This window comes from Nyctereutes procyonoides, unplaced genomic scaffold, assembly GCF_905146905.1.
Source record: "Nyctereutes procyonoides isolate TBG_1078 unplaced genomic scaffold, NYPRO_anot_genome, whole genome shotgun sequence".
Taxonomy (NCBI): Eukaryota; Metazoa; Chordata; class Mammalia; order Carnivora; family Canidae; genus Nyctereutes; species Nyctereutes procyonoides.
In genome coordinates, this window is record NW_026575041.1 from 3,662,896 (window position 1) to 3,807,074 (window position 144,179).

A 144,179-nucleotide genomic window follows, 5' to 3' on the forward strand; every position below is an offset into this window, starting at 1 on the left:
ATTGGTTAAATTGAAGAAAAAGTGCCAAGACTGAGTGTGCACATTGTTCTATGTATTATCAGTATTTTTATTCTTCCTAAGAAAAATATTTACATACTTTGCTTTGTGAGTAAATGCTTCCTTAATGTCTTAATATGTGTGGCAGGCTCCCTGTCTACCTGTACCTGGTGTCTACATCAGCTAGTTGGACAAAGCCACGCTGAGGCTGGGCTTACTCATCTTCTGTCCCTCTCATTTGCAGTGAAACAGGCAGTGCACTCCTCAGAGGTCAGGCTGGTAACTTTTGGGTCCTGGGTCTGGAGGGTAGAGTCAGAGTCTCCCTGGTAGACCTGCCCACCCTCCAGCTATGCCTCCAGTGGGAGCAGGGGCCCTCCGTCAGTGGGTCCAGCCCTTGGCCTGCAGCAGAACACAATTCCGAAGGACACAATGGAGAACTAGACCAGGGAAAAAATTCTCTTAAATGCCACCTAATGATATGATTTTTGTTGTTTCCCCTGATATGCTGTTTACTCTCAATGTGTACAAACACAGTTGTCCTTAAGGCCTTTGCTCTTCCCACCTAGAAACAGAAAATGGGGTGTATATTGGTTTTCAGCCTGCTGTCCACATTAGAATGGAGAAGGGGCCTGGCCCTGGTGGACTGCCACTGCTGGCTGCCGCCTCCAGCTCATCAGAAAGAGCATCTTGACAAAGACAGACTCAGAACAGGGCATGCCCTCTTCTGTCAACAGAGAAATGGCACACAATCAAATGGGATGATGTGTTGTTTATTTAAACCGTACCAAAGTACATTCTTCGGTGTCTGTTTGCCTGCCTGAGGAGAGGCCCAAGTTGAGAATACAGTAAGGGAGACTCATGAAAGTGAGTATTGTTTCTAGTCAAAATCTTAACTTCTAGAGCACAATCACAGGTAAATTGGGGCTAAGCTTAGATTAGGTGTGTCTGATTTTTGGTGCTGTCTTTGCTCTGGGAGTTGCGCCACATTGAAATGTCTTGCTTTTACATTCAAAATGGTGGGAGAAATTAAGAGACAAAATGGGATTCCATGGTGTGTTGTGTCTGGGGTCTGCTATTCCCAATTTATAATCCAATTCTTCTATTCAACCGTTCTTACTCCTAATGAAGGCACGAGAGAGAGAGTAAAGAACAAACGTACAGGATGACATTGAGTGAGGCCACACTCAGAACATCTGATTTTAAAAGTACTGGCTTTGAAAGCACCGCTCAGGAATTCATCAAAATCCCCTTGGTGTCATCCATTTCTCATCACAGAACAAATGTTTCCCAATTTGAAGGACTGATGTAAGACATGCCATACGTGCTAAACCACTACTTACGGGGCCTTGAAATCTGGCTCAAGACTTTTCCAATAGAGGGTCTTTAAAATGACTCGCCAGAAATAAGGCAGCTGCTTGGAGGTCTAAGAACAGAATGTGATGGTCCCTTGGCCCCTAAAGTATTGGACTCACGGATTCCTTGATAGCCCAGTGTGGTGAAGGGGGAGCCATCCTTTATAGACGGGAAACTCTGGCCCGAACACAGCCTGGAAGTTGGGTCCTCTAACTCCAAAGCCACTGATTGCTTGCTTTTCCTGTTGCCCTGGCTCAGTCACCTCAAGATGGTGCCATCCTCCCACTCTGGGCTTGGCGAACTCTGAGATTCCAGTTGCTTTTTGGGTTGGATCTTCTGGACTGAGCCTGCCAGGGAGAGAGAGACCAGAATCTTCCCGTCTACACCCACCGTCAGCGGTGGCGGCAGTGGGGGGGCGGGGGGGGAGTATTCTACAGCAGCCAGGATTGTGAGACACAGTTTGTATCTAGATCAGTTCTCCGTGCCCTCTCCTTGGCCATATCCAGCTCCCAGGCAGTTACTGGCATCTTGGAGAAGTGCCTAGGAAGGCAGGATGGCCCTACCTGGTTCTGAGCATTAATGGAGAAAATACTTATGGTCTGCTCTTGTTAGAAGGTTGGAGAAGGCTCAGAAGAGTGTGGCAGCCAGCTTCCCATCTACTTACTGAGAAGGAGGGGGGCACTGGGTGAAAGCAGCCCAGGGGGTCAGAGCATCTAGTGGCAGATGTGCTGGGGAGAGTAACTGTGCTGGCAGCAGGGAAGGTAGATGCCACCCAAAAGGTTTCCCTGATTCGTTATGAATTCCTGTTCATTTGACAATTCTAGTCAGAGGTTTTACTCCTTGAGATGAGGACCAGTTAGTATTTCTTCAAAAAAGGATAAAACTCAGGAAACCAAGTGACTGAAATTTGCTCGCTCAAGAGCCCTCAAAGTATGTTTTTAACACCAGAAGGAGCCACAGAGATTGAAAACCCCATTGGTGCTGTGGGTAAGGTTAAATGGCCTGCCCTTTATCATATAGCAAAATGAGGGTTAAACATCAAATCCTGGCAATGTGATTAAGTCCAGATGACTCCAGACATAGAAAAGAATGGACACCATTGATAAACGATTGTATGGCTTCCAGAGATGCAGCAGGCCACCTGCACGGGAGGTTGGGTGAGTAGACCGTGGGATACCCTCACATACTTACAACAGGCCCCTAGGAGGGGCAACTAATTTATTCAGATGGTATCCCATGTGGAATAACGGAGAACGTTTAAGAGCATTTGGCCTGGATAGATGGAGCCTCTTCAGGATGTTCTCACGTTGGAACAAACAGCAGCTCCAAGAGCACCGAGGCACTTAGGCAGATAGCTTTGCCCAGTGGCTAGAACCGCCCGATAGCTTTACCAATAAGGGAAGGCACAGCCTTTGGAAGGGAATGAATTCCCCATCACTAGGGGTGCAGGCAGGAGCTGAAGTATCTGTTAGGGGCACTGCAAGAGGCTTCGGGTCTTGAGGCTGGGCTAGGATGTTCCCAGGAGACTTTCAAGCCAGAGAGCCTATGGTTGGTAACCGTTTCTAGCTGAAAGGTGCAATCCAGTTCTCTGGGACTGGAACCGAGCGCGGCTTACAGGGTCACCGTCGGGGTGGTTCTCCTTCCTAATGTTATGGCCAAGGACGTTTGGGGCCCCAAGAGATCCAAGGTGGTGAGTCAGCAACACACGCTGCATTGTGAGTGCCACTGTGGGCGACCCTGTAGCTCGTGTATCTGTCCAGGTGCCCGTGTCAACAAGCACAAAACTGACTTTGCAACTAGCTCTGCATATGTGACTATGTTGTGTGACTTGTGTGAATGCAGATGTGTGCGTCTGGCATGACCACAGCTGGTCCCACGTGTGAGACCGTGTGGCCAAGTAGGAGAGCGAGCAGGTATTTCTGTGCCCTAACAGTTTCACACTCACAGCAGACATGCCATCGTGCTTGTCAGATCTGTGGCTGCAAGACAAGATTCTAGCTCAAGGATCACCTTAATAGCAACTTAAGTTGCTAGTTTGTGCCTTGCCGAGGATCCTTAATCCCTGTGCCACTGATTCCTGGTACCCCCCGGGAGAGTAGCCTTGGGAGCAAAGGTCGCCTGGGAGACTAGTGACACCCAGTGTCCACCCCCCAAATGCACATCTCTGGAGTTCAGTCCCCATGGTCTCCTCTAGATCCATCTCTGGAGCAGGTGCTGACTGTTGGACACTCACAAAAAGGGGCAACCCCACAGGCTACCTTGACCAGAACCAGTTTACCTGTGAGCAGGCTGACCTCGCACAGCCCCAGGATCCATTTTAGAGCTACCGTGTTTGCAGTACGGGACCTCAGCTGGTGTCCTGGAGTAGAGGACCTTAGGAAACTCCATGCAAGCCCTCCCCTCAGCCTGTCCCAACTCTGTGGCCATGGCCATCTGCTAAGGGAATTCCAATCCCCTCTCCTCCCTCCTCTCCATTTGCCCTCATTGTAGCAAAAGCTGTCCAACCAAAAACAAAAGCCCCTTTTCTGGAGGCATCAGTTTTGACTCCTACCCCCGCAACACGTGCACTTTGTTGGCCATGGATGGGTTTGTTCATCCTCTGAGCCTTAGAGTCTGCTGCTTTTCTGTTGCATCAACCCCCTTGTCTTCCACCCCAGTGCTCGTCACAGCTGGTGGACAGGTGTGACTCAGGCAGGTTTCCTGAAGGATGTGCGCATCAGCCGGGATCTTTCTCTAGCCCAATCCACAAGGAAGGCTACCACCTTGCTCTATGCACCCGCTCTTTATTGCTGCCGGGCCAGGTGCTGGGTCCTGCCCAGGCTGGGGAGGGGAGGTCCTGACCAGTGCCCCCCTCTCTGCAGCCAGCAAGCAAGGCCAAGCCAAGGTCTGAGGCCTGCACCTGGCCCACCCAACCCCAAGGTGCGGTCCGGGGCTCGGAGTCCGCAAAGGGCAGAGGGCACAGGCGGGGTAGTGTGCATGGCCCTGTGCGCAGCCCTTAGCTTTTCGAGTCATTAGCCGTGGGCTCCTGGCAGAACTCATCCATGAACTGGAGGAAGCGGCTGAACCTAGGCTGGCCCTCACGCAGTGCCGGGCGGCCTGGGGGCGGCGCCGCGGCCCTGAACATGGTTCGCAGTGAGCAGTGCACCAGTTGCCGGTAGCGGGCCCGAAACTCCTTCAGCAGCCTCTTGGCCTCCAGGTATTGCTTCTGGTTCATTAGTCGCTGCTCAGTCCGCTGGCGCAGGACAGCTCCTGGAGGGGGCGAAGCCTGAGGGGTGCCACACTCGCTCTGGGTGCCCCCTAGCCCAAGACAGTGGGGACTGATTTGGGAGGCACCCCCTCCCCGCCAGAAAGTGGGATGGAGTGAAAAGAGGATGCTACAGGGCTGGAGGCCATCCTCCCCAGCTTTGTGGCATTAGGAAGCCAGTGGGTCCCCTCCTGGCTTAGGCCTTAATTCTGGCCCATACTGTGTTGTGTGACTCTAGGCAACTCCCTGCCTCACTCCATGCCTCAGCCTGTCTGCACAAGAGGAAGAGCCGGGGCAGATGCCAAGGGCCCTTCCCGCCCTGACATGCCTGTGCCCTCTGCCTCCCAGTTAGCAGATGAGTAAACTACTCTGTGTCCGGTAGGTTCTGGACAGGGGCTGGGGGCAGGCAATGCTGTACCTAGAGGAGCCTCAGTAATGTTCCGGGGATCCCGCATGCGAATGAGGATGTCATCCAGCCGCTGGGCTCGAGTCTTCCGAGGTGGGGGAACAGGGATCCTCTGGGCCTGAGGCAAGGTAAGAGGAGCCTGTCACTCCAGTCCAGTGCTTAGCCTCTCCTGGCCTCACCACCTCATCCAGACTCAGCAACAAGCAAGAGAACCCATGGGGGCACTGGGAAAGCACAGCCCTCAGAAGGTCCTGAGGTGACAGCTACATCTCTACCTGGGGGATCCTGAAGACCCACGTGAACACTCAACAAGGTGGGGCTGGCCCATTTACCCGTTTCTCCTTGGGAACATAGTGTTTCTGAAGCGTATCCAGCCTGGGCTTGGAAGAGCGGCACAGCAGGGGGTACTTGAGCATGTGCTGCAGCGCCTGTGTGTTCTTCTGGATTCCTATGGCAAAAAGGCAAGGTTTGGGGCAAGGTACCTGTTCTCCATCTACAGGATGCCTCCCTCAATTTTTCCCTTCCCTGGTCTCACAGTAGCCCTGGGTGAAAAGATTTGAGAGGCCCCAGAGGAACACGCTGCTCCATCTTTCCCTGATCTGCTGCAGGGCCCAAACCTCCATCGTTCATCCAGTGAATACTTGTCCCCTATGTGCACAGATCCTAATGGACCAGTAGCACTGGAAAGGGGAGGGACTGACCCCAATGTAACCCCATTTAACAGCCCATTTAACAACCCATTTAACAGTGGGTTACACTGCAGGGACTGACATCCCAGAGTGCAGCTGAGTGCCAGGCCCTTTGAAGCACAAATAGCATTAACACATCAGTCTAAAACAAGGGGCTCAAAGAGCGCTCTCTTGCCTCAAACCACATAGAGAGGATTTGGGATGTTCCATCTGGGGCTCAGTTGGGCTGGGAAGGAGCTTAAAAATCTGGCCAGTCTAGGTGTCTGCTCATCGAACCCTTTCTGGAGACACTTTTCCAACCAGAGCAGCTGGGCCTAGACTCACAGGAATCTCAAAACAGCTGTGGCTCCTCCAAATCCAATGAAGGCCCAGGCCAGGAGTCCTGATATGTGAGGCTCCCAACCAGGACAGCTTCAGGAGCCCTTTGACAAGACATTCATGCAGAGGGCAGCATTCCAGACTGGAAATGAGGCATGCCACCAGCTTTAGCTTTGCCCTGACTTGCTCTGGGCTGTGGACCGAGGGCCCCCGTCTTGGAGCCATTCTCCTCACATACCCTTTGGCTCAATAAATGCTGGATCAGGCTTGGCTGTCAGCAGCTCCTCGTAGCCATGGTACTTGCTGGGGAGGGAGGCAGTTGGGAGCTTCCTCCAAGCCCTCTTTACCTCTCTGGGAGCTTTATGGGGTGGTCTTTGCCCTTCCTCCTTCATGGCTGAATCATCCCTCTGGAGGATGGAGGAAGGCAGCTCATTCACCTGTGCCCAAAAGAAAAGCATTTAAGCATCAGCCCTGTGTGTACCTATGCCGGGCCCGGTTAAGGGCAAGAGCCAAGACTGAGGTAAGAGGAGGCAGACATGAAAGCAGACAATGATCATGCACTTTGGTAAGCGCCGTAGAAGGGAGCACAAAGGTTCTGAGTGAGCCCACTGGAAGCCTGAACCCTGCCTGTGGGACCAGGAAGCTTCCTGGAGGAAGTGAGGCCTTAACCTGCCTGAAGTCTTGAAGAAGCAGGATAGCCATCTCCATGTGGGGAAGGGGAGAGGGATGGGCTATGAGTGATGGGGAGAGAGAACTGCCACAGGCCGGGAATAGCAGGGGCTGAAACACACACATAAGAACCAGCAACTCCGAGTTGGTATCGTTGAGATATATGGTGAAAAGATGGGCTTGGAGCAATAGGCAGGCCTCAGATCAGTAAGGACTTTTAAAAGCTAACCTGAGGGTGTTTGTTTTTGTATTTTCTTTATCCTCACTGTGATGGCAAGCCACAGACGAGTTTTAAGGGGTGAGTGAACACTGTCCTCACATTTTTAGCCTACCCTCATGGTTTTTTAAGAAACATATCTATGAGACCTGAATTTCATGTAGGGATATTGTTTATACCCTTCATTAAAGCTTGTGGTTAAGAAGAATAAAAAATCTGAACAGACCTGGAACAAGTAGAGACTAAATTAGTAATTTCAACAATTGTCACAAAGAAAAGCCAAGAACCAGATGGCTTTACTAGTGAATTCTTCTTATTTATTTATTTATTTATTTGTTTGTTTATTTATTTATTTTTAAATTTATGATAGAGAGACAGAGAGAGAGAGAGGCAGAGACATAGGCAGAGGGAGAAGCAGGCTCCATGCACCGGGAGCCTGAGTGGGATTCGATCCCGGGTCTCCAGGATCACGCCCTGGGCCAAAGGCAGACGCTAAACCGCTGCGCCACCCAGGGATCCCCACTAGTGAATTCTTCTAAACACTTAAAGAAGAATTAACACCAATCCTTCACCAACTCTCCCAAAAATTAGGAGAGCTCATTCTCTTCCTTAGTCTTACAGCTCATTCTCTGAATTATTACCCTGAAACCAAAAGTAAGGAAAGACATCACAAAAGGACAATACAGACCAATATCCCTATGAACATAAACACAAAAATCCTCAAAAAATACTAGCAAACCAAACTGACAACATATAAAAAGGATTATATACCATGATCAAGTGGGACTTATCCCAGGTATAGACAAGCTTGGTTAAACATCTGGAAATCAGTTAGTATGATACACCATTCCGATAGATAAAGGACAAAAAAAATCACATGATCACTCAATGGACACAGAAACTATATTTGGCAAAATCTAACACCACTTCGTGATTAAAAAAAAATTCAACAAACTAGGAATAGAAAGAAAGTTCCTCAACCCGACAAAGGACATTTATGAAAAACCCACAACTAACATCAGAATTAATGGTGAAAGACTGAAAGCTTCCCCACGAAGATGAGGAATAAGATGTATCTGCTCTTGCTGCTTCTATTCCAGATTGTGCTGGAGTCACAGCCCAGGCAAGTTGGCAAGGGTAAAAAAGCTTTTTTCATCATGGTGACTCACAGTTGATTGTATTCCTTTGGCTCCCAGGAAGCTCACACTTGCATTTTGGCAATACACCTCTGTTACGAGAGCAGCAGTGCATGATGAGTGGGTTAGAGTGATGGAGACCTTATTTACTCTCCTGTCCACATTTTCCTTTCATCCAACTTTCTCAAACTCATTTTTATTTATATTTTTTCAAGCTTGTTTTTAAATATTTACTTAGACTCTGCTTTGTTCTAAAAGTTTCTGATACAGTTCATAAAGATAGTTTTACACCATATAAATGTGTATGTCACCAGAAGTCCTCTTTAAAAAAGGGATGGATTCCAACATAAATGTATGCATGAACATTTTGGAAAGATCTGGAAGCCCGGAGAGGTGAGACTGGAGGTACAGAGATGAGGAAAGGCAACAGTACAATGACAAAATTTGAGGGACCCTGCCCCATCTCTTCTAGCCTCATAGTTCCCTTTTCCTACATGTCACCCTTCTGCTGCCCAGACACTGAACCATTTGTGGTTTCTGCACATGCCACTTAAATTTCTGTCCTCTGTAGCCTACTTCATGCTGTTTGCTCTTCCCAGGATGCCCTTCCTGCCCATGTTTTCACCTTGTCACTGCCTACTCAGCCTGCAAAGATCAGCTAATTGGAAGGAACATCTTTCAGGAGCCCTCCTGGTCTGGGCAGAGGACCCTTCTTTCCTCCAGGCTCCCAGCCCCTGGGTTTTCCTTGGTCTCGGCACTGACTGCATGCACAACTTCATCAGACTGAGGACTTCTCAAGGACAGGATCTTTGTCTCACCCATCTGTATTCCCTGTATTCCGAGGCAGCAGCAGAATTCATGTGACCTTATACAGATAGGCAGAGGCAGCTGCAAACCTTCCAAGAAACCAATCAGAACCATGCCCCAGCCAGACCCCAGATGCTGTCTGTGCCACAGGACCATGACCTTATCTCCATGGATCTCCCCACCAGTAGTCTTGGCTCAACAGATCTCTCAGAGGGGTTTGCAGGTCCTGTTAGGGGTGCTTTCTTCTGGTTTCTGGGCCTGTCTGGGCTTACTTCTGGCTGCCCACAGCAATCCAGCAATGTCAGGGTTGTGCAGAAGCCCCTAGGAGCTAGGAACAAGGCAAGGGAAGGGGAACCAGGCACCTGGGTCAAGAATATGGACTCCATACTCTTGGTGTCCTCGTCTGATGGCTGTTCCGGGCTGAGGTGGCTGGGTCTGTCACTCTCTTGGGATGTGGTCTCTTCACTATGCACGGTGGAATCAGAGCAGATGGGAGGCAATGGCACAAAGGTCCGGTGGGACAGGGAAAGGCCCTCCAGGCCTTCGACAGGCATCTGCTCCAGAGGACTGCTTCTGGCAGCCAATGGCTCTTTAGTTGGCCCTGCATCAGACTCTAGCATCTCCTTTGAGGAAGACTTGACTATGGTCACAGGTGGATGATGGAGAATTAGAGGCTGCTTTGGCACCTTTGGGACTTGGGTTTTTACCTGTCAAAGGAGAAAGGCTAGATTGGTTTGCTTCCTAATCAGAATCTCTCCTTCTGGACCTCACTAGACTAAGGCTAGTTGGTACAGTGATCAGAGTACTGGATGAGGGCTCATAGGGGGAGGGAGGGAGGGAGGGAGCCAAATCACACTAACTGGGCATCTACAATGTGCCCTGTACATGTTGCTTTATTTATACCAGGGCTCAGAGAGGTAAAATGACTTGTCCAAGGTCACAGAATTATTTGGTGGCAGAGCCTGGACTATCTGATTTCCATCCTGGGCTCTGCCTCATTCTACATCCCTGATCATATTACTCAGGCTCTCAATAGCTGTATTCTCCTAATTGAGGTTTAACATAGTACCCTCGACTTTCCTCCTAGGAAGGCTTGGAGGAGATGGTCCTGTGCCTTCTGGGAGGCAGCAGCACCAGGTCCCTTTCAGGATGCTGGTCCCTTTATTTTTGAGGTTTCTTTTTTTTTTTTTTTTTAAGATTTTATTTATTTGACAGAGAGAAAGAGGACACAAGCAGGAGCAGCAGCAGGCAGTGGGAGAGGGGGAAGCAGGTTCCCCACTGAGCAGGGAGCCAGATGTGGGGCTCAATCCCAGGACCCCGGGATCACGACCTGAGCTGAAGGCAGGTGCTTAACCAACTGAGCCACCCAGGTACCTTATGGAGTTTTATAAGGCAAATCTCTCTCAGAGTTCAGAGCCAAGGAAATAATTTCTTTCCTGTTGTAATTCTCAGCTTCCTTAATTAATTAGCAAAAGTCCATTGTCCTGGGAGAAAGGATTATGGACTTAGCATCTGGCTCACTCTGACTGCACCCCTCTCAGGCTGGCTAACGGAAAGAAGACAGTCCAATTCTTAGAGGCAACAAGCAAGGGAAAGATGACAGAAACCTTTTGAAATTCTATCTACTTCTGGCTTTTAATCCTGCTCTGGTCTTCTAAGGGCTACAGACTAGTTTGGCTGGACAGAGACAGGCTGCATAAGGGGTAGAAAGGGAATAGCTATTTAACTTTTGAGATCAGCAATGCCCAGTCTAGCTTTTAGTTATAGGAAGGCTGAAGTTCAGGAAGGAGGAGTATTTTACAGAAATTTCTGCAATCCTTCAGATGAAGGAGAGATGTGACTTACTCTACAGCATCCCAGAGGCAAGTCTAAGACCACTCGCTGGGGTTAGTTTGGGGGAGCAGATTGCTCTCAACATAAGGAAATGCTTCCTGAGACAGAGGCAGATGTGTATTCTAGGCCAGGTGCAGCCATTCATGACTCCTACACATGGTTAGAACTTGCGCAGGTATGGGCTTGAGGGTTTACAACATATTTTTCTATCTAATGCTTCTCTAGATGAAGGAAGCTTGGAGTTGAGAAGCTGAAGCTCAGAGAGTGAAGCTCTTGCTCAAGTTCAGGCAGCCATGGAAAGGGATGACACCAGGCTCATCCCTGGGTCTTCAGACTGATTTCTCCCCTACATCGCAGCTCCTTCTTGGGGCCTCAGTTTCTCTTTAAAAGTTGGGGGTAGGATTCCATGACTGTCTTGTCCCTTCTGGGTTTATCTGTATGTAACAGATGTGGAAAGAAGACAATGCCAGTACTACAGACCCAACAGAAGGAATCCATGATGAGTGTGAAAGGGCACTCTCTCCCCAGGTCAGTTCACATCCATTAAGATGGGCTCCACTTCCACCGGGCTTGGAAGTCCTGCCTGGGAGGACTTACCTTCCGTGAGTCCTTCCGAGGCATCAAAATATGATGCTTAGCTTTTACTATCTTCCTTCGAATCAAGTGGATCCCCAGCCGCTCCTGGAGGAAGCTTTTCAGCAGTGGAGGGATCCCTGGAGCCATGATGGGGAAGTATGGTTACTATCAATGGATATTTACTAGGGGCTTACTATGTGTCCAACACTGTTCAAACTGCCAGACACTTATTAACTTGTATCATTCCCACAACAACCCCAAGAGATAGGTACCTGTATCATTTCCATTCAATAGGTGAGGAAACTGAAGCACAGAGAAGTTAAGAAATTTGCCCAAGGCAATAAGGATTGTGCAAAGCAAGGGTGAGAACTCTGTTGATGTCACACTAGGACCTAGGATTCTAACGTGCCTCCAAAGTGTCATGCTGATGTAGCATTCACTGCACCCATGATGCTCTGGGAGGGGAGGGCCTTGCACCCCTCACAGCTGGGGAGTAGAAAGTGAGGCCACAACAGACCTGTTCAACAAAGCTGGGAGTCACTTAAAGATCTCATGCAGGATCTAGCTAATTTTGTATTCCATTCCCAGCTCTGCCTCTTTCTTGCTGTGGGACCATATGTAGATCATGAACCTCCCTGGTCCTCAGCATCCTTCACTGAGCATGGGGACAATGATGCCTGCCTCACAGGGTTGCTGTCAGATAAGCTGGTACAGAGCAGGTGCTCAGCAGTGTGTTGTTCTCTCCATCCCCAAATGCACCATGAACTTTGTCCACCCATGACACATAGCAGAGCCCAGGGCTCAGCATCGATGAGGTGGGGCTGAGGTTGCCCAGACTGCCCCTGGCCACCAGGATGGGGGTGCAGGTTTGCAGGCACCATACCTCGTGTATGGGCCACCAGAGGGTTGTTATTAAAGATGAGCTCGCAGAGAGATGGGAAAAGAGCTACTGGCAGGATGGCATCTTCCTTTGCGATCTGTAAGGAACACAGAGAAAAGCTTCAGGTCAACACTGCCCCACCTCTGTCCCAGTGCCACCAGGCCCCACACTGCAGGGCTGCGTGCTTACTGGGGCTTCAGTGCAGTCGGGTAAGTGATGCTGCTATGCTCAGACTCAGTGCTGGCCAGTGTCTATCCTGCAGTTTTACCCACTCACACCCACAGAAACAGGATCCTGTCTGAAATTCCACATTACTTTTCATATTTGAAAGTTAAGAATTGTTTTTTCTTCTCCACACCAGAAAGTTGCCTTGAAAGATGTTAGTGACAAAAAAGGAACAAAAACATGTAGATAGTGTCCCACAGGGAGTCTAGAAGTTTGGCAGGGCATAGACTGACCTCAGGATACAACGTGTCTGATACTGTGCCTTCCTCAACATAACCTCTACACACCCCACCAGCCCATCAACAACATTCCTGATGGTCTCTTTCGTTAAAACCTGTCCTGGGCACTGAGCTGGGGAGGGACAGGGGGCAGGCAGTCGGGGGGAGAGGGGGCACATTCATCTAAGGCATAAGCAGAACCAATGATAAGGAAGACCTCACATTGTCTAGACCCAGGGACTGCTCTACCACCATGAGGCCAGCCTCTGAAGGGTGAAAAATACCCAATCTTTGTTGAGCAGAGTGGTTGGAACACCCTTGGGAGGGTGCCTGTTAGCAGTAGAACAGTATCAGAAGGGCCGAGGGTGGGGCAGGGGCCTATCAGATGCCTGGGCACACTGAAAGTTACTGGATCGGACTCAGGACCCGTGGAAGGCAATAAGGCCTGAGGACTGCGAGAGGGTGGGCCCTTTGGTTTAGCTTCTTCTGGAGCCCCAGTGGGTAGCACTCTATGCCCACTGGGCAATTAACCATTCATTCTCTTTCCTTTGTGTTCATCCAATCAGTAAATATTAATAAATGCCTACATATGCCAAGAACTGGGTTGGAAATGAGCTAAACAGCTAGAACTGTCCTCCAGGAGCACTGCCTAGTGGGAAACACACATTGAAATAGTAACGTGAAGGATGTAGCTCTACAGCTGTGATTGGTGCCACAGGAGAGGGTGTGTGAAATCCTAGGGTGATTTGGTCCAGGCAGGGAGACAGAGAAGGCTTCCCTGAGATTTGAAGGATGAGGAGGAGGTAGGGACACCAAAATCATTTCCTCTAATTTCTAGGCACACAGGTAGCCTATCTTCATGCCTCCCAGGCAGCTAGATACAATCATGTGATTCATGTTATAGGTAACCATGGTGAAAGGGATCATTTCTTGTCATAGCCCATTTGAAATCTCCTATGTGATCCTCTACATTTCTCACCCCTCTCTCCTGCTCAGCCATCTATCTACCAGATGCAGAGGAGTCAATAAAATCCCCTTAAAGTCCTATGGGATGACAGAGCCACAGCCAGGAGCGACCTGGGTCTCTGGAAGATCATGTTTGAGGCCATCAGCCTACCTGGAATACTGACAATGGATTTTGTGAAAGCAAGAAATAGACTTCTACTGTGTGAGGTCACTGAGTATTTAAGTGTGTGGCAGCAGTTCATGGTGCAGTGAGTGCTCCTCCTAACGTGTTCCATGCAAAGAACAATGTGTGAAAGGCCTCACAGGAAGGAGGCGGAAAGCCTGTTGGAGGGACATAAAAAGGCCGCTTTGATTAACACCAGAGGGAAAATGAGGCTGGAGATGCAAATAGGGACCAGCCAAAAGCTAGAAAGATCTTGGTCCCTGGGAATCTATTACATGGATTTTCAGAAATATGAGGACCTAAATATGACAAGACCTGGTCACAGATTAGATGCGTGGGGTGAGGAGGGATGCAAAGGAGAAACATTAAAGACGACAGCCAGATTTTGGCTTGAGCAAACTGCACCCACGATGGAGCTATTCTCTAAGATACAGGGAAATGGAAGAACCTCAAATTCGAAGATCATTAATTCACTTGGGATACATGTGCTTCGGAGGTACCTTTGAGACCTCCCAGTAGAGATCCAGGGAGGCAGTAGATATACTGGCCTGGAGTATACAAGAGGGTTTGTTTTGGAATTATAAATTTAGGAGTCACCATGCATGGGCCAGTGGGCATGTGAAGCTATCTCTGGGGAGAGAATCCAAAGTAAGAGGAGAGAAGGGACCAGGAGCGGGCCTCAAGCAACTCTAACATTTGCTCCTCTAGGTCAGGACTTGACACACCTTTTCTGTCAAGGACCAAAGAGTAAATGTTTTAGGATTTACAGGCCATACCATCTGTGCTGCAACTACTCAACTGTGCTGTTGTAGCATAAAAACACCCAGAGACAATTCATAAATAAGTGTAATGGCTCTTTTCCAACAAAACTTTAGTTATGGACTCTGAAATTAGAATTTTGTATAATTTTAATGTGTCATGAAGTATTATCCTCCTTTTGATTTTTTCAACCATTTAAAAATCTAAGACTCAGTCTTAGCTTAAAGGCTATACAAAAACCAAGGTCAGCAGATAAAGCCTGTGGGACAAATTCATCCTCCCATCTGCTCAATAAAGTTTCATTGGAACACTGCCACGCTCATCCATTTACATATTGCCCTTTGTGCTACAAGGACAGAGTTCAGTAGTTGTGACAGAGTAATATATTTATCTGGCTCTTTATAGAAAGCGTTTGCTGAATTCTTATCTAGACTCTAGGGAAAGAGGAAGGAGGATGAACCTACAAAGAAGTTTAATATATGTTGATAAATAATTATAAAATGGTAGTTAAAGAGGGTGGGTGCAGTGTCTCTTATATGTAAATCAGATGGTCAAGAAGCACTCAAAACAGAATGGGGGGTTTAAATTTAATTTTGTCAGGATACAAAATCTAATCCTCTAAATCAGATGGGTAAAGGGCACCTGGATGGATCAGTGGTTGAGTACTAACTTTGGCTCAGGTTGTGATCCTGGAGTCCTGGGACTGAGTCCCACAACAGGCTCCATGCAAGGAGCCTGGCTCTCCCTCTGCCTATATCTCTGCCTTTCTCTCTGTGTCTCTCATGAATAAATAAATATATAAAATTTTAAAAACCCCAAATCAGGCGACTAAAAAGTTAAAGACCGTTGTAATTAAAACTGATAGTTAGGGGTGCCTGGGTGGCTCAGTGGTTGAGCATCTGCCTTTGACTCAGGTCATGATCCCAGGGTCCTGGGATCAAGTCCTGAGTCAGGCTTCCCACAGGGAGCCTGCTTCTCCCTCTGCCTATGTCTTTCCCTCTCTGTGTCTCTCATGAATAAATAAATAAAATCTTAAACAAAAAACAAACAAACAAAAAAAAACCTCAAGTAGGGATGCAGAAAAATGGAGTATTGCTTCTCTCCTAACAACAAGAAAACAGAGAATAACCTATAACATCATAACTTTTCTTGCATCTAACAGAGAGCTAGGGTCTCAGGGCAATTATGTGGACTGAAATCTAAAGAAAGAAAGGCACCTCCAAGGAGAGATGGGACACGGACACTGGCCCACATGTGGCAGAACATGGGAGGAAGAAATGGCAAGTGCCATATAAACAATTGGAAGAATGAGTTGCTAGAGGCTAAGTATGGGCTAGCACAGGAGAAAAGAACTCTCAAAAGCTGCAGACAGAAGGAGAATTCATGGCTACTTATATGCAGAAGACTGGAATCAGGGAGCAAGACTGGAGAAAGCTGTCCCTGGGGTATAGGCCTGGAGGAAGAGGGCCACTGCCACTGTCAGAAAGGCACCCCTCTCCCTAGGGAACCAAAGCCTGAAGTTTCTTTTCTTTTTTAAAAAGATTTTATTTATTTATTCATGAGAGACACACATAGAGAGGCAGAGACAGACAGAGGGAGAAGCAGGCTCCCTGCAAGGAGCCTGATGCAGGGTTCGATCCCAGGACCCCAGGATCATGACCTGAGCCACCCAAGACTGAAGTTTCTGAGGGAGGTCAGCAATCCCTGTCAGGCCCTAGGTCCTGCATCTGGGAGAAGGAAAAAACTAAAACCTGCTGCTCCCTGAGTAGTGGCAGGAAACCAACCTGGGCCCACTGCCTGACAGGTCTCAGACTGCTTGCAGAGGGGTGGGACTGTTGAGAATGCCCATCCTTAAGACACAGGAACCCAGCGTCTACTTAAGAGTGGGGCTGGATCTTCCCTTTGGCCCTCTACCACCAGACAAGCAAGCATAAGATAACAAGTAAAAACAGTCTCCTGCTGGGCGAGAGGAACTCCAGTGGTTTAGTGGAGATAAATCTTCCTGAAGTACAGGAGCACAGGGAAGGCTGCAAGCTGAGGACAGAGCAGGAACACAGAGAAAAACATTCTGATATCCCAGCAAGAACCAACTATATGCTGTCCCAAAGAGACAGACTTGAAATACAAAGCTGTAAAGAGGTTGAAAGTAAAAGGACAGAGACTATTACATAGTAATAGCAAGCATAAGAAAGTTGTGTATCTATATTAAAATCAGGCAAGACATACATATATCAAGACAAGAAATTTTGTTCGAGGCACAGGGAGACAAATCATAATAAAAAAGGACCAACACATCAGGTAGATATAAAATTCTAAGTGTTTATGTACCTGGTAGTAAAACTTCAAAATACATGCAGCAAAAACTGACAGAACTAAAAGAAGAAATAAATAGATTCACACAGAGAGTGGAGTTAACATGTTGCTCTAGATATTGGTAGAACGAAGAGACAAACAATAATACAGAAATGATCTGAGTTTTTTTTTGTTGTTGTTGTTTTTTGATCTGAGTTATAATACCAACCACCTTAACTTAATTGATATTTATAGAACACTATTCCCCCAAACTCCAGAATACACATTTTTTAGAAGTGTATACAGAACATTTACCAAGATAGACTATAGGATGGGACATAAAACAAGTTTTAATAGATATCAGAAAAATGAAATCTTTTTATTTTGTATTTTATTTTTATTTTATTTTTTTTAAATATATTTTTTAAAAGATTTATTTATTTATTTATTCATGAGAGACACAGACTGAGAGAGAGGCAGAGACACAGGCAGAAGAAGCAGGCTCCCCACAGGGAGCCCAATACAGATCAATCCCAGATCCCAGGATCACGACCTGAGCTGAAGGCAGGCGCCCAACCACTGAACCACCCAGGCATCCCAGAAGAATGAAATCTTATAGGTTATCTTATCTAACACCAAAAGAATTAAAGTAGAAATAATAAGACATCTAGAAGATCTCCATATATTTGGAAATGAAGCATTTCACTTTCCTAAACAACTCATGGGAAAAAGAAGAAACCACAACAAGAATTTTAAAAGTTTAATAGAATGAAAATAAAAACACAAATCATAATTTGTAGGATGCAGCGAAAACAGTACTTAGAGAAAAAGTTTATAGCTTTACATACTTATGTTTACAAGAAGAAAAAGGTCTAAATCAATGATCTAAAATTACACCAGTTAGGAAACTAGAAAGAGAGGAAGAAATTAAATTCATGTGAGTAGGACAGAAATCAAGTTATGAGCAGAAATCAATGAAATGGGAAAACAGATAAGTAGAGAAACCCAATGAAATCATCAGTTAGTTTTTTTTTTTTTAAAGTCAGTAGAAGGGATAACTCCTAACTATTTTGGATCAATAAAAGATAAAAATGACCAATTCCAAGAATAAAAGAGGGACTCATAACATATCTATGGTCCACTTATTACTGACAGGGTGAGAAGACCATTCAATGGGTAAAGAATAGTCTTTGATCAATGGTGTTGAGGAAACTGTATATCCACATACAAAAGAATGAAGTTGGACACCTTTCTCACACCACATATAAAGATAAATTCAAATGGGATCAAAGTCTTGAATGTCAAAGCTAAAATTATAAAACTCTTAGGAAGAAAACACTTGGGAAGTTTGGCTGTACCAACTGCTTGCCTTAGAAGGAATGTAATCAGAGTATCTTAAAAGTTGCCTATATTTCAGACTTGAGTAGAGCTCAGCTGATGCGGTTTATAGAAGTCAATCAGCACATGGATATTGGAAACTATGTTAACACAAAACACGAAGGAGAAAGATGTTAAATTTGTCCCATGGACTTTACATCTGCTGTTCCCATAGGCTAGAACATTTCTCATTTCACTCTTTCCTCACACTTCACCTCACTAAACCCCTCTCTTAAGAACCTTCCTTGATCCCAAATATTAGGTTAGACTGCCCTTGTCACACTTTATAGTACTGTAAATTTCTTCATAACATTAAGCATGCTTATAGCAAGACCGTTTGTCCTGTATCAGTCTTCCCTATGGGTGATAAGCTCCAAAAAACAAGAGGCCCAACCTTTCTTTGCATAGCTATATACCTCGTACATAATACAGAGTCTGGCACGTGGTATTCAATAAATATCTATGACTGAATGGATGGACTCCTGCCCTGGCCTGCACTCTTTCCACTTCCCTCACCCTGAGAATTCTAGAGCCCACATATCTGTAATATTGGGAATTATAGGGCTGACCTCAGGCCGGAGCACACTGCATCCCAACCTCCCAACTGTGCCCCTGAGGAAATTGGTAGAGAAGCAAAAGAAGAATCACCTTGTTGTAGGCCAGGCTAAGGTACCTTAGCTCTGGAAAGGGCGGGGCCAGCGTCTGGTTCCTGATCTTCAGTGACTTCACAGGAAGAATCTCGAATATGGGAGGAAGTGCACATACCTTGGTTGCCTAGAAGGAAAAAAGGTCTATGTCAAAGCATCCTGCTGATAACAAGCTAAATGCTGCCAAGGGTCAGCAGACCCTTCTTACAGAGGGTGATGGAAAGAATGACCACTCTAGAGAGGCTTGGCTAAAAGAGACATCTAGGATCGTAATGGGGGAATGTTACCAAAGGTCCAGAGTTCTGCTTCCAAGTTCTCTGAGGTCACATAATGAGCTAGTTCTCTGGCACCCAGAGTTCCAGTTTCAGGTTCTCTGAGGCCAAATGATAATATAGCAGAGGTATAGACATCAGAAGCTCTTTTCTTCCACCTATCACTTTCTGTATTATAGTGGCTTATTCTGAAATGGCCCTTCACTACAGTTGGGCTAGAATTTCTTCAAAAGGCAAAGGGCAGTGCTTGCATTTTATTTTACTTATTTTTTTTAAGGATTGTTTTATTTTTTTTAAGATTTAATTTATTTATTAATGAGAGACAAAAAGAGAGAGAGAGAGAGAGAGAGAGAGAGAGAGGCACAGACACAGGCAGAGGGAGAAGCAGGCTCCATTCCATGCAGGAAGCCTGACGTGGGACTGGATCCTGGGTCTCCAGGACCACACCCTGGGCTGAAGGCGGTGCTAAACCGCTGAGGTACCTGGGTTACCCAGATTGTTTTATTTTTAAGTAATCTCCATACCCATTGTGGGGCTTGAACTAGCAAAACTGAGATCAAGAGTTGCACACTCATCCAACTGAGCAGGTGCTTGCATTTTAAAGGGGGCTTTTCCTAGTAGGAAGGTGGAAAGCACAAGAGACCTGAGCCTTGAGTACCTGCTCTGATGGGCTAGTTCACATCCTACAATGGAGACTTTTCATTCCAGAATAAACCAATAGCTAAATCCTGGATGACTTCCAGCAAGCCTTTGGACCTGAACGTTACCTGGTATACCCAGGTCACTTACAAGGTCGTGGTTTTTTAGCACAACCCAGCCTGCATCAGGATCAACATGTTTCATTTAGCATAAAGTAGAAGGTACCGGGTTAACCATGCCTGACTTGGTTCACTCACTGATTCCTTAAGCTAGATGGGACCAAAAGAAGTTACAGGGTAGATGCTGGGCTACTAACTGGATTCATATGAACTAGATTCTGTTCTAAGCTCCATTCATTGCTGTGCAATCTTGAGCAAGTCACTTAAATTTCACTTGTTCATTCAGTGAACATTCGTGGAGCACCGACTTGGAGTTACATATTTTGTGCCCTCCTAGGGTCTAACTTGTATACCCACGTGAGTGGGGCAGGTGAGTGACGGGTGAGTAAAACAAAAACTAGTGATCATGCTTGGGAATTTCTAGAACTCTCCTCTCCAGGCGATCCAAATGCAATCTACAAGAGGCCAGAGTGGAAAGTGGTGGCAGTCTGGGAAGGCAGTGTCCTCCACCGTGCAATTCCCTATTTGGAGCAAGGCTGTGTGGACCCGAAAGAGGGTGATTCAGACTGTAACACAGAAAAGAAAGAGCCAGAGAGTGAGGCTCAGTGGTATCTAGCACTATCCAGGGGCATAAGTGTCCTGACCCAAGGGCATGAAGGATACCTACACACCTGACTTTTACAAAACAAGGCCACTACAAGTCTCAACCATCTAACACATGTCTACATTCTCAGATGCCAGGGAGTTGGGATCTGAGCACTGAACAACCTACCAATTGTCTTTGACTTTTGTGGCAGACTGTTTAATAGTCACAAGCTTCTCTGTTCCATACGTATGACCTTCGGCAATGTGACCTTGGTGCTCCTCTCATTCAGAGGTGGAGTCTGTATCTCTATGCCCCTGAAACTAGACTGGCTGTTGTATAATAAAGAATTTGTCTGGTCTTTGTCCCAGGTTTTTAGCACTGAGCTTCCAAAACTCTTGGAAATTCCTAAGTGATAGGAATGCCTTTGTTATCCATGAGCCCTGGGTTCACACTTAAACTTATGCTAATGAGATGATTCAAGATGGGGGCTGGCCGAACCTGAAAGACAACCAGGTGATTAGAGAGCTGGCATTTTGAGGCAGCCTGACCTAGAGATTAAGTTCAATCATGTGGCCAATGGTTCAGTCAGTCATACGTATGTAATGAAACTCCAAAAAAGCTCTGAACACTGAGGCTTGAGTGAGCTTCCTTATTGGTGAACACATCAGATGTGCTAGGAGGGTGACAAATCCTGATTCTTCAGTGAGAGGGCACAGAAGCTCTGCATTTGGGGACCCTCCCAGGCCTCACATTATGCATCTTTTTATTTGGCTGGTCCTTACTTGTATTGTACCCTTTAAAACTGTGATCATAGAGATAGTGCTTTCCTGAGTTCTATGAATTACTTCATAGTTCACCAAATTATTGAGCCTGAGAAATTGGTGTGAACTCTAGAATTTATAGTCAGTTTGTCATAAGTGTGGATAGCTTGGGGACTCTCAAACTTACAGCTAGCGTCTGAAGTGAGGGCAGTCTTACTGGGGACTGTGCCTTTAATTTGTGGGGTCTATGCTATCTCTAGGTGGTGAGCATCAAAACTGAACTGCCTTGTCATACTTATGACTTGCTTTGACCAATAGAATGTGGCAGAAGTGCCATCATTTGACTTTCAGAGCCTTGCAATTCACCCTTGCCCTTCTTGAACCCTAAGGCCACCATGTTGTAAAGATGTCCATGATAAAAAGACTCCATATAGATGCCATGCCATACCAGCTGTCCATGAACCCAGGCCCCAGTGAACCAACCAGCTGCACGAATGAGCCCTGGCAAAACCAGTGGAACACCTAACCAGCCCAAATAATTGTGAGAAATAATAAATTGCTATTGTTTTAAATCAGTAATTGTTGGATTGGTTATGTGGCAACAGTTAATTGATATAATTTCTCACCCAGTTTTATCTGTGGGGATATATATATATATATTGAGCTGCCTCTCAAGGATGCACGTTGACTAAATGTGTAGTTGCACTTCTTACTGTAAATAAATAAATCAATAGCACATCAGTCCCTGGGAGCTTGGTTAATAAGCATCTAACCCTAAGAGAAAAACCAATTTTCTGTGCAGACAAAAATCAAGCATCTAAACCTGTGACACTAAGGATTAGACCCTAGATGGTGGTGTATTTGGAAAGGATCAGTCCAGCTTTTGGGGGCTCTTACTAGGGAGTGCCAAGGCTTTGTCTTGGTTGCAGCCTCACTTCCATGCCAGCTTGATCACTTAAGGCAGCAACCATTACTACTCGGTATATACCTGTTCAATGAACGTGCTTTTTCAGTGTGATATATATAAATGCCTTTCATGGCTTCAGTAGCTTACTTTTGTTTTTTAAAATTAATATTCGGGGATCCCTGGGTGGCGCAGTGGTTTGGCGCCTGCCTTTGGCCCAGGGCGCGATCCTGGAGACCTGGGATTGAATCCCACGTCGGGCTACCGGTGCATGGAGCCTGCTTCTCCCTCTGCCTGTGTCTCTGCCTCCCTCTCTCTCTCTCTCTGTGTGACTATCATAAATAAATAAAAATAAAATAAAATAAAATTAATATTCTAACTCAAGGACACAAATATAAAATAAGCAGTTCCTACCTCTGAGGTTGAAAATCCAGGGTAAGACGAGAATACAACCTCTGAAACAAAAGAGAAGCAAAACAAAGGTTGGTGAGAGCACTGACTGCCTCCAGAGAAGCTGGCATCTGGGTTTCCCAGCCACTGTGTACAGGAGGGTGACTCTAGAGGGGAAATCATTGGTCCTCCTCTCTGATGCTAACTGGGAAGAGTTCACTGTAGTACTTATCAGGTAGTGAACTGCACTTAGAATAAAATAAAAACTCCTTCGCCAGGGGACGCCTGGGTGGCTCAGTGGTTGAGTGTTTGACTTTGGCTCAGAGTGTGATCCCAGATTCCTGATTCCTGGGATTGAGTCCCACATCGGGCTCCCTGCATGGAGCCTGCTTCTCCTTCTGCCTGTATTTCTCTCTCTCTCTCTCTCTCTCTGTCTCTCATGAATAAATAAAATCTTAAAAAAAAAAAAAAAAGAAAACACAAAAAACCATAACTCCATGGCCAGGCCTCTGAGGCCTGATCTTGCTGATCTGGCTCCTGCCTACGTCTCCAATCTTATCTCAGGCCACCCTACTCTATTTCAGCCACATTGACCTTCCTTCTGACTTTGCAACATGCCAGCTCTTTTGTGCAGGCAGACAGTATTGATCAGAAGCAAACCAACTGTCTTAGAAGAGAGAAATGTATATAAAAGATATTCTGCCAAAGGACTTGAAAATACACTTTGCTATGTTAGTAGAAATAGAATGTATTAAGACAGTGAATTCAGGAGAGATACTAAGAATAACCAGTAGCACAGTAGTAAGGAAGAGGCTGTGGAGTGATTTCATTCTTGGCACCACTGGGATGAGATGAGCCAATAAACATCTGAGTTCAACCATAAATCAAAGCATCTTCTTGGACTGGGTCCTGCGTAGGCACTAGTCACCTTTGCCCTGGCTAATGGGACCCCTTCCACATGTTAATGATATTATACTGATATGAGTTACATGAAAATGAAGTAAATAAGAATAGGGATGGAGCATCACATGGCCCAAATAGCTTCTCCTATGACAAGTGTCTAGAAAGGATTGGAGGATGGGACAAGGAACAAAGTAGGAGTTAGAAAGAAGATGGGCCGTGGGATCCCTGGGTGGCGCAGCGGATTGGCGCCTGCCTTTGGCCCGGGGCGCGATCCTGGAGACCCGGGATCGAGTCCCACGTCGGGCTCCCAGTGCATGGAGCCTGCTTCTCCCTCTGCCTGTGTCTCTGCCTCTCTCTCTCTCTCACTGTGTGCCTATCATAAATAAATAAAAAAAAAATTAAAAAAAAAAAAGAAGATGGGCCGTGGTTGCAAGTGTGGCTGCTAAAAAGTGACTCCCTAGGGAGACAGCCCCCATGTCTAGAAAGATGAGCCATGGTATACTCTACCTGAACGTATATCCTTCCTCTCCCTATGATCAGGTTAGAAAGGTTACTGGATACAAGTTCAAAGTTTCTATGTACTAGCAACAAACAAGCAGAAATCATTGACAATAGCACTGAAAAAGGCCAAATACTTAAGAATAAATCTAATGAAAGATATGTAAGACTTCACCACTGAAGACTACAAAGCCTTGATGAGAACAATTTTTAAATGACCTAAAACATGGTGAAATATATTATTTTAATGCATTAGAAAACTCAATATTGTAAAGATGTCAATTCTCTCTAAATTGGTCTACAGGATCAATACAGTTCTTTTATTTTTATTTTTTTAGATAGAGAGTAACAGAGGAGGGGAGGAGAGGCAGAGGGCAAGGGAGAAAGAGAATCTTAAACAGGCTCCACACCCAGCACAGAGCCCAACCTCACAACCCTGAGAAAATGACCTGAGCCAAAATCAAGAGCTGGACACCTGACTGAGCCACCCACATGCCCCTGATCAATACAATTCTAACCAAAATCCCAGCAAGATTTTGTGTGGAAATTGACAAGCTGATTCTAAAATTTATACACAAATGCAAAGGCTTTATAATAGCTAATTTTTAAAAAAGATTTTATTTATTCATGAGAGACGCAGAGAGAGAGGGCACAGAGACATAAGCAGAGGGAGGAGAAGCAGGCTCAACGCAGGGAGCCGAATGTGGGACTCAATCCCTGGATCCTGGGATCACACCCTGAGCGGAAGGCAGATGCTCAACCACTGAGCCATGCAGGCGTCCCAGCTATAGTAATTTTTTTAAAATTTTTATTTATTTATGATAGTCACACAGAGAGAGAGAGAGAGAGGCAGAGACACAGGCAGAGGGAGAAGCAGGCTCCATGCACCGGGAGCCCGACGTGGGATTCGATCCCGGGTCTCCAGGATCGCGCCCTGGGCCAAAGACCGGCGCTAAACCACTGCGCCACCCAGGGATCCCTTTTTTTTTTTTTTTAATTTTTATTTATTTATGATAGTCACACAGAGATATAGTAATTTTTAAGAAGAACACAGCTGGAGAACTTCACTATCAGTTCTCAAAATGTGTTATAAAGCTACAATAGGGATCCCTGGGTGGCGCAGCGGTTTAGTGCCTGCCTTTGGCCCAGCGCGTGATCCTGGAGACCCAGGATCGAATCCCACGTCGGGCTCCCGGTGCATGGAGCCTGCTTCTCCCTCTGCCTGTGTCTCTGCCTCTCTCTCTCTCTGTGTGACTATCATAAATAAATAAAAATTAAAAAAAAAAAGCTACAGTAATTTTATTTTATTTTTTTTAGAAAGGAGAATGAGCAGGGTGAGGGAAGGCACACAGGGAGGGAAAGATAGAACCTCAAGCAGGCTCCCTGCCCAGCACAGAGCCCCATGTGGAGCTTAGAGTCGGATGCTCAACCAACTCCCCAGCGCCCCTAAAGCTACAGTAATTTAGACACATACAGACCCTATCTTACCATAATACCTCTCTTACAACTCAGTGGGGAAAAGGATATATTCTTTTCAACAAGTAGTGTTGAGTCAGTAAGATATTCATATAAAAAAGTAAACTTTGATTCTACTTCATATCATATACAAAACTTCTAGAAAGACCATAGATCAAAATGTAAAAACTGAAATAAGCTTCCAGAAGAAAATATAGGAAAATATCTTTGTGGTTTGAGGTAGACAAAAAATTCTTGAATAGGAAATAAAGAGCACTAACCATAAAAGATTGAAATGAAGTTCATTAAAATTGAGAACTTTTATTCATCAAAATTCATTATCGAGAACATGAGAAAGCAAGCTATAGACTTCAAAAAGATTTTTGTAATATATAGATCTACAAAGGACTTGTACTGAGCACATATAAAGAATCCAAACAAATCAACAAGAAAAGGACATATAACTCAATTTAAATACAGGGAAAAAAGACTTGAATAGGCACTTTCAAAAGAGATATCAAAGTGACCAATAAGGGCAGCCCCAGTGGTGCAGCGGTTTAGCGCCGCCTGCGGCCGGGTGAGTGATTCTGGAGACCAGGGATAGAGTCCCAGGTAGGGCTCCCTGCATGGAGCCCGCTTCTCCCTCTGCCTGTGTCTCTGCCTCTCTCTCTGTGTCTCTATGAATAAATAAATAAATATTTAAAAAAACCCAAAATGACCAATAAACATATGAAAGGTACTCAAGATCATTAGTCACTTAAATGAAAATTAAAACCACAATGAGAAACCACTGCATACCTACCCAAAACAGGTAGAATTAAAAAGACTGACATTACCAAGTGTTTATGAGGATATGGAACAACTGGAAATAAAATCTCTTAAATTAATACGGGGCTGAAAATTGGTACAACTGCACTGGAAAAATACTTGGCAGTTTTTGCTAATGTTAAATGTACTTTTATACTCTATGATGCAGCAATTCCTGGGTATACACCCAGTAGAAATGACTGTTTAAGTCCACCAAAAGATGTAAAAGAATATTCATAGTAGCTTTATCTATAATAGCCTCAAACTAAAAATAACCAAAATGTCTATCAATAATAAAAAGGGTAAATAACTTGGAATACATAAGAGGAATGAAAAATAGTGAACTACCAAAATATGCAACAATATGAATGAGTCTGACAGACATAATTTTGAGTGAAATAAATCAGACACAAAAGAGCACATGCTGTATAATTCCATATTCATAAATTTCAAATCAGGTAAAACCTATCATTGGTGATAGAAGTCTGAATGGTGATTATTCTTAGAGGAGGTACTAATTAGGAGGATACCACATGGGATGCTGCAAATGTTCTATATTGTAATATGGGTAGTGGTTAAAAGGCTGTTTATATGTAAAAATTCAAGCTCTACACAATATTTCTATATTTTTACTTTATGTTGGTTATTTCTCAATTTAAAATAAATATTGAGAAAACCCACTATGATACTGGCACAGTAATAGATAAGCAGATCACTAAAGCAGAATATATAATCCAGAAATAAGCTTGTGTATTAAAGAGATTTTTCTGCCTCTAATATTGCCATTTGGATGTGATTCTTGGCACCATGGTAGTGATCTTGAGATCTCTATGGGAACCAGTATATAAGGACAACGATGGCAGAAAAAGGGATGGAAAGAACCTGAATCCCTTGAGAACACCAAATGCAACCCAGAATTAGCCATCTCTGGGAAGTCTTACTTCTGAGTTTCTTGTTATTTGAGATTTTAATAATCTACTTAAAAAAAGATTTATTTATTTATTCACGAGAGATAAAGAGAGAGAGGCAGAGACATAGGCAGAGGGAGAAGCAGGCTCTTCGCAGGAGCCCAATGTGGGACTTGATCCCAGACCTTGGGATCACAACCTGAGCCAAAGGCAGCCACCCAACTGCTGAGCCACCCAGGCATCCCTAAAAATCTACTTTTTTTTTTTTTTTTTAAGATTTGATCTATTTATTCATAAGAGACACAGAGAGAAGCAGAGACACAGGCAGCCATGTAGGGAGCCTGATGCAGGACTTGATCCCGGGTCTCCAGGATCACACCCTGATTGAAGGCAGCGCTAAACCGCTGAGCCACCTGGGCTGCCCCAAAAAAATCTACTTTTAATTGGATTTTAAAATCATCTTAACAGAGAATCAGTTAGGAAGTCATTGAAGTAATTCATGGGAGACCTCCACCTTCCCAGGCAGAGCAGCTTAAGCTCAGCAGCTCCTCAGGGAGCCATGGACTTTAGAATAAACTGTCAGAAGTTTATTCCCACCATGGGGCTAGAGTCTCTGGAACAAGGGGCATCACTCACCTGTCCGGTCAACATCCTTCTTCATGGGCAGTACAGTATAATCTGGTTGCTCATCTGAGGCCTCAAATATGCACGATTTGGGCTGCCGCATGGATTGGGGCTCTTTGTGGGGATTCCCCCTGCCTCCAACCCAGTCCCCTGAGCCATCACGAAGCTGAAATTGCTGTAGGTATGGGATCCGGAAAATCCTGTTTTGGTCCAGGCTTAACTTCTTCAGTCTTCAATTAAGGAAAATGAATACAGAATCACAGCAATAATGATACCTCAGGGGCATTTACCAAGCAACTTTAGGGAAAGAAATGGACTCAGACTTGGACACTTACTCTTCTGGTGTGACCTTGAGCCAGTGACTTACCTCTCTCTGGGCCTCAATATCCCTATCTCTAAAATGGGGATAATATTCATTAACCTTTCAATCCTGTAAAGACTAATAAGACAATTTAAATGGCCTGACACAAAGTAGTATTCAGTAAATGGTAGCTGAATCCAAAGTAAATTTTCCAGGGATCTAAAGCTTAACCTTTTAAATGCCAGCATTTTCATAATTTCAATCAAATAAGTAGGATTTAGCAGTTAACCTTATCTTTCTGATTCCAATTTTTCTTTTCTGTCTCCTTTCTCAGGGGTCAGGACCCTATCTCTGGTAATATCTCCCTCTTTCTCTTGTCACTTTTAATCCAGTCAATTGATCAGAAATGTCCTACTGATACTCCATTTTTATGGCTGAGCTAAAGCTCAGAGGGGAAAAGTGAATTACCTATAGCCACACAGCAGAGATAAGTGGTAGAGCTGCGACTTAAACCCAGGTCTTTTGGATTCCAGAGCAACACTCAAGTGTGTGGGCCAGGCTCGGGTTAGCAGGGCACCCTGTAGAGACAGGACTATGGTTTTACCTTCTGAGCCCAGCCAGGCTGGCAAAGCAATTGGGGCTGGAGAGCTTGTTGTCATCCAGCATCAGTGTTTCCAGCGCTGGGAACCTCAAGATGTACCTCCTCCTTGTCAGTGATGTTACAGATGCTTCCCTGTGAGTGCAAGGATCCTGGATAATGAGTAAGGGCAGGAGACAAACCCTACCACTTCAGGAAGTAGGAATGGGGATAGGAATGGAGATGGAGGATAGGGAATCAATCAAGAGCATAACCAGCTTGGGAACTTCTCTAATGCTGCTGAAGCATCCCTGTAGAGAGGGACCAGAAGGTAATTCCCTCCCCGAATGACCCCTTCCCCAAATCCCACTCATACATCAGTCTTCTGTATGGAGAAAGGTTGCTCATGTTTACAGATAGTCTTAGGGAGACTGGGTTGGGGCAGGATGGGGGGCATTAGTAATGCTCATGGAAAATACCAGAGTGAACGAGGCATGACCAAGTTGAGGAATATTGCTAAATTTTGGGTCAAGTCAGGTTACTTGGTATGCTACATTACCAACGACTGGTAACTGGGAGCACCAAGAGACAAAGCCCTTGGCACAGACCATAGCTTTGGTCCATGTTGGGTAATGTAGGCTGGCCAGTGAGGTTCTCCTCTAAAGTGACTTAATAAAATACATACATCAGTAAGGGGCTAAGAAATCTCTTTTAAAACTCCAACTCTCAGGGGATGCCTGGATGGCTCAGCAGTTTGGCGCCTGCCTTTGGCCCAGGGCATGATCGATCCCGGGATAGAGTCCCATACTGGGCTCCCTCCATGGAGCCTGCTTCACCCTCTGCCTGTGTCTCTGCCTCTCTCCCTTTCTGTGTCTCTCATGAATAAATCAATAAAATCTTTAAAAAATAATAAATAAATAAATAAATAAATAAATAAATAAATAAATAAATAAATAAATAAATAAATCAAACTCCAACTCTCTGAGGAGTCCCAGAAACACTTGAGAATGTAATCTAATGGGCTGAGATCCTGAGACAGGTGGGGCAGGAAGTGGTGGCATTCTATATACTATCATTAATGTGGCCTCATTTATGTCCCCAGCTGGGTGAGACCTGGGTAATTCTTTTTTATTTTTTCAACCTTTTTTTCTTTTTAAGATTTTGCTTTTTAAAGTAACCTTAATACCTAACATGGGGCTTGAACCTACAACCTGAAGATAAAGAATCACACACTCTACCAACTGAGCCAGCCGGGTGCTCTTAGGTAATTATTTTTAAGTACACAAAGTTTAGATGACTCAAATCATGTTTTCATTCTTCCCTCCGTCTCCCCTCCATACACCCAAATAAACACTCAACACACTCAACAGAGAAGGAAAGAAGCTTTTTGTTCATGGTATTTGAAGGTCACAGATGACTCTTTTCCTCTCCTGAAAGGACCAACTTTCATGTACTAAAATTTTAATTTCTACCTGAAAGCAATTACAGGAGGATGCACAGCAGCTCTGTCAATTTATAATTAATTGACTAATCTCTTTTTTACTTCCATCAGATGTAAAACAACTAAAAAATAAGCCTTCAAAAAATTCCTCTTACACCCCGTAATGGAGAAGCTGGCTCTGTCCTGTCTCTTTTGACTGGTTACAGTGCTTTGCCTTTTAAGTCTCACCCTAATTATAAAATATAAAAGCTTCATTTTGTCTCTAAAATAGAGGTTTTAAAATGGGGGGGGCAGTCAATAGGTGGGTAAGGAGGACAAGAAGCAAAGCTTCAGAGGAAAGCATCGGGCTCTCCCACTGGGTCCTTCCCATGGCAGTTTTGGGAGAAGAGCACTTTGAAGTGGCAAGAGTCTATTAGTATGGAGAGGCTGAGGTTACTAGCTGTTCAGAGTGGTGTTATTTTTATTATACCTTTTCTTGGCAAAAGGAATTAATGCCATTTAAAATATGATATGTTTGACTAATTTTTTTAGAAGCTAAGAGTACTGGATTGGATTCAGCATTGGGAATACTGTGTGCCATATTAGAAGAAGCTTGGGAATGGAGATCAGCAGCCCAGTAGTGCTGCTGCTGCTACTGTGCTGCTTGGCTTGCTGGGTGACTGGTGGCTGGTATTCAGCATCTCTGGTCCTGGTCAGTCCGTCTATCTACATGATAAAAGAGGGTTTCTTTTATTTTACATTGAAAGACTGGATGAGGCTAAAAATATTGCTGAAAAGACTGGACAAAGAGCTGCAGTAAAACAAATGAAATTTAGCAAGTTCTAATGTCCATTAAAATGTCAGATCAATGAAAATAAAATAATATCTTTTATTTGTTGGCAAACTATATTTTTCTTACTATTCTACTGTATATCTTTCATTAAAATCAAAATGAATATTCTCTATCAAAAACAATGTCAGGGGATCCCTGAGTGGCGCAGCAGTTTGGCGCCTGCCTTTGGCCCAGGGCGCGATCCTGGAGACCTGGGATCGAATCCCATGTCGGGCTCCTGGTGCATGGAGCCTGTTTCTCCCTCTGCCTATGTCTCTGCCTCTCTCTCTCTCTGTGTGACTATCATAAATTAAAAAAAAAAAAAAAAGTCAGATCAGCTTCTGTGATAAGATACAGAAAACCTACCATGCAAACACAGGATGAGGGAGATGTAGTCTCGCAACTCAATTGTGTAAAAGAAGACTTATGATGTGACTACTAATAAAGTTGGCACTCTTTTAGGTGGCCACTTTGAGGAAGAGAGTGGTTGGGAAAAAGAAGGTAACCATCCCCCTCTGCTCCATGCCAGTCAAGTCTGAGAGGACAGACCTGTGCGGTCCAAGAGGGACAGGGAATAGTCTTCATGGGAGACTCAAAGATTCAGATGCCGATCCAAACAAGTAATGGGGCAGGCTGATGATCGAGTAGGTCAGATATGATCCCCCCTAACTTACCCAGACAAAGATAATCATGTGATCTAGCCAGAAATGGAGACACAAATAGTTCAGAATAGATGAGGTCTGTGGTGAAATGGAAAAAAGTGAAGAGAAAGGAGGATGGAGAAGCAGGCAGAGTCAGGTCATGCAAACCCTTGTGATCAATGTTAATGGAGTTTATCTTTAGAATGCCGGGAAGCTGCTAAAGGACTTTAAGCAGGGCAGTGATAGAATCAGAGGTACTTTTTAGAAACATCCTTCTGGCTGATGGTGAAGAAGGTGGGTTAGGAGGTGATAAAGAGAAAGAAAAATGTGACATGTCCTTAGCTGTATCCCAAGTAGCAGGGGCTGTGCAGCCAGATTAAAAATTAAGCAGAAATCGCCACGTTTGAGAAGCATTTAGGAAGCACAATTCATAGCATCTGGTGACTGAATGGATGTGCAGGGTGAGGGAGGAAAGAATTCAGGCTGATGCCCATATTTCTCACTGGGACAAGTGTACAACTGATAGAGAGCAGTGCCCATCACTGAGGCCAGGGACACAGAAGGAAGGAGATCCAGGCATGGCCACGTGTGTGATGACTTTGGTATGATGAATAAAATATATGCACTCATAACTCGGAAGATGAATGTAAGGTAGAGATATAAAAAAGACTTGGAGGGATGCCTGGATGGCTCAGTGGTTGAGCACTGCCTTTGGCTCAGGTCATGACCCTGGGCTGCTGGGACTGAGGCCCATATCAGGCTCCCTATCAGGAGCCTGCTTCTCCCTCTGTCTCTGTCTCTGCCTCTCTCTTTGAGTCTCTCATGAATAAATAAAATCTTAAAAAAATAAAAAAGACTTGGGAAGGGATGAAACCATGAAGAAAGATTATACAAATTAAGAAAAACAGTGGGTTGAGAGTGGACAACTGGGGACTGTCAACATTTAAAAGGTTGGCAGAAGAAGAGGAATCCAGAGCATTTTGAATGTGGACAGACAAGTGAGAAGAAAATAACAGTAATACTTGTTTGGAGCTTCATAGTTTTCAAAGCACAATTATTTCAATTGATACTCTGAAGTACGTAGAAGTTCATTTATCCTCCCTACCTTACATATAAGTAAACAGAAATACCTAGTGGTAGAGACTTGCCTTACTTTATGCAACAAGGCTTCCCACTGAAAACAACTAATACGATGAATAAAACCTAAAAAGAAAAAAGATTCATCATTTAAAAACATGAAAGAGATGTGAAGATAGTAAAGCAGTAGTATGCCAAAATCTAGAAATCCAGAGACAGAAAGCAGGCACAAGAAGCCACGTTTGCCTTTTAGACACTTGCTGATAATGCTGAAACAGCATGTAATTGGAGATGCTCTAAACGAACGTAGGATCCTAAAGAGATATATATTCAGGAGAGAGAACTAGCACTAAACCCATGCCCCTCATCCCACAGCTAGGGGAAAACTGCCTTGGAATGAAAAGAAGGGAAGCGGGAGGGCAGACCGGTTCTCTTGCAAAATTGTAGCCTAAATCTGTATCATCATAGTGGTTCAGAGAATATCCAACTAGTTTAGTTTAGTTTAAAATGGTTCCATACTGAGTGACCCTAGGCACCTGGCCAAAGTAAGTGGAAAGGTTTATGGTATTGCAGACTAAATAATGTGGGCCAACTCTTCCCTGAGTATGAACTAGAAAACCCAGACAAAATACATATATTAAAAAAAATTTTCTTTAAGGCATCTGGGAACTAACAAGCTAACAAGCTGTGAGAAATTAGGAGGCTAAGATTTGGAAAAAGAAGGAAATCAAAGAGGACAACACTTGGGGTCTCTTTTCCCCTAGGGCTACCTGCTGACTCCAGAAGTGGCAGATAGGCTGAGATGCTGAGCAGAGATCCTAACAACCTTGGTAGTTTAGGAACCAAAAATTAAGAGTTCAGGGTACGCCACAGAAGGGGATTCCTGATAAACTACCCCTCCTTTAAGTTAGGGCACTGAAGGACTAAATACTAGGAGGAAGTGTGAACTAGAAACAGTATGTCCTGGGACGCCTGGGTGGCTCAGCAGTTGAGAGTCTGGCCTTCGGCTCAGGGCGTGATCCCGGGGTCCTGGGATCAAGTCCCATGTTGGGCTCCCTGTGAAGAGCCTGCTTTTCCCTCGACCTATGTCTCAGCCTCTCTCTCTGTGTCTCTTATGAATAAATAAATAAAATCTAAAAAAAAAAAAAACAGTATGTCCCTTGCAGAGACTGAAGTCTAGCTTCAAATAATTATGCATGAACTATACAATCAAAAAAAGTCTAGAGCTGGTGAGAAAAAAAAATGATTCAAGTTACTCAAAGGGAGAGAGTCACAGCCTCTTACTCAGTTTCCTGATCATTTACATTTACATTTTATTTATTTATTTTTTAAAAAGATTTTATTCATTTATTCATGAGAGACATACAGAGCGCGAGAGGGAGAAGCAAGGAGCCTGACGTGGGACTTGATTCCAGGACTCCAGGATTGTGCCCTGGGCCGAAGGCAGGCGCCAAATCACTAAGCCACCCAGGGATCCTCTACATTTAAATTTTAAAAATTAAACTTAAATAAAAGTAAAAATTCAGTTCCTCAGTCACACTGATCACATATTAAGTGCCGAATATGACTAGTGGCTGCCATATTGGACAATGCAGGTACAGAACATTGCCAACATTGCAGAAAATGCTATCAGACAGTCTTCAACTGGGCCTTTCAAGGATTATTAGACAATATCTGCGAATCGGTGCTAATGTTTGGGGATATGAAAGGCATGGTGGTCTACCACTCAAAGTAGGGGATTATGGAAGAATGGAAAGTTAGCCTGTGAACCCAGGGACGTCATCAACCTATTTTATGGTTATCTCCCCAGTTCCTGAATGTATAATTAGAATAGACACACTAAGCAACTGACAGAATAACCACATTTGTTTACTGACCAACAAAGTGAAGGCTATTATAGAAGGAAGGAACAAATTGAAGCCCCAGGAAATTTACTTCTAGAACACTAAGCCTAAAATTATTCTGCATCCCTGAGGTAACTACAGAGATTACTGCCATCACTAAAGACAAGAAAGGTAAAAGGATATTGAGTCTAATGATATTCCTGTTTAAGTTGTTTATTTGGCTCGTATAGAAGATAGATCATGAAGAATGACTAGAGATTACTGCAGACTTAATTAAGTGGTGACTCCAATTTCAGCTGCTGCTCCACATGTGGACTCTTCTTACTATTGTGCGTGAACATAGATAGCCCTTGGAACTTGGGAATACAGCTAGGGACCTATCAAATGTTTCTCTTTACCAATGTACAAGAACTGCCAGGAACAGTCTGCTTTTGCCTGGCAGGGACAGTAATACATATTTGCTCTCTTCTCTCAGGGCCACATCAACTCTTTCAGCCTATCATAATCTGTTACACATCTATTGCCTATCTGTTTATGTATTCCACAGAACCTCATGTTGATTGGACCTGATGGACAGGAAGTTGCAGATATTCTAGATGATTTAGTAAGATGCACGGTGTCAAAGGATGGAGGGAAACCCCACAAAAATTCAAGGAACTACCACCTTGATTAATTTTCTTGATGTCTTGATCTGGGAGCATGTCAGGATATACCTCCAATGTGAAAGACATAATCTTTCACCTTGCACCACTTGTTACTTGAGAAGAAGGCACAAAGCATTGTTGGCTTCTTTGGAGTTGGGACGCGATGCTATAAAACATTTGTGATATTCTGATCCATCCATGAGGATGCCAGTTTTGTGTGGGGCCCAGAGCAAGACAAGGCTCTGCAATAGGCCCAACTGCAGCGCAAGTTGCTCTCTGGGCTTTATGTCATTGGCAAGTGACATTGGGCAATATGAGTCAGTGGGTCCAACAGTGCTCTAAATGTCTAAGGCAAATAGGTGTGCTGTGTAGTACAGGGTTAACATACATCCTGGTTTTCATGGACAGTCTGAGTTTTTACCTGTTATCCCAAAATAATTAGTAGTGTTCCTTTTCCCTCTCAAATCTGTCCTGGTTGAATGATAAGTTACATGGTCCCTCTATGAATAGAGCATTTTATAGACACCTATTACAGAATTTTTTAAAGTTTTTTTAATTAAAAAAAATTTTTTTTTAAAATGTAATTTCTACATCCCACCTGGGACTTGAATTTACAACCTCAAAATCAAGAGCTGAATGCTCTTCCAACTGAGCTTGCCTGATGCCTCTGCAGAATCATTTTTGAGCAAAGTTATGCTCTATTCTTTTTTAAAAAAAGAGATTTTGTTTATTTATTTGAGAGAGAGAGAGCACAAGTGGGAAGAGGGGCTGAGGGAGAGGAATAAGCAGACTCTCTGCTGTGCAGGGAGCCTGATGCAGGGTTTGGTTCCAGGACCCCAAGATCATGACCTGAGCTAAAGTCAGATGCTTAACCAACCGAGCCACCCAGGCGCCCCAAAATTCTGCCATATACTATGGATAACTATTTTTCTTTTGAAAATAGCTTACTACCCCATATTGATAAAGACTGAACATCTGATCACAGGAACACTAAGTGACCATGTGACCTGAGTGGTTCATCATGAACTGAATGTGCAGAATTCCCTCATCAAGCAAAAGCAGTATGGGAGATCTGACCTAAGCAAGTCTGTAAAAATTGCATGAATGACTATGGCTTAGATTCCTATGATGCCTATTCCTGCTGTACTGTTATCTCTCTGTTAACGCATAACTAAGGTTCTATGAGCAGCTGATATAGGAGAAAACCCCCTAGCTGGGTTTACAAATGATTGTGTATGATATGCTGATACTAAAGATAGACTATTACAGTATTACAATCTTACATGGAGGTGGCTCTGAAAGACAGAGGAAGAGAAACCCTCCCAATAGGTAAAAAATATTTATCTATTTGCTTGGTTTATGCTGATTCATGGGCAGTGGCTGATGGCTTAGCTGAATGGTCAAAGCAAAAAAAAAGTAAAACTGCTGACAGGGAAGTCTAAGGGGAAATTATGTGAATGGACCTCTCAGAATGGATAGAGTATGAGGACTTGCATCCCATGTGAATGCTTCCCAAAGGCTATCTACTTTAGAGAAGACTCTCAGTGATCAGGTGGACAAGATGACCCATTCCATGAAGTCAGTTGGCCTCTCTCCTCGTATACCCTAGTGCTTGCAAAATGGCCTTAGCACACAGCACACATCCCTTCACCAAAGCAGACCTGGCTACCACCCCTGCTGAGTAACCAAACTGTCAGTAGCAGAAGCCAATGCTGAGCCCCTAATATGGCACCATTTCTGAAAGAATTAGCAAGCCATCTAGTGGGAGGATGACTACAGAGAGCACCTTCCTTCATGAGAGGAGCAGTGATTTTTTTTTTTTTTTGCTTAGAAAATAAACACATATTTTGGATATTTACATTCCCTGACCACATATTCTGCCAGCATCATCATCTGGGGACTTATAAAATGTCTTATTCTTTTTTTCTAAAAAAAAAAGATTTTATTTATTTATTCATGAGAGACACAGACTGAGAGAGAGAGGCAGAGACACAGGCAGAGGAAGAAGCAGCTCCATGCAGGGAGCCCGATGTGGGACTTGATGCCGGAACTCTGGGATCACGCACTGGGTCGAAGGCATATGCCCAACTGCTGAGCCACCCAGGTGTCCCTAGAATGTCTTATTCTTTATCCTGGTACCTCACATAACATTGCTTCTAACCATGCAACACATTTGGTAAGTGCAATAATGAGCTCATAAACATGGAAGTCACTTTTTGTTATCATGTACCTTATCATGTAGAAGTAGCTGATCTAATAAGAAAGGTAAAATAGTTTTTTTTAACAACTTATTTATTGCACCAGCTAGGAGAGACTACCCCCTGTGAAGTTAGGGGCTCTGACTACTTATAGGATCGGGTGTCACATAAATTGGCAACCAATACTGATGCTGTTTTTCTCATAACCAGAACATAGGATCTAGGAATTAATGGAAGGAAATGAGAACAGATCCTCTTACAATTATCCACTTACAGAATTTTTGCCTCCATTCCTGCAAGTAGAGGTCTTTGTTGCCTCGGGAAGAATACTTTTACAGGGAACACAAAGAATAGTTTCTCTCAACTAGAAGTTGAAATTGCTACTTGCCACTTGGGTCCCTCAAACCACTAAACCAATAGGCAGAAAAAGTGGAGCTTACTATATTGGCTAGGTGATGGATACTGATCATCAAAAGTAGGTATGATTGCTGTTATACCTTGAGGGCAAGAGAAATATGATTGGAATCCAGGGAATTATAAGGTATTCTTCTTAGATGTGTCATGTCCATTAGTCAAAGTTAATGGAATTTTTGCAAGATGAAAAGAGTTCTGAAAACAGATGGTGCTGATGGCAGGACAATAATATGAATGTACTTATATGAATTCTACTGTACATTTAAAAATGGCTAAGACAGAGGGTGCCTGGCTGGCTTAGTCCGTAGAACACCTGACTCTTGGCCTTACAGGAGTTTGAGCCCCATGTTGGGTATAGAGATTACTTTAAAATTTTTTTAAAAAAATGGTTAAGATGGTAAATTTTATGTTATGAGTATGTTACCATAATTTTAAAAAGCATTAATAGAAGACTACAGCATCCCAATAAAAAAGTATTAATAACTCCAATCCTTCAGGAATGAACATTTAAGGATACCACATCAGTTAAAGAGCCCAAATAACCAAGATGCTAGATAAAGGAGAAGGAAACATTAAATAGGTGGTGGAAGAAGGATTCATAAATACATACTATGTATGGCCTCCTGACCAGTTAAGAAAAAATTATTGTAGCAAATATGTATATTTTCTTCCCTACTTGTTATGTGTATGTAAATTGCTAGTGATAAACGATTTTGCAACTTAGTTTTTAGGTTCTAAAACATCCACTTAGCACTGTGATTGCTTTAGAAGAGAAAATAGTATCACCCAGAAATGGATACAGTGACCGATGGAACTGTGTCTCATCCATTTATAGAAGAAGGTGAAAAGTATCTTCATAAGAGGAAAAGTTCTTTCATGTAAGATGAAAGCACACTGTGGTTGCTAGTGTTGTAAGAAAATTAAACATGGAGAGAAGGAGGACAGTAGATGTTGGGTTTCCAAGGGTTGGGTGGCACCAGTCATCTGCCTATTTGTTCTTGAATTTTACTCCTTTCCTCTGTGTTCTGCTATGTATTATAAAGGGCTGAGGCTACTCCTAAGCTACACTTCCCAGACCACCTTTCCAATTGGCTTCCAGTGAGATACTGCCAAGGGAGGGATTGGTAAGCCTGGAAGGCCAGAACAGGGGCAGAAGCAACTTCCTCATTTGGTTTCTGACAGCTTGCTGGTAATAGCAGCAGTGTAGCAATGGCATCCATGCTGGTAGAGGTTCCACCTCTGTTTGAGGCAGCACATCTGCAGCAGATCTAGAACTACAGCAACAACCTCTGAAAAACCCCAACAGCAGGAATAGGCTTGTGGGCTTGAGTCCAGGGAGTGTGGGTGGCTTCTGATCTCTGGGTATCAACTTTCATCCTTGCTCTTGCAGCCCTTCCACTGCCTATGGAAACAATTCCCTCTATTTATTGTTGCTAATATTTAGGTGGAATAAAGGTACTCTGATTATGACTTCTTTTCTTTTTTTAAAAGAGTTTATTCATTTGATTCAGAGAGAGAGAGAGAGAGAATGAGCAGGGGGGACAGGCAGAGGGAGAGAGAGAAGCAGACTACCCACTGTGCCAGGAGCCTGATGTTGGGCTCTGAGCTGAAAGCAGAAACTTAACCGTCTGTGCCACCCAGAGACCTCTGATTACGATTTTTTTTAAGAGTCTTTATCTTTCAGAGGTACACACTGGATTATTTACAGATGAAACTACATGAATCTCTGTATTCATTTATGGCTAGATATGTCTGAGATTTTTCTTAAGAATAATTTAAGGTTGGGTGTGGTGAAGATATATATGAAACAGGATTGGCTATGACCTTAGAACTGTCAGGCAATAATTGTTAGGTGATAGGTGCATGGAAGTTCATTTTGCCATTGACTCTATTTCTATGTGTGTTTGAAATTTTCCATAATAGGGATGCCTGGGTGGCTCGGCGGTTTGGCGCCTGCCTTCAGCCCAGGGCGAGATCCTGGAGTGCCGGGATCGAGTCCCACATCAGGCTCCTTGAGGTGAGCCTGCTTCTCCCTCTACCTATATCTCTGCTTCTCTCTCTCTCTCTCTCTCTCTCTCTCTCTCTCTCAAATAAATTCTTTTAAAATTTTTTCCATAATAATATGCCAACTATTATCTCTCCCCATGAAAAACAATTAACTTCCCTTAATTTGCAATACTTCACATGGTTTTTATATTCCTGACCAGACCCTGACTGACATGTATCTGGTCATAGAGAAAGTTGCCTAAGATGAAGCCAACACTGAGAGGACAAAAAAGATGTGTATGTGTGCCTGAGAAAGGAAGTAAGAGAAAACACAAGACCAAGGTTATGTGCATACTCAAGAAATATACAGAATTACATGCAGAGCCCTGACAACATCCTGTGCACCTGTATCCAGCCAAAGCGAATCTAGAGTTCTATTAGACCTTTACAGGTACATGAACAAATAAATTCCCTTTTGGGGGGGGTGTTGATTTTTCAAAGATTTATTTATTTTAGAGAGAGAGTGACAGCACACACAAGTGGGGGGAGAGGCAGAGGGAGAAGAGGCGAATCCTTAAGCAGACCCCATGTAGGGCTTGATTTCATGACCCCAAGACCCTGATCCGGGCCAAAATCAAGAATCAGACGCTCAGCCAACTGAGCTACCCAGGTGCCCCATAAATTCCCTTTTTGGTTAAGCTAGTTTGAGTTGACTTCTGTCACTTGCAAACAAAAAGAGCATAATGAAATCCCTAATATAATGATCACTATTATCCAAATCCTTTGGGCAACTAACCAACCTCTATCATCACTATAAATTCCATCACATCTACCATCGTCACAACAAACATCATCATCATAACTTTCTCCTTCACCATCTCTAAATTAGTTAACATCCACTGAATACCTCAATGTGCAAAAGCACTAGGTCCTCATCTAGGTGCTTCTAATCCAAGATGACTAAGACACAGCCTCTGCCCTCATAGTGCTCACAATCTGCTTACGAGACTGTTATGTATATCATCCATTTATCTATTTATCTATTTATCTATTACACACACATATATATACATATTTGTGAGACATAAGCCACAATAGAATATATTAAGTTCTAAAGTAAGATAAAAAACATTAAATTCAACAGATGCTTTGAGAAGGGAGGAAGAAGTATGGTTTAAAGCAGTCAGGGAAGGCTTCTGATAGGGACAGGAGGATTTGAGCAGACCCTTGGAATACATGCAGAAGAGAAGAGGAGAAGATAGAAGAGAAGATAAGGGAACCCTGGGTGGCTCAGCAGTTTAGCTCCTGCTTTCAGCCCAGGGTGTGATCCTGGAGTCCTGGGATCGAGTCCCACATCAGGCTCCCTGCATGGAGCCTGCTTCTCCCTCTGCTTGTGTCGTCGCCCCACTCCCCTCTGTCTGTCTCTCATGAATAAATAAAATCTTAAAAAAAAAAGAAGATAATGGTCATAAACATGGTCTCTGGAATCAGATGGACTTCATTAAATTCTGGCTCAGTCACTTATCAGCAGTTATTTAACGTATCTGTGCCTCAATTTCCTCATGTATATAAAACACAGATAGTAACAGGATACCTACTTCATAGGTCTATTTTAAGAATTAAATGAGTTAATATGTATAATGTGCTGAGAACAGCATCTAGCACATAGTAAGTACTACGTATATGGCATTATCATACATTCTGGTCAGAAGGCATGGCTTAAACAAAGGTGCAAAATGGGAACATGGGAATATATAAAGCTTAGTAGGTTTGTGAAGGGGAATAGTCTGGCAAGAACAATATCCACAATTTACCAATGACTACTCAGAGACCAGGAAAGTGACTTGCTAGATACCCGAGTGTCTCCTAATAGCACAGTTGAGTGTGAAGACACCATCTGAAGCCTCATCATTCTTTGGGGCCCTGTTCCCATGACTGCCTTTCCTACGAGCTTCAGCAGGCAGCATTTTCCCTGTTTTGAGCACTCACAGACTATCTTTACAGCACTTCTGAGCTGCTCGGGGCCATTTCCTGGCACACTTGCACCCAAAGGTTCATGAGGAGCACATGGGACGGATCCTAGGATATAGAACTTACTGTTCTGTGACAGCCAAATTGGGTGGCAGGGAGGTGAGCCCATTGCCTGTGAGGAGTAGGACACGGAGGTGTGGCAAAATCCCCAGATCACAAATGGCCTCTGCAGTCAGACTGTTGAAGGAAAGGTCCAGGAACTAGGGCACAAAGATAAAAGATGGGAGAACAAATGGACTATACATGATAAGGATGCTCATACGTGAGGTGGGAGCTAACTACTTCTTCCTTTAACCTAGGCAACCCCATTACTCATAAGCCTGAAGCCTTCTTGACTCTCTGGGTTAACATTCAAGGCCTACTATAGTCAGTTCCCAGACGACTTGCTAGCTTCATCTCCCACTGCAAATCTTGATTTATTCTGTGGCACTGACCAAAGGGACTCCTTCACCATTCGCGGCACCACTATCAGTGTTACACAGTCAGTCAGGCATATAAACAAGGGGCTGGAGGTCACTGCCAAAGGAGGACTGGATTTGGTCTGACTTCACTGTAGTAATCAATTGATGGGTTCTGTAGACCTGTAGACCTAAATACCAGCCAAATGTGTGATTTGTGCAAATTACTTGACCCGAGCTTCCTTATCTATAAAATAGAAATAATAATGAATTCTTATGAGAAATTATGTAGATAAAACCTTTAGCATGAGTCTGCCACATAGTAAGTACTTAGTTCATGTTGGCTGTCATCATTATAACCATCTCTTTATTCAAGGACCATGTGCTGAGGCTTATTTTATGCCAGTCTGTCCTCTGCTGGCTCACAACCTAGTTGGGTAGCTAGATACATATATTTTAGTGTCTACTAAGTAGCAATGCTGCTGGGATAGAGGTCTGAACACAGATCAAAGGAAGCACAAAGGAAGGAATATTAAGCAGCTCTACCAGAAGATTCAGCAGGCTTCACAGAGCAGGTGATGCTTGAGTTGTCCTCAGAGACTAGTTGGTATTCACCAAACTGTTAAAGGTAAAAAGAAACGCAATGCAGCCAGGAGATAGGAGGTAACCTACTTTGTTCTAAGAACTGCAAATAGTTTGGGCATGACTAGAATCTGTGGTATAACAGAGGGTTTGATAAGACTGGGTAGGCCGTGAAAGGTGCCAAGCACCAAAGGGGTGCTAAGTTCATGCTGCCATCAGCAAATTCCAAGTTTTGAGAGTTCACAAAAAGGGGTGATTCCACTTGGCAGGGGCAAAGAGAGAAGCCTTCAAGGAAGAAGACCTGGAGGGATCCCTGGGTGGCTCAGCGGTTTAGCATCTGCCTTTGGCCCAGGGCACGATCCTGGGGTCCCGGGATCGAGTCCCACGTCAGGCTCCCGGCATGGAGCCTGCTTCTCCCTCATCCTGTGTCTCTGCCCCTCTCTCTCTCATAAATAAATAAATAAATTAATAAATAGATAGATAGATAGATAAATAAATAAATCTTTTTTAAAAAAAAAAAGGAGGAAGACCTGGAAAGCTGGCTCAGATAATCATAGGTAAAGGTCAGGAAAATCCTCTCCTTCATACCCATATGTGGATAGTCGATAAGACCTACGGATACTATTTCCTTAATATCTCTCTCATATTGTTCCAACTCATGCTTCGTGCAGCAGCCATACCTATCATCCATTGGATACTTCCCACAGTCTTTCTTTTGCTACCTACCTAGGCTCATCTATCACTACACTCTACTGCGTTTTACTTCCCATTCCAACCACACTGAGCTGTTATATCAGTATGCTAGCTCAGGAGTTGGTAAACTAACATCTCTCTGCCACATCCATCCTACTGCCTGTTTTGTATGGCCTGTGGGCTAAGAGTAATTTTTACACTTTTAAATGGCTGAAAAAAGATTAAATGAAGATTATTGTGTGAAAATTATGTGAAATTCAAATTTCAGCATCATAAAGTTTTATTAGAACACAGCCACGTTCATTTGTTTACATAGTATCTATGGCTGCTTTCTTTCTATAACAGCAGAGTTGATTAGTTAACAACAGTTGTGACTAGTTATGACCACACAGACTACAAAGCTTAATACATTCACTTTACAGAAGTTTGCTGACCTTTGTCCTAGCTGGTTTGGCTATTTAATGTTGGGGCCTAATTTAATTTCCACAGAATTACGAGCAGATCAAAGAAATGGATAGTCTTAGAATCACAGGTCCCAGAACTTCACAGCTGGCCCAGAATTTACAGAGGAGGAAACTTAAGTCCCAGAGAAGGGAAGTGATTTGGCCAAGGAGCTATGTCCAAATAGTGGCAGAACCAAGACAAGAAATGAAGCCTCCTGACTATCAGGGCAGAGCTCCAGCTGAGCCTTTTTCAGACTGGTATGAAGAAAATCAAATCACAGCAAAGTTAAGTTTTTCTAAATTGCTGAAGAATTCTACTCTTCGGATGGCAGCCTTTCTGGCAAACAAGAACAGAAGATTCCTAATCTACTGCATCTGCTGAGTCATAACAAGCTTTATTACACATCAAAGTATTCATTACTGTGAACTGCAAATTTAGGACTTTTGACAGTTTTATGCTTTCTCTTCGAGAGACCTTATAAATCACAGAGATAGAAACAAATCATTAGCCAAGAGATTTCCTCTTCTCATTTATATTTGGCATCTTGACTTTGGTCTGCTTTCTTATGTAAATAAATTCTCTTGGATAAGGCTGGGTCCATCAGATAAATAATTTTCATCAGAAGCTATCAAAGAAGTAGGGTATTGAAAAGTCAATCACAATCAATCAGTAGATCCCAGCTTGTCAGGTGTGGTGTCAGAGCCTATAGTCATTCCCCTCCCCAGGGCCCACTGGCACTTAAAATAAGGATTTGAAATAGTAGGGGTGAGGAAGACAAGATGCCTGACACAATGCATGACAATGCGTGACAAACATACAGATAACTACTTTTTTAAAAAGTAAAAAAAAAAAAAAAAAAAAAAGGAAGTTCATAAGAAGCTCCCAGGCCTGCAGGTCAAAGAAATGGCTACTTCTATCTCTAGCATCTGGGATCTGTTTCCCACTGTTTACACTAAAATCTAACAATGTTTTTTTTAACATAGCAAAAAATTACACCAGTTGTCAATTTATACTCTCTCTGCTTTATTGGACTTTCAAGAGCTCTGCTTCCTGGACAAGTCTGAGCACAACTCCTGTTCCAAATCATGGTAAATCACTTCTATCCTCAATATGACTTGAAACCACAGAGCGTAAAGCAAAAGAACAAAAGGACATATCATCCGTTTTAGAAAGGCTGCCATCCCAAGCACTTAAAACTTTTTAAAACTCTGGCATACAAAGGGCATCAACTCTGAAATACTCACTTTTGTGAAAGGACTCCCTCTCCCAGACAAGACTTAAGTGAGGCTTTTGTGAAGAGTGGCTGGCCCTTGATATTGGCAGATAATAATTTATCAACTCTTTGGGGTCAACCCAAGGCTTATGACGCACAGACATTCTGCTGGGATTTGAATCGAAAACACTTGTACTATAAGGCCAACATGTGGGGAAGCGTCCCTTTATTTAATGAATGAGCCTGGGCAGGTGCCCAGCCCCACACCTTGCTCCAACTCTAATCTCCACGTAGGCAGTGACTTTCAGGGAGTGACAAAAGCTTTGTTACTTTGTGAAAAATGGCCCTAAAGTTTTCATGGAAGTTGAAGAGGTGATTAACTTCAAGTATGAGAACATGCATAGAATATGCATCACTATAGGAAACTTAATTTTGGAGAAAGCCAAGAATGCAAACAAATTTTTCTGTATTTTTGAATCTGGGGTTTGGAGAACAGCTATGGATGCATAAATGTCAAGAGTGTGCTTTAGAACTCATAGGATTCCTATTTCACAGTCACCTTTGGTTCCATAAACTAGGCCTTTAGCCTCCTTACCTGAGCCCAATGGAGCCAATCTGGCTCATTTAGACCAGGATGCGTCTCTGGTATCAGTCCGTAATGCCTCTAGTTCAGCTGGTCCAATCTGCTGTGCTAGCACTTAACCTCCAAGGCTCCTCAACCCTCACTGGATCCAGATCTTCCCTCAAACTCTCCTTCCTACCATGCTCTGTTTAAAGTCAGTTTTCTGCACAGACTCCTTTGGCATGGTGTTTGGCATTTCTTTTCCAGAACCATGCATAATAGCCACAGGTATGATATAGTCTCACCTATTTGCCATCGCTGCCACGACCACTACCCTCATTACCACCACCAACCCTGCCAGCCTCTACAGAGAACTGCTATGAAGCAAGAGTCTGGCTCTAAAGGCCCATAGAACTCCTTCTCAACTGTTATAAGCAGTAGAAACCTCTACTACACCCATTCTTTATTAGGGAAACAAGTGGGCACCAAAAACTCCCTACCTCCAACTTACTTCCAAGAACTTAAAGTCTCCATATTTCACGTAGACTGTTTTAATTCCATTAAATGCAAGCTCCAGTTCCTTTAATGTTGGAAATGTATGAAATGCCTCTACAAGGGAAGGAGAAAGGAAGAATCAGCTAGTTGTGAAGGACCTAAGAGAAAGATGTAAACAGTGGTCATTTACTGGGTTCCCACGGGGTTAGACCAGGCTTATGGTCAGGAGCTTTGTACATACGGCCTCTAAATCTCTAACAATCCTGAACAACAGGGATTCCTCCATGGAGGAACAATAGGGATTACTACTCTCATTCTACTGCTGAGAAAATCGAAGCTCGGCTAGGCTAAGTGATTTGCTAGAAATGGAATTGCTGGAAAGTAAAAGGGCCAAGAATTGAATTTATGTCTAACTCCAAAGCCCATTTAAAAATTATATTTATTATTTATTATAAAAAAAATGCCTACCAAAAAAGTAAAAAAATACAGAAAAACTAAAGTTCCCTTTTTAAAAAAATATTTATTTATTCATGAGAGACACACACAGCGAGAGAGAGGCACAGACACAGGCAGAGGGAGAAGCAGGCTCCATGCAGGGAGCCCGACATGGGACTCGATCCCAGGTCTCCAGGATCACACCCTGGGCTGAAGGCGGCACTAACCTGCTGAGCCACTGGTGCTGCCCCAAAGTTCCCTTTAATCTCAATACTCAGAGATAACCACTGAAAGTTTCATGTGTAATATTCCAGAATTTTTCTCATGGGTACAGTGAACACACACACACACGCACACACACACACACATCTTTTTACACAAATGGAATCAGACCATATACGTTGTACTGTGATTTGCTTTTTTCCCTTAACAATATGACTTAAAGATTGGTCCATGCTAGGGCGCCAGGGTGGCACAGTTTGTTAAGTGTCCAACTCTTGATTTTGGCCCAGATTGTGATCTCAGAGTTGTGAGATTGAGTCCCACATTGAGCCGCATGTTGATCCCCCCATTGGGCTCTGTGCTCACAGAGTCTGCTTGAGTTTCTCTCCCCCTCTCCCTCAGTCTTTCCCCACACTTCTTGCTCTCTCTTTCTCAAATAAATAAGTCTAAAAAAGAAGCTTGTTCCATGTCAAAACTAACAGATCTGCATAATGTCAGATTATGTTCTATATTATAGACATTACCTGAATTTATTTAACCATTTCCCTATTGATAGCCTTTGGGCTATCTGGATAAAAATAAGAACACTTTTCCCCTTCTGCATGAGAACTGGACTTCGTTAACTTTCTAGCCCTTTTCCCTGGTATCCTGAAACAAATGGTATGGCAATATAGTTAGGCAATATTATTATGGTAAAAATGATGCCAGATTAGTAAATCACATACGGACTAGGGCAAACTATAAATGAACTATAAACATCTGAAGGGGTACCATAACTTTGGGCCTCCCTGTGTGTGGCGACTCCCATAATTAATCATGTCTTTTGCCAGGACTCTAGGAGCTATGTCTATGGAGCGTTACAATAGCTATTTGCTCCTGTAGGGAATGAGGCTTCTAAACCAGAGTGGCTCCAACATCTACCAAATGAAGAGTTTTGCTGTCTTGGACTTGAGCAGGGGGCTGCAGAGAATGGCCCACAGATGGCTTCATGGACTGATACAGGAACTGTTGTGAGGACTCCACTGAGAAACAAGTGCAGATGCTGTATTGCTGGAATACTGTGTGGAAGGACTTAGAGCCTTCTGATGTTAAGGGGGCAGATGGTGGCCTTGTGAGTCAGAATGTTCACTAGAGTCTAGGAAAAAGACTGCTTGGTAGGTATTTCAGGATGTTTCCAATGAGTGTCTCTGTACAAGTGTGTTTCTGTAGAATAAGTTCCTGAAAGTGAAACTACTAGATTAAAGGCAATGACTATTGGGTTCCTGGGTGGCTCAGTCAGTTTAGTGTCTGCATTCAGCTCAGGTCATGGTCCCGGGATCCTGGGATCGAGTCCTGCATTGGGCTCCCTGCTCCTCAGGGAGCTTGTTTTCCTTTTGCCTGCCACTCCCTGTTTGTGTGCACCCTCTCTGTCAAATAAATGAATGAGATCTTTCAAAAAAATAAACAAATAAAATAAAGACAAGGACTATTTTAAGAGACACTGCCAAACTGTCTTCCAAAGATGTTGCACCAATTTATTATACTTCTGCCAGTAGAATACGAGAGTAACCATTTCCCTATCAATGCTGGCTGTCATCAATCAGTCCTTCTCATGTTTGCCAATATTTGATAGGCAAAAAACAGGATTTTGATGGTTTCAATTATTAGTGAGGCTGAGTATCTTTTCCTATGCCTATAAGCCTTTGTATTTTAAACCCACCCTCCTGACAGTGTTTTCTCAAGGGCAGGGACTGTATATCACATGTTTTTTAAAAAACATCCCTCAACCTCAACTATTAAAAACTGAACTTACCTGATTTCTCTCAAAACCAGCCTCTCCTCTAGTGCTCTCTGTTCTCAGTGAACTCCTTTGGCTCCTTCTTTCCATGTGCCCATTAGCTACCAAGTCCTGTTATTTCTACCTTCTCCTGAATATCTCTTGCCATTGCCCTCACCTCTCTGCCTAGGCTCAGACCTCCCTACCCTGCCCCTGGGAAAAATGAAATCATCTCCCAGATTTCCTGGTCTCCATCTTCTTCTCTTATCATTCACGCTCCCCACAGCCCCCACTGAGCTTCTCTATTTAGAAGCCTTCCAAGGCTCTCTTTTGCCTGCTAGATTAACTACAACTCAAGACCCTTGATATTCTTGTCCCTGCCAACCTTTCTGGTCTTCATTTTCCCCTACTCACATCCCTTGCAAACATACAAAGCCTCTTCAGCAACCTCCCATCCAAGTACTAACCAGGCTTGACCCTGCTTAGCTTTCGAGATCAGACAAGATCTGACACTTTCAGAGTGGTAGGGCCATAGACCTCTACAGCATCCTGATCAGGCACTGCTGTCCCATATCTGCTCCACTGGACTGAAATACTTTCTTTATACTTTCTTTATATATATATATATATATATATATATATATATATATATATATATTCATGAGAGAGACACACACACACAGAGGCACAGACACAAGCAGAGGGAGAAGCAGGTTCCATTCCATGCGGGGAGCCTAACATGGGACTCGATCCTGGGTCTCCAGGACCACACCCGGGACTGAAACTGGCACTAAGCCACTGAGCCACCCGGGCTGCCCCTGAAATACTTTCTAATTCCTGTTCATTTTTTAGGTCTCAGCTAGGTGCCCCTATGCTCAGAAGTTTCTCCTGACACTCTCGTCTGGATTGGTGTCCTGCTTATACGCTTGCATAGCATTTTCTTATTCCTTCTATCACTGCACTTACCATACCCTGCTATAATTGTCTGTGTCTGAACCCATCTTTCCCACCATACTATGAGCTCACCAGAACAGGAAAATTAGATGCATTCATTTCTAAAGGCCAAGCATGCACATAGTCCTGACACCCAGCAGGGGTCGCTGTGGACTTGCTGAAAAAAGGAGAAGCCTTTATGCTCCTATAGTTCTTATAGGTTTAAAAACATTTTCCTATACCTATCTCATCAGAGCCTACAAAGCACCCTGCCTTGGGGAGGAAGAAGGAAAAGGAACTGTCTCCATTTACAGAGAGAGAAGCAGCAGCTCAGAGAGAAACACTCTAAGTAGGTAGTTGCCAGCTCTGCTCTGAAATCCTGGTCTGGGTGTTCTCTAGTACCCAGTCTATTGCACTCCAAAAGAAAAAAAAAAAAAAAAAGATCAGCAGATAGTCATGAATGCACTGACAAGCAAATTCTAATTGGTGTGACTGGCTATGCTGGCTAAGATGCAGAAGGTAGTTTTAAGGAAGAAAAGCTTACCTAGAGGAAGCAGGTTTTCTGAGGCATTGATGTAAATCACAGAATGAAAATGCTTGAAGTCCTTTTCCTTAGCCTGTGGGAAGGCATTTCAAAAGAACACCAAGATTAGTTCCCTGCCAAGAGGCTTTGCCAAAGCTCCAGAGCTGCAGTCAAAAGGCATGAAAACATAAAGGGATATAAGCTATATTCTTAGCAAAGAGCACCTACTTGCTAAGGGCCAGAATGGCCTTTTTGCTTCTTTTTTTCTATTATGAAATAGTTCAAATGTACAGAAAAATCTAGTGAATAATACTAGAAGACTCATGTAACCACTATCCACCTTTAATAAATATGAAGATTTTGGGGCAGCCCCGGTGGCGCAGCGGTTTAGCGCCGCCTGCAGCCCAGGGCTTGATCCTGGAGACCCTGGATAGAGTCCCATGTCAGGCTCTCTGCATGGAGCCTGCTTCTCCCTCTGCTTGTGTCTCTGCCTCTCTCTCTCTCTGTCTCTCTGCATCTCTACGAATAAATAAATAAAATCTTTAAAAATAATAATAATAAATATGAAGATTTTGCTGTCTTTGTTTCAAATTTCCTTAAAGAAATAAGACACTAAAGAGCTGACCACGCCCCCTGCCCCCATGATCTTCCCCAATTGTGTTCCTCTCTCTCTCTCTCACAGATAACAGCTATCCTGAACTGGTGATTATCTTTCTCACACTTGTTTTATACTGGTATTCTATATATGTATATCCATAAACTATATATAATATTATTTACAAGGTCCAAAACTCTGTATTAGATGCAATCATACTGCAGGTATCATTCTGTAACCTGCCTTTTTCACTCAACATTGTTTTTGAGATTCACTTCTGCTGATACACATAACATAAATCTCTTGAGATTGACTTATGTTATCTTAATAGTACTGATTTATTTAATTGCTGTATAGTATTATACCACCAATCTCTCTTCATATGCCACGGGTGGCCTACAAACCGAAAACATATGCCATAATATCCCGCTTATACACTGGCTAGTGGGGAGCCACAAATGTGGCTCAAGCTACCTATTAGCCAATATAAGAAAAACATGACTCATTACATGAGTCACAGCATGTATAAGAACAAATCAGTATCTTGGGAGAACCATTATCGCTCCTGGCACTGAATCTTGAGAGAAATTTCTCCTGTAGGTTCTTCTCATGGAATCTAGGTAATTCTATGAATAAATTCTATGATAAATTCTATGATAAATTCAAACCAACTCCCATAATGCTACTTCCTTTAATTCACCTCACATAGGCCAATGCCAATAGCAAATTTACTGCAAAAGACTGTGTCTGAATGTTGTTTCCACTCATTAAGGCTTTGTCTGATACCCCCTCCAATCCTCTAATCCTCAGGGACTTTGGAGATACAATGCACAAACAGCCAGGAACCACCTCAGGTCTGGCTCATCCCAATCACATCTCTGCTGGCTGTCCCTACCTTGGAGAACTTCAGGCCACTCACATTAACAGTGCACAGGTCTGATGGCTTCCTCACACAATGGTGCTTCAGCTGAAACAAAGTGCAGAGAGTCAGCTCTCAAGGCCCCAACAAAGATTATATAATTGGCCAAGACAACAAATGACTCCCTGTTGAGAAAGGTGGCCTAGTACAGTTCAAAGAGCATGAGCTTTGGGAGTTGCTCAGACCAGAGCTCCGACCTCAGCTCTTCTACCTCTCAGTTTCCCATCTGCAAAATGGGGATAGTAACATTGACTTGACAGGGTTCTTAAGATTCCTCTTTCTCTGTTCCTTCTCTGTCTTTTCTGAGCCCCACTTCTTCTACCTGGCTCTTAAAAAAAATCTGTATTTCTGGGGCTTTTCCAATCTCTTCATGTTTATAATAATTTGTTCATTCTTTCATTTGCTAAATATTTACTAAGCATTAGTTTGAGCCATGCACTGTGCTATATGCATCGATACATTTTCTTCTAATCCTAAATAGGATAACATAAGTATCACCATTTTCCTTTTTTAAATGAGAAAAATAAGGTTAAGAGAGATAAAGTACCTTGCCAAAGGTCGCACAGCTAGTAAATTAGATGATTTGAATCCAGAAATGTAATCACTAAACTCTGTGCTCCTTTGACTACTATATGTTGCCCCTCATAAGTAAAAAGAGGAAAATCTCAGTGTTGGAGCTTCTATTTCTTCTTAACCAAACCTCACTCTTTTTTTTTCTGTTAGTCGTTTATTTATGGTATCATATTTAAGCATGGAATTAGGCATTTGTAATATTCTATTCACAGAACTTATAACAGCATGGAAACCAAGTAGCAATCACGTATTTATAAAGGTGATAAAAACTTTTTTTACAGATTTATTCTTTCTTTATTTTTAAGAAATCTCTACAACCGGGATCCCTGGGTGGCGCAGCGGTTTGGCACCTGCCTTTGGCCCAGGGCGCGATCCTGGAGACCAGGGATCGAATCCCACGTCGGGCTCCCGGTGCATGGAGCCTGCTTCTCCCTCTGCCTGTGTCTCTGCCTCTCTCTCTCTCTCTGTATGACTATCGTAAATAAATAAAAATTAAAAAAAAAAAAAGAAATCTCTACAACCAATGTGGGACTTAAAATCATGACCCCGAGATCAAAAGTCAGATGCTCTACCAACTGAGCCAACCAGGCACCCCTAAATATGATATTTTAAAGGAGAAATTCAAGATGCTATGGGATATAATAACTGCAGGTCCTAACCTCAGTCTGAAAATGAGGAAATATCTAGTTGAGGAAGTAATATTTCAGGCAAGACCTGAAAGCTAAGTAGGAGTTGGTCCCATTAAAGTGGGTGACAGGTTGTGAAAGCTATCAAGGCAAGAAAAAGCCAGGTGCTTTTGAGAGGATGAAAAACAACAAGGCCAGGGAGGCAGCCACTGGATCACCTGGGTCCATACTGGCTGGGTAAAGGAGTGTGGATTTTGTTCTACAGTTAGTGGAAAGCTAACAGGCTTTTTTTTTTTTTCCTGGCAAGAGCTGATAGCAATTTTATAAAAATTGCTTTGTCTGATACACATAGAAACGATGCTAAGAGACCAATACACCAGACATTGTTAATTACCTTCCCTAGGGCAACTTCTCTACTACTACTTATTAAAGAACCTCAGCGTTATTCCATTTTTCTGCATGGATGTGTCCTAGGCCCCAGCTCCAAGGGATAAGTCCTGTCTAATCCAATCTTGGAGGTCATATTCCCCTAACTAATGACTGTTGGGACATATGATATAGGTCTGGCCAATCAGACAGACACTGTAGGAGGCCAGTTCTGGGGAACTCTTTCTTACTTTTAAAAATAGACATAAGAAAGTGACAATCCTTTTTGTACCTCTGGATGTTATCTTTTATATGGGATGACTGGAGTTGCTGCCATCTTGGGATCATGAAGGCAATCAGCCCAAGAGGACAAGGTAACATGCTAAGGAAATAACAGCAGAAAGATGAAGGAACCTGGGCCTTTAACAGTAAATTAACCTACCCTGGAATAACAATGCCTCTGGCTTCTTTTTATGTTAAATAAAAGCATCCTAGTTGGGTCAGGCTAGTTAGGAAGTTATTGAATTACTCTAATAAAAGATGATGGTGGACCAGATTAGGGTGGAGGCAGTAGAGATGAGGAGAAGAATACAGATTTGACAACTATTTAATAAAAGTGCCAGGGCTTGGTAGTGCCAGGAGTAGGGTGGTGAAGGAAAGCAAGTGTCAAGGATACTTGAGCAGATTCCTGGCTTGGTGTTTGGATACAGCACCATCACTGAGGCAGTAAACACTAGGAAAGAGGTATGTCTTGGGACTTGGAGTAACGGAATTGGTGCAGTATTTCAACCAGAAGTGTCAAAGAAACATTCAAGTGGAACTATCCAGCAGGTAAGTAGGTATCCCATTACTGTGAGAAACACCCTTGTTGTTTCTGCTATACAAAACAGCAGCATGAGTAACACACCATCTCCATTAATGTGGGGATATATACATAGTAGGAAACAAAAGGGAAAAGAAGACTACTATGTTAAGTGTTTCCTGCCCTTCCTGGATACTGTTATTTCAGTCCTCTGCAGCCCCAGTGAGAAGCAGACATCACAACTAAGGACATACCAGGGGACTCTGCAAAAAGCTCAAACTACCCCCTTGAGGTGAGTTGCAACCTCAAAGCTGCCTTCTCAAAGCTCTCTTTTAACATCTTATCTGTGTAGAAAGCCACCCCTTGGGAACCACAGAGCCTGGGATGCCGAAGAGTTCTTCATAGGGACTATGTGAACTAGCAAGAGCAACTTCTCTACTACTTCTTTTTATTACCCATCTCTTAAGTAAAGAACTAGACTGGACATTAATATTGGTTTACAAAATGGGTATTTCTTTGCCAAGCCACCAAGTCATTGCAAAGGGCAGATGTGAAATTACCTGGCTGGTCTCCAATAGAGCCACCCAATGTCTTCTTTGTAAAGCCTGCCCTAGACACTTGATACTATCTGAACTGCTCCCTCAGACTTCAGCCAGATATTAAAACCACAGGACAGTGGTTGTAGAGTGTGGAATCTCCCCAGTCCCCCCATTCCTGGAAAAATCTCCCCAGAGAATAAGAATCTCTACCCCCTACCAGATGCAAGAATTAGATTTTCACTTTACTATTCCCCTGACCTACTCCTTTGCCTCTCCAAATCAATTAAAAGTTTTTACATGATACTATAAAGGTACAGGCTTTGGAGTCAGTAGACCAGAGTCCTCATCCTGAGTAGATCTAATCCTGAATAACCAGAGTTCTAATAGTCAGCTGTGGGACCATCGCCAAAACAAATTACCTCTTTGGGGCCTCAGTTTTCTCATCTTCACAATGGCAACAACATAATAGGGACAATAATCCCTATCTCACAAGGTGGATGTACAGAAAGTTTTGGGTCCCTTCATCATCCTCAGTTAGCCAAGATCACTCTAATAGTTTGGGCTGGGTTGGGGGGCATTGTACCACAGTGGAACAGGGCAAGTCCTTGTCCCCCACCAAGACAGTCATCAGCTGATGTTGCCAGTCATTCCAGGATACATTTACTCTCACCAGAAAAGCCCGGTCCAGCACATGCCCAGGAATGTCCTCTTGGTTTTCCTGTTGAGACCCTTTCTTCCCCCTGACCTCAAAAGAAACCTTCTTCTGGATTTCCTGACTGTCAGCTGGTGCCTGAAGCACACTCTTGGGCTTCTTCTTGAGGTTACATTTCCGAGCAACTAACCAGTGTCCTCGGCCTGTTGAGAAGATCAGAACAGTGAGGAGGAGCAAACTCCTCTAAAGCTACAACTAGTGTATTTACAGAACATTTACCTATAATACCAAAACCAAAAATGCTCATTACCTGATATGCACCAGACACTGTGCTGCTGGTGGCGGTGGTAGGGGAGGTGGGATGTCTGCATACCTACCTCATTTAATTGGCCCCAAACCATAGTGAAGGAAAAGTTATTGTCCTCATTTTTACAGATGAAAAGGCTAAGACTCAAAGAGGCTTGTCCAATTCTTTCCTCCTTACTTTTGTCTCCAAACGCTAATTTTCCTTCAAGACTCCAGATCACGTGATTTCCTGTTCTACAAATCCATCTCTGACCCTTCTCAAAGGAGCTGATGATTCTTTCCTATGTCAGCTTGTTACTCTCCCATTGGTCATCTCTTGGGTAAAGATAAAATCCTGCTACAACTCAATGGGCTCCATCTTGCTAGACCTTACCCTGGATCCTGTCATTACAGCATAAAGGTTGTATCAAGAGCTCAAAAAGAAAATGATTGGACAGTTGGAACTTTAAAAAAATCTAATACATGTTCACTGTAGAAAGAACTCAAAAATTTATGTGAGCAAAAAATAAGAGGTTTACTAGTAAGCTCACCTAACAAAATTCATGACAACATCATAGAATCTGTTCTCTCCTACATCAGTTTATTTACTCCAAGGCATTCATTGAAATCTATAATTATTTGTTCACTTGTTTATTGTCTGTCCTAAACTCCAGAGAGCAGGTTTCATCTGATTGACACACCTCAGTATTCCCAAGGCTTACAGAGCTTACTATATTGTGAGCATGACTGAATGAACGGCTGAATGAATGCTGAACTACAGCAACTACCCACAACTGCTCATCCATACCTTTTTCTGAGCATTTACATTGTGCTAGGAACTAGAGCTGTGGAGATGAATAAGACAGAGGCCCTGACTCAAAGGAGCCTAATAATAGAATAAGTGCTGTGAAAGCACAGAAAGGGGAACTACTAGCCTAGGGCATGAGCTAGATCCAGTAAGTTTGACTTGATGGAGATGGAAAAAACAGGCAGCCTGGACAGAAGGAAAAGTACAAGTACCCAGAAGCATAAAAAGATCAGAAAGATACAGAACAGTATGGAGTTGTGGGAACCAGCTTGGTGCCTCTGACCATTGGCTCCTTGCCTTCAACGGCCCACTACCTCTGCCTCAGGGGCTTGCCCTGGCTCACCTGACCACCGCTGCCAATCCTGCCTCTTGGATGCAGTTCTGCCTTATGTCTCCCAGGAGTCATTTCCCATTCCCACTCTGGGCCTGACATTGCAGATGTTCAATTTCCCAGGTTTGCTCCCATCTGGCGCATGGACCTTTGTTTGTCCTCTTCCAATAGCCCTGACTCCTAAAGACTCTAGTGTGAGTTGGTTCCCAAACTCCCAAAAAGGTGAGAAAATAAGATCCAGGCTGTGTCAGGAGATGAACATGACAGAAAAGAGATGAGGCTGGGGAGGTCAGCAGAGTCAGATTAGAGAAGGTCTAGAGGACCAAAACAAGGGTTTATTGGGGTAGGCCTTTAGCACAAAAAGCAACCATGGGAATGTTTATCCCCCGGAATTTTTCATTTTGAGATCATTTAAGACTTCCAGAAAAGTTGTGAAAATAATAGAGTTCCTGTACAGCTTTCACCCAGTTGCCCTAATGTTAACATCTTATATAATCATTATATAATTATTGAAGGCAATAAATTAACACTAGTACAATATTAGTAACTAACCCATAACCCTTCTTTGAACTTTGCCAGTTTTCTCACTAATGTCCCCTTTCTGTTCCAGGGGGATCTCACATTTCATTTAGTTGTCATGTCTTCTTAGAATCTTTCAATCTGTGAGTATTAGTCAATTATTTTGTAGAATGTCCTTTGATTTGAATTTGTTTGATGCTTTCCCATAATTAGATGAAGGCTCTGTGCTTTGGCAAAACTACCACAGAAGTGACATGGTGCCCTTCTTGGCACATCCTATCAGATGGCAGGTGATGTCAATATGTCCCTGAGTTTTCAGCTTGCCTACCCTACAGATTTCAGTCTTTCCAGCCCCCATCATTTCATAAGAATTCCTTAACACAGATAATGTATGTGTGCATACACATATATGAATATGAAAACAGAATGAGTAGGATATTAAATACATATCCTATTGGTTCTATTTTGCTGGAGAGTCCTGCTACAACACCCATTAGAAGCGTACCTGTAAAAAGTATTATTGTGATCTTTTAACAGTGATTTTCTATTTCCTTCATTCCATCTATATTTACTAACTGAAATTCTACTGTTGGAAGAGCTGTTCCTTCTATACTTATTTACATATACAAATATTTATTTGTGTCAGTATGGGCTCATGAATATTTACTTATTGTATAGTTTACAACCCAATACTATCTATATTTATTTTGTGGTTTAGGTTGTCCTAACTTTAGCTATTGAGAGCTTCTTCAGGTTAGGTCCTCTGTCCTTCTGACATGCAATCATCATTTCTCTGAGCACTTCTGTACTTCCTGTCACTATACGACGTTCCAGGTACAATTTGTATTTTTCTGGCCCCAGCCTTGGAAACAACTTTTTCTCTGGAGAAACCAAGATCTATCCAGAAACCAAGATCTAGGGGCCATGTATACTCTTTGTGAATGAGGTGTTCTCAGTGGACCAGAAATATACATATATATATATATATACTAACACATGTAGATGCACATGGCTGTATTAATTTCTCTATTGTCCATCTCTGTGTGGAAGAGGGTGTGGGGATGCAATTGTGAGTTCATACTGAGAGCTCCACAGGAGGGTTTTAAACAGGTAGGTGGCCAGATGTCTCTATGTGATAAAAGAAATCACTCTAGAGAAGCTGGGAGGATGGATTGGAGGAGAAAGTTCTTCTAATATTCCACATAAAAAGTAACCAGCAAATTATTTCATCTAGAGTAAACAAGGGGTACTTCCCCCTTTCTCTACTCTTTCAAATCAACAAATCCAATCTGCTGAACTCATACTTCTCGGCAGTGTTCCATCTGTAGGGCTCTGCCCGGAGTTATGAGGAGTCCCTGCCCCATGGGAGTTTTTAACTAGATGAATGCTTGAAAAACTACTTAGCAGAGTCATTTTATATAGCCATTTTATTTAGGAGCTTGGCAGAGTAATAAACAGGAAGACAGCTCACAAGAGAGTATGGTCATTGAGGGCTGGAGTAGCTAGACAGGAAGAAGATCTGGGTTTTGTGGAATGGGAAAAGTTTGGATAACTAGAATGAGAGCTGGAACATTCTGGGAAAATAAAACAAGCTATGTGAAAAGAAAGTACTATGGGATATAGGCCATACATAAAGGAATGGGATTGTAGCAAAGGATAAGGGCAGTTTAGACTCTGAATACAGAATATCAGGTAATGGAGCCAGCAATGAGAAGTCACTGAACAGAATGGAACACTGTGGTTCGATGTGCATTTTAGAAAGCTCCCTGAGGCTACTGAGGGAAGATGGATGGAAAGGGATGGGGTCAGGTAGTGCAGGGAACAGTAATAAATGGATTGGAGAGGAAGGAATAGATGTGGGAGCTGGGTGTGAAGCAAAGGTATCAATTAGAGAAGTCACCTGACCTTCCTCTGGAGTCCGAAGGAGATTTTTGGCTGGAAAGCAGTTGTTCAGGTAAGGCTTCCCGTTATCCAGCTTGTATATTCCTGAAGAGGTCATTTCCCTGAGAGTCAAGAAAGGAAAGTGAGGAAGTAGAAGCACTGAGAAGGGGCACCATAGTTCTCTCAACCAATGTGGCTTGTGAGCTCACCAGGAGCATCATATCCTATCTCTGAGGCCCAGGAGTCTCCTGTTTCAGAAATGGGCTGGCTCTTTGAATGAAGAAGGAGACCAAGGGCCTTGGGTTTTTTGGTTCAAATCAATCCTAACTCATTGGAACACTATACAGAACACCTTTGGATTCAGACAAACCTGGTTTGAATCCTGTCTTTCCTCACTCTATGGGTATGCTCCTCTACCCCTCTGAGCCTGTTTCCTCACCTGTAAATTGGAAGTAGTAACACCTACCTTAATAGACAGATGAGAGGATCAAGTTAGAATGGTAGTGCTCAGTACATACTAAGTGCTCGCTAGAAATGTTCTTTGTTTTAACAGACTTCGGGGAAGAGGGGGCTCACGTTTTAGGCAAGATGTCATGAAAATTAATATATGAACTGCATAAATAGGATTTGAGAGATGAACTGAGTTTGCTAATAAAGAATAAGCTTTCCAAACAAAAAGGGCCATAGGACTAAGGGCATGGTAGTGGGCACATTTGCTGCAGTAAAGAAACAACTCAATCCAGGAAGGAGAAGGATGTATATTTGGGAGTTTGGGATAATAAGGCTACACAGAAAGGATGGTGCCTGCTCTTGAAGGCTTTTAGCACCAGGCCTAGGAGCTCAGGCTTCCCCTTGTAGGTAACTGAGAGCCATGGACGTTATCTGAGCTGGGGAAAGCCATGACCCAACCTGTGCTCTAGAGAGAGAGATCTGACAAAAATAATGCTAGATTGAATCAGATTCCATCAACTGGTCACTTAGTCAAGACAATTCTAGCTCAGAAAAACTGGTTTTTTTTTAAGATTTTATTTATTTATTCATGAGAGACACAGAGAGAGGCAGAGGCAGAGGGAGAAGCAGGCTCCCTGCAGGGAGCCCAATGTAGGACTTGATCCTAGGATTCTCGGACCATGCCCCGAGCCAAAGGCCTACGCTCAACCACTGAGTCACCCAGGCGTCCCCAGAAAAACTACTGTAATGTTACTTTTCTCTGTCTCTCACTGTTTCTCCTAAATATTTTACTCACCCACCTAGAATATTGCAACAGTCTTCTGATTGGATTCCCACTGAGCAAACTTGAGCCTGCTCTTGAAGGCCCCTGGAGTCCCATGTCCTAACCTTTCTAGCTCCAGTCAACGCCACTCAACAGGCTCAGAGAATCATTTTCTATTCTCCAAACACATTCAGTCTTTCCTGCCTTTGTTTCTTTGGACTAGAATAGCCTTTTCCATCTCACCTGGTTACTTTCATGCTTTAAGATTCAGTTCAGGGGTGCCTGGATGGCTCAGTTGGTTAAGCATCCAACTCTTGATTTTGGCTCAAGTCATGATCTCAGGTTTGTGAGACTGAGTTCCGCATTGGGCATGGAGCCAGCTTAAGATTCTGTCTCCCTCTGTCCCCTCCCTACCCTCTCCCTCTCAAAAAAAAAAAAAAAAGATGGTTTAAATGCTACTTCTGTTAGATATAAATCTCTAATGCAGGATCTAAATTTCTTAAATCTTGAGCTCTTAGAGATTTGAGATTTTTCTTTAAAGAGATCCAGCCAAAAAAAATAACAAAAACAAAAAAGAGAGACAGAGACAGAGAGAAAGAGAGAGACAGAGAGAGAGATCCAGCCAGGGGGCACCTGGGTGGCTCAGTGGATTAGGTGAGAGCTTTTGGCTCAGGTCATGATCCTGGGATCCTGGGATCAAGCCTAAGTCAGGCTCCTTGCTCAGCAGGTAGTCTGCTTGTGCCTCTCCCTCTGCTTGCCCTCCCTCGTGCTGTCTTGTTCTGCTCTCTCTCTCTCTCTCTCTCTCTCTCAAATAAATAAATACAATCTTAAAAAAATAATAAAGAGATCCAGGCATTCCCCAATTTGCTTTGAAACAACTGCAGATAACTTTCAGCAGAGTCAGAGACTTACCCTGTAAGTACCTGGCTAGGACAATGTGGTTCCTGAAATGAGGGTCTGGAATGAGATTCAGTAAAAGGAAGGAGTAGAGTGGAGAGATAGGATCAGATGTCCTGAGAAAATGTTTTCTGAAAGTGATAAATATGTAGAGTGGTGCAGTAGGAAAGGCAACAATTTTGTTGGAGATAGGAGGCTTAAATTTGAGTCTAGTTTCTGCCACCAAGCTGAGTGTCTAGGCAATCCCTTTATCTCTTCATGCCTCAAATTTCTCACATGTAAAATGAAGATAAAAACCTGTGCCTTGGAGAATTACTATAAGAAGTAAATGAGGTAATAAATTTTTAAAAAGCTTCTTTCTAGACATGGTCCAGATGCTATCCTTTCCACAACGTCTTCACTAAACCTTCTAGAGGGAAATCAGCTACTTTGGCTAAATGCTGGATTTTTTTTCCTAGCTCTTTCATGGCTGGAGCCCTTTCTACCTCAAAAGATTACTATCAATCATGAAGGGGTTCCTTCAGTGGTCTGTGAACCTCCAAGTCTGGAAACATATCCAATCCACCATCTCTCTTTCACCTCTGGGATGCTTATAGGAAATACCCAATAAACATGTGTGAGCCAAATGAAGGATAAAATGTATTCCCAGGGCCCAAAGGTTTTTATACATATTTCTGATCTCCCTAACTAGATTCTAAATTCCTTTAAAGGAAAAAGAGCACCTATGACACTCACTTCTTTATTCCCAGTACCTAACACAGTACCTAGCACATAACAGATCCCACAATTATCTGTGGAATAAATGAGTGATGTTGGTATCTCCTCTGGTTCAACACAGGGCACTATGAATTTTCTGACCTTTTACCATCCCAAAAAGGGTTGGATGCACTGTGTGTTCCCACAATACTCTATACCTCTCTTAGTATAATGCTTATCCCTTTATTATAATTGTTTGTTCCCCTTAATCAACTTCTCACCTGCTGTGGGTCCCCTGATATCTTACTTACCTATATAATTCCAGAGGCTACCATTGAACCTAGAATTCACTAAAAATGTGTTGGGAAGATGAACGGATAGATGGATGGGGAAAGATCGATAATCATTCAGTCAATCTGTCTTTCAGGAAATCTCTCTTGTGATTAACCATATCTATCTGCTACACAGGTGAATGGATGAATGAGTAAATAGCTGGCTGGGGAATGTTAGAGATGATGACTGTTGGGAGAAGACTCCAGCGACTTACAGTATATAAGGACCTTGATTCTGATCTGTATAGTACTTACTTGATCTTCAACTTTGGGAAAGACCCCTTGACTTCCTTTTTTTTTTGTTTCTTCACCTGTAAAATAGATATTACACTCCTTCTTAGCCTGCCATTCAGAGCTCTTGAACTTTCTCATTAGTTACATCCTACTCATGTTGGCTCCAAAACGTGTCTCAGCTGGGCTCCAAAATATGTCTCAGCTGGGGCCTTAAAAAAAAACCCCACAAAACTAAAGATCCCAGAAATAGATTGAGACAGAAACATGGACGGGAAGGTGGAACAAGAGAGTAATTTTGTGATGATGAAGTGAGGCTACAGTGCTTAAATAAGATGTGCAAATCACAAATCAGGAAGGAAGGATCTTTTAATATAATTAATACAAAATAAATCTATGTACGATAAAAACAGCAAAGACAGAGTTGAAAGATAAGACACAATTTGGGAAAAGATATTCGCTATACATAAATAAAGGATGACTTAGACTCACACCTGTGGAGGGCATAGAGACCCAGACACAACTAATTCATTGGGAAATTCCAAGTCACAGTAAAGAATACCAGGTGAGAAGGTGTGGATTTACAACAAATGGGCTAGGAAAGGCACATAATCCCCATGTTACCTGGTCTAGAAAGTAACCCTAAAGAAAGTATGAACTTTATCTGGATGGTAGGAAAAAGAAAGTCCAAGTTCCAAACTTAAAGGCTGCCTGCCTAGTTATCTTCAGCTACCTCGGGTCTCTATCTCAAACTTGAAGCAGCTAATCTCAGTGTTAATTGTAACGTCTCCCCCCACCCCTCTTTCTCACACATGCACACACAAACACACACAAAGTAATGATGCTCATTTACATCCATATGCTGCTCCATTCCTTTGGTCTATGACACTTCTGCCCCTCTTCTTCGCCTAGCTCATACAGACAACTTTCCTGGATCTCCCCCTCCTCAGGTTGACCCTTCTCTGTGCTACCACCTCAGTCCACCTCTTAATTGGAACACTCCACCATGCTGTAGTTACCTGTCTGTTCCCCACTCCTCACACTCCCAATTCCAGGCTGTGAGCCCCTCAAAGGCCAGGCCTAGGTCCTACCTATATCTTTATCCCCAGCACTTCATACAGGGTCTTGCCCATTGAAGAGGTTCAATGAGTGTTTACTGAACTAAACTGAACCATAAACTCAATGCCATGGAGTTCTTCATTCTGTCTGCAAAGAAGGAAAAAATAAGGATCAGGAAAGGTTTCACAGAGCAAGTGACATTAGAGCTGGGTCATGAAAAATGAGAAGGTGTAAAAGATAAAAAGCAAAAAGATATAGGGGTACCTGGATTGCTTCACAGAGGTGAAGAAATCTCGTATAATATTATTTAGTGAAAATGATTATCACACAAATGTTAGCTTCATCAAGACAGGTATTTTGCCTATATTTTGCATATTATTTAAGAATACATCCCGTGACCAGAACAGTGACTGCTACATAGTAAGCACTCAGTATTTTTTCAATATTTTGACACTTAGGAGGGATTCACAGTGATTAAAAAAACAAATGACCAAGTGCTGCAATGTAAGAGATCATAGTATAATCCCGTTATGTGATAACTCTAGGTCACTAGAATAGATGTCCCAAGAGAGTAGTGAACTCTTCCAGTATCCCTTAGTACACTTCAATAAATATTTATGGAGGGATCCCTGGGTGGCGCAGCGGTTTGGCGCCTGCCTTTGGCCCAGGGCACGATCCTGGAGACCCGGGATGGAGTCCCACGTCGGGCTCCCGGTGCATGGAGCCTGCTTGTGTCTCTGCGCCTCTCTCTCTCTCTCTCTCTCTCTCTCTCTCTCTCTCTCTCTCTCTCTCTCACTGTATGACTATCATAAATAAATAAAAAAATTAAAATCTTTTTTTTAAAAAATAAATAAATATTTATGGAAACACGGTGCCTGGTGGCTCAGGTGGTTAAGCAGTGTACTCTTGACTTTAGCTCAGGTCGTGATCTCTGGGTGGTGAGATCCAGCCCCACTCTGGGTGTGGAGCCTGCTTAAGATTCTCTCTCTCGGGGAGGACTGGGGGGCTCAGAGGTTGAGTGTCTGCCTTTGGCTCAGGGCGTGATCCTAGGGGTCCAGGGATCAAGTTCCACATTGGGCTCCCTGTGAGGAATCTGCCTCTCTCTGTGTCTCTCATGAATAAATCAAATCTTAAAAAAAAAAAATTCTCTCTCTCAGGGGCACCCGGGTAGCTCAGTTGGTTAAGCATCTGTCTGCCTTAGGTTCAGGTCATAATCTCAGAGTCCTGGGATAGAGCCCAGCCACTCCCTGCTCAGCAAGGAGCCTACTTCTCCCTCTCCCTCCTGCTTGTGCCTTCTCTCTCAGATAAATAAGATCTTAAAATAGAAAAAAAAAATCTCTCTCTCCCTTTCCCTCTGCTCCTTTGCCCACCTCGCTCCCCAGTGCACTTCCCCTCTCAAAAAAAAAAAAAAATTGTGGAAAAAAATGAATTAATAAAAATCTAGAATACTGTTACATCCTAAAGCTATTAAAAGCAGAGTGGCAGGGCAGCCTGGGTGGCTCAGCGGTTTAGCGCTGCCTTCAGCCCAGGGCCTGATCCTGGAGACTCGGGATCGAGTCCCACGTCAGGCTCCCTGCATGGAGCCTGCTTCTCCCTCCTCCTGTGTCTCTCATGAATAAATAAAATACTTTAAAGAATAAATAAATAAAAAGCAGAGTGGCAGAGGGAACATACCAAGGGGGGGGAGGGTCGTTAAAACGCCCTGGCTTCTAAACCAGGTTCTGATACATGCTATCCCGCCTTGGTAAAGCTTAATTTCCTCATCCGACCGGGCTGCTAAGGGACTACGAGAGGACGGCTACAGAGCCCGGCCGACGGTGGACACTCAGCAAATGTGAGTTCTCTACAGCACGAAAACATTACTAACACCTTAGATGACAGTCACCTCTCTCTGACAGTCAGAATCACCAGTAAGTGCTGTAACAGGGCTGGAGCTCCCGCCGCCCCTTTGGAAACTCTTTTGCGGGGTGAAGAGACTCCTAATTCCTCACGCAAACTAAGCTTCCAGCCGCACCTGCCTCCGTCGTCGCTTCCGCCTCCGAGGCGTCCGCAGAGGCTGCGTCCCGGCGACGCGGGCAGCGCGCCTACGACCCTCCCGGCGATGTCCGAGCGGCTCCACGGTGGCGCCTACCACTACCTCTTCTATCCCTTGGTAACCGCGACGCGGCAGCAGGCGGCGTAGGCGGCAACCGGTGGACTGAGCTTCGAACTACTCTAAGTCCCGGCAAGCCCCGCGGCCACTTCCGCTGGCCGCCTCACGTCATCCGGCCCGGGACTACGGATCCCGACGGACTCCGGGCGGAGCGTCACGCCGTCGGCCTCAGCCAATCGGCTTCGGACAAGTAGGAGGGGAGGGAGACGCAGAGACAGACAAGATGGCGGCGGCGTCTGCACAGGGCGGGAGAACTGGTGGTGGCGGAGGCAGTAGTGGGCCCGGCGGTGGTCCTACCTGCGGGTCTGGCAGTGGCCGCAGCGGCTTGTTGGACAAGGTGAGGAGCCTGTTCTTGGGGACAGACGAAACCTGGGGAGGCCCGGGAGGCGGCGAGCCCACCTTCCCATCCCCGCCCCCCTTTTCTTCCGTGGCTTCTCGGCGGGTAGTCCTCGTCTGGCCCACCTTCAGAACCCTACAGGCGCTTGTAGCCCGGTGTCTCCACACCTCCAACTCAGCCCTCTCTTCATCAGGCCTTCTTTCCTTCTTGGAAGTGTGCCTGGTCCTTAACGCTAGCCACCACAGCTTCTTAGGTTGATTTGATTATTCCTACGTTTCAATGCAGCCGACACTTTTCTTCGGAGGTGCTGTGGGACCACAGTTGATGTGCCCATTTCACTGACGGGGAAAACTGAAGCCTGAATGAATGAACGCAGCTATTCGAAGTCAGTAGTCCCCAAACTCTCCACTACGACCACCACACTTGGGTGCTGCTACAGATTTCAAGTGCTCACTGGCCTTTTGCTTACTGAAGTTTGTAGGCGTTTTATTACGATACTCAAAATACTGAATTTACTTGAGTATTTACTTACTTTATTGGGCTGACTGGAAGCCTCTAAGATTTTTTTCCCCTCGTCGTCTTCACCCTTCCCACCCCCACCCCCCCTCTTTTTACCCCTCTGCCTACCGAGGGCAGTAAGTGACACGAATTCACGAGCTTGTTGCCTTCTCTGGGTTGGCTCTTTGCCTCTCCACCATCCGTTCTTTTTTTTTAAACTGAGGTGCTATCAACAGGGCTTAAAGGAAAAGAAAAAACAGAAAAGTGTGCTCCTCGGTTGGCCCATCTTGCCCTTTGCAGAGCATCCTGGAAGAAACAGTTGCATGGAGATGTAGGTCCTAGTACTGGTTTTGCCTCTGATTTAGCTGTGTGACCTTGAAATACACTTGTTCTCCCTTTGTTGCCTCATTTGTAAAATGAGGGACTTAGCTTAAAGTTCCCTTAGTCCCTTCCAGTCCTCTCATTGTAGGAGTTTGATTAAGCATGGGGCCTTTAATATAGTAAATAGGATTTTTTTGCTGTAATGGAAAGCAGCTTTCAGACATCCTTGTGCCTAACACATGGTAGATGCCTAAGAAAGAAATAGGTGAACATATAGAGGGGTTCAGATCCAGGTCTTTTTGCCTCTATTTTTGGGTGTCATTGGTTTTGAATCGCATGGTTCTCACTCTTTATCTTAAAGAGAGGGAACATAACACGTTCTGAGGATTGGAATGGTAAATTGCTCCAAGACATGTGAGAGTATTGGGAATTGATGTTCATTTTCATACACAAATCCTGCCTTTCTGCTGATGAGCATCTCACAGCCTGTGCTCATCCTGTTCCATTCACTGTTCTTGCTGTTCCCTCCGTTTGGATCGTCACCAGCAAACATTAAGCATGGACATTTTTTTAAAAAATATTTTATTTATTCATGAGAGACACAGAGAGAGAGAGAGAGAGAGAGAGAGAGAGAGAGGCAGAGACACAGGCAGAGGGAGAAGCAGGCTCCATGCAGGGATCCTGACGTGGGACTCGATCCCTGATCTCCAGGATCAGGCCCTGGGTTGAAGATTGCGCTAAACCGCTTGAGCCACCCTGGCTGCCCAAGCATGGGCATTCTATCCTAAAGAGTATATGGCATCATTGTGTTACTGAAAGAACCTAGATTTGAGGACCATAAGATTTAGGCTTTGCTATTTTCAAACTCTGTGAAGACTGGCAGGTCAGTCAACCATACTAAGCTTACATTCTTCATCTGAAAGAGCATGGTTTTTGGGGAGAATTAAATGAAATGATATACATGAATGATCGCTGTAACCTATAGTGTCTAATATACGTATGTAGTGGCAGAGGAAGAAAACCAAGAATCCCAACTGTGAGAAAGTACTCAGTTTAGCTGATTATAGGACAATATTAAAAGTATTTGGTGTATTCAGATGTGTGCTTTTTACAGAAATTGAAATGACAGAGAGAGTGATCACTGAGATCTAACTGATAAGGGGGTGAGTGCCCCATGGGAAGACTTCATGTCTGAGGATGGAGCTGGGACCTTGTTTTGGGAGAGAAGGGCAGCATACTAGGTAAGAATGTCCTTGAGCAGATGGTGCCTGATATTTCAGGTAGTGAGTTGACTGGACTGTTCTCTAAGAGACTTGTAGTGACATGAAGATAGAATCGGATTGAAGAGAGCATGGATTGCTTGGAGTAATCCAAGCTGTTGAAAAATTTTGAGACTATATAAAGTGGTTTTCAGAAAATTAGATTTAGAAATTAAAAGCTTTCTAACAAGGCCTTATACCATACAAGTGTATAGGGCTTATTATAAAAAGAAAGACGTTTGAATTCTAGTATAGCTTGTTAAAAGCCACATGGCCTTGGATAGGTTACATTGTATTACTGAACTTAAATTTACTTATATAAATAATGTGAATTCCCATAATGTATTATGGGCTTGTAAATATTAAATTGTACAGTATTGGTTAAGTGTTCTTTGTGAACAGCTATAAAAAAAAAAAAGACCAGATGATGAGAACCCCAATTTGAGTATCAGCAGTAGATAAAGGCTTCACAAAGGAGCATTTGACAGAATTAACCAAGCAGTGAGGGCCATAGAGGATAGAAAATATGATATGCTTAGCTGCTTTTTCTCAGAAAACTTCATTTCAGCTTTACATCGAGTTATCCTCCTCTGAATTCTCTAGCATTTATTGCACATGGGAATTAAACTGTCACTTAATATGACATACTGTCTTATTTTTTTCTACCAGTTTGTATTTGTCCAGTTTCCCATGAAAGATCCTTATAATTCTCTGAGGAAAACAACACAGAATAAGTACTTGCAGCATTAAATTTAGCAGAGAAAAAACTCAGATCTGCCCCATCAGTCTTCAGAAATTGCCTTAGAGAATGGTGCCTCTAATTGTCTGAAAACTGAAGGTACTGTGGAAGAGAAGATGGGGAAAATGTTATTCTCGGTGGAGCAGGATCTGAATGAATAGAGCAGCTTTTGCTCTGTGGGAGGGAGAGGCTGTTACCTTTAAATTTCTTAAATTTTATTTGTCTTGATTTTTTTTTTTTGGAGGGTTTTTATTTCCTGCACCTGTAGTTTCACTTGCCATGAAGAAATATAATAAAGAGAGATATAAGTGTGCTTCAACGTGCTTCTAGCTTTCCCTAAACAGATGTGAATGTCTGCTTCTGTGAAACTGACTTGGAGAACAAAGCAATTCTAGTTTCCTGATCTTAAAAATAGGTATGCAAATGTAATCTTCCAGCCTCCATCACAGAATAACTTAAATCATTGCAGTAAGTTATTTTGCCCAAAATACATCAAAGTATTTTGTTCTGCATAGCAGGCTGTAAAGAAAAATTACTTGCTTAATTGTTTTATTTTTGTTTTTTTAAGATATTTATTAATTAATTAATTAATTCATTCATTCATTCATGAGAGGCACACAGAGACAGAGAGAGGCAGAGACACAGGCAGAGGGAGAAGCAGGCTCCATGCAGGGAGTATGATGTGGGACTCGATCCCTGATCTCCAGGATCATGCCCTGGGTTGAAGGTGGCACTAAACCACTGAGCCACAGGGGCTGCCCTGCTTAATTGTTTTAGCGATCAAATTGACATGTGGTATTAAACCATGCTTTCCAGAACTATATCCAGGTTCTTTTAACCTTGTACATGGATTTCTGTCTCCTGGCTGGATTTGTTTAGGCTATTAAAATTGTTTTGGCTATGAAAATGTGCTATTAAACTGTTTTTTAGAAGCTCTATTCAGACCCTTTTAACTTCATACCTGTTTAACTTCATTTCTGTCTCCTAGTTCATGATTGTAAAGCAGAGCTTTTGTATCTTAGTAGTTGAGAACACAGGCTCTGGAGCTAGCCTGTCTGGCTTTGAATCCTGGCTCTGCCATTTAGCAGATACATATTCTTAGGCAAGTTAATAAATTTCTTGTATCTTGATTTCCTCATCTGTAGAGTGGGAATAATATTTACCTTAAAAGGTGTGTGGCACTATGTCTAACACATAGTACTTAATAAAATATATATAGCTACTACGAACTAGCTAGTTATTGTGGGCTTCAGCTTCCTCAGATACATATTCTTTCCTAACATCGTATAAAGATACCAGACTCCATTGGGGCTTTAGTTAAAAATACAAATTACTGGACCTCATCCCAGACCTGAATCAGATTCTCGAGGTGGGACCTGGACAGCCTCATGTTTTTACACATAGCTATTTATTTCTTCCTCTACATTTTAACAGTTACTTCCAGGTTGAGAACTATCTTAGATTACTTTTTAAATCCCTTCTGGTTCTGATATATTAAAGGTTTTTTAGTTTGTTTTTGTTTGGTTTGTAACCATTCTGCTTAATCATTAGTGGTTTCTCTAAAATCTAATGAAGAGATTTTGAAATTTGTCTGTTCCAGCATCCTCATTATATAGACATGGACAGAGTTGAAGAGGGGGAGATGAAGCAACTTGCCCAAGATGAGACATTGAGTTAGTTACACTTCCAGAACCTGGCACTTCCCAGTTCTTAATCCAGTGCTTTTATTGTACTTAGTACATTGACTCTCATACTGGAGCAGACCTTGTGCTGGCTACTGCAGTAGTGAAAAGAGCATTTGTTTTGAGGTTGAAAGACCTAGGTTCAAGCCTTGTCTTTGTCCCCCATCAACCGTGTGTCCTTAGGTATTAAAAATTGTTTTGGCTATGAATCTCCTTTGGTCTCTTCAGTGGTAGCTTGCGTAAGATATTGTATGCCTAAACCCTAACCCACCTCTGACAAAGACAACGGTTTTATAGCATTGCTGTAGTTGGTGTGTATGTGTGTGTGTTTAAGGAAACAAGATACTGGCTTTTTAACATTGTTTTGCAAACTAAACTTTAATGACATCTCAAAACTCATTATTTTTTACTTCAAAATTTAAAAATCTTGTGTCAAAGGACACTATTAAGAAAGTGAAAAGATAGTCCATAGAATGAGAGAAAATATTTGCAAATCATATTTCTGATAAGTGTCTAGTATCTAGACTATATAGAGAATCTTAACCCAATAATAAAGAGACTAACTTAAAAAAATTTTTTTTAAATTTTTTTTTTAAATTTTTATTTATTTATGATAGTCAGAATGAGAGAGAGAGGCAGAGACACAGGCAGAGGGAGAAGCAGGCTCCATGCACCGGGAGCCCGACGTGGGATTCGATCCCGGGTCTCCAGGATCGCGCCCTGGGCCAAAGGCAGGCGCCAAACCGCTGCGCCACCCAGGGATCCCAAAAAAAATTTTTTTAAGGTAGAGTCTATACCCAGTGTGGAGCCCAATGTGGAAGCTTAAACTCATGACCCTGAGATTAAGACTTAAGCTGAGATCAAGAGTTGGACGCTTAACCACCTGAGCCACCCAGGTTCCCCAAGACTAATTTTTTTTTTTTTAAAGATTGTATTTATTTATACATGAGAGAGAGAGAGAGAGAGACCGACACAGTATTTATACATGAGAGAGAGAGAGAGAGAGGCACAGACACAGGCAGAGGGAGAAGCAGGCTCCATGCAGGGAGCCTAACGTGGAACTCGATCCCAGGTCTCCAGGATCACGCCCTGGGCTGATGGCGGTGCTAAACCGCTGAGCCACTCAGGCTGCCCACAAACTAAGTTTTAAAAGAGTAAAGGATTTGAATGATATTTTTCCATATGAAGATATACAGATGACCAATAAACACATGAAAAGATATGTTTTTCTGAATGCCTATAATCATAATTTTTAAAAGAAAAGAAAAATAACCATTGTTGATGAGGATGTGGAGAAATTGGAACTCACCTATGTTTCTGTACCATAATGTAAAATGAATGCAGCCACCTTGAAAAATATTGTATTGGTTCCTCAGAAAGTTAAATATAGAATTACCATATGACTTAGCATATTTCACTCCTTGGTATACACACAAGAGAATTGAAAATGTATGTCTATACATAAAAATTTGTACACAAATGATCATAGCAGCATTATTCACAGTAACCAAAAGGTAGAAGCAACAAGTGCCCAGAAAGTAGATTAGTGGTTACTGGAAGCAGGGGATAGGGAATGACTACTTATGGTTATGGGGTTTGTTTTTAGGGTAATGAAAATATTCTAGAAGTAATAGTGATGGTTATACAACAGAAGTATAGTAAAAACCATTGCATTGTCCATTTTTAAACAGTAAATTTTATGGTATGTGAATTATATCTCGGTTTTAAAAACTCATTTCTTTTTGTCTTTACAATGTTTATGGAGTAACTTCTAAAGTTCCAAGTTATTATTTTTTTAACCAGTCATTCACAATTACATAACACAGTCCTATCACAGATGTTAACAATCTCCATCTGCCCAGGTCCCTTTTTTTAGCTGTTGCTTGCACCATTTCTCTGCTCTGATCTCTGTTTTGTCAAATTTCGGTTATAGTTTTTTGTATTATTTGAACTTTGAATAGTAGTTGACTCACTGATAACTTCTTTCTTAAATGTGGTTTTTTTTTTTTAAGATTATATTTTTTCATGAGAGACACAGAGAAGAGGCAGAGACATAATCAGAGGGAAAAGCAGGCTCCACGCAGGGAGCCCGGTGTGGGACTCGATCCCAGAATCCCAGGAACACGCCGTGGGCCAAAGGCAGGCACTAAACCGCCAAGCCACCAAGGGATCCCCTAAATGTGGCTTCTAGAAGATGAGTTGTTCCTAGATTTCCTCCTTCATTAGCTTCTGTCTTTTGCACTGTTTTGTCTTCTTCCTGACCTGTAAATATTGGCAAGCCCCTCTCCTCTATCTGCATTCATTCCAAGGAGATACCAGTGTCTTGGCTTAAATACCATCTGTGAATTGATGACTTCCATATTTGAATTTTCAAACTGGACCTGTCCTTTGAGCCCCAGACTTTTATGTCCCTATTGCCTACTTGCCATGTCCACGTGAATATCTAATAGGTATACTAGACTTAAGTAGCCAGGACCAGTCTACTTACCTTGTTTCTCTGGTGTTGCCACTAATTTTCATGCTCATAATTAACACATGGTAATTTCTCTGTCAGGTGCCTCATCTACTACTACTTTTCCTTCTTTGCAGCCTGTATCCTTTTTCTAAATTGGGAGAGACCTTTCAAAGAGACCTAATACACGAGAAAGTGTATTAGTTTTTCTTAGAGCCATACTTAGCTCTTCCTAAATGAGAGCAGGATCCTCTTGGCACTGCTTACCTCTGGTAGCCTTCATCTCTCTAGTGCAAATTGAATCTTTTGAGTCTTACTGCCCTTTATTAAGCAAAGGAACTTTATGAAGCAATTCATTGAGGTCTTTATCACCGCATAACTTCTATTTTCGCTTTTATTAAAATAAAAATAGAAGTGTTCATGCTGTTATTCCATACTCAAGACAATTTTGTGTTATTGGACATGTCCTTAATGACCAAGGATTTTGTCCTTTTTTTTTTTTTTTTTGCCTTTAAGGCCAGAAGATGCATGGGGAACAGGAAAAGCCTGTAAACCCTCAATCAAGTCAGAAAATGCCTTCCTGCACTATATATATATATATATATATATATATATATATATATATATATATGCTCAAGACCTGGATCCTGTTTGATACCCTTCTGAAGTCCTTAGGAGGTAGAGTTCTTAATGCCATATCTGCAGTGAAATGTCTTTGTAGAACCTTTTATTATTCAAATTTGCAGCAGAATGAGCCTTTGTAATGTTCTGTCAAAGCCATCTAATGCTTATTTTCTATGAACTGGTTAGCCATCTAGATCTGGCAACAGGTATATGATGGTCCAATAGAGTTTTATCTCTTAAGTTGGTACTGACGGAGAAGTGATCTCCTTAAACTAGGACTTCCTCAGCTGTATTTTCAGTTAAATTGCAGTTGGTTTTAAAGGGAGGGAAATGGAAAATTCAGATATATTCTGTGGGTTTCGTTGGCATATTCAAGATTAAAATCTTTTTAAGATTTCTTTATGTTATGTAACTATAACTTATTAGATGAGAATCAGGATACTTCACGTCGCTGTCACTTCAGGGATTTGTGTCTTTTTCTTTTGTTTTCGGGGGTAACCAATAACTCCTTTCCTTATGCTTTTGGAAAGCAATGTGGAATAGTGAGAAAGAGAATGGATTTTGAAATCATGAAAACTCAGTTGAGTCCTGGCTTTACCACTTCCTGGCTGTCACCTTATGCAAATTTCTTAAACCCTAAGTGTTATCTGTAAAAGGAAGCTATTAGTCAGTTTGAGCTGCTTTATCAAAAATACCATAGGTTGGGTAGCTTAAACAACTGAAATTTATTTCTCATGGTTTTGGAGGCTGGGAAGTCCAAGATCAGGGTGCCAGCATGGCTGGGTTCTGGTAACGGCCTTTCTACTGCTTGTGGACAGTCTTCTTTATTCACATGGTAGGAAGCAGAAAGAGTGGAAGCAAGCTCTCTCTCTCTCTTTTTTTTTTTTAAAGGGCACTAATCTATCTCATGCAGGCTCTACCCTCATGACCTAATTTTTTCCCAAAGGCCAACCTCTTAATATTATCACATTGAAATTAGAATTTCAACATCTGAACTTTAGGGTAAATGTAAATATTTGTCCATAGCAGGTGGTAATTTTTCTTAATGGGGTTATCATAAGGATTAAAAGAGATGGTGTATATAAAATATTTAGTTCAATACGTAGGACACATTATGTACTCAGTAAGTAATACCTATGGTTATACCTCCCTTAAATTCTGTGGATAAGAACTGAGTGAGATTATTTTAGCCTTATATGCATCTGTTAAGTTTAAACTGAAAGTTGACATTTTAGAAATCTTTTCCTTCTCTTTTTTTCTTTATAAGAGTTTATACATCTTTTCAGTAAGTAGCTGTTGACACTATGTTATGTCCCTGATCTGAGGAACATAAAAATACATGTAGTTCCTGTTACTGAGGGAGATGTTATATAAATCCAGCTAACCATGATACAGTATATTAGTTTTACATAATTAATAGCAACAATGGTAGGTAATTTTTAATAAGTTCTTGTATACCAGGCATTTTGCTGTGTTTTATAATTACAGTAATTAAGCCTCATACTAACGTGTGAAATAGATATTTTTATCATCTTCATTTTACAATTGAGCAAAGACTGTAGTAAGATTAAATTTTTTGCCCACAATCATACATAAAATGGAAAAGTGAGAATTAAAACAGTAGTCTGACTCCAAAGCTATAGCTTTTAACCACTATAATTGTGCTACTTTGCATAAGGGCCACAAACAAAATCTGCCTTGGGGTTGAGTTCAGAGATTAATAAGGCAAGTTAAAAATAAGTTTCTATCACTGAAGAAAGGACAATTTTATGGTGAACCATGTATTTTGTAAGTTAGCCCTAAGTAATTTTGTTGCCTGTCACATACTGGCTGTGTGACACTTAATATCTCTGAACCCTGGTTTTCTCATCTGGAGGGCATTGGTTTCAAGACAGAGGATCTGCTTAGAGTCTAGCAGTGGTACTAGCAGTTTAACAGTGGGTGAGAATTGACCTGTGTAAGGGACATCATCTTGAAATTTTAGATACACAACATAAAGAACTTTGTGTAACTTTGTCTAGAAGGGAAAAAGCATTGTATGAAGGATCAGGAATCAGAATGGCTTTAGGAATCCCATAAACTATTGAGACAATGGAATAAACTTTAAACTTTTGAAGAGAACTTATTTCTCTTAAGTGTGAAGGTAGAATAAAAAGACATTTTCAGATGTGTAGTCTCAAAATTTATTTCCCATGTGCATTCTTCAAGGAAGCCACTGGAGGATATGTTCACCAGATCAAGGGAATAGTAAACCACGAAAGGAGAAACATGGTTATCGAAAGGAGAAACATGGTTATCTAAGAAAAGGAAGTCCAGCACACGAGGAGGTTAAGGGAAATAGTAAATGGTAAAAGGAGATTCTAAGGTGATAGCTATACAGCAGCCCTGGAAAGCAGTCCACCCAGATCAAAGCAGGTCAGGAGGCTCCAAGATCCAACTTCTCTAAAAAGATGAAATTCACAGAATGCGGAATACTTTTGCACATATCGAGAAGAGACTTAAACAATTGAGAGAATTCAAAACTACATTGGTGATAAATAATTGATTTAAAACAATAACCAAAATGACAGTAGCTCCAAGGAAAACAAAAAGCTATCAGGAAAGAAAAAGTAATCCTGGTGTACTATATAACTCATCTGTGAATAGCATTTATAGTCATAACGTACAGTTCAAATAATGATCTAGCCAAAAGTTAAGCTCTTTTTTTTTTAATTTTCTTTTATTTATTTATGATAGTCACAGAGAGAGAGAGAGAGAGAGGCAGAGACACAGGCAGAGGGAGAAGCAGGCTCCATGCACCGGGAGCCTGACGTGGGATTCGATCCCGGGTCTCCAGGATCGCGCCCTGGGCCAAAGGCAGGCGCCAAACCGCTGCGCCACCCAGGGATCCCCAAAAGTTAAGCTCTTATATAAGACCAAATCACTAGTACTCTGCTATGACTGTATTAAAAAGATGGTGGTGGAAAAGCTGGGAAAATTAATATTTGTGTTGCAAGGGATGAAATGGCTCAATTTCCTCTTTCATGGTGAAAAGTCAATAGATTTAATGCCACAAACTGAAAACTTTAAAAATAATATAAACATGTTTTATAGAGCAGAATGTATTTTAAAAATCAAAAGCAGTGTCTCTGCAGAATGATATTGACAGTAGCAATGGTCTTAAAGTCAGTACCAGTGATTGTTGCTTGGGCCCAGTATATATGTATCTGTGATATGCAGGAGGGAATGTGGGAAAGAGGAACTGAGGAAGTTCTGCTAGGAACTTCTAGCAGAAGTTACCCCATCTGCTTGATCTTAATTGGCAGTATTGCTGGTATCAGCGATCCCGAGACTCCTTTTTCAGTGATTTATTAGAAGGAATCACAGGATTCGGTACATAGTTGTATTCGACTCAGTGTGTAGTTGTACTTTACTTCAGCAAAGGGAAAAGGTGTATAGAATGGAAGTCTGGAGGAAACCAAGTGCAAGATTCCAAGAGTCTTCTCCCAGTAAAGTCCAGAAGCTGTGCTTAATTCAACTCTGGCAACAGTGATCTGGCAGTGACAGTACCTCTGGAGTGTTGTCTGCCGAGGAACCTCATTAGAAACCCAGTGCCCAGGTTTCTGTTTTTTTTTACTGGGGGTTGATTAAGTATGTGGCCTCTGTCTAGCCTGTGCCAAAATTCCAGACTCCTATAAAGGAAACTGATGTTTAGCATAAACTATATTATTTACACAAACAGTTTAAGCACAGCGAGCCACTCATCACTTAGGGAAAGTTTTATATCAGTGTAAGCGACTGTTTACCAGACAACTTTCCAATACCAGCCTTTCTAGCAGGCCTTTCTAAGGATATCAGTCTCAGGCCTATATTACCTCTTTTCTGCACTGAGCCTTTTTTCATAATTTATCCTGTGAGGTCCCACATAAAAGAAACCAACTTTGCTTTGCCTTTTTATTACAGAAGGAAAGCAATTTGCATTTATAGTTGAGGAAGGTAAGAGTGAGAGAAAAGTTTCTAAAATGCCCTGAATAACATTAGAGAGAAAATGAATGAGTAGCATACCTTTTAGTTGATGAGCAGTTCTGAGAATGACAAAATAAATCAGAAAAATGAGTACCTAATGGCCACCCTCCTTCCCTTTTTTAGATGTCTCTGTACTACAACAGAGATACTATCTTCTCTGAAATAAAGGTTTTTTCATGCACCCAAAATAGATTATACTCCCATCTCTTCAGAAATCATATTATAGGGACACCTGGGTGGCTCAGTTGTTGAGCATCTGCCTTTGGCTCAGGGCGTAATCCCAGGGTCCTGGGATTGAGTTCCACATCGGGATCACTGCAGGAAGCCTGCTTCTCCTTCTGCCTGTCTCTGCCTCTCTGTGTCTCTCATGAATAAATAAGATCTTTTTTAAAAAAATCATAAACTTTCTTTGTGATTCAGTAGAAACGTTCCTGTGCCACTTACTGAATATTACTTGTAGGTACCAGGCTGAGGAGGTGGAGCTAGGGCCATTTCAGCATGTGCTGTAATCATTGCTTCTATGTTTTATCCCCTGAAATTGCCGAGGAATTACCCTCTGAACTATAAAGGCAAGTTTCTTTTCTGCGATGCCCAGCAGGTAATAATGTGAAGCTGAGTGTCTATGAGAATATGATTTTTCTTTTTTGGAATGACGCCAAAATTTTTTAATGACTTTGTTTCACAAATAATTTGAATTGTGAATTCTGGCTGTACAAGTTTCTTTTGCTTGCTGTTATCAAAATGGAATTTACTTAACTAAGTGTAAGTGAGCTATTTAGCTATAAAACCTATTAATTTCTTCTTGGTTCATCTGTATTTTTAAAATTAGGTGCCAAGTTTGATTTGTAGACTGGCAGGCTGCGAGAATCAATATTCTAGCACAATTTTCTTATTATAGCTGCCATGAGTAATTTTCTCCAAGAAAATTCTTGTTTTTATGAGACACAAAAGGGAAAAAACTTTGACTTTTTAATCACTTGAAGTATGACTGTTGTAGTTCTTTTTTTTTTCACTCAACAAACTTCACAAAACAGTTTTTCTTTTTTGCGTAATAGTATATATAGTATCACAATTTTTAAAAAGCAAGTTTGATGAATTCTATTTCTGCATTTCTTTAATATCTTTTCAATTACTTTTTAGATATTCTGTCTCCTTATTTCTTGTATGCAGTATCTCTCATATTGTGCTTAATCAGAAAGATAAATATGAAGTTTTCTTCTCTTTCAGTAAAATCTATTCTAAAGCCAAGCAGATTTTGGATTGCCTGCTGGTTTGTAATTTTTTTTTAATTTTTATTTATTATTTATGATAGTCACAGAGAGAGAGAGAGAGAGAGAGAGAGAGAGAGGCAGAGACACAGGCAGAGGGAGAAGCAGGCTCCATGCACTGGGAGCCTGACATGGGATTCGATCCCGGGTCTCCAGGATCACGCCCTGGGCCAAAGGCAGGCGCCAAACCACCGCGCCACCCAGGGATCCCTGGTTTGTAATTTTTATGAAATATGGTATTTGGGGGATCCCTGGGTGGCGCAGCGATTTGGCGCCTGCCTTTGACCCAGGGCGCGATCCTGGAGACCCGGGATCGAATCCCACGTCGGGCTCCCAGTGCATGGAGCCTGCCTCTCCCTCTGCCTATGTCTCTGCCTCTATCTCTCTGTGTGACTATCATCAGTAAATTAAAAAAAAAATTACAAAAAAAAATGAAATATGGTATTTGTTCACTATCAAGTGAACAAAAAAATTAAGAATTGAGCCTTATGGTCTATAAGACAGGTTTATCAAATTATTTGTTAACACCCTGTTTCACTTAAGCTATGTTCATATAATCATTTGCATTTGAAAACATTTTTTACTATATAAAATGTTCACGTTTACAAAGTTTAAAGGCATTCTTTTTAAACAAAATTTGAAGTGCTTTGAAAAAAATATTTTTTTTGTTTTATTTATTTATGATAGGCACACAGTGAGAGAGAGAGAGGCAGAGACACAGGCAGAGGGAGAAGCAGGCTCCATGCACCGGGAGCCCGATGTGGGATTCGATCCCGGGTCTCCAGGATCGCACCCTGGGCCAAAGGCAGGCGCCAAACCGCTGCGCCACCCAGGGATCCCGAAAAAAATATTTTAAAAGGCATACATTGAGAAGTCAGTCCCATCCTTGCCCCTTGACCTTCTCAAGATATCTCGGTGCACCAGTTTGTTTAACCAGTCCCCTATAGTTGAGTACTTGACCTACTTTTCCTATTAAAAACACTGCTGTGGGATGCCTGGGTGGCTCAGTCAGTTAAGCGTCTACCTTCGGCTTAGGTCATGATCCCAGCGTCCTGGGATCCAGCCCCATATTGAGCTCCTTCCTCTGTGGGGAGCCTGCTTCTCCCTCTGCCTGCCACTCCCCCTGCTTGTGCGCGTGTGCTCTCTCTCTGACAAATAAAATCTTTAAAAAAAAAAAAACTGCTGTAGTGAGGAACTTTGAATATTATTTCATGTGTATGAAGATACAGAAAAATTCCCAAAAGTGGAATCCAAGGTGCTAAATTGTCTTAGTATGTGTTGTACCATTTTGAATTATTACCAACAGTATGTGATACAATCATTTGATTCTAACTAGTACGGTATTGGGGAACCTTTCTAAACCTCTATAGATGAGAGAAATTGAAGTGGAGTTTGTCCAAAGTCATATAACTACCTGATAATGGGACTTGATTTTTAATCAAAATGTTGTGTCCAACAGACTACACTAGATTTGCTGTTTTCCTACAGTTAAGACATGCTGGTAATATATAAACATTGTTAGCTGACAAAGATGTATTAAAAGAGACTTTTCTCATTTTGTTAGTGTCTGCAGGTTCATAGATGTAAATTGTCTAAATTTTGTGGTCATAGAATGCAAGGATGAACAAATGGAGTTCTTCCTTGTTCCCCCATTTGGGTAAAATGAGGATGGGGTATGTGAGTTCACACTGTAGTCTCTGTAGCCCAGGTAAGTGTTCTGGTTTGGGTCTGGTAAATAAAGCTTTCCAGCATGGAGACTGGCAACATCAAATGAGTACCACCTGACTCTAGAGACCTAGTCTCCTTCAACTTCAATTTTTTTTTTTTAGAGTTTTTTTTTTTTTAATTTTTTTTTTTTTAATTTATTTATGATAGTCACAGAGAGAGAGAGGGGGCAGAGACACAGGCAGAGGGAGAAGCAGGCTCCATGCACCGGGAGCCCGACGTGGGATTCGATCCCGGGTCTCCAGGATCGCGCCCTGGGCCAAAGGCAGGCGCCAAACCGCTGCGCCACCCAGGGATCCCTCAACTTCAATTTTTAAGTATTTGTCTTTTAGCTGTCCAACATCAGAGGACAAAGAGTAAATTTACATATACTTGAAGATGCTCTTGTTAAGTAAAAATTCAACCAGGTAACCTTTAAAGATTGAATTGGCTTTAATAAGAGATTCATGAATTGGGCAGCATCCCATCTAACAAGTAGAAGGAGGTTCCAAAAGGCTACAGAAACAGATTTTGAAAGCTAGAGAGGGAGTAGAGATAAAAAAATTATTAGCAGAGAAGCCATTGTTTTAGACAAGGTTGCTCTAAGAGGACTGGAAGGAGCCTATTAGTAAATTTCCTAGTGCTGACCAGGATATTCCTCTGTTGATTGATTAAAGGATATGTTTCGTGGGGGTTGAAACTGCAGTTAGGTTAGGTACTAGATCTGAGTTTACTGACTCGAGGTCTTAACCTAAGTCACACCATTTTGGGCCTGTGAGGGGGTAGGTGGTGGTTTTTTTAAACACTCTTATGGAAGTAGTTCATTTTACCTTCAGTAAGATGCTATGCCTCTTGATGCACAACTGTTCTGTTTTACAGTGGAAAATTGATGATAAGCCTGTAAAAATTGACAAATGGGATGGATCAGCTGTGAAGAATTCTTTGGATGATTCTGCCAAAAAGGTATTTTCTTGGGGTGGGAGTCTGTTAGCATATATATAGCTTACGGCACATCTGCAGGATCTTTTTCTTCTGTAACTTGGAATGACCATAGTTGTTAGTTTTAGGAATTGAGCCATAAAACAGTTTGGAAATTTTTACAGTAAATGTGGGGAACATGTGTTAAAAATGTTAGCTACCTCAGGCTTCTGTCAAATTCTCTAATTTTTTAATCCAGAAAGCTGGTGATCTGTTGTTTTTGAGGTTAGTTAGCCTAGAGCCAAGAGGGTTGAGGGAATATTGGACATCATTCGTGATTGGTCATCTCTGTTTAAAAAGGGAAGAGGGGCACCTAGATGGCTCACTTGGTTGTGTCTGGCTTCTTTGGCTCAGGTCATGATCTCAGGGTTGTGAGATCGAGCCTCATGTTGGGCTCTGCACTGGGCCTGGAGCCTGCTTAAGATTCTCTTTCTCTCTCTGCCCCTCTCCCCCTTTCCTCTTTAAAAGCAGAAAGGGGGAGACTTTTAGCTTCATCCCAGGGAAAAAGTTGAGGATTAAAAAAATGTACGAGCAATTGTTGAACTTTTTCTCTGGGACCATTGTGAACAATTTGAGTCTACCTTGACTGATAAAATCCTGATTGGAGAGAGCTATTAGTATTTATATGATTCTTAACATAACTTTTATCATGGAAATTAATAAAAGCAGTTACTAGGAAGGAAGCAATCCTGTAAGCTTGATTCCTTGTTCTTTTTACTAGGTACTTCTGGAAAAGTACAAGTATGTGGAGAATTTTGGTCTGATTGACGGTCGCCTCACCATCTGTACCATCTCCTGTTTTTTTGCCATAGTGGCATTGATTTGGGATTATATGCATCCCTTTCCAGAATCTAAGCCTGTTTTGGCTTTGTGTGTCATATCATATCCTTTATTTATGCTCAGGTTTGTTTTCTAGTGACTCTTTATTAAAATCTCTACTGATAATCTTCCCTGCTCCCTACAAAAAACAAACTTTGATTCTGGGACCTGCTAATGTTAGAATTTAATATTATGAGCTATGGGCATCTATAACCTTAATGACTACCATTGATATTTGAGATTTAATGTGTTTATTTTATCTTTAATCCTATTTAGTTATTAATGTAGCAGTCATTATAATCTGAGTGTGAGTGCCTAATAGCAAAACACACCTTATTGCAAGACCCAGTTCTTATTTCTAGCCTACACATTCCCATTAGACGTGGTCTGCTTCAAGACACTTATTCTAGGATATTGGGGAAGGATCAGATTTTGGAGTTTCAGGTTTCCTTGAAGCTGAAGGGCTGGATTAGGAGGTACTGAGCATGAGATAGAGATGTGGCTTGTATAATATGGAATTAAATCCTATTTTGGAGCTTGAGAACCTGGATTTGAAACCAAGCTGTTTTGTGATCTTGTGATAATAAGCATTTATTGGAAACTGAATGCTGCTCAGTTACAAATATGGGCAATACACAATCAGAATTAAAAAGATTAAGTGAGACATTTTATAATATGTTTGTTATGTAATCTACTCTCATATTGTTTCCTTTCCCCTCTCCTATGGTAGAATTGTTTGTTACCTATCCAGCTTAATTATTTCTCAAAATGCTAAATACAAAGAAATCCTATACTATTACTATAATTATAAAAATTCTGTTTGTAGTAACAGTTTTCTTGTGGTTCTCACCACCTCCTCCCTAAGTCAGTTTGGACATACAGCACTTTTCTTTGTAACTTAAAAAGATATATTGGATGTCTTTTCATGAAGGAATATATAGGATACCTTATTCTCAATAGCCACATAGTATTTTTGAGTGTCTGCTCTGTGCCAGGACTGTACTAATTTAAAACAAATCATTTTGATAGGCAGTTTACTTTTCTTAACAATGCTGTCACTACCTGAAATATTTCTTTTAAACTTTTTTTTTTTTTTAAGATTCTATTTATTTATTAATGAGAGACACACAGAGAGAGAGGCGCAGAGACACAGGCAGAGGGAGAAGCATGCTCCATGGAGGGAGCCCAACACGGGACTTGATCCCAGGTTTCCAAGATCAGGCCCTGGGCCGAAGGTGGCGCTTGACCACTGAGCCACCCAGGCCACCCACTACCTGAAATATTTCTCAAAGATGTGCTTTGGGAATTTTTCTTTTAGCAAGTCATTTAATAAAGCAGGCCCTGATTTAAAATGGTATTATCCAGATTGATCCCAAATCATAGTCCCAGAATTGGCACCTTGACTCCTTTCAGTATGAATTGTCCCAGTATGAATTTTTTCACCATTAAGGCAGTTCCAAAGAATATGCCATAGGTTCTGGAGGCAGTTCCCAAAGGAGTTCCAAACAGGTTTAAACAATGAGGGCAACATTATTACAAATATATAGCCTTCCAAGAGAATTACCATGATGGAATTTCATTTGTTCCATTTGTTTTGCTTTAAAACAAAACATGATCTTTTTTCATTTAAAATCATGAAATTTTTTTAAAAAAAAAAGAAAGAAAATCATGAAATTTCACGTATAATGGTAATGACTTCTCTGTGCTAGACACTAAATGTATATATAAATGTAAGGATAAAAAATAAAATAGCTGAATTTTCGGTGTTTTTTGTACCAAGATGAAACTGTCTTCTTTAGGACTATCATTATGAAAGTTTTCATAGCCCTTGCTTGTCAGTTTGTGTTATTTCATGTGTTTTCTCCTTAACTTTATCTGAACCTATTTTGTGATGATGGGGATCCTGACCATTTATACCTCATATAAGGAGAAGAGCATCTTTCTTGTGGCCCACAGGAAAGATCCTACAGGAATGGATCCTGATGATATTTGGCAGCTGTCCTCTAGTCTCAAAAGGTATGACTCTACTCATAAATCCGTAAATCCTGATGTTGGATTTTCTCTGGGAGTCCAGTTATTTTCAGCAACAGACTATTTTATGGTGTGCTTACTCCATGCAGATCATAGTGCCATTCATGTAATATGAAGTAAGGGGTATGAACGGTCTAGGAGGTTTCTCCTAGCATTGTACTTCTGGGATTGTATTAGCATAGAAGTGTTCTGAGGATAAACTGTGGGAGAAAGAACTTTGGTGGAAGGATGATGAAGAATGCCTATCTTTCCCTGTGGCCAATAAATAGAGCCAATTAGAGTACAGAGCTGTGAAGGCCAAAGGTGTAAAGTGAGTTATGATTGAAGAACCCCATTAATCTTCTATGTTTTCTGTGATCTTGACTACAGTCTGTAATTAGGAAATTTTGCAGCAGTGCACTCGGCAACTCAGAGAAACACGTTTCGGTGTTCTGACCAGCCGTAGGTATAACTTCATGCAGGTGACACCTGAGGTCTTTTTAGGTATCCAGAGTTGGGTTTAAATTCCAGCTCATCGCTTTCTAGCAGTATGGTTTTTCTGTATATCATGTAAACTATTTGAGCTTTAGTCAAAACTGAATTAAAAATGACTCACAGGGTTGTTGGGAAGATGCCAGCTGGTATATGTACTAAGTATAAAAATATCAAACGTCTGTGGAGCATAACAATATACTGGGTATTGTGCCAAGTACATTATCTCATTTAAACCTTAGAACAACCCATTTTATAGTTAAGAACACAGACCCAAAAGGTTTAATTAATTCTTCCAGGGCCCTAGAACCCTAAAGTGTATTATTCTAGTAGGTATTCCAGTTCACATCTGAGCCCAGATCTCATGCTCTTAGTCACTATCCTAAAAACACAAGGGACAGGTCCTAGCACATAGTAGGCTCTTAAATTACAAGTACAGTTATTCACATATACGAAGGTAAGTATAGCATCAACGCCAAACAGCCTCTTCTCATTACCAACTCGTGGAGATGCCTAGAGGAGGAGCAGAATGTCATTCTGGTGTTCCAGCTGCATTCTCCTGGAAGAGCTCCCAGCCACCTTTTGACCTCAACCATCATAAATCTATACCTTGTGGCAGACCCCTAAAACAGAATTGCAAAATTCTAGACCCTAGCAACATCTTGATTTCATTATTTTCATGGATATATTCCATTTGATTCATACATTCCATTTCATTCATACGTACGTTCATATACACAGTGTGTTTTTTTTAAGATTTTATTTGCGAGAGTGCAGAATGAGAGAGAATATATATGAGCTAGGAGGAGGAACTGAGGGAGAAAGAGAAGCAGACTCCCCGCTGAGCAGGGAGCCCAACCATGGGGTCTGAGTTGAAGGCAGATGTTTAACCGACTGAACCACCTAGACACCCCTACACAGTATATCTCTTTTTAACAACTTTATTATGATATAGTTCACATACCATACAGTTCATACATTTAAAGTGTACAGGTCAGTGGTTTCTAGTGTGTTTACAGATATTGCAACAATTACCATAGCCAACTTTAGAACATTTTCATCATCTCAAAAAGAAACCCTGTGCCCTTTAGCTGTCTTCTCCCTGTCCACCACCCCTCCCTGCCCCATTCCCTCAGGGGTTAAGTCACCACTGATGTACTTTCCATCTCTATAGATTTCTTTGTTCTAGATGTTTCATGTGAATGGAATCATAGAATATACGGTCTTTTTTGATTGGCTTCTTTCACTTAGCATAATGTTTCCAAGGCTCATCCATGGTGTGGCATGTATCAATATTTCATTTCTTTTATGCCAAATATTCCATTACATGGCTATACCACATTTTGTTTATCCATTTATTGATGGACATTTGAATCATTTTCACCTTTTGGCTATTGTGAATAATGTTGCTATAAACAGTCACAAATTTTTGAGCGGACATACGCTTTCATTTCTCAGGTAATATACCTAGGAGAGGAATTGCTGGGTCATATGGTAACTTTTTTTTTTTTTTAAGATTTATTTAATTTAGAGAGAGTGCACAAGTCGGGGGAGGGACAGAGGGAGAAAGAATTTCAAGCAGATTCTTCACTGAGTGCAGAGCCTGACTCGGGGTTCCATTTCACAATCCTCAGATAAAGGCCACAGCTGAAATCAAGAGTCGGGTGCTTAACTGACTGAGCCACCCAGGCATCCTGTATGGTAACTCTTTAATTGGTAACTTTTTTTTTTAAAGATTTTATTTATTCATGATAGACATAGAGAGAGAGAGAGAGAGAGGCAGAGACACAGGGAGAAAGAGAAGCAGGCTCCATTCAGGGAGCCTGATGCGGGACTCAATCCCGGGACCCCAGGATCGCTCCCTGGGCCAAAGGCAGGCACCAAACCGCTGAGCCACCCAGGGATCCCCCAACTGGTAACTCTTTAATTGCTTAAAGAATTGCCAGGCTGTTTTCCTAAGCAACTGCACCATTTTCAGCCCCACTAGCAGTGTACAAGGGTTCTCATTTTTCCTCATTCTCGCTGATTTTTTACCAGCTGCCACATTATTGCTTCCTGTGGCAAAGAAATATGCCATCTCTGTTCCTTCTCATTGCCGTTAAATACAGATTCACTTCTCTTTCCTTGAAGATAGCTCCTGGCTCATTGGCACTGTCTTTAACATAGCTCCTTTCATTATCCAAATAGATAATGGATTCCAGTTCTCTGGCCTCTCCTCTGATCATTTTGTTTTCTACCATAAATTTGTTTCTACCAATACATAGATCCTGGACATATTCTAGATTTTTCTGATCTGGTAACTAATTACCTTCAATAATTTCAGTTTTGAGTATCTCACTCTCTGACCATTGATTGCTTCTTTTTCTGGTTCTCTTATCCCAGTGGTCTTCAGCCCCAAAGGCATCTCTGATCCATTGAGCAGATTTTCATTGTCCCTTTTCTCCTTCATTGTCTCACTTCTTTACCCAACTTAGATTCTGTGGCATTTTGATAGTCTAGTTACTTTCCCTGTCCTAGAGCATCTTTCATACCTCCTCCTTTATTCTCAAACCTACTTTTCTCTCCCATCCTTACTCTCAGCTTCTTTTGTTGCAGAGATGATTGAAACAGTCATAAAGTCTCCTATCATTTGCCTGCTTGCAATGCTCATCAGACTTGTTTCTTCCTGAGTTCCTATCTATAGCCTCTTGTCCATGTGTCTACTAGATTCTCTCCCTTCTCATTAACTTAATGTTTCCCTCTCTGCTGGATCATTCCTTGTGGCATACAAACATGCTGTCATTTCTCCCAACTAAAATTTTTGTTCCTCTTATTCTCCTCACATGGTCTTATTTTTCTGCTCCCCTTTTCTTCTCTCACTGTCTCTTGGATCTACTTGTCTTTATTTCTCTTCTCATCTTACTCAACCAGCATTTGATAGTGGACCACTCCTTGTTTTACTTGGTTTTTTAAAAGTAGGTTTCTAGGATAATGTAATCTTCTCATTTTCTTCTTACATTAATGTCTGCTTTTTTAGGCTCCTTTGTGATTCCTCATTGTTTAAAGAATAGCTCTAAATTTGAAATGCTGGGCAGTCCCGGTAGCCCAGCAATTTGGCACCTGCTTTTGGCCCAGGGAGCGATCCTGGAGTCCCGCGTCAGGCTCCCTGCATGGAGCCTGCTTCTCCCTCTGCCTGTGTCTCTGCCTCTCTCTGTCTCTCTGTCTCTCATGAGTAAATAAATAAAATCTTTTAAATAAATAAATAAATAAATAAATAAATAAATAAATAAATAAATAAATAAATAAATTTGAAATGCCACTGGTGCTTGTTCCTAGCACCTCTTCTCTATCTGTATTCCATTGCTAGGTGTAATCTTGAATTTAGAATTTCATGACTTTAAATACCATCTATATGATGAAGATCTCTGAATCTGTATTTTCATCCTAGACCTCTGTCCTGAACTCCCAGATATATTTCAGTTTTCTATTTGACATCAGATCATAATAAGCATTTCAAAACCTAACTGCTGTGCCTCATCCAAACCTGTATTCCTGCCCCCGCCCCCATTTTTCTCTATCTCAGTAATGGCACTTCTATCCTAGTTACTCAGGCCAGAACTCAATCATTTTGACTGCTCTCTCAGTCCTTCCAATACTCTGTCAGTAAATCTTGTCAGCTCTGCCTTCTAAATATATCAGTCTGACCATTTCCCATCTCTTCTGCTACCTCATCTCTCAATTAGGTGACTGTAATAATGTCCTCATAGACCTCCACAGCTGCTCTCTCTGCTCATAGTCTATTTTCAGCATAGCAGGCAAAGTGATCTTTTTAGAACAGAAGGCAGATCAACTCAATCTGCTCCAAACCCTGTTACTCCGAGAAAAATCTAATTCCTCTGTTCTCTGTACTTCACACACATAATACACACCCCTTATCTCCTGTGCCTCTCCTCCTCTCTCATACCATTCTGTTATTCATATTCCAGGCATATTCTTGCTCTGGGGCCATTGCATTTGCTGTGAACTCTGCTTGGATTTTTTTTTTTCCAGATAGCTTGTTCTTCTCTTCTTTAGGGCTCTGCTCAAATACCTGCTTATTAGTAAAGCCTTTCCTGCCTACTGTATTTAAAACATCCTATGTTTTATCATAATGTTGGTTCTTTCATACACACTGACGTAAAAATCCCAAAAGGCAGAGTTTTGTCTCTTATGTTCACTGCTATATATCTTTAGCATCTGAAAGTGCCTGACATGTATAGCTGAGACTGAATAAATATTATATAATTATTATACAAAAATATTTTTCCTGAAAACATGTTATATAAAATAATTATGTGTTGTATAATTATATAATATATGTTATATAATACATAAAGTAAAATAAATATTAATGAGAAATTTCTAAAGTGCATCAGATCATAACTCATCAGATCATGCACTACCATCCAAACCACGGAACTGCCAGTGGAACTGGGCCTAAAAGTTCCAGATTACTGTGAAATCAACTAACAGCAGTTTACTGGAGTTTGAGAAAAATTTTGAGGTGTTGAAAGTAGCTTAAGGATTTTCACTCATAGCTATCTGGGTTGGGATAACTGGCTAGAAAACAGTTTTTTGTTTGTTTTTTTTTTTTTAAGTATGGTTGATACATGATGTTACATTAATTTCAGGTGTACAGCATAGTGATTTAGCAGCTCTGTAGTTAGCTCGCCACAGGTATAACTACCATTTGTCACCATGCAGTGCTGTTATAGTACATCTATACCCCCTATGCTGTGCCTTTTATCCCTGTGACTTACTCATTTCCATAACTGGAAACCTGTATCTCCCACTCCCTTTCACCCATTTTGCCCATCCCCCAGCCACTGGCAATGATCCCTCCCTCTGGCAACTATCAGTTTGTTCTGTGTATTTACACGTCTGATTCTGCTTTGTGTTTGTTTGTTAATTCACTTGTTTTGTTTTTTAGATTCTACATATAAGTGAGATGATATATTTATTTTCTCTGGCTTATTTTAGTTTAGCATAATACCTTCTAGGTCCATCCATGTTGTCTGTCACAAGTGACAGGATCTCTTCCTTTTTTATGACTGTGTAATATTTCGTTGTGTGTGTATATATATATATATACATCATAAAGAAGATAAAAATAAATAAGATGTGTATATATATATATATATATATATATACACACATCTTCTTTATTCATTTATTGATGGACACTTAGGCTGCTTCCATATCTTGGCTGTTGTAAATAATGCTGCAGTAAATATAGGGTATCTATAGCTTTTCAAATTAGTGTTTTCATTTTCTTTGGGTAAATACCCAGTAGTGGAATTACTAGATCATATGGTAATTCTATTTTTAATTTTTTGAGGAACTTCCATACTGTTTTCCACAGTGGCTATACCAATTTACATTCCCACCAACAGTTCAGAGTGTTGTTTTTTCCATATCCTTACCAACACTTGTTATTTCTTAGACAGTAATTTATTGAGCTACGATTTTTTGAGCACTGGTTAATCATAGGCACTGGTTTAACAGAAGACAGATAACTCAATCCTCTGCTCCAAACCCAGTCACTCTGAGAAAAATCTAAACTCCTAAGTCCATATTCCTCTGTTCTTTGTACTCCACACACACAATACACACACAGCCCTTATTTCCCATGGCTGAAATGTGCCTTTTATCCTTGTGACTTGGGATAGCGACCCTGAAAACTAGGTTTTCAGATAGTTCTTCTGCAGAAACAAAGGCTCTAGCAGTTGCTCCCTATAAAGATACTAACAGCTTGACAATCCACTGAATATGCCCTAATTAAATGGAGACAGAAACAGACATCACGGTCAGGGGGAGGAATATCAGTCTGCTAAAGATTGATTTTATAAACCTTATTGAATGGGTAGATATAGCAAAGGCCTTCAAGGTACCTTAAGACGTACTTAAGGAATCTCTGGAACTCACATAATAAAAGATATTTCTGGCCTGAAATAAAGGTAGAACCTGGAACTAGATTGATGACAAGGGCTGAGCAACCTAGAATTGGTGAACATCTGTAAAAACAGAAGTTCTTAATTTATTCATAAAAATTTGTGTACCAAGTGCCAAGCTAAGAATAGAAAACAGTATGGAATTTTTGTCCTCGAGAATCTCTTGAGTTTAGTGAAGAATGTAGATATGCAAACATCATTTCAATAGATAATTTGATTGCACGGGAGCCTAGCATTAGATCTGGCATATGCTAGGTGCTCAGTATTAGCTGATGATTGATGGTGCAGTGTATGACAAAGGAGAGTAATCTGATTCAATTTGGGAAGGGTATCCCAGAGGAGTTTATGCCCTAATATTAACAAGTGGGAACTAGTCCGGTAGATTGGAGAAAAGTATCGACTAGGAAGACCCCTCTAGCCTAACAAGTGTAAAGTACAGAGGTAAGAGGAGGTGGTCCATAAAACTTAATAATCTGTGACAAGGTAGAGGAGGTACACAGTAAGTAAGGCAACATGGCAACACCTATAAATCAGGACTTGTATCTTGAAGGCAATTCGGAACCGCTGGATTTTTTTTTTTTTTTTAAGGATACATATGTTTGTTACCTGTATCACCAGTAAGTTCTTCAAAATCACCTGATGCTCTCATTACTAGTCAAATCTCTATGTTTAGTTTTTGATTTATTATCTTTGCTTAGGTTCGATGACAAATACACTCTGAAGTTGACCTTCATCAGTGGAAGAACAAAGCAGCAGCGAGAGGCCGAGTTCACCAAGTCCATTGCTAAGTTTTTTGACCACAGCGGGACACTGGTCATGGATGCATACGAGCCTGAAATATCCAGGCTCCATGACAGCCTTGCCACAGAAAGAAAAATAAAATAGCCAATTCTAAAAGCAGCCATCTTTGCTGGATCATGCTGAATTTTGGGGTGAGAGAGAAGGAAACAACTTAAAATGGATAAAGTAAGATATGTTAAAAATGTCCCTGTTTTGTCCTGAAATTTTAGTCCATTCTGGATAAATAGGATTTTCTAGTTCAGATATGAGAAGTTGTAGCTCTGATATCTAGCTTTAGCCTTGGTCTGCTGATTGCGTTGTTTTGATTTGCTTTTCTGGAAAAGCATTTTTGCTAGCAGCCATACAGACTTCCTCCTTCATACCTAGCAGTACTTTATATCGTAAAACTTTGTGCCATGCAGCATTTGAAGACTCAGTTTTTAAAATTGTTAGCCTGTTGCTGACTTTATTGTGTTAATTCCTATTTCAACAGCTATTTCCCTTAATTCAGGATACAACTTCTTGTGTATGACAGTTTTCCTTCACACACCATTTTTGTGGGTGTGTATATATCTTGACTTGGGGAGAATTGGAAAAAAACACAGCTTTTTAATTTGTTTGAAACAGACCTTCTGCCTGTTACATTTTGTGCTCTTAACCAATTAAAGAAGCCAATGGCATTTTTAATTTTATATTGTGTATGTTTTCCACTAGTATATCCCCATTGATTTGTTTTTGCCCTTTATTAACTGCCATTTTCTAAAATTTTTTTCAATAAAAGGAAAGGAGATGTGAAAAAATGGAGTCGTAGTCTTGATGGAAGGAACAGAACAACAAGTGTTAACAGTCTTACGACTAGAGGTTCCTTTTGTTTTTAGACTGTTTTACTGATCAGAAACCTGTGCGAACCTTAGATAAGCACTGCTAGCTTTCCAAGGATAACAATAATGACACTCAGTACTTTGTGCCTGCCAATATTCCAAGTACTTGACATGTATTTAACTCACTGATGCTCACAACAGTTCTAAGAAGTAGGTGCTGCTGTTACCCCATTTTATAAATGAGGAAAGCAAGGCACAAAAGTGGAATAATTTGTCACACAGCTGGTATTAGAACTGGAATTTAAACTTGGTTTGTCTGGCTCCAGAGTTGTGAGTTGGCATCTTTTCCAATATTTTCCCACTATAATCACTTGCCCAAATCCTGTGACCTTTGGGAATATTGTCTCTCTTGCTTACAAAAGTACAATTCCAGCTGAGCCTAGTACCTAAGACTTTTTATTCAGTTTATAAGAAATTAATCCTTACCATATTTTCCAATGGGAATGTTGCCCTATCTAGTGCCACACAGTGGGGGATTATGGAACATCACTGGACAGGGAGTTGAAGCCTTGGATTCTATACCCTTTACTCTTAAAAACTTTGGGTAAGTCATGTAATTCTCTGAGCTTCTGGTTTCCTTTTTTTTTTTTTTTTTTTTAAGATGATCATCCTATACTGTCAGCTACTTGCAGCTTTCAAAGGTGTATAATTGGATAATTGCATTTTTACATGAAGGAGTAACTGTTAGAGGGGGGCTGGGGGGACGAGGCTTGTGGGTATAGGGTATTAATAACCCACCTCTCCATGATGATTTGAGTTCTGTCATACCAGGTGTACCTTTTTCTTTACATTACAAACACGTGTTGTCATCTTTTCTTTTCTTTTTTTTTTTACAAAAAGAATTATGTTGAAATATGTTCTGTATTTCTTGTTTTTTCCTGCTCCTTTCTCCCCCATCTATAGTTTTTTTTTTTTAACTTCCCTGTTAGTATATGTAGGCCAAACTCATTTTTTTTTTTAATTTATTCATGAGATACACAGAGAGAGAGGCAGAGACACAGGCAGAGGGAGAAGCAGGCTCCATGCAGGGAGCCTGACGTGGGACTCGATCCCAGGACTCCAGGATCACGCCCTGGACCGAAGGCAGGCGCTAAACTGCTGAGCCACCCAGGGATCCCTGGCCAAACTCATTTTAATGACTGTATAATATACCACAGTATAAATGTTTTAAATTTAACTGTTTCCCTATTGGAAGATATGTTTGCTTTCTAGTTTTTCACTATCCTGGGGGAGGAGTAGGTTTGAGAGAGAGAGGAAGAAAATAGATCTTCTTCAAGTGAGAGAGATAAGAGACCTGGGTTATTTCCAATTTTATTCTAACCTGTGACCTCTGGTAAATCCAATTCCTTCTCTAGGAATAAGTATCTGAACCTGTCAAAGAGGTTTTAGATCATGTATCTTTGGAGATGATTAAAGCTCTATACCCCCCACCAGAAATGCCCAAATAGGAAACATTTCTTAGGAATATGAAGATATGAGTGCTGTAATCTCTTAAATCTGCCCATAAACCCCACTTTGAGATTTTATAGGCTGCATGGCTCTCTTAAGGTTTTTCCCTGACTCCAGAAACCATTTAAGGCAGTATGATTTTCTAAATAAAGAAGTGGGTTTGCAGCCCAGCCGTGTGTTGCACTTGGTCACTGATCTCCCTGTCACATTTGTGGTATTTTAGGACAGTTTCTCCTCACTTGAACAGTCTCAAGTCTCAGTCTGAGTTTGTGGGTTTGTGGAGTGCAGAGCACCTCTGGCCAGCTTGCAGCACCTACATCAGCCAGTGGTCACTCCAGCCCCTTTCGAGTGCCTCTGGGCTGCTCTTTTCCCTTTAGTAGGTCTGCAGCACCCCTCCCACCAGGACATCCTGACACTCATCACATTCTCCTCCTGGCTCTTAACTCCTTACATCCACCCAGAATGGACTTGTGTCTTCCAAAATATATGAGACTGTAAGGAGAGTGGGCTAAGATACCTAATGTTCAGTATTTGAAAATTTCAGCTGCTAATGTGTATTTGATGTTTGGTGTTTTTATATATTTTAGAAACCATCTTTTTGCTTCAGGACAACCTAAGAGAAAAGCAGAGAATGTGGCACAACGGTTATATTTTTCTCTGGGTCCAAGTTCTCCCTCAGTTGAGAGTCCTTTCTCTCGCCAGCTGTTTCCTTGTCTCCACACCTGATTAGACATACCTCTCCCTATCCCAAATAATGTCTCCCTGATGGAAACCATCTGAGAAAACTGCTAAGTCACAATATTTTTTCTAGAACAAATCGGTATAGCCACTGACAACCTCTTATTAAATAGAATATTCTTAACAACCCAGCCTGAAAGTACATGTGCTCAGATGACGTCTGGTATCCACAACTATGCTGAGAATACTTGCAAGGATTCATAACCTTTTTTTTGTGCCAAGGATCTTTTTGGCAGTCTGATATTGTCTGTGGTGCCCTACTCAGAATGATGTTTCATATACATAAATGCATTATTGCCTGTTACAATGAGGAGGATTGAGGAGTACTTGGGGAAGTAGGTTCAAAGACACTTGCTTAGAAGTGCCTTGATTGTTGCTTACTCTCCTCTGGGCAGGAGGACTTCCTCACTAATCTGGCAGTTTTGACTCCGTCCTGTTCGTTACACTAATCACTAATATTCATTGTGAGTGGGCAGCAGGTTTCTCCTTTCAGATAGCAGTTGCAGAGACACATACCTACATGAGCATGAAAAGAGATAAATTCCCTACTTCTGTGGGCAGAAACCAGGTGAATTGCTAGAACTTTAGCTGTTTTGCTTAGGAGAGAAGGGATTTGGGTACAAAATGGTTGTTAAAAGAAGAATGGCAGGGCACCCCTGGGTGGCTCAGTGGTTTAGTGCCGCCTTCGGCCTGGGGCATGATCCTGGAGACCCAGGATTGAGTCCCACGTCGGGCTCCCTGCATGGAGTCTGCTTCTCCCTCTGCCTGTGTCTCTGCCTCTCTCTGTCTCTCTGTCTCTCATGAATAAATAAATAAAATCTTAAAAAAAAAATCATAGCTGTTGGGTTGTCTTACTGCCAAATCCCTCCTATAATCTATCAGGCCAACCTTAGATCTGTTCAGAGACCATGGTAAAGAACTCAAAATATTTTGCAGTGGGTCTTGTCTGTGTCTGTTGTGAGGGAGCTTTGGTACTTTTGGGAGATTCACCTGTGACATACAAACAAACCCTGTGACAATGGGAAACCATTGATGAGTATCAAATGGTATTCAGGCTCTTAGTTCCCTGGATTTGGTTTATAATGCTGTAGAAAGTGACCCACTGGAGAATGGGAAACCTAGAGGAGAGGCAATCTACCATGAGCCCTGAGCACCCCTGTGTGTTCCTGCTTCACATGAATGGAAGACCCTGACCACTTTCTGGGGCATATCTCAGTGTTCTGTTGGCAGTGAGCGATCTTGAGAGATGAAGTAATGTCTCTTCCTAAGGAGCAGGTTTCCCTACTGTGTATTATAAAAATACTGAATCCCCCCAAGCTCAGGGTTCTGTTCTTACGACACATCCCCTTCCATGTGTAGGCATCCGTTTAGGCCTACCCCAAGTCAGTTTTGTTGGGTGAGGGTGTGGAGAAGTGGCACAAACATCATGCTCATGTTGCTTCTTATAAGCATTAAGTTCTTTGTCTCTGATCTGGGAGTCTCGTCTTCTGCCAGTATCCATATTACTGTAGTCGTCTATGTTAGTTGAAAGTAGGACTAGACTTTGCCCAAACTTTGCCATATGAATTCAAGTACCTCTTCCTCCTCCATCCTGGCCCCCAACCCACCCCACTATGGGAACTCGAACCAGGCAATCTAAGAGTGAGAGATTGGAAGGCACAGCCACAACACCGTCATAGACTACTCTGACAGTTTGGGTAACAAGGATGGGATCCTGACAGACATGGCTTTCTAAAAGAGAAAGGACATGGATCCAGTGAGGGGATATGAGAAAATAACCTGGGGTCTGGTAATAAATGCTATTGAGCAAGCAGGCATGTAAGGGTCCCTCGAAGTCCCACCTGTTAATGACTATTTTCAAGGATAAACAGCAAGAGGTAGGATTGAAACACATTGCGCAAATGGTACTTAGGTTGTTGCTCACTCTTCTCTGGACAAGAGGAGGAAACGATGTTTTGACAAGGCAGCAAGCCTGTGGCACCAGCTGAAGGCACTATGGTTGTGACTGATGAGTAGAGGGTTCCCTGAAGGCGATATAAATGGTGTCAGCAAAAAAGATACAGAGCTTTGAATGGACCAAATATATTAGGGGTTTGTTGAGTCTGAGCAGGTAACCATTTAAAATGAAAGTAAATACATAACCTTGTTGATTGGCACAAGTCAATCTCCCTCTGTAACCTCTGATCCTTCCCCCTCTCTTGTTTTTTTTTTTTATTTTTTTAATTTTTTTTATTTACGATAGTCACACAGAGAGAGAGGGAGAGGCAGAGACACAGGCAGAGGGAGAAGCAGGCTCCATGCACCGGGAGCCCGACGTGGGATTCGATCCCAGGTCTCCAGGATCGCTCCCTGGGCCAAAGGCAGGCGCCAAACCGCTGCGCCACCCAGGGATCCCCCCCGCCTCTTGTTTTAAAGAAAGAAGCTCTTTATGCTGGGGATCTTTGAGGAGGAGAGGGACTCTTTTTATAGCTTTGTTGAATGTAAGCATCTAGGTCACCATCCACTTGGTCCCATGGGGACAGGAAGCCTTGGGCACAGGGATGGTCAGAAGTACCAAAGATGGTGGGACAGTTCCATGGTGGTATGCAAGGTGGGCACAAAAACAAAAATAGCCACCCCTGAGCCCTAGGTGCTTATTAGAGCCAAGAGGTACGCAAGGGAAGAGGCAGCACTGACCTTGGAGCAGGAGTCCCAAGAAGAGACCTTCTCACTGAGCGGCCTGACTCCTGCAGGCTAACCTCTCCTGCTCCCTTCATGTCCTCACACAGTTTGCTGAGATGGAGCATAATCTCTTGGTGGCTGTCCCTTCCAATATCTCACTCTTAGATTGCCTGGTTCGAGTTCCCATAATTGGGGGGGGCAGGTTGGGGGCCAGGATGGAGGAGGAGGAGGTACTTGAATTCATGTGGCAAAGTTTGGGCAAAGGCTGTAGTGGTCAAAGAAAATTAGAATGACAGTAGGGGAGCCTCTGAACTGATTCAGTGTACTACTGTTTTATGGCTTTCACAGTAATGTGTTATTGATAGCAATTATACATTTAATTGAACTGTGAAAGTTTGTAAGCCTCCCGTTCAGGGACTACTGCATATAGAGAAGTGATTCCTGGTTTCTCTTGAGTAGTATAACAAAACATAGAATCCTCAGAGGAGCGAAAGGAAAATCAAAAGCTTTGGTTGAAAACTTGGTGACTGCTGGAGTACTCAGGCCATTTCCCAGTATAGCACATGTCCTTTTCAGACACCAAGGTACACCCCTTTAAAAAAGTTGCACAGCCAGGGGCACCTGGGTGGTCAGTTCGTTAAGCGTCCATGATCAAAAAACAAAAATTGGACAGCTGGGAGACTTACTACTAAGCTATTGCTGAAACAATATCCGACCCAGGGAAGCCTGGTAAGTGGCCTAACATTCCCATTTTGGATTATGTGAATTTAGATGAGAAACTAACAAAAAATGCTGCAGCCTTCTCTAGTCAAATGGAAATGATGCAGCCAGCCATCCATCTTAGTTTTACATGAAGAAGTGATAGTCACTCCTTTGGAAGAGCTGTATTCCCCACTCAGTTGCCTGAAGCAAAGACACAGCTCAATAAGGCCCTTGATTCACAGAGACTTCCCTAATTAAATGTCTGGGTCTGGTTCACTGATGGTCCAGCTAAGTTAAGAGCTGTTATTGTCAAGTGATGATTCTGGAAACTGACAACAGTAAAGGCTGATCGGCACAATGGACTGAATTGAAAACTGTTACCCTTGTTCTGCACAATCCCTAGGGATCAGACATGCTACATTTAACTCAGGCTCTTGCCAATGGCCTAGTCTTCTGGTCTGTCACTTGGCAGACACTGTCAGATTAAAGACAGTCTTCTTGGGGGCCACAAACTAAAAATGAATTGCAGCTATTAATTGAACTGTCTGGGTCACTCATGTAGATGCCCATCATGGAGGCTTGTTCTCTGATGAGACCAACTAGAATCAAGCTACTGATGGAGCCTGTAACTATTCAAATTGCTATCATCATTGCCTGGTGTCATCATCATAGCAGACATGCACCATCATAGCCTGGGCACAGATAAAAGATATGTGCTTCTGATGCAGAGGCTACCACTACATGCCAGGCTTATGACTCCTGTTAAAAGTCTTTGTCCAGCCATGAGTATAATCACATAGCAGACATGGCCTCCACCTGCTTCTGACTGACTCTATCAGACCTTTGGTTCCTTCTTGTTATCAGTACTGCCTCAACACCATTGATACTTTTTAGGTTACAGTGTTGCTCTTCTAGTCAATCAGCCAACTCCAACTACACTGTTTTGATTTTGAAACCAATCTGTCTCGTGTGTGGTTTTTTTTTTTTTTTTGAGCACATATAATCTGACAGTGGTGAGTCTTTTATTGCAAAAACCACTGAGCAGAGGGCTGATAGTCAAGGTACATTGAGGGACCTACTCCTGGATCGACAGGCATCAACTATTGTTGAATGTTGGGACTGCCTACTCATTTCTACTTCTCTTACCTCATCCAGGACAATACACCTCTGTAAGGCAGTTTGGCCACTGAATATGACTGTCCCCAGAAAGCAGCCACTTCCTCTTTACTGTGTACTAAAATTCTCCAGAAAAAGAAGAACCAATATTTGTATATATATAAAGAGATGTATTTATAAGGAAATGGCTCACATGATTATAGTGGCTGAAAAGTTCCATAATCTACCATTAGCAAGCTGGAAACCCATTCTGAATCCCAAGGCCTAATGGTATAAGTTCCAGTCTACAAGCAGAAATACTCATGTCCTAGCTTGAAGACAGAATCAATTCTCCCTTACCCCAACCTTTGTTCTATTCAGATCTCCAACATATTGGACAGGGCAGTTTACTGAGTCAAATTGTAATTTCATCAAGGAACACTCTAAGATGTAACCGAAATGATGTTTAACCAAATATCTGGGGACCTTGTATCCCAGGGAAATTGACATGTAAAATTATCATAGCAGCTTATGGTGCAATGATCAGAATGAGAGGGACTGGAAAGTAGATTTATTCTGAAAATACAGTATTGTACACTGATCTTTGCTAGGCATGATGTTATCTTTGCCCTAACAACATACACAGGCCAGTCTTTTTGCTGCAAATTCCAGGTGGCAGCCTAGCCAAAAGGAGGCTAAAGTATTCTCATTCAGTTCTGGTTCAGATACCTATATTCTCTTGTTGGTTTGACATGGTTGTAGATTATGACATTTGGAAAAAGTCACTCTTGGAGCCTTCTCAAAGGAAAATGGCCTAATGCAACTCTCCCAAACTATGGCAAACTCCTTAAAATTGACTGACTGGGGGATCCCTGGGTGGCTCAGCAGTTTAGCACCTGCCTTCGGCCCAGGGCGTGATCCTGGAGTCCCAGGGTCGAGTCCCAGGATCGAGTGCCATGTCAGGCTCCCTGCATGGAGCCTGCTTCTCCTTCCGCCTGTGTCTTTGCCTCCCTCTCTCTTTCTCTTTCTCTCTCTCTCTCTCGAGTGAATAAATCTTTTTAAAATTTTTTTAAAAATTGACTACTGGGTTTGACATTCCCCTACTAGATGGCTTACTATAATTTAGTCATTAACCTACTGAGAAGTCTATCAGAAACATCAGGTGCACTTTTCAGCTCCTATACCTCTCCTGCAAAGCACTTGTCATAAGCTCTAATGCTCCTTAACCCCCATTCTTGTAGCTATTGCTCTATTTTCCTATGGGGTGGACAAATGCCACCTGGCTGTGGTGTGGACATGTGGGACAGTTTGTACCAACTGCCATCAGACAACCTTTCCAAAAATAAGGACTGGTTTCAATTATTCTAAGTGAATGGGAACTCTGAAGCCTATCAGGTGCCTGGGAGACTTCATTAGTGACACTGTCAACCTCTGTTCCCTGAATGATGTAGGTCCCACTTTGGAGGCCCCTACAATTGTAAACGAATGTCACATATGCCCTTAGGACTGTACTTTCTATGTGGAAGCCAGGCATTAACTTGCTCCCCTCCCTGAAAACATAGTCCCTTGCACAATAGAGAGGGTCATAAGCAACCTTCAAGTGTTTAAGGAAGCATCACCATTAGATCATGTAGCCCTCAGATGACTGTGGAGATTACTCCAAAATGAGGCTAGCTTAGGTTACCTAGAGGAGCTTCCTGGAGGGGTGGCTGTTTTATTTATGCACATTCTGCAAGAATCTATCCCTATTTTGAGAGTCGTCATACTTGAAATGTTGATATGAAATTCATCCCTGGCTTTAGCTGAAGGCAATTAGACGAGCCTCAACTCACTGGCCAATGTGGTTATGGATGATAGAATGGCCCTCAATATCTTTGTGGGCCAAGGTAGGTCTCGAATTACCGATACATCCCTCTGTACCTGGAGTGATCCCTCAGGCTAGGTATAAAGCCAATAGAGAAATTAGAGAATGCTACCTGGGTTTCTAAGGCAGACCTTGAGGGCTTATAGTTGGGTTTTTTTCTGGATGTCGTTTTTCTAGCTAGTTGAGTCCTGGCCCTGACCAATTCTGCAAATTGGTCTCTGTTGCTTGGAGTTCTGTTGATAGTATGCTAATTAAATGTATGAAACCATTAGAATGGATTCAGTCCCGCTTTTGTTAGATTAATCAGAGTGGCCAATAGAAAATTTATCAGAAGATATCTGTATAAGTTGCTGTGAAGGCTGGATGAGGAGTAACTGTTACAGCATGGAAACCTGGGAGGTTCTCATATAGGAAGTGAAACCTGTTTGATCTGAGTCATGGATGAGGATTAGTGCCAAAGGTGTCCATTTTAGATGAGGAACTAAGACACAGAAGTTAAGTAACTTGCCAAGGTCACTGAGCTAAGGAGTAGAAAGTCAGGATTTAAACCTACTCGCTGTTTCAGGCATAAGACTGAGATCATCAGCCAAAGAAGAATTGAGAAAAATTTGGTTTTAGATATTTTTCTAAAATTGACCTGGTGATTTAGAGTTGGTGATTGTGACTTTGGAGAAGTCTGGATGAAGAACCCTAGGACTTTGTATGAACTAATCTTTGAAAATAGATTAAAAATTTTTTTTAAATAAAACCTGAAATATTTTAGAAATAGTAAGGTTTAAAGAAGAATAAAATGAACCACCTTAAGATAAATTACCAATACAATTGAAGTTTCTTGGGTATCCTTGATATGTTCTACTCCCTGCGCTCTAAGAAGTTAATTAACTACTACCCTGAATTTAGTATTTATTATTCCTATGCATTGTCGTTATGTCTGTCCATTAACAATATATGGTATTGTTTTATGTGTTTTAAACTATATATGGTATTTGGTTAAGGGTTCCCAAGACTACTCCCTAGATTCACACCCACTAGAAGGACTCCTAGGACTCAGCATTAGAGTTGCGCTCACAGCTAAGGTTTATTACAGCAATATAGTAAGGACACATTGGATCATAAGAAAAAGACCCAAGCGGAGTCTGAAGGATCCATGTGTACTATTTCTTCTGCTTCTCCCTCATTAGGCTTTGGGCTAACCACACTTTTCCCCAGCAAGGAAAATGCAGCATGTGTACCACGTTTCTTGTTTCTTCATAGTGAATCCATTAGAGACTCAGCACTCAGTTTTATTGAGGGCTGGTATGTGAGCACCCTCTGCCTAGCATGCCCCCAAATTCCAGACTCCCAGAAGAAAAGCAGGTGTTCAGAATAAACCATATTGTGTTCAGTCTGTGCACAATCTGCATTTATTAGAATTCTACTGTAGAAAGAGCTGTCCTCCCTCCTCCACTCATGTATTCACATATATCAACATGAACTCATGGGTTTTTAATCAATGAGTTGTAATATTATTATTTTCTCAATATATAATCATGCACACACACATTTAAAATTATATGCATGATTTTTATTTTTTTAAGGGCGGATGTTCAATGCTCTGGATCTCCGGTCCGTTTTGTGGAGTCCTCTCTTGCGGGCCGGAACTTTTGCCTTGCTGCCAGGCTGTCCGGGGAAATTTTAGGCGGTGATACCTACCCACTGAGAGGCAACCCAAAAGATACGAGCTTGGGGCGAGGGGACCGAGGGTAGGGACGGGCGGGGGGGGGGGGGAGAAAACGGAGCGGAGCCACGGTAGGCCCGGGGCCTGAACCAAACTCGGGGCTGGGCTGGAGCGAGCGGTGGTCGGAGGGGAAGGGGCAGGTGCCAGCCAGGCCGCGTCCGGAACGCTGCTACAGGCAGGAGACCGCGCGGCCGAGTCGAGCGGCGAGGGGGCGGGGCCTCGGGCGCGTGCGTCCCGGGGCGGGGCTGAATCTGGGGCGGGGCCAACGGCCGGCCGGCTGCCGCCTCCGGGCGTCCCCGCCCCCGCCTCCCGGCCCGTCAGTCTGGGCGTCGCGGGGTCTGTCCGTCTCCTTCCCTGTGGTCTTGTCGCCTGTGTCTTCAGTTTCCGTGGCTTGCTTGCGAGTCCTCTGCGGTCGTTCTCTGCACCCCCCTCCCCCCACCGCCTCCGTCTCCTCAGCCTCGGTGGTTCTCCCGCGCTTCGGTGCCTGAGACCTGAGGGCCGCCCGGCGCCCAGCTGCGCCCCGAGAGAGATGGAGGAGCCGGAGTCCCGCGGAGGTGAGCGGGGGGGGGGGGGGGGGGCTGCGACACTGCAACCATCCCCGAAAAGTGGGGGAAGCGTGCGTGTGGGGACAGGCTCGGCGGCACCGTGGGGTCCGAGGAAATCCAGTCTGGGGGAGGATATTGAGTCAAAGCCACGCAGTCGGCTGGGATCTCAGACCTGGCCAGGGAGGATTCTTGGCTGGTCTATTTTTGTTTCCCTTCGAGTGAAGCCAAACCTAAGCCTCAGAGTTACCATTTTAGAGATGAAAGGGAACTGAGCCTGGGGCAACTCTCCTCTCTAGAGAGGGGTGTGTGGGTCGCCGGAGTCCCGGAGTCCCGAAGGGAACTGAGGCGACCTGGATCTTGGCCTGTCGAGTGCCCTTATATAAGCAAGCTGTCCCCCTCTGTTGGCCTGAGCTCTCCCACCTGTCCAGTGAGGGGATTTGGAGTACGGATCGCCAAAGGCCTGACAGGATGAATGCCCTTTAAGTTATCAGTTGTTAGGAGTAAATAAGTGAGTTAGGAAGGCCTCCTCCTGGGGTTCACTGGAAGCTGCCGGATGCACCGAGTCAACTGGAGACTTTGGAATTACACTGTCCAGTACAATGCTGAGGAAAAGGTGGCATTATCCCTTTTACAAGTGAGGTAACAGAGGTGCAGAGATAACGTGGCTTGCTGATCTGTGTCAAAGTCCAGGCTACACTGCACCCTCTCCCAGTAAGAGAGCAGGGAGGCCTCCACTTAAAGGTGATCATATGGAGCAGCAATGAACAACTTGAGTTCTCAGCTAAAATGAACAACTCCAAGGCAGAACTCTATCCGATTTCTTCTCTATCCTTAGTTCCCAGTATGTGGTCTGTGTGAAATAGTTTGGGTTTCAGCACCAGAGTCGTCATCTGTGTTACTTACCACTGTCGTCAACGTGATCGGCGTAATGACGATTAGCAAAAGTTAATAAAAGTAATGAATGACTAATAAAAGGTAACGATAGTGACTCTAGTTGTTATAGAGGCAGCGAAGCCATAAGCGAAATTGTGAAGACACCAAAATTTGTAATATTTTGACTTCTATGGTGCTTTAAAGTTTAGAAAGCACTTTTGAGTGGTTCTTCATATTGGTCATCTTAGGTGGGTGTTATCCACATTTTTTAAAGCAAGGAGTCCAAGACCTAGAGAGATTAAGTGAATAGCACAAGGTCACAGGGAAGTATAGCTGGGATGCAAATGAAGTCCCATTTGACAAGCCTTGCTTCTGCTTTGGTGCTCTCCTTGCTGCTTCTCCTTTTCCTTTTTCCTAGTCCCTCCTCCCCACTCCTTGCCTGTCCTGTGCTCCATTCTATCACCCAGAGAATTCCTGTTTCCGTGTTAACTAATGATGTTCACTAATAATCATGTGTTGACTGATGGTTAATAGTGTTGGTATTAACTCTTAATTAAAGTGTGGGCTAATAAAAATTTAAAATATGGTCTTTCCCAGGGGCAGAGAGGGATTTAAATGCTTTTAAGAAGGAGAGTTGTAACTGTTATCATCATCAGCACCCACAGATTTCAAGGAATAAAACTACAGTTGATCTTGAACAACACATGTTTGAACTACACAGTTTCACTTATATGAAGATTTCTTTGAGTAAATGTAGTACAATACTAAAATTTATTTTCTCTAACTTGTGATTTTGTAACATTTTCTTTTCTTTAACCTTATGGTAAGAATACAGTATATAATACATATACAAAATGTATAATACATATACATTTCAAAATGTGTGTTAATTGATTTTATATTATTGGTAAGGCTTCCAGTCAACAGTAGGCTATTCTTAGTTAAGTTTTTGGGGAATCAAAAGTTATACATGAATTTATGACTGCTGGGGTGAGGGATGGGTCAGCTCCCTTAATTCCTGTGTCGTTGGGTCAACTGTAGAATGTGCAGTGACTGACACTGCAATAAAAATATTAACTGCCATATATTCAGTTCATATTATGTCATATCATAGGCTCTATAACAACCAATTTAACTTTTTAACTTAATTCTCTCAACAACTCTACTGAATTTTATACACAAAGATACTGAAGCATTAGGAAAGTTAAATAACAAGCCCAAGGTCATATAGTCCCCAGTGCGGTCCAAATCCTATGTTCTTAACCATTACACCAGCTTGGCTCAGGAGCAGATGTTTACTTAGAAAAAGCCTGATCCCCCCTGGCAGGAGAGCATTAATTGAGACAGAGGTGTGCTTTAGTACTGTGTGAGGAAGACAGTTCACACTTGCCTTTCAATTCTGCTACTGATCACCTAGAATCGGAGTGAGGGGAGGCTTTTCTTCTGGACTCTGGAGGCCACCTCCCCAGTCCCTTATGGTAATGAGCCATGGTTTTTCTTTTTTTAAGTTAGAAACAGGTGACCAAATGAATCATTCATATGCCATTGGATAATCAAGTTTGTCTTGATTGACACTAGGCAGCTGTAGCCAAAGCAGTGCAGCTTTTTCTTTCAGTTTATTACCCACAGAATACCTGGAAAATTGATCTAAAATGCATACTTGGGGACGCCTGGGTGGCTTAGTGGTTGAGGTCTGCCTTCTGCTCAGGATGAGATCCTGGGGTCCTGGGATCAAGTCTGACATCGGGCTCCGCACAGAGAGCTTGCTTCTCCCTCTGCCTGTCTCTGCATCTCTCTGTGTCTCTCATGAATAAATAAATAAAATCTTTAAAAAAAATAAAATGCATACTTCATCATGCCATTCCTCTGCCAAAAATTCTTGAGTGGCCCCTTCTCTGTGGGATAAACACCTTAATAAGGTATCAAAGCCTCCCAGGACCTGGACTCTCCCAATCCCTTCAGTCCCACCCTTGCATTCCACTGTACTCATAATGCACCAACGATAGCTCCCACAGCTCACTGCTTCCTGTCGTTTATAGGCTTTTCACATCCACTCCCTCTGCCCTTTTTACACCTCAACTGGCTGACCCACTGTTCATCCTTTAAGATCCAGCTCACCCACTCATTCAGTCATTCAACAGCTATTCATCAAGTGCTTGCTTGTCAATTACCAGACATGGTTCTGGATGTAAAGACGTGGTGGTGAATAGAACAGACCTATCTCTGCCCTTTGTAGAGCTTTTGCTCCGTAATATATATCAAACAAGTATAATCTGGATGATAAGTGGCATGGAGAAGAGAGCAGAGAGAGGGGATAGTGAGGAGCAGGGGAGTTGTCAGGGAAGTCCTCTATTAGATAACATTTGAACAAAGCTGAAGTAGTTGAGGGAGTGAGCTCTTGGTTATTTAAAAGCAGAATGTATTTGAAAGGCACAGAGTGTAAGATAAGAGACAGGAGCTCACCTGGCTGCCCTGATCTGGACAGATGCCCTTTTTCTGTTTTCCTGAACACTCTCATGTTTACCTCTAATGTGGCACTCACTGCGTGACATTGTAATTGTCTGTGTATGTCTGTTTCCCTCACTTGGATGTGGGTTTCTTGAAGTCAGGGACTTCTGATTCCTTTCTGTCACCTCAGCGCCTACCTTATATCCTGACTTGGAGTGGGCACCCAGAAATATTTATTAAATAAATGAAGAAGGCTTTCTGGGCCTTGTTTTTATAGCCTGACAATTTTTATAAGTGATTTATGAGAAGGTTTGAATGATGGATGGTGAGAGAAGAAAAAAAATAGAATTCTAAGCCTGGTTCTGTCTGGCTTAATTCCCTTTTTGGGCCTCTGAGAAGTAGAATACTTGATTCTCTTTGAGAAGCATCCCTGGAGACTTCTATTTTCAGCATTATGGCTGGCTAGCTAACCCCTTACATGGTGGATAAAATATAGCAAAGTCGGGATCCCTGGGTGGCGCAGCGGTTTGACGCCTGCCTTTGGCCCAGGGCGCGATCCTGGAGACCCGGGATCGAATCCCATATCGGGTTCCCGGTGCATGGAGCCTGCTTCTCCCTCTGCCTATGTCTCTGCCTCTCTCTCTCTCTCTCTCTCTCTGTGACTATCATAAATAAATAAAAATTAAAAAAATTTTAAAAAAATATATAGCAAAGTCCTTTATAGCTAAAATGGCAAGAAAGTAAGAAATTCCCAGGGGCCTAGAATCCAAGAGTAAACTGAAAACCAGCGTGGTTAGTCCTCACCTCAGCCACCTCGGGTTTTTGCTGATCTCACTTACCTAGAAGTTTGGGCTTTAATAGACCTGCTGTTGCAGTAAATGCAACTATGGCCCAGATGAGTTAGATTGTCATTGGAACTGAGATCCCTGCATGAAGCTGGGCCCTTGAAAATCCACACCTTTTGATGAGGTGGACTAGGCAAAGACCCAGAGAGATGACAAAGAAGACTGCCTCTTATCCTAGGCTCTAGTAGAGGGAAAAGGTTTCCCCAGATAATTCTTAACCACAGGCATTTCCTCAAACGGATTTGGACTTATATATCTGTTACCCTAATGGCCTAAATACTCCAAAGAAATTGACATTAGAAAACATCCAGGCTGGTAATACCCCTGGATGCTTGGCAGAAACTTGTGCAGAATCTCTCTAGAGAGATATACTTAACACAGGCTGTGTAGGAATCCCATAGTCTAAAGGATAGATTTGTTCAATGAGAATGCGTATTGCTTGCTTTATGCTTTTGCGATCATGATGTTACTTTTGTATAAGAAAATAAACATTTGAGTAAATCTTTGCCTCCCTGTGTGTGATCTCAGAAATGGGATGATAGAGCAGAACTTGTACGCAGGTCAGCATTTGGGTATGGACACGCATTTAGCTGCCTCCCTGTCCTTGCAGAGGTCATGGAAGAAGTGACATCGTGCTCCTTCAACAGCCCTCTGTTCCAGCAGGAAGACAAGAGAGGGATCACCTACCGGATCCCAGCCCTGCTCTACATCCCCCCCACCCACACCTTCCTGGCCTTTGCAGAGAAGCGCTCCACGAGCAGGGATGAGGATGCTCTCCACCTGGTGCTGAGGCGAGGGTTGAGGACTGGGCACTCGGTACAGGTGACTCCTCATCCCAAATCTGTCTCTGAGCCTCAGTCTTTCTCCACATTGCTTAGAGTATTTCAGGGTCTGTGCCTTTTCCTGTCAGTGCTGGAAAATCCCTGTGTGGGAGGAAGAAAAAAAAAACAGTAAAAGCAATGGCTCTCAGAGTACTTACTGTGTGCCAGGCACACATGGGCTCCTCAACAGCCACCCTGTGACATAGGAATGGTTGTTAGTCACATTTTACGGATGAGGAAACTGAGGCTCAGAGACGTTGCCACTTGTTCAAGGTCACATAGCTATACTAAAACTACAGAAGCAGGCTTTAAACTCCCGTCTCTGATTCCAGAGGCCTCCATGGTTCATTCATATTCAACTAACATGTGGTGTGCTTTTGATTCCCATTCTCTTTTGTTCTTATAAGTCACCCAGGAAGTAAGCATTATTAGTTCAGTTTTCTGGTGAGGGATCCTGGTCCTTCGGGGGGGTACGTCTTGTTAAAGACCACAACTAGCAGACAGTGGGGGTGAGGATAACAACAGTCCTCCTTTTCCTGCGTATTTTATGTGAGGTGCACAGTATTCCTGTTTTACAGGAGGAAACGGGATTAAAGTGGCTTGACTCAGATACATGCCTACCAAGCCACAGAACTGGGGTTGGATCCCTCACCCCTAAGTAGCACATCTTCACTGCATTTTTAGAGGAGATTGAGTGCTTCCTTTGGGACTGTGAGTGTAGGGTTATTTCAGATCCCATTTGTCTTTTCTTCTGTAGAGCTGGCTGAAATGAGGATCAAATGGGATAATGGATTTGAGAGTCTTTTATAAACAAACAAAGATACAAACATAGATTTCTTTATAATAGACACTCTATTCCCCCTCATGCACCCTGGTTTTCTACCCACAGAAATATCACCATTAAAACTTTACGTCTACAGGAATCCCTTTGTTTGCTATTACAGTGCAAATGCTTTTCTGCCATAGGTGGGCCTTGCCAGCACCCCCCTGCCTCTGCTCTGGATGACTTGCTCACATTTTCTTGTGGGAAAGATTTTTACTTTGGGGAATTTCCAGTCCCTGCTCTTTCACTCTGTCTTGCCATGAGCCTTCTTCATGGCTTCTCAGGACCAAACCTCTGCTTGTATCACTGGCCTCCAAAGAGGCCCAGCCCTGCAGCCCAGCTTGGAGTTACAGCTTTTTTGTTTCCTCCAGGACTACGCATTGCCTGTGGTCTTGTTGTCTTGCTTTCTACCGCAGACCGTTGGGCTGTGAAACACTTCTTACCAGACCATGCCTGACATAACCTCACTGCCCAGCTGTCACAAGCATTCACAGATGCATCCATTTTAACTCAATCTCCCTTCTCTGTATTTTATCACTTTTCATTTTCTGACTTACCCAACTGTAGAATCTTGAAGTTAGAATAATCATCAGCCTAACTTCTTTCCCAGGACAGAGAACTTCTGTATTCTCTTGGTGGCTAGTAATAGCTTAGGGGTTAAGAATATGTCTTTGGAGTCAGGCAAAACCTATCATTTATTGGTGGTGTGACCTTGAACGTCTGACTCTTCTGTTTCATCATCTGTAAAATATAAATAATAGCAGTTACATATTAAGAACTCAACATTAGTCATCCTCCATAAAGGGTCTGCTTACACAACTCTTCAAGTGAGAAACTTAGTCCTGTGGCAGCTGTTAACTTTTGTTTTTGGAGTGAAACAACCTATACTTCTCCATAATTAATTACCCATTGGTCTTGTTACGGTTTCTGGGACAACTAATCCATACATAATATAAAGTCCCTTTTCCAAAGAATGCTCTTTGATGTACCTAAAAAAAGCAGTGTTCATACCCTCCAATTCCTCCAATCTAGGGGATCACCAGCTTTAGTTCTTTCAGTGGCTCATGAGGCCATAGTCTAATTTAGTTTCTGGTCCCTTGAAAGCTGTGATTACTGTCTTTGGGATTTTTAAAAATATTTTTTATTTATTTATTAGAAACAGAGAGAGAGAGAGAGAGAGGCAGAGGGAGAAGCAGGCTCCATGCAGGGAGCCCGACGTGGGACTCGATCCCGGGTCTCCAGGATCACGCCCTGGGCAGAAGTCAGCGCTAAACCGCTGAGCCACTGGGGCTGCCCTTGTCTTTGGGATTTGATCTGGGATGTCAGTGTCCTTTTTCAAAGAATGGTACTCTGAATATAGGGCCCCTAAGGATAGATGGACCAGTTCAGCAATGAGGTAGCTATCTCATTTTATATTCTTGTCATGCAGTCTAATGTAGCATCTGCTTTTTTGCCAGCTGCATAACACAAGTTGACTAACACTAAGTAGATTGTCAGCTACCAACCTCTGAATCCTTTTCGCATTTGCTGTTTTATAAAAATTTTTAGCGGGGGCACCTGGGTGGTTCAGTGGTTGAGCATCTGCCTTTGGCTCCAGTCGTGATCCCAGAGTCCTGGATCAAGTCCCACATTGGGCTCCTCACAGGGAGCCTGCTTCTCCCCCTGCCTATGTCTCTGCCTCTCTGTGTCTCTCATTAATAAATAAATAAAATCTTAAAAAAAAAAAATAGGGATGCCTGGGTGGCTCAGCAGTTGGGTGTCTGCCTTTGGTCCAGGGCATGATCCTGGAGTCCTGGGATTGAGTCCCACATCTCTCCTGTGTCTCTGGCTCTCTCTGTGTCTCTCATGAATAAATAAATAAAATCTTTAAAAAGTAATTAATTAAAATTTAAAAATAGAAGTAAATAAAATTAAAAAATTTTAAATTATAGTAAAATATACCTAAAAATTTGCATCTTAACCATTTTAAGTGTACATTGTAGTATTGTTAACTAGAGACACGTTGTGCACCAGATCTCTAGAACTTTTTCATCATATATGACTGCTATGTTATACCCTTTGGACAAGTCTCATTTCCCTCTTCCCCATCCCCTAGCCACCACCTTTCTTCTTCTTCTTCTTCTTCTTCTTCTTCTTCTTCTTCTTCTTCTTCTTCTTCTTCTTCTTCTTCTTCTTCTTCTTCCTTCTTTCTTCTTCTTTCTTCTTTCTTCTTCTTCTTCTTCTTCTTCTTTCTTCTTTCTTCTTTCTTCTTTCTTCTTCTTTCTTTTTCTTCTTTCTTCTTCTTTTTCTTCTTCTTTTTTTTAAAGATTTATTTATTCATGAGAGACACAGGCAGAGGGAGAAGCAGCCTCCATGCAGGGAGCCTGATGTGGGAATCAATCCTGGAACTCCAGGATCACACCCTGAGCCAAAGGAAGATGCTTAACTGCTGAGCCACCCAGGCGTCCCTCTTCTTTGTTTTTATGAGTTTTTAGTTACTGTAGATTCCTCATGTAAGTGGAATCATCCAGTATTTGCCTTTTTGTGATTGGCTTATTTCACTTGGTATAATGTCCCTCAAAGTTCATTTATGTGGTAGTGCATGACAGGATTTCCTTCTTTAAGGCTGAATAATATTCCATTGTATGTGTATACCACATTTGATTTATCCATCCACCTGTTGATGGACACTTGGGTTCTCCTACCTTTTAGCTATTGCAAGTAATGCTGCTGTGAACATGAGTGTGCAAATATCTCTTCAGAACTTCGCTTGTCATTCTTTTGGGCATATATCTAGAAGTAGAATTATTGGGTCAGGTGGTAATTCTGTTTTTAATTTTTTTGAGGACTCTCCATACTTTTGACCACAATGATTACACCATTTTATATTCCCACCAAGGGTGTACAGGATTCCAATTTCTCTATATCCTTGCCAACACTTATAATTTATTTTTGATAGTAGTCATTCCAGTGCATGTGAGGTGCTGTCTTGTGGTTTTGATTTACATTTCCCTAATTATTAGTGATGTTGAGTAACGTTTCATTATGCTTGTTGGCCATCATGTTTGCTGTTCTTTAATCATGTTCTCCATCCAGATTTTTAAGCCCAGGACTTCTATTTCTGTCAAGCCTCAGCTTGTTTATGTCCCATTGCTCCAGCTGGTTGAGATCATTTAGATTCTAATGCTTTCATGTTTTAGTTAGTGTTTCTTCCAGCTTCATGTTAACTTTGTATTAGACTTATCTGGCCCAAATAATTTTCTCCTCTTAGCCAGTAAGAGTGGTTGAGCTTCTGACTTCACAGTGATTAGACTGGCCAATAACTTCATTGAATTTGACAATGTTTAAAGTGTTTACAGTGCACAAGGTACTCTGGTACAGAATGGGCTGCCCCAGAGATACTGACTTCCCTGTCCCTCGGCCAGTTCCAGGAGACTGAATGGCCTTGATCCAGAAGGCTTAGAGAAAGCTCTTCTATAAGATGGGAGTTAATTCTAGGTCCTTATGACTCCGAGATTCTCTGATATGAGCTTTGCTTAATAACATATTTTGCCCATTTATGAAGGGATTAAATGTTTTATTTCACATAGTTAATACATTCATGTGGCATACATCATATAAAACACTATAAAAATATATATATCCCATCCTTAGTGCCCTACTTCCTATAGGTTGTCACCATTATTTCCTATGTACTCTTATAGTGCTGCTTCTTACAGAAACAAAGAAATACAAGTATATATTCTTAATACTCCCCCTTTAAAATTTTTTAACATGAAGTGATAACACATATATAGAAAACAAATGTCCAGTGCACAAAACATGAATGTCTACCTGTGAACTGAAAAAGCCAACACTTGTAGACTCATCACTTAGCTCAAGAAATAAAATATTACCAGCACCTCAGAAACTTCTCTTATCCCCCTTCTCTTTCTCAGAGGGAATTGCTATCCTGATTTACAGCTCTAGTTTAGTGTTTTGGTTTTTTTTAATTAGACTTTATTATTTTTTTTATTAGACCCAGCATGGGACTTGAACTCATGACCCTGAGATCAATAGTTACATGCTTTACTGACAGAGCCAGCCAGGAGTCCCTAGTTTTGCTTGTTTTTCATCTTTATTCTTTATGTTTGGCTTCTTTTGTTCAATATTTTTGAGGTTTATCCAAGCTATTGTGTATGGGCTGCTTTGAATATTATTGTACGTGTTTTTGCTACTGTGTGCGTGCATTTTGGTTGAGCTTATATCTAGAAATGGCATTACTGAATCAGAGGGTAGGTTTATATTCCACTTCAGTAGATAGTGCCAGCCAGTTTTCTAGAGTGGTGGTCATGAGAGCTGGTCTACTTCAGTTTCACCCTTACTCTGTGCATTTAGCTCTTTGAAGTTCAACCGTAAAGCATGGGAGTTTACCAGGGCCCCAAATTTTTGCCTTCCTGCTCCCATAAGGCTGTCAAACAAATTGTTCATCTTTTCAGCTTTTCAGTTCTCTTTGAGAATTAGCAGAGATACCCTGAGAGGAAAAGGGACTTGAAATACCAGGCTAGCTTCTCTGAATGAACTTCTCTCAGTTCTTAGCTTATAATTTTTCATTCTCTTACTTTCTCTCTGGTGCTTTTAACCAGATGGTTTTGTTTTGATATTTTATCTGTCATCCCTAGTCTCAGTGGAAAGGTTGGTTCAAACTAGTTTGCTGCTATTAGATTTTTCTTTTTATTTCTTATGCAAAGGGTAGCATACTATATACATTGGTCTGTAATTTGCTCTGTTCATTTGAGATCTATCTCAGTGTGTAGAGGCCTTCTTTTTTCTTTTTTCGTCTCTTGCATTGTATGTTCATTTAACCAGTCCCCTACTGATGAATATTTGGGTTCACAATATTTTGCTGTTCTGAATAGTGCCACAGTGAGTAATCTTGCATATATTTAATTTGATGAGCAGATATATTTTAGGATAAATTCTCAGAATTGGGCATGCTGAGAAAGGATAAATGCATCTGGAATTTTGACATGCCCTACATAAATGTTGAACCATTATGCACTTCATTGCATATAAGAGAGTGCCTGTTTCTTCACATTTTTGTCAACAGAATAGTGTCAAAGATTCTGATGTTGCCAGTTTGTTAGAAGAAAAGTGTGACCTCAATTTTAATTTTAATTTGCTTTTCTCTTTTATATGTGAGATTAAACATATTTTTATTGTTTTTTCCTCTTTCTGTGAGTTGCCTAATCTTGCTCTTTGCCCATTCCAGTTGGGCTTCTGAAAATTTTCTTACCAATTTCTAATATAGTTTTAAAAATATATTAAGGAGGTTAGGCCTTTCTTTGTGCTATTTCTGATTACACATTATCTCATTTTAGCCTTATACCACAAACTCCTGTGTTAGCATGTGTTACTATATTTTCTGTTTAACTGCTGAAGAAATTGAGGTTAAGTAAGTTTAAGTAACTTGCCCAAGTTCACACAAGAAATGATGAAGGCTGCTTCGAACCAGGTGTCTCTGACTTCATGCTTGAGTTTTTAATGACAGAGTTATGAATAGCCTCCCCAGGATAGTAGAGAAAGGAAAAAAAAAATCTTTGCTTAAAATTTCTCTTTATTTGCCTAAATTGCATATTTGTCTGCTTTGCTTTGCTTTTCTTCATCTTCTTTTCTTTTTCTTTTTCCCCCTCTTCCTTCCTTTTTTCTTTCTTTGAAAATATATTTCTTTAGCTCCTATCATGTGATAGGAGATAGGTAGGCACCAGAGATACAAAATTTGAATAATTTTATTTCTGTCCTCAAAAGACTCAATCTAGGAAGGGAGCCAGTCACATAAAAATTATGATCATCATATAATAAATGCTAAAATTCTTCTGTGTGTACAAGGAGGAAGCCACCAACTGCTTTTGGGGGGAGTAGGGAGGGGAGGAAGTTTCATAGAAAGTTTTACAAAGGAGGTGACTTTTGAGTGTGGAGGGTGAATTGGGCATCTATACAATGTGAGGCAGAGTGTTCTAGGCAGAGAGGACAGCATGTACAATATCTAGCATTGCCTCTTCCCAGCAGTATAAATCATCCTATAATATTTGAGAATTAGTGAATATTAGTGCATACTTGATTTCATAGATTTTAATACCATTTATTTCTTAACACTGAAAAATACTAATGCTCTTTCAATGAGCCTCATGTCTTCCTGTTAGTCTCTCACTCCTGTTCTCTCTCCCTTCCCCTTGTTTAGTGGGAACCCCTGAAGCCATTGATGGAAGCCACGTTACCTGGGCATCGGACCATGAACCCCTGTCCTGTGTGGGAGCAGAAGAGTGACTGTGTATACCTATTCTTCATCTGTGTGCGCGGCCATGTCACCGAGCGTCAACAGGTCATGTCAGGCAGGAATGCAGCCCGCCTCTGCTTCATCTGCAGTCAAGATGCTGGCTGTTCATGGAGTGAGGTGAGGGACCTGACTGAAGAGGTTATTGGTGCAGAGGTGAAGCGTTGGGCCACATTTGCTGTGGGCCCAGGTCATGGCATCCAGCTGCAGTCAGGGAGGCTGATCATCCCTGCATATGCCTACTACATCCCTTATTGGTTCTTTTGCTTCCGGCTACCATGCAAAGCCAAGCCTCATTCCCTGATGATCTACAGTGATGACCTAGGGGCCACCTGGCACCATGGCAGGCTCATTAAGCCCATGGCAACAGTGGAGTGCGAAGTGGCAGAGGTGACTGGGAGGGCTGGCGACCCTGTGCTGTATTGCAGTGCCCGGACACCAAACAGATGCCGGGCAGAGGCTTTCAGCATTAACAATGGTGAATGCTTTCAGAGACCAGCCCTGAGCAATCAGCTGTGTGAGCCCCCGCATGGCTGCCAAGGCAGTGTGGTGAGTTTCCGGCCCTTGGAGATCCTTCATGGGTGCCAGGACCTGAATGGTAAAGATTCTCCTACCATTCAGCAGAGCCCTCTGCTGGACAGCTCACTGTGGCCAGAGCAGGAAGGTGGAATTCTGTCCAAATCTTGGCTCTTGTACTCACACCCAACCAGTAAGAAGCGGAGGGTCAACTTAGGCATCTATCTCAACCAGACCCCCTTGGATGCTGCCTGCTGGTCCCGCCCCTGGATCTTGCACTGTGGACCCTGTGGCTACTCTGATTTGGCTGCTTTGGAAAAGGAGGGCTTGTTTGGATGTTTGTTTGAGTGTGGGACCAAGCGAGAGTGTGAGCAGATTGCCTTCCGCCTGTTTACAGACCAAGAGATCCTGAGCCACATGCATGAGGATAACACCGGCCCTGGTAAGAACTCTGAGCCAACTGAAAGCTAAAAATTGGCTTAGGACCCAATTTTCCATAGAAAGGAAGCCACAGAAGGCAACCACAGCCAGGATAATGGAGGCCACGTTAATAGAGGTTATTAAAGTCTACAGAGAATCCAGAAACTTAATATTCTGCTCCCCACCTTTCTTCACTTCTCCAAAGAGCAAAATGAAAATTTTGCCGTAGCTACCGCAATGGAAAAAACTATGAGTTGGGAAACGATGATGTAGTCCTTGGTTGTGCCACTGGCTTGCTTTGGGACCTTGGACGTGTCACCTGAACTCTCTGGGCCTCAGGTCTCCATCTGTAAAATGAGAGGATTGGTTCTGTGATTTTTCTTCTTCCCATTCCTAGGAATGGCAGAGTGACTGCATAGTCCACGATCAGTGAGTCCTGGCTGTATAGGTCTCTGATAGGACTCTGATCTCAAAATGGAAGTCAGAGGATTCATCTTTTCCAATGACTCACCACTCATCCAGGTGTGAGGCTACAAGCAGGTGTTCTGGCACAAAGGAAGACCTGGTTTATTAAGAACAAACACACCCTCACCCTTCTAATCATCCTTAGAACTCTACAGGCTCTCTATCCTAGAGGAATTGGGCAGAACAGTAGAATCATGAGGTCACCTACCTTCTCCAGCTTTGCAGCTCTGCTCAATCATCCCTTCCTCAGCCAGAACGCTTATTTCCTAGGGAAAAAAAAATGAGAAACTCAAAGCCAGTGGCCCCCAAGGATGATACTATTTCTGATGGCATCACTCCTATGAAAGATGAACCTGAAGTACGTGTACTAGGATGGTGCCTGATGAGAAAAGGACACGGATCAGGACTTTAAAGCATTAGACAAAACTTCCCATGTTCTCTGCCCTCAAGGAGCTCACAGTTTATGGGACTAGAAGTGTGAGAAAATTCAAGCAAATCAGTGCAGCTGGTTTGTAGATGTTGGGCTTTAAGTTGGGGTGATGGTAGCTCCTGATGTCATTGTCTTAGTTGTATCTTCATTGTGCTTGGAGTCAGCAGCCTCAGGGCTTGGCCAGGTTGCTGGGTTTCCCCCAGGTCTGTTTTTTTTTCTCAGAATATTGCTCTGGGCTAGTCACTCCTTTTTACCCATGAAGAAGGTCTTCACCATTAGGAAGGTCTCTGGACTCCAGACCTCTGAATCAGGCCTATTTTTTGTACCTACTGCAATCACTGTTTGTGAAGTCGAGATGCCTCTTTGTCTGATAGATTTGGGGCTGAAATTTGCCAGTGCTGAATGTCTCAGATGATACCAGATTGGTTCCTCTTATTTTAGATTCAGTTCTCCATAGCCTGTTATTATAACAGAAATTCTATCAAAGATATGGTTTTTCTCCCTATTTTAGGAGAAGAATACCTCCAACTTGTATCAAATAACTAAATTTGGTGCCAAGTAATGGCCTGGAGAGCAAGTCTTGGTTGTAGAACAGAGCCCAGGAGGCTGGGGGTTGCAGTTGCACCTGTCATATGGGGGAGAGTCTACCAGGATGAAGGTAGAGATTAACTTCACCTACTTCTGCATATGGCTTTAAGCCCATGGCTTAGAGTGACTTTTTAAAATTCCCTCAGCCTCTCACCCATTTGTCAAAGTTATCCTCCTAGTACACAGTTATGATCACTTATTCACTCATTTGTACATTTATCTAAATATTTTCGAGAGCTGTGCATAATGTAAGGTGCTTTCTATTGCCATTCCCTGGTTGAAAATCATTTGTGGCTCCTCAATAGCCTACTGAAGGGTTTTTACATTTAGTCTGGCATGTAGAGCCTTCCATTTTTGGCTGAGATAATGAATACAAATCTCCACACAAATCTCTAAACAAATCTCTCTTTGTATGAAGCCCACTCAGAGAAGATCTCTGTCAAGTTAGCAGTGGAGGGGGTGACAGAATTGGTGGTACAAGGAGGAACAGGGGAAGGGCAACCCATTCCTGAGTAGTGGAAGCTTCTTGTTCTGCAAAGCTTTCCTGAGCACCATACCCCAAATAGATAGGAACCGTGGGGATGGCTTCCTTCTCTAACAGGGTCTAAAGGATGAAGAGAATGAAAAGCAAGAAAAGAGGGTTGGGGACAAAGGGAATCCAGAATGAGGATTAGGAAGAGGAACAGAGTGGGCAATAGCAGCTATGAAGAAAGAACAGCAAGGAAGGAGTCCCGGCATGTTTAGGAGGAGAGAGAACATGGCCCAGATATGAGACCTAGGCTGGAGAGGTGGTATGAGTGGTGGCTGCTGTGAAGAAGAAATGACGACAGGCTGGAGCTGTTTGCCAAAATGTGGGGGAAGGGACAGAGGCCCACACAGGCTGGCAGTTTAGGCTACTGATAGGTTCCTACCCAGCCCTGTAACTTTAAGCTGGTTTAACTCGTTCATGTTCCAGGTGACCAACAGAAACAGCTGTAGGCACTCTGACTCTCTTTGTGCCAAGTACCCAAGGCTTTCCAGGCCCCTGGACATCCTAACAGAGTCCATTTCAGGCCCTCTCACGTTGGTAGAATGAAAAAGATGGGGCAGGTAATGGCAGCTGTGAAGAAAAGAGGAAGGTAGACTGGAGGCCTCTAATCTAGGGGCATGAAGAGGACTATAGAGGCTGTGGTCCCTTTGCCCCCAGAAGCTCCCACCCTATCTTTGGACACTTAGAATGGATCCATCCAGCACACATGGCTCATCACTGGGAGAGCAAGAAAGCATAGGTAGGTAGGGGCCTCCTGCTGCTGGTCTGTGTCCAAATCCACCTCCTACCCCTTCAATTTGCTGGTCCTGCTCATGCTCCCAAACCCCTGATGCCTTCACTCCTAGGCTCCTACTATTTTTACTTCAGGCCCTTGTTATTTGGTGGTTTATTTGGATCTGTTTCTCCTGGTCACCGATCTCCCCTCATATCCTTGGGATATCATGCAGCTGTAGCCATAGGTAAGAGACATTGCACCTTGTTTCTTGGGTAGCCCAAGGCACCCACAGAAGTCAACATAAGGCTGCCTCCCATGCCTCCTCTACAGGGCAGTAGGTTTCAATACTTCTACTTCAGCCAGATTAGGCTGCTCTGTCTTCTTCAATAGGCTGTGCGTTTTCCACACTGCATTATTCAGTATATGTCATGTCATCCTTTCCTTGCTCCTGCAGTGCATAGTTGGAGCCTCCCTCCCTCTGGTCATTACCACAGGGTGCAATATATCATTATTGTCTGTCTTGTGCCCTCTAGGCATCTGCTGGGTTGTGAATTCCTTGAGGGCCAAGTCTGTATGAATCCTCTATCCTTTTTACCTTGAATTATAGTGATTTCTTTATAAAAATGATTTTTCTATTGGATTCTGAACTCCCTAAGGATAAGGACTGTGCCTGATTCCTTTCTGTGTCCTCTGCACCCAGCACAGGGCCTGGCGCAGAACAGACAACAGTAAAATTAGGCTGAATGAATAAAGGAATCAAAAATCCTGGCCTTCTGGAGCTAAGTGAGAAGGCCGGGGCAAGCTACCCCATAGGGAGGAGCATATTGCATCCCTCTGTGGATTGGATGGTGCTCTAAACCCGCTGAACACTCACCCTAAATGAGTCTTCTTTTTGCTGGCCTGCATCCGGGTCAGTCACAGTGCTTCCCGGAAAAAGAGCTTTTCTCTGGCTTTAGCTGCCTGCCTGGATGTGTCAGAATCACAGCCCAAGCCCAAAGCCAAGCCTTGATTTGGGTTCTCATTTCAGTGCTCTTTCCCCTCTGTCCCTAATTGGAGTTTCTGTAACTTCCCCTTGTCCAGGACTCCAGGAGAGATGCTGTGCTTCCAGTGTGTAGCGAGCATGTCTTGGTTCTGTGATACCAAGTGCCAGAAGTGCCCTCTGTACTATAGAAACTACCAGGACTCTTGGAAACAAGAGAGATGAATAAAGAGTTTAATTCTTATGACTGCTATTTGTTTTGTTGTGGTCAAACTGTGAGGTGATTATCATCCTAATACTTATATCTAGTTTGTACCCAACTTCTTTTGAAAAATGGATTTGAGGCCTTTTCTTGCTTTTCATCAGAACTTTTACTTCCAGAAAGCTTTATTGATAATAATCCTTTGTACTTTTACACATTGACATTGGAACATAGTTGCTTTTTGAGGGAAGCAGGGCAGAGATTACCATGACTGGTTAGATTGCATATTACACATGAGCTATAAAGTAATTAAGTGAGGGAACTGGGATACACAGAATCTTCCCATCTGGTACCATCCAGTCTACCTACCCTGGGGCTTGTCACTGCACATCTTCTTTTTACACAACACCCTGAGGTTATTCCCAAATTGTAGCTAGTGAGGCCACAAATACTTACCTCAGTGATATGGGGTGATAGCCTTCACTCATGACTTTTACTTGACTTTGTACTCTGCTTTCTTAAAACAAATTGACTGTTAAAAAGTTTTAAATGGGCATCTCTTTTGTCATAAAACTAAGGGTCATACAATGATGAAAGAATAAATGTACAGAACTAATAATTTACCTCCTAAAAATAGTTTTATAATAATTATTGATATGATAATTTAAAAAAAAAATCCAGTGACCTATTTTTTTGTGTGTTTGTTAGATTGCTTGATGTCTGGGAACCTTTGGGCTTGAGAGGAATATGCACTACTCCATAAACTTCAGTGCTCAATTTCTTTCTTTTCTTTTCTTTTTTTTTTTTTTTTGATTAATGATTTATTTGAGAGAGAGAGAGAGTGCATGTGCACACAAGAGAGCACAAGCAGGGGGAGCAGCAGGGGGGAGAGGGAGAAGCAGGCTCCCCACTGAGTAGGGAGCCAACTCGGGGCTCGATCCCAGGATCCTGGGATCATGGTCTGAGCTGAAGGTAAATAGACTGCTCAACTGACTGAACCACTCAGGCACCCCTGGTGCTCAATTTCTTAAACTCCTATTCATTAAAACATTGAAAACCTCTTGAATGGGATGCCTGGGTGGCTCAGCAGTTGAGCACTTCCCCTCTGCCCAGGGCATGATCCTGGAGTCCTGGGATCAAGTCCCACATTGGGCTCCCTGCATGGAGCCTGCCTATGTCTCTGCCTCTCTCTCTGGGTCTCTCATGAATAAAATCTTAAAAAAAAAAAAAAAACCTCTTGAATATTTAAACAATGACAAATTTGATTAAACTGCCTTCAACAGAAATACCAGTTATGGATTTAGCATAGCTGATCCTTTTGAACATTTCAAATACCATAAATGGTAGATAAAACATAAATAAATCCAATGATTATAAAAGGTACCCTTAAACCAAAATGGAGTACAAAAGAGCTGATGCCATAGACTTAACTTTGTTAGTTATTATATATAAGCCCTGTTAAGGGACCTTATAAGCCCCCCCTTTATTTTTATTAATCTTTTAAGCTAGTTTGAGTTGGGTATTTTTTGCAAGCAAAAAAATATTAATACCCATCCTCAGAGGAAATTTGATTACTTGGTACCACAACCTATTAGTCACTACCTGAAGCAGAACTATATTAATTTTCTTTTTTTTTAAGATTTTATTTATTTATTCATGAGAGAGAGAGGCAGAGACACAGGCAGAGGGAGAAGCAGGCTCCATGCAGGAAGCCCGATGTGGGACTTGATCCTGGGTCTCCAGGATCAGGCCCTGGGCTGAAGGCAGCGCTAAACCGCTGAGCCACCCAGGCTGCCCAGAACTATATTAACTTTCAATGCAGTCTACTAAAGTGAACAGCATTACCTAAAGGGCACATTACCAGGAGAGTCCTTGGGATAGAATGGAGGAAGGGCTGGACTAGAATGGGTGGAGAGTCCAGGGTCTATGTCCTCGAGCTTGCCACTGACCCGATGGGCTACTTTGTGCCAGCCACTGGCCCTCTCTGGGGAACCCATTTACTCAGTGACAGCAGGAGGCATAATCCTTGCCCTACCAAGGCCACTCACCAGAAGCTCTGTAGATACGAGGAGCTAGTGAATCTGCGAGAGGGTGTCATGTAAATAGTGAATAAATTATCGTTTGCCCTTTGATCTCCATATTGCCATCAGTGTTGGCAACATCTGACAGTCAAATGCTGAAAATGAAGGTGATGGATGAAGAGGAGGAGATGAAGGCCGCCCACTGAGGAGAGCACTTCAAGGCTAGACAGCAATCTTGCCTCACCTCTGTCCTGTTTAGCACACTGTAGGCTTCATGGTTTTACCCAACCTTCTGGTTTTGCCCCGGACCTTTTGCTCCCTTTCTATGAGGAATGACCCAGCCTGGGTATAGAAGCGGGAAAACTCAGCCCCAAGTAGGAAGGGACTTGGTCTGAGTCATCTGTGTTTTCAGTACCCACCATAAGGCCGGGCATGGCACATGCAAGAAAGGATGCAAGAGGAATTGCATTGATAAGTGCCTACTGTGAGTTGAGCTATACATACATTATCTCATTTAATTCAACAACCCATTTTAGAAATGGAAAAGTCGAGACTCAACAAAGGTGATATGTTCCACTGTCTCATACCTGTAAGTGATTAAGTCAGATCTGATTCTAAACCTATATTTTTGTCATATGGCAAATAAGAGGCAGAACTGTGGGATGCTTACCCTGCAGGTTGACATGAGGCAGAGATAGTGCCTCTTAATTCCTTGGAACATCATGGGCATCCAGCCACTGGTAAGAGGCTGGTGAAGAGGACCCCATAGTGATAACATGTCTCACAGTTGCACTAAAGTGGCCTCTCAGACCAAACGTCTTCCCCTTTTATTTTACTCAAGGAAAAATGCATTTGTTTCTTTCTTTGGAAGCCCAGATCTAGCTAGAGATTATTTTCCAGTACCTCCAACTTCAGAACAGCTGCCTCCCACAACCCAGAGGCATCCTAAACATAGATTGTGTTGTCTTCAACCAGGAATAGAATTAGAGGGAGCTTGGATTCTCTTGAGGGATAAACATAGAACCTGATGGCAGGTGAAGCTGATTAGTGCTGAGTGAGAAGCTCAGGGCCAGCAGACACTGGGCAGGATTCTGATTGAGCCACAGGTTGGAGATAGCAACTCTATCTCTGCCTTTCCCCACTATGAACCGGTCCCTGGAGCTATACCCATGGGCCAGGTCTGAGCTCATCATGCAACAGAGATTGCCTCCCTATAATTGTCTCTAATCCTCACAACAACCAAGAAAACAAGGCATTATTGTACCCAGCCTACAGACAAGGAAACAGCCTTGGAAAAGTTAAGTGATTAGGCAAGTATCTTAACTATAGTTTCATCTGTAATAACTTGGGATAATAAGAGTATCTCATAGGGTTGTTGTGAGTTAAGTGTAAATGCTCTATGTGTATTTAAACTCAGTTCAAAATTTAAAAGAGCCCGGCACATAGTAGATAGTCAAAGAATGAAATCTGCTGTGATTATGATTTTTCTGCAGTAATCATATTAGCCCATCAAGTGTGCATAGTGTGATAGCAGTACTTTTCAGCTTACCTGTGCATATGAATCACCTGGAGAAGTTAAAAAAGATAGTCTCCTGCCCTCACCCCTATCTCCACCCCCAGGAATCTAATTTGGTGGAACTGGGCTGAGGCCTGCAAATTTGTGTTTTTAACAAGCTCCCAAGTCATACTGACGCTGCAGGTTCATGGACTACTCTTTGAATAGCACTATGTTTCAATACCTCTCCATCTATTGCCCCACCTGTCTCTTACACGCTTGCCAGCTCCATGGTGTAAGAGGAACATAGCCTGCTATTACTAATGTTCATGTGGAGCAAAGTTTTATTTCCCAAATAGGCATCTAACTTCAGTCTCTAGCTTGCCAGTAAGCTGCATCTTTCCTGGGTCCGAAATTTAGCTTTTCCATGACATGATAATCACCTGGGATTCCTATTGATTTTCTTGCCAAATCGCATGGAGCTTAAAGGTGACACCGCAGCTTGGGAACAGACCTGGACCTGTGGCCACAAGGTGGTTTTCCATTTGTAAAGCAGATTTGTAAGATTCTTGCACTCAGCCAAGTACTGAGGAAGCAGTGGAAAAAGAGGCCTTGGGTTAGCTGGGCTGCTGACAACTCAGCTCTGTGAAGAGGGGCTTTTCATATCTGCAGAGGGGAGAATGAGAGCACAGAGCATGATAAGCCAGGAGAGTTGCCAAGCTACAGATTGCTGAACTCTATTAGTATGAGGGTCAAAAGTGAATAATCTGACCATATGCCTGCTCTGTCATTTTCTGCCCTTGGGGGCCACACAGTGTGGAAGAACATAAAGTTCCTCCTTCCTGTCTCCTAATAACCCTTTCCTTAGCACCATCCCCTTCAGGGGCCCCAGCCCCAGATCTCTTTGGATCAAATGTCGGAAAATGGTCAGGAATCTGTCATGCCCTTTTTGCTACTCTATGTCTCTATTTCAAAGCTGAGGTTTCTGTATTGAAATTGAAAGATGGGGGGCACCTGGGTGGTTCAGTGGTTGAGTATCTGCCTTTGGTTCAGGTCGTGATCCCGGGGTCCTGGGATTGAGTCCTGCATCGGGCTCCCCACAGGGAACCTGATTCTCCCTCAGCCTGTGTCTCTGCCTCTGTGTCTCTCATGAATAAATAAATAAAATCTTAAAAAAAAAAAGAAAGAAATTAAAATATGGCTATAGGCCATGGAGTTTGGGTTAAGGCAAGTACTATGGACAGGTAGGAGCTTTGAGGGGAGAGTACTATGTCCATTTGTTCACCATATTATTCCATCCCCTAGCATAGTAGGTACTTGATAGAAATTCATTGAATGAATGAATTAATGATCATTCCACATTCAATCCTCCAAAATTGGGAACTCAAAGATGGATATTAGGCAGGATAGGACACTCTTGCCTTTTCTGACCTCACTCCTTTGGTTTGAGACTTGATGGCATCTAAATGACCCAGAAGATGATCCCTAATAGCCTGAGTTAAAGTGAACCCTGGAGTCAGGGAGGTGATATTAAGAGGATCTCAGGCCGGAACTGAGGAACACCTTTTCTGTCATTCCAGTAATCCAGGTTTGTACCACGGTCTGTATTGTTACTGGAAAACCTTCCTAAAGCCTGATCTGAATGCTGTAGTTTGGCATCTGCTGTGTTGTCAAGCATCGAGGGATGCTTGGGTGAGCACACTTGGCTCGGAGCCTTGAAAGTTGAGAGTGAGGCTCCCAAGGTCAGCATGGTGGTGGTAACAGGAATCAGAGAAGACCTAAAGGAGGAGTTAAATCATGAGGCTGGAGTCTGGTGTGTCAACTGCCTTCCACCTCTCATGTGGATTCCCCCTTGCTAGAAAGTAATAAATTTCCTTAGAACACTCAGGACGGTAGAGGTGGGGTTTGGAATAGGGTTCCATATTTGTTTTCCAGGACAATGAGTGTTCCAGTGCTTCCAAATGGAGGGCACCCGCCTCACATTAAGCCGAGAGTCAGGAGGTAGAGCAGATCCTCCCTCATCAGATCTCTGACAAGGATCCACAGCTACAAACAATTACACTTGTTCAGAAGCTGAGGCTGATCCCACCAGCTAGGGACAGGTGGGTTCCAGATTCAGGAGCTTGGGCTGGGCTGCTGCTTCTGGTGTATCATACAAAAGTGCCTGGCCAGGAGGGCGAAATCCAGCCAGTGGGGAGCCCTCCAAACCAGGTACCTACATGTAAGGCTGCAAATGCCTGTTTTCCATCGGTACTGGGTGGACCATAGAAAACGCTGAGTTTGGGTGTTTGAGGTGAAGCTGAGCATGACTTCCTGAGAGCGCTGGACTGGGGAGCCTCTGCCTGGCTTCTTTGGGAGGTGCTGGGACGAAGAGCTGTCTCTCCTCCTTGCTGTGTCTGAGAGAGATTGACCTGGGCCTGAGATAGGACTGGCCTGTATCCAGACCATTCTCAAAAGAGGCCTGTGTTCCTAACAGTGGGATCTCTGGCCTGTGGGTAGGGATTAGTGACAGGCTATGGAAGGACATGGCAGTAGGGAGGGTAACACTTTAAAATGACGTTTGGGAGAATGTAATTCATTGAATAGAATCTTTTTTTAAAAAAATATTTATTCATGAAAGACACAGAGAGAAAGGCAGACATAGGCAGAGGGAGAAGCAGGCTTCAGGCAGGGAGTCTGACGTGGGACTCGATCCTGAGAGAGCAGATCATGCCCTGAGCCAGGAGCAGGTGCTCAACCGCTGAGCCACCCATGTGTCCCAGAATCTTATGGAAAAGAGCAGAATGATAGGAAATCAGGGTTATGCCGGGAATCAAGAGGAAGCTTGAAGCAGCAGTAAAGGCTCTTAGTTCTCTTTCTTTTTTTAAACCTCGCTCCTTCCCCCTTCCTTCCTTTCTTCCTTTTTTAAAAAACACACAGAAAATCAAAACACAGTACTGTAAGACCTTGGGCAATTTACTAAACTCGTTGAGCTTGCATTTCTACTCTGTAAAGTGAGCACAATATCATGAACCTCAGGTTGTTGAGAGGATTCAGAGTGTGTCTATGTGATGCAACAGGGCAGGAATGGGCAAGCTTGTCCTCCCAACCCCTCCTCCCCCTCCTTGTTCGCAACTTGTTTCCATCTCTGGGCAGTACCGGGGGGGGCTGAGGTAGTTTGTCAGTGAGTCTAGAGCCATCAAGGGTCTTTCTGAGATCCATTGAACCATGGTGACCCGTGGAGGAGGCCTGGCTACTGGCAACCGGAAGGGCTGGTGCTAGTGAGGGCTGTGAGCCCCATCATGTCCTATCAGGCTGCCCAGCCAGCCCTCACTGCTCCTCTGGGGCAACAGTGATTACCTGCTCTGTATAAAAGAAGAAATAGAAGCATAGACTTGCACAGATACCTTGTCGAAGGTCACACAGCAAGTGATGAAACTGATGCTGGAACCAAGTATCCTGGTCCAGAGACTCTCTAGAGTCAGCACTCCACTTTCCTGCACACCTGTAAGCCCCAGGAACTGTCCAGGTTTGGGTTGAGAACAGTTCCCTGGGTGGTGACTGTGCGAGAAACCCGAGGAGCAGAGATCTCTGTGAATTTGCCTCATCCTGTTGTCTACCATCCCCCATCTCCTGGGGTTGACCCTTGCTCAGAGTCCTGCTGGAATGAGATCCAGGTAGGTCAAACCTTTACTGAAGGCCTGCACAGGACAGGTACATCGGTGCGATTGTTTAGTTTAATGCTCACCCTGGCCCCATGAGACTGCCCCGCTATCCCACATTTTTAGATGACAAAAGGGAGGCTCAGAGAGTGGCAGTGATTTGCCCAAGGTCATACAATGTCAGGAGCCTGAATGCTCCCAGACCAGGACTTCACCTGCAGTCCTGTGGCACTGCCAATATTGTCCACCAGGTGGCAATCTCCGCCCAACTCGCTGTGGGCTGCAGGTAACCTGGAGTCGGATGGCAGGGCCTGTGGCTGGTGATCCCAGCAGCCTCTGCCTGGTCTTTCAAAACTGCCCTGAAGCATCACTTAGTAACTGTTGTTTCCAATGGGAAACAGATCCCCTGAACGAGGTCGTGGCTTTCAAGAGAAGGAAGTTCTGTGCGTGTGCCTGAGCACAGGATCTGCTTCAGTCCCGTTCCATTTGAGACTGATTGGTGAGATGTTGGGCCTGATTTTCTTGGCACCCCTCCGCCCCCTTTGTCATCAGGTCTTGCTCAGTGGTGGCAGCTGAGTTGACCTTTGACTCTGGCAGAGGTCCAAGGCCCAGCCTCTTCTATAGGTGGGGTCACCCTGACCTGGTGTGAGGCTGTCTGGACAGCCCGATGGAGTCATGCCCTATTCTAACCTGTGTGCTCTTCCTGTGGAGCCTGGGAGCTTCTGTGTTCTTTTTCCAGGCCTCCCTACAGCCAGGAAGAACTAGGAGGGGGTCCTCTGAATCCTTCCTGGAACACCTCACACATTCCTTTCGTTGCTGCTGGATGGAACAGCTCCCCCTCAGTGGATTCCCATCACTAGATCACTCTACTAGAAACTTCACCCCAGGCTCTGTGCTGCTCAAGGTGGGCCTGTGGGTTCTCAGCTCAGCAAGCTTTCTGCCCGGGGTAAGAAAGTGAGGTTCCTGGATGCCTGAGTGGCTCAGCGGTTGAGCGTCTGCCTTTGGCTCAGGGAGTGATCCTGGAGTTCCGCGATCAAGTCCCACATCGGGCTCCCTGCATGGAGCCTGCTTCTCCCTCTGCCTGTGTCTCTGCCTCTCTCTGTGTGTCTCTCATGAATAAATAAATAAATAAAATCTTAAAAAAAGAGTGAGGTTCCCCTTCTGTCAGGCATGCCTAGTTTCTCTAAGGAGTTCTGGAATAGTTCCCATTCTCCATCATGGCGGTAACTTCTCCACAGGAACACTGCACTCCTCACAGGGCTACGCCAACATCCCCACTCCTAAGAACTCCATGTGTTTCTTTATAGAGTGTCTCGCTAGAGTGTGGTCTTAGAGCCTCCTGTCCTCAGCTGGGGCCTTTGGTACAATTCTACAAGCCTGAGACCTCAGGGGAAGTCCTACCTATATCCTGCCAAGTAAAGTCATGGCAGCTGCATTTAAAGACACTGAGCATATTTAGCTTTGAAGGGAGAGAGACTTAGGAGCTCCACAAAGGCAGGGAGCTGCCATTGAGTTCTGTGTTGCCAGCTCCCATCACAGGGCCTGCATGGAGTAGTAGGCCGGGGGCAGATTTCTTACATGAGTGAGGGGCCCTGAGATGACCTCCCCCCAACCCTGGGTTAGGTTGGGTCACCTCTCAGAGCAGAATGGCTCCCCTCCCTCTGTAGCCCCGCTTCCCTCCCCCCCACACCATTCCCCTCTGCAGGAACTGGGAGGATGGAGAACAAAACAAATATTTATGAAGGCAAGCACCACACAGCTGTGACTTCTGGGTTTCCACACTTCTCTTGTTCTTATGCCTCCTTCATGATTTTTGCTAAATCTATGTATTCTTAGTATTTTTCTTTAGCATATTTTATGTATATACCTAATCTCATTATCCCCTAAGTAATAATATTCATGAAATCATAGGTTTTTATATTAGTTTTTTTTCCTAACACACACTAAAATAAATATGTAACTATTAAAAAATTAGCAGAGATGACCAACAAACATCCTATGTACCACCACTGAGGTGTGTGCCACATTAGGGATATTTATTTTTCACAAAACCCTATGAGGTCAGTGATGTTATTTCTGTTTTACAGGTGAAGAAATAGAAGCTCAGAGAGGTGAACTGCCTCGACCAAGGTCACATGGAGTCTTCTGATCTTGACCCCACTGCCTACAGATAGGAGAGGGGGAGGGAGGATGTGTGCTGTGAGGGATATGTGGTGGAAGGGGATGGGGACAGCTACCAAAGAGAAATGATGGTGGCAGAGAAGATAGGCAGTGGGGGCAGGACTCCACATCAGAAAGGCAAATGACCTGAGTCCCAACGTCCTATGCACAGTAATGGCCACACAAATAGCAGCAGATTTGCCTGCATTTGTGTGACTAAGATTGATTGTGCCAGCAGCCCCGGTAATTGGATGATGAAAGCACTGCAGCTGGGACTGTTGGCTGGAGATTAATTATTAGGGAGGAGGGAGAGTGGCCGGCATGATGCCTGGCAGTGGCATCTGTGGCTGGCGTCTGTGACCCCCTGCAAGAGCAGGCAGCCAGACCTTAGCAATCTGGCGGACCCCTCCGCATTCAGCGGATATCCAGAGAGGGAGGCTACTGGCCCAAAGCCACAGCCATTCCATGTTTCATGGCAGATCTGGGATGGGGACGGGGGGGGGGGGGGGGGGGGGGGGGAGGGGAGCTCCTCAGGAAGAAGCCAATTCCTGGGAAGTAGTTACAGTGGCAGGAGGAGCCTGGGCTTGGAGTCAGGAGACCAGAAGGGAAATCCCAGCTTTGTTGCTTATTGGCTTTGTAGCCTTGGAAAGGTGGTCATATTTGAGCCTCAGTTTCTCCAGTGTAAAATGGGGATGACAGTGCTGACTTTACTAGGAAATTGTGGGAGTCCAAGAAGATTACCAGACCTTCTGTAGACCTGGGACCCAGTCTAGGGAAGCTTTTATCCTCACTTCCACTCCTCCGATCTGGTCCTTGCCTCCTCCCTGCCCTGGGGCCTGCATGTCCTTTCTTACCCTCCCTAGGGCCCTAAAACTTGATGCCCAGCCACTGCAAGCAGAAAGTGCCTGCTCTCTCTGAGGCAACAGGGCCTGAGGGTAAGAGCTGGGGATGAAGAAAAGCAGCTCTGGTTCCTTTGGGGCAGGAGGAGTGGGCTCTGGAGGAAGAAAGCTCTTGGATTTTAATTCCAGCCCTGCCACTCAGCCAGCTAGCTGCATTTAAGTTTTGCTTACACGTGACCTTTCATGGCTATAACCAACTCCGTGGTTCCTCCCTCAGGGCCATGTTGGAGTCTTCATTTCTTACTATGAGATGCTCCCACCTGTCCCAATTCATATGCATGGCAGAGGGAATCTGGCCATGATCAGGGGGTCCCAAGGCCCTCACAGATCCGTGGGAGGGACAGGCCCTTGGACTGCCATGCCTCTTAGCAGACGAAGACTGAGGTTGGATGGGCTCATGCATAAAGGGCCCACAGGGCACCTGGCACATGGTAAGTACTTGGAAGACTTTGAATGAAATTCAGAAATCTTCCTCTCACACCACAGACCTTTCTCCTGGCCCTTTCCTTTTGGTTTCACCCTCATGGAGGCCTCCAGCCTTGGATTTCCTCACCTCTGCAGCTTTTCTTGGCCTCTCTTCCTCTCCTGGCCAGCCTAGACCCAGGGTGGAGCAACCGTCCCATCCAGACCCCTTGCAGTGCCCTCCAGCCCCCACCTTCCACCCCCTACCACAGCAAAACTTCTCCCACTTAAGATTCCAGACCCCAGCTCTGCTGTCTTTCACAGACCTCCTGCCAAGGTCTCTGTCATTGGGAAGGGAGTAGGTGACAACTAAGTATTCACTGAGCACCTCTAAGCACCTGGCCTGGTGTTCAATGCTTTACCCACTATGTTATGAACACTTTACAGTCACCCTTGAGAAGAGGCTTTGTCCAGATGAAAACACTGACATTTGGCCTGGTGAGTGGAGGTGAAGCCAGCTCTAACTACATATCCTTGGCTCACGAGGCAAGCTGTTGGTGTGAGCTCTAGCATCATTAATTCCATTCAAGTGGTGCTTCCACACACCACCCTGGTATTTCCTGTCTTCCCTCTAGCTTTACAAGATGAGTTAGCTAATAGCTAAGTTTTATCAAGCACTTTACATGTGCCAGGCACTGTTGTAAGCACTTTACATGTACCAATTCATTGGGTCTTCATCACAACACTATAGGACAGGCTCTTTCAGTACTCCCATTTTGGAAACAAGGAACTGATACCTCTGCCTCAGGTGAAGTAAGTTGGCCACAGTCACATCATCCTGATGGAACCAAGTTTCACAGCCAAGCCATTTCACTGTAGACCTCAAGCTCTTGATCACCATGCTACAGCATAGTGGCCCCACAGCTGCCCCTAATCCAGTGTGAGGCCCCAGAGCCCATTTTCTGCCCACTTCCTCCAGGAGGGTTCCATCAATCACCCTCCCTGCCCCCTACACACACACACACACACACACACACCTTTAAGTTCTCTCCACTGGCTCCTTAACACCCAACACGTTTGTGACTTTTCCATGCCAACAACATCCTCCATCCCATGTTACTCTGCAGCTATTTCTCTTCCTTTCCTCCCACCACAGCCCATTTTCTGGAAAAACTTTCTCCACTTGCCATCTAGACTTCTTCACCCTTCTTCAAACTGACTTCCACTCCTCCCACTCTGCCCTAAGCAGATGGAGATGGTGCCCTCACATTTCCAGAGGAAAACCTGCATGCCCATCAAAGCTGAAAAAAACCATCAACCAAACATGAAACCAGCTATGTAAATTGTAAAACCTGTTACAGATCTAGTAGTTCTGCAACAAATATAATCAAGATTAAAAAGAGGAGCAAAGGTAAACACTGGGTCCTTTGGTAAAACCCAACTGGTGATGAGGCTTGAGCTGAGTCTCTTCCATTTGCCAAAGTTCTGCCTCTTGGCTCCCATCTGCTCTAGCATCTTAGCCAGCCAACACGACATCCGAGTATGGAGGTGACAGACCCATCCTCGCGCTGTCCCATTTCACTGCGGGCACACCATTCTTAAGGCTTCTTCGCTCATTTAACATTTAGCCATGGTGGGCTGTGGCTTCTTTCTCGGCAACTACAAGTATTGGAAAATATGTTTGCATGTATCTTCCTGCTGCTCATTCTCTAAGGACGCTAATTCTCTTAAATTCAGCCTTGATTTTCTATTAGCTGTAAACACTCCCTCTAATGAGCTAATCCACTCTCACAACTGTGGCTACCTTGTGGTCAGCCATTCCCAAATCTCTGTCTCCAGGCTAGCTCTAGGCTTCACACCCACATATTGAACTGCTCTCAAATCCCATGGCCAAGACCATGCTGCTCCCAAACTTGCCCCTCCTCCTGTGCTCCCTCTGCCCACCTGGCTTCCCTGGACAGAAGTATGTACAGACTCGGTGAGTCCTCTGTCCTTTGCTTTCCACATCTAAATGACAGCAGAAATTAGATGGACCCTAGGCCCCATGGACTCCCTGAAAACTGTAGAATGTAGCTGTAAGTGTATGGACTTTCGGGTTGCACAGATCTGGGTTGAAATGCTGCCTCTGCTACTTACTGGCTATGTGACATTGAGCAACTCTCTTAATTTACCCAAGGCTTAATTTCCTAATTAGGAAAATTTCCTAAGTAGGATATAACCTGTTTTAAAGTCTTGTTTTGAGGATTAGAAACACTGGTGTAGGGATCCCTGGGTGGCGCAGCGGTTTGGCGCCTGCCTTTGGCCCTGGGCGCGATCCTGGAGACCCGGGATCGAATCCCACGTCGGGCTCCCGGTGCGTGGAGCCTGCTTCTCCCTCTGCCTGTGTCTCTGCCTCTCTCGCTCTCTCTGTATGACTATCGTAAATAAATAAAAAAATTAAAAAAAAAAAGTTTAAAAAAAAGAAACACTGGTGTAAATACTTACCCTGTGTCCATCTCGTCATAACACTTACTGGTAGTAGTCCTCATAATGATGGCAGTGATTATTATTTCCAGATTCATGTTATTGCTCTAATCTAGGGCCTCATCTTCTCTCTCCTGGACCACCGATGGCATCAGCCTCCTCACAGAACTCCCTGCCTTCATTCTCCATCACAATCCCCTCCTAAATCTGCTCTTCCAAAGGTAGGTGGAGAGATTTTTCTAAAATGTAGATCTGATCATGACAGTTACCTGCTTAAAACTTTTCTCTCCCCTATTCTGTCTAAATGTGTCCCAGCCACATTCACAGGTCTCTGAGCATACATTGGTCACTCATTCTCTTTGCCCGAAAGTCTCCTTCCCTTCTCTTCCCTCATTCCCTGCCTGACATATCCTCACCCTTTACGTCTGGAGCCACCAGCTACCACCCCTCCACAGGGATGTCTGTTTGCAGGGAGTTGACTGCCAGCTCCTGGAGGGCAGGGTTCAGGTCTGATTCTGCTCTGTGGCCCCTGCTTGCCTGCACAGGGCTTGGCATAAAGAATGGCCTCACAGAATGTCTCCAGACACTTGCCCGAGGCTTGCTCAGGCTTGAACCTGAGTCCATTGTCTTCCTGCCCGAGACTCTTTCTGCTATACCAGTCATTTTGCCCCAGCAGAGAGCAGGAACCCAGAGCTGGTGGCTTGGGTGGGGGACCTCCCCACGTGATGGTAGCAGTCGACTTGAGGACATCACATACCCCATCTCAGTGCTTCACTCAATAAGTGGGGGAAGGATAAAATTATCTACTGCCCACGTCCCATATCTCCCCATCCGACATGGACTAGAGATAAAAAATGAACCGGCACAAAATCCAATCTTCCTTGGCGCAGAGGCTGGCAGGGATACTGGGGGTGGGGCTGGCGGCCCAAGCGGCAGCTCCTCGCACAGCACATCTCATATTTATTGGCTCATAATTGAAGGCAGCCTGGAGATGTCCCAGCACTGGCCCCCGGCAAGACAGATGGGGGCACAGTGACGGCTGAGGGAGGGAGGTGGGATGCAGACATCCTCACAGGACTGCAGCTGTGGAGGGGAGGGCAGAAAGGGGGAGGCAGCTAAGCTGGCTGCCGCACTGCCCTGGGCATCTCATCTGGGCTCAAGGTTCTGCTTCTGCCACCTACTTGTGATGACCTTGGGTCAGACTCTTCCTTCTCTAGGCCATGATTTCAGGCTTTTGCATTTCATTACCAGGGGATAGGAGAGCTGCCCTGGGATTTGCGGGGAAATCCAGGCTACTAACTTTCGGCATGGCTTTAGGTGATTCTCTTTATCTCTTGGGCTTTGTGCTTTCTCCTAGTAAAGATGAGAGATTGCCTTTGTCTTCCATGTAAAGACCCAGAGGGTTGGGGTGACCTACAAACAGCCAACTCGTGCATGTTAGCAACAGCACTGGAAGGCTCCATCTTGGGGAAGCAATGAAACAGGAAATGTGGCCAAATAGTAAGAATCTGCTTTGGCTCCCAATGGTTCATGGGAATGTTCCAAATTCTGAGGCTTGGCATTGAAGACTTTACCTCTGTTTTTTGTGCCACTGTGGGCAAAGGGTTTGGGCCTAGGGGCCAGGATACCTGGATCCGGTCTCACCACTATTTTTTTGTTATGACTTTCAGCAGAGCTTTGACCAGCTTCAGATCTCATTTTCCCTGTCTGTAAGATTTCTGTATGTGATCTATGAGATAATTCAGGTCTCCGAGCCCAGAGACAGTCAGTGACTAAGTCCTGCCATCTCTCCCTCAGTTTCCACCCCTCCCCCCTCCTATTATGGCTACTACCTCACCTCAGTACTTACCTTTTTCTCCTGGACCGATGCAGAAGCCTCTTCGTTGGTGTCCCAGCCTCTGCCCACCCTTCTCCATGTTCAGGTCACATGACCCTCCCAAAGCATGTATCTGGCCCTGTGTCAAACCCTTCTTCAGCTTCCTGGACATTTAAGATCCTACATGATCTGGCCCTGTCTTGTCTTCCTGTCCCCCACCTATCTGCTCCCTCAGGCTGGCCTCCTCACTTGCCTCTTTAATTCCTTTGTTCAGACTGTTCTCCCCCACCTTCCCCCTGCCCTCTCTTCAGCTCTGACACTGGACCTTCCCAGACTGGCCCCTGCTCCAGCCTCTCCAGAAGCTTCTGGAGTTCTAAGCCCCACAGGGGACCTGTTCCATGGAGTCCCTACAGCCTGAGGTATGAATGATGCTGCCTCTTCTCCCTCCTCCTGCTGATGACCAGAGAATGTCTGAGCCACAGGGGGCCCAGAGGTAGCCTCCTATAATCCCCCATTGTACAGTTGGAGAAATGAAGGCCCAAAGAGGGGTGGTGGCCACCTAGCAAGTCAGTGTAGAGCCAGTGCTGGGGCTTTTCCCGTGCCTGCCATCTGGAGTGGGGACACAAGGCTGGAGCAGAACTGCAGAAGAGGCAGAGAGGAGGTTGGGCAAAAGGGACCTCTCCTCTAGTGGTCAGAGTGAGCTCAGCAAGAGAAGCTCAGGGATGAGGAGAGGCTTCTACTGAATTCCCATCCTCACTTGGCCCCCTGCTGGTTTTGTCACATCAGGGGTTGCAGGTCTCAATGCTTTAGCTGACTGAGGCACAGGGTAGGGTAGGATTTGCCTAGTTGCCCCAGAATGTTTGGACTAGACACTAGAACCTAAGGCCCCAGGAGCCCACCCAGCATACCACATTCCCACTCTGGCATTGGGTGGTGAGCATGTGGACACTCTGTTTCTCCAACTGCCCAGGGGTGATGGTAGCCAGACCTGAGCTTAGGATGTCCATACTGTTGGATTGTTTCTGGGGCTTGGACTCATAGGGCCCTTCAAAGAAAGGAGTCCTGATCAGAAAGCTGGCCCCAACCAGAGAAAGGCCAGGAGAGTCTCCCCAGGTCCCTCTCTGTATTTCAGGGAACCATTGTCTCAGGGCTGAAGTCACTGCTTTGGATGAAAGTCTAATATTATGTAGGTGGGCTTGATGTGATGGTCCCATTAAGTGGTGCCGTAAGGGAGCTTTTCCAAGTGTGAGGTTATTAGTTTCCTAGATGTAATTTCATAGGAGAATATGGTCAAAATGGATACTCAGGAGGAGGGGCAAGATGGCGGAAGAGCAGGGTCCCCAATCGCCTGTCCCCACCAAATACCGAGATGACCTTTGAACCATCCTGAAAATTTACGAAATTCGGCCTGAGATGTATAGAGAGACCAGCTGGAACGCTACAGTAGAAGAAGATCCGCGCTCTATCCAAGGTAGGAGACTGGATAAAAGAAAATAAAGGAACAAAAGGCCTGCCAGAGGGGATGGGCCCCGCGAGGAGCCGGGCTGAGGCCGGGAGAGTGTCCCCATGACAGGAGAGCCCCGTCCCGGATGAGCAGGAGCTGCACCCAACCTTCCCGGCGGGCGGAAATGGGCTCGCAGGGATTGGAGCAGGACCCAGTAGGGCGGGGATGCCCTCGTGCTCCCTGGGACCACTAACACACACCTGCGAGCGCAGAGATTGCGCCGACTCCCTAAGGAGCTGCACGCGCACGCGGGGCCGGAGCAGCTCGGAGGGGCGCGGGCGGCGGCTCCGGGAGGGAGTTGCAGGCGGGAGCGCGATCCAACAGCGCAGGGCCCCGAGCCACAGGGCGCCGGGACAAACAACCCAGGATTCCGGCCTCACCCCGGGACAGGCATAGCCGGGAAGGGCCCGAGACATCCGAGACGCACCTGCCCCGAGCTGAGCAGAACAGGCGGCCCGCCCCGGAGCCTCCAGGCCCTGCGGACGGAGAGCCGAGAGCCCGAGCCCCATAAGTTTCCGGCGGAGCTGAATCCAGGCGTCCAGAGTTGCCATAGCAACTGCTGCAGTTCCTCCAGGGGCCCCGCGGGTAAACAACCCCCGCGAGCCCTGCCAGCAGGCAGGGGCAGAGCAGACTCCCCCAATGCTAACACCTAGAAAATCAACGCAAACAGGCCCTCCCCCAGAAACCAGCTAGAGGGACCAATTTGATACTACCCCCCGTGTTTCCAATACAACTTGTTTCTGGCCACTCTGCACTGACAAAATGACTAGAAGGAAAACCCAACTCAAAGGGGGGGGGGGGGGGGGGGGGGAAAAAAGAAAGAATCAGAAACAGCCCTCTTTCCCACAGAGTTACAAAATCTGGATTACACTTTCAATGTCAGAAAGCCAATCAGAAGCACTATTCTACAGCCCCTGGTGGCTCTAGGAAAAAGCATTAAGGCCTCACAGACTTCAGACTGCAGAAATTTAGATCCAATCAGGCCAGAAATTAAAAAATCAAATTGAATGAGATCAATCCAAACTAGAAGTCATAACGACGCGGGTTAAAACGAGGTGGAAGAACGAGTGAAGTGACATAGAGACAAGTTAATGCAAAGAGGAAAGTGAGAAAAAAGAGATAAACAAAGAAGGACCATGAAGACAGATTAAGGCAAATAAACGACAGCCTGAGGAAAAAAACCTACGTTAATTGGGGTTCCCGAGGCGCCGAAAGGGACAGAGGGCCAGAATAGTATTTGAAACAAATCCTAGCTGAAAAACTTTCCCAATCGAAGGGAAACAGCATTCAGATCAGGAATAGAGAGATCCCCCCCTAAAATCAATAAAAACCGTTCACACCTCGACATCTAATAGTGAAGCTTGCAATTCCAAAGATAAAGAAGAAGCTCCTTAAAGCAGCAAGAGACAAGAAGTCCCTGACATTCATGGGGAGGATTTAGGGTAACAGCAACCTCTCCACAGAGACGTGGCCATCCAGAAAGGGCTGGCAGGATATATTCAGGGTCTAAAGAGAAGACATGCAACCAAGAATACTTTATCCAGCAAGGCTCCTCATTTCAAAATGAAGAGAGATAAAGAGCTTCAAGACAGGCAGGAACTGAAAGAATATGTGACCTCCAAACGCAGCTCTGTCAAGAAATTTTATAGGGGACTCTTAAAACTCCCCTATTAGAAGAAGTTCAAGTAACTCTGAACGTGAATGGGCTTAATGACCCATCAAAAGGCGCAGGTTTCAGACTGGATAAAAAAGCAGGACCCATCTATTTGTTGTCTACAAGAGACTCATTTTAGACAGAAGGAACACTACAACCGTGAAAATAAAAGGTGGTGAACCATTTACCATTCAAATGGATCTCAAAATATATCCTAAAAACTATAGAACACTTCTGAAGACAATGAGGAAGACACAAAGAGATGGAAAAAATATTCCATGCTCATGGATTGGCAGAATTAATATTGTTGAAAATGTCATGTTACCCCAGGCAAGTTTTCACTATAATGCAATCCCTATCAAAATACCATGGACTTTCTCAGAAGACTTAGAACAAATTATTTTAATGATTTGTGTGGAATCAGAATAGCCCCCGAACAGCCAGGGGAATTTTAAAAAAGAAAACCATATCTGGGGGCATCACAATGCCATATTTCTAGGTTGTACTACAAAGCTGTGTTTCCATCAAGACAGTGTGGTACTGGCACAAAACAGACATATAGATCAATGGAACAGAACAGAGAACCCAGAGTGACCCTGAACTTTATGTCAACTAATATACGATAAAGGAGGAAAGACATCCACTGGAAGAAAGACAGTCTCTTCAAGAAATGGTGCTGGAAAATTTGGACATCCACATGCAGAAGACATGAAAATGGACACTCTCTTGCACCATACACAAAGATAAACTCAAAATAGATATGAAAGATCTAAATGTGAGACAAGAACCATCAAAAACCTAGAGGAGAACTCAGCGCAACACCCTTTTTGAACTTGGCCACAGTACCCGGAGAAGGACAAACATTGTATGTTCTCATTCATTTGGGAATATGTAATAATAGTGAAAGGGAATATAAGGGAAGGAGAAGAAATGGTGAGAAAACTATCAGAAAAGGGAGACAGAACATAAGACTACTAACTCCTGGGAAAAGAACTAGGGGTGGTGGAGGGGAGGAAGGGCGGGGGTGGGGTGAATGGGTGACGGGCACTGAGGGGTACACTTGACGGGATGACACTGGGTGTTTATTCCTGTAGTGTGGTAAATTGAAACCAATAAAAATTAATTTATAACAAAAAAATATAAAAAAAAAATAAAAAAAAAAATAAAACAAACATCCTGATGTAAAAAAAAAAAAAAAAAAATGGATTACTCATCATCTAGCAGCTGAAGCAGCCTTTTTAAGACCCTTACTCACATGTTACCTCCATAGCATGTCTGTCAGTGACACCACAGACCCCATGTTCATCCCACAGGTCATCACAGAGCACTGTGGGCCAAGCTCTGAGCCAGGCTCTGGGAATCCACAGTTCCCACCTACATTTCCTTTCTTTTTTATACTTTCATTCTTACATTCATTCTTTAACTCACCTAGGGTTTATTTGGGAATATGGTATAAGATGAAGCTCTAAAATGACTTTCCTCCAACTGGGCTGAGTATATGTGAATTGTGATCTATGTTAGAATTTTCAAGAGTGATTCAACAGAATACTGGTCGCATAAGATGCTCAGGAGTCAAAAAGATCTGTAGTGAGAAAGTCTCAGAACTGCTGCATCATTATAACCCTCTCAGAGATTCCCAATGGATACAAGCCTAGTAAAGGCTCTGAGGAGTCGTGCAGGTAAGGAAATCTTTGGGTCTTGTTTCCTAATTTTCTTTGACTGTAGAAGCCACTATTAAGTTATTGCTACAAGCATAATGCAAGGCATCATCCACTTTGGAGTAAAGATGCCAATATTGCAGAACTAAGACTGAGGCCTCTTCTGCCTCAGATGCAGCTTCTACTCACTTCTGAATCTGGGGTTGTGGCCAGAAGAGTGGTATGCACACAACCAGCTCTGTTCCAAGCCCTCAGCACTAGAAGCTCTGCCATGAGCCACAGACCATAGGCCTCAGGGAGGGTGAGGTGGCCTGTCTGTCATTGGACTAAGAGTTCACAGAGGAGCATTAGCTCTGGGCGTTGAAGGATGAGCAGGAGAGTTTGATGGAAATAGATTTCATGAGGGCAGGACCTCCAGCAGTGACAACCTGCCAGGGCAGAGACAGACCCTGCCTCCAGAACCATGGGATAGAAAGAACTTGGTGAACAGAGATGCCCATGGGGAGCCAGGTAAGAATGCAAATGGCTATGACATGGGGCAAAGTGAGTGTGGGCATGCAGCCAGAAGAGGAGCAGGGAAAGGTTATTAGCATTCACTTTCCAAGTTTGGGGTCTGCTTTGACAAGGCAGAGTTTCCTGGGGCCTCATTACAATAGTCAGCACCAACCACACATGTCATCCTCTCCCAAGGCCTCTCTTTCCTCGGGGAGTCTGCAAAGTTCCTTTCCTGTCTGGAACAAGTAACTGGGGAGTTGTGTGGAACGAGAGGAGAATGTGGGGAACTGAATTCCTAGGGATTAATTAGGGCCCTTCAATGAGATCTGTTTCCCCTCTGGAGGCCAATTAGGGCATCTGGAAGCTTGGGAGAGGAAAGGTGAATCTGTGTGTATGTGCTCGAGCAGGCCCATCCATCCTGTGCTGGGTCCCTCTTGGGGGTAGCAGGTCTTAGGGGCACCCGGTCCACTTACAGGAAAAGTAAAAGTGAAAGATAATCACAGAACAGTTTTCATGTTCTAAGAACAGGACTTTAGTGTTACACTGTATGAAGTGCATATCATCATCACAGAAATCACGGTCCCCTGGATAGCATTGTTCTACACTGAGCACTCACTGGGGGCCAGATCCTAGGCTAGGCTTTTGTATTCATGAGCCACCCGCAACGCACAAGTGTTCCAATTTTTTCACATCCCCACCAACACTTGCTTTTTTCCATGTGTATGTGTTTCCTAACAACTCTCATCCTAATTTGTGTGAAGTGGGTTCTCATTTTGGTTTTGATTTGCATTTCCCTAACAACTGGTGATGTTGGGTGTCTTTCTATCCCCGTATTTGCTATTTCTATGTCTTCTTGGATAAATGTCTATTTAACTCACTTGCCCATCTTTGAATTGTGTTAATTTTTTTGTTGTTAAGTTGTAGGAGTTCTTTATATATTCTGAATATTAATCCCTTGTCAGGTATATGCTTTGCAAATATTTTCTCCCATTCTTGGGATTGCCTTTTCCATTTCTTGATAGTGTCTTTTGATGCACAAAAGTTGAAATTATTGTTTTAACTGGGAGAGATACAAAATACTGTGCCTCATGTCAGTTAAGGCTGAAGGTGGGAAACATTATTATTGTTATTGTTGTTGCTGCTATTATTTCATGTCTACTCCTAAAAAATGTTTAGAGGGAGCCACAGGGACACCATGAGTGGGGTGGAACTAGCCTGGGATTCCGCAGCACCATAATCCACTCTCCATATGATTCAGTCATTTTTCCATCTAGAAGGGGAACTAAAGATGAAGAGATGCCATAATGCTCCTCCTGGCACACAGGAAACCACAGCCCTGAACTAAAACTGAAACTGGGGCCAGAAGAAAAGTTGCATCAGACAGAACTTCAGTAGTAACGTGGCAATATTTGTGGAGTTGTTTATTGGGTGGTAGTAGAGTAAAGAGCAAAAAATAAATACATAAATAAGAAAAATTTCCCTTCCAGGTCCTTAGGTTAAGTTCTAATAGCTTATGGAACTCAGAGACAAAGCAACTTATTAAGCTTTTTTAGACCTTGAGGAATGTAGTCCCATAGAGGTCTAGACACCAATTTCAAGGACTAAGGGAAGTGCTGCAGATTGAATACAATTTAGGTAGGGATGCCTGGGTGGCTCAGTGTTTGAGCGTCTGCCTTTGGCTCAGGTCATGATCCTGGGTTCTGGGGACTGAGTCCCACATCAGGCTTCCTGCGGGGAGCCTGCTTCTCCCTCTGCCTATGTCTCTGCCTCTCTCTGTGTGTCTCTCATGAATAAACAAATTTTAAAAACCTTTAAAAAAAAAGAATATGATTTAGGTAGAAGAACATGAGTCCTGTTTCTGGCTCAGGGCCAATAAACAAGGAGACTGAGAGCCTTGATATCATTCTGCTTCAGGAAACCCTTTCTGACCGTAACAGGATCATGAGATGGCTGGACATGGAGTCCAGGATCAAATCATATTCTTTGTCAAATTGCATGACCAGTTGGATTTCCCACTATACTGAGTTTTATGCAATAGGATAATGGTTAAAGTTAGTACCACGAGTGGCAAACATTTGAAGCCTGGAAATTGGAATGAGAATATCTGTGATGAGCCAGAGATGAGGATATCTATCACCTGGGTCCCCCAGACACTTTCACTGTATTGTCTGTATGTCCCTGGCTGGACAAGCCGGACAGGTCTTCAAGAGATAATTTGCCATGGGGGAAGGGAATAAGGAGCCTGGCCTGGGTGCTAAGGCCAGAAAGAGGAATATGTGGGACTATATTTTGAGAAAGAGTAGAAGTCATGGACACAGCATGCTAACCATAACGGGAAACTTCTCTAGTTAGTTCCCCGTTGTTATGGAATGGCTGAGAGATAAAGGACCCGTAATGCTTTGCAATGCCCATGCAGATTTGGGAAGGAACACCCCTTGCCTAAGCAGAAGCTAGAGGAAGGGCATGCTCTACTTTTATGACAGGAGTGTCTAGATACCAGAGGTAAATTTCCCATGACTAGTGTTAAAATATTTGTACTGGCAGTGAATTTGCAGGCAACCAGGACTGAAAGGGTAGCAGTTTCAGATTCTTTCATTGAAGGGGATTTCTGAGTTGCTACCACAGCAGAAAAGGACAAGGATGATTCACATTATCTGTTGTCAATCCTGGGAACATCTGAAAATATGGGAAGAAGAAAAACAAAGGAAAGACTGAAGTTCTTGCAGGTCTCTGAGATTCAAACTTGTTTGAACTAATGGAAATGTGACCACAATTATCTACACAGTCTTGTGAGATTTGGGTTTCACAACTTAAAAACCGAATAGAAAAATCCTACATATTTTATTTGTGAATTAAGGAAAGAAAAATCATTATTTTATTACAATGGAGGAGGAACACCTAGGACTGTATTTTGAGAATTATTGTTCTATTCGGCTATCTCAATGGTCTACTTTCCCCTCCAATGTTATCAGCATTTGTGTGTAGATCAAGTTACACCTATGAATCAGGGTTCCCCAGCGTTCCTTGGGTTTCAGAGACATGCCATTCTGGTGATGGCTGCTTTGACATCCTTGTTCCTCAGCGTGTAGATGAGAGGGTTGAGGACAGGTGTGAGAATAGCATATACCACATTGCCCATGATGTGGAAGTCAAGGGGCAGGTCAGCCCTGTAGGCCACATAGGCTATGGCAATGGATGAGTAGTATGTGCCAACCACCAGGAGGTGGGAGCTACAGGTGGAGAAGGCTTTTGAACGTCCTTCTCGGGAGCTGATGCGAAGCACCGAGGCCAGGATGTGGGCATAGGAGAAAAGTACCAGGAGAAGGGGCAGGAAGGATACCACCATGGCAATGCAGAAGCCCATGAGGGTCTGGGGCATGGTGTCAGAGCAGGAGGCCTGGACCACGGCCAAGTGGTCACAGAAGCAGTGATAGATGTGAGCAGTGCTGTCAAAAGCCAAGTGGGAAGTCTGCACCACTGCTGGGATGGGCAGGAGGAGGGCAGTGAGCCAGGCACAGGCTGCCAGTGTAGCATTGGTCTGTGGGGTCATGAGGACAGGGTAGTGCAGTGGGCGGCAGATAGCCACATAGCGGTCATAGGCCATGACCACTAGGATGAAGGCTTCAGAGCAGGAGAAGCTGTGGAAGAGGTACATCTGCAGGAAGCAGGCAGGGAAGCTGAGGAAGCGGTCCCCAAGTAAGAGGAGGGACAGCATCTTGGGGACGGTGGTTGTGGTGAAAAGGATGTCCAGGGCTGAGAGATTAATCAGGAAGAAGTACATGGGCTTGTGGAGGCTGGGCTCTGCCACCACAGCCAGTAGGATCAGGACATTTCCCAGCAGGATGAGCAGGTAAAGGAAGAGAAAGACAAAGAAGATAGGAAGAAAGAGGGATTTGGGCAGAGAAGGAATGCCCACCAGGTAGAAGATGGGTGAGGAGTCCTCTGATCCATTACAGGCTATAGTTTCCATGGAGGGTTAATCTGGATGCCCAGGAAGTAAGTAGTAGAAACATCTGGGAACCAAGCACATCTGAAAATGAGAACAATCAGTGATTCTAGAATGATAATTATGTGATGGTCACTGTATGATTAAGGTAGCTC

At 43.3% G+C, this 144,179-nt stretch overlaps 4 protein-coding genes across 11 annotated transcripts; 2 read left to right on the forward strand and 2 right to left on the reverse strand.

Annotated features, from left to right (window-relative positions):
• Positions 1-3,825: 3,825 nt before the first annotated feature.
• On the reverse strand, positions 3,826-65,367 carry XRRA1 (X-ray radiation resistance associated 1). 6 transcript variants are annotated; one of them, XM_055320681.1, is made up of 19 exons: positions 65,198-65,367; positions 62,149-62,204; positions 58,780-58,877; positions 54,950-55,134; positions 51,350-51,421; positions 49,881-49,953; positions 46,007-46,104; positions 41,670-41,803; positions 28,544-28,672; positions 27,651-27,868; positions 22,468-22,508; positions 18,774-18,899; positions 12,129-12,222; positions 11,267-11,382; positions 9,199-9,543; positions 6,246-6,444; positions 5,333-5,448; positions 5,013-5,118; positions 3,826-4,599 (listed from the first exon to the last, which is right to left on the reverse strand). In XM_055320681.1, the coding sequence occupies exons 3-19, from the start codon at positions 58,871-58,873 to the stop codon at positions 4,346-4,348; spliced, it is 2,400 nt and encodes a 799-aa protein (XP_055176656.1). In that variant the 5' UTR covers positions 58,874-58,877; positions 62,149-62,204; positions 65,198-65,367; the 3' UTR covers positions 3,826-4,345. The 6 variants fall into 6 exon arrangements, with proteins under 6 accessions (XP_055176656.1, XP_055176657.1, XP_055176658.1 ...); XM_055320682.1 differs by lacking the exon at positions 28,544-28,672; XM_055320683.1 differs by lacking the exon at positions 9,199-9,543.
• Positions 65,368-65,542: 175 nt separating this feature from the next.
• On the forward strand, positions 65,543-91,964 carry SPCS2 (signal peptidase complex subunit 2). The gene is made up of 5 exons (XM_055320291.1): positions 65,543-65,672; positions 81,104-81,187; positions 81,924-82,083; positions 83,902-84,037; positions 91,191-91,964. Exons 1-5 carry the CDS (start codon positions 65,559-65,561, stop codon positions 91,375-91,377), a joined length of 681 nt encoding a protein of 226 aa, XP_055176266.1. The 5' UTR covers positions 65,543-65,558; the 3' UTR covers positions 91,378-91,964.
• Positions 91,965-102,679: 10,715 nt separating this feature from the next.
• Positions 102,680-119,912, forward strand: NEU3 (neuraminidase 3). Of its 3 annotated transcripts, none has more exons than XM_055320786.1 (3): positions 102,680-102,933; positions 107,701-107,912; positions 114,934-119,912. In XM_055320786.1, exons 1-3 carry the CDS (start codon positions 102,909-102,911, stop codon positions 116,011-116,013), a joined length of 1,317 nt encoding a protein of 438 aa, XP_055176761.1. In that variant the 5' UTR covers positions 102,680-102,908; the 3' UTR covers positions 116,014-119,912. The 3 variants fall into 3 exon arrangements, with proteins under 3 accessions (XP_055176761.1, XP_055176762.1, XP_055176763.1); XM_055320787.1 differs by having other exon boundaries at positions 107,701-107,906; XM_055320788.1 differs by lacking the exon at positions 107,701-107,912.
• A 23,197-nt stretch (positions 119,913-143,109) lies between these two features.
• On the reverse strand, positions 143,110-144,048 carry LOC129506828 (olfactory receptor 2AT4-like). The gene has a single exon (XM_055320855.1). It carries the CDS (start codon positions 144,046-144,048, stop codon positions 143,110-143,112), a length of 939 nt encoding a protein of 312 aa, XP_055176830.1.
• Positions 144,049-144,179: the final 131 nt, after the last annotated feature.

Excerpts from the sequence above, each read along its gene's own strand:
- NEU3 (XM_055320786.1), top strand. The coding sequence starts at position 102,909 with ATGGAGGAGCCGGAGTCCCGCGGAG. Across the intron at positions 102,934-107,700 it reads GGAGCCGGAGTCCCGCGGAG|AGGTCATGGAAGAAGTGACA; the intron begins GTGAGCGGGGGG and ends CTGTCCTTGCAG. Across the intron at positions 107,913-114,933 it reads GGACTGGGCACTCGGTACAG|TGGGAACCCCTGAAGCCATT; the intron begins GTGACTCCTCAT and ends CCCCTTGTTTAG.
- XRRA1 (XM_055320681.1), bottom strand. The coding sequence starts at position 58,873 with ATGACCTCTTCAGGAATATACAAGCTGGATAACGGGAAGCCTTACCTG. Across the intron at positions 5,449-6,245 it reads AGCATTTATTGAGCCAAAGG|GAATCCAGAAGAACACACAG; the intron begins GTATGTGAGGAG and ends TTTTTGCCATAG. Across the intron at positions 4,600-5,012 it reads CATTACTGAGGCTCCTCTAG|GAGCTGTCCTGCGCCAGCGG; the intron begins GTACAGCATTGC and ends CGCCCCCTCCAG.
- LOC129506828 (XM_055320855.1), bottom strand. The coding sequence starts at position 144,048 with ATGGAAACTATAGCCTGTAATGGATCAGAGGACTCCTCACCCATCTTC.
- SPCS2 (XM_055320291.1), top strand. The coding sequence starts at position 65,559 with ATGGCGGCGGCGTCTGCACAGGGCGGGAGAACTGGTGGTGGCGGAGGC. Across the intron at positions 82,084-83,901 it reads TTTGGCTTTGTGTGTCATAT|CCTATTTTGTGATGATGGGG; the intron begins CATATCCTTTAT and ends ACTTTATCTGAA. Across the intron at positions 84,038-91,190 it reads CTGTCCTCTAGTCTCAAAAG|GTTCGATGACAAATACACTC; the intron begins GTATGACTCTAC and ends ATCTTTGCTTAG.